Source organism: Parasteatoda tepidariorum, chromosome 2, assembly GCF_982258835.1.
Source record: "Parasteatoda tepidariorum strain Cologne lab strain chromosome 2, Ptep-v5.0, whole genome shotgun sequence".
NCBI classification, from domain to species: Eukaryota; Metazoa; Arthropoda; class Arachnida; order Araneae; family Theridiidae; genus Parasteatoda; species Parasteatoda tepidariorum.
In genome coordinates this window covers 9,362,989-9,487,301 of record NC_141756.1, presented here as the reverse complement: position 1 = coordinate 9,487,301, position 124,313 = coordinate 9,362,989, and the positions used below count along the sequence as shown (strand labels likewise).

Sequence of the window (124,313 nt, the reverse complement as noted above, 5' to 3'; positions counted from 1 at the left end):
TATGGCTCATCATATTGTATCATTCTGCAATTTCTGGGTAAAGAACTTCAGTTCTATTATGAATCACAAAATATATTGAAAATAAATAAAACATGTAATTAAAGAAATTACAAGCACTATGAAAAATGTGAAAATATGACAAGCATTAACAATTCCAGGAAATGTTATTGTGCGTACCATACACACATGGATATTATGTAACACTTCACAAACAAGATTTATAATGAGTAAGCATGTGCATTTTTAAGATACTTTTCCGATTAAAGCATTTCTTACAAATGGTACACTGATAAGGTTTTTCACCAGTGTGAGTTCTAATGTGCCTTGTCAGATCTGTCTTGAAAATTGTACAGTAAGAACAAAAATGACAATGATGTATGCCACTCTTCTTCAAAAGTACTGAAAAACCAAAAGAAAAGTTTGATAAAATGGACTTATTTTAAGTTTGCCACAAACAGTTACATAGTGTGTGCATGAAATTACATTACAATTAAAATTAAATTACATTTAAAATTATAAATACAAAAAAAAATTATAAACAACAAATGGACATTTTAGGCTACAGATACTTTAACAGAAAGATCACAAACTTAGAAGTGGGAATTTAACCGCGGCTGAGCGGTAGCACTTCGTGCTGTCGTGCCACAGGTCCCTGGTTCGATCCTGGGGCCGGGCAAGGTTTACTCAGCCTTTCATCCCTTCAGTGGTTCGATAAATGAGTACCAAGCATGCTTGGGAAAACACTGGGGGTTCCCCGTTCGGCTGACCACCTGACCGGAACATCTGCTCCTGCACACCAGAGTGCAAGGTCAAGAAAACTGAGATGGGCACATTAGGCCTTGGCCCTCTATGGGCTGTAGCGCCACTGAGTTTAGTTTTAGTAAACATAAAAAAGGGAATAGACATTTTATTTTATAGTTCAAAACGTTCATTTTTAACTCCAGAATTCCTGTGCATCTGTGACATTGAAGCATTTATTTCCATCATACAATTTCTTGGCCTATAATAAGTAAAATAAATTTAAAACTACCGATATGCGAGCATCCGTCTTCAGTTAATCAGTAAATAAGAATATTTAATAATTTTTTTTAAATAATTATTTTAATAAAAGGTATAATAATAAATAATTCCCTAATATTGTTTTAACTATTTTGTTGTGTGTATTTCAAGACAAAAATGTATTATTTACAAAGAAACAAACAATTATAAACGTCTACAAAAACTTAGCCTCACTGCTTTGCACTTCTAGTAAAAAATATGCAAAATTAAAATATAAGATCTTCTTTTAAACAAAAATAAGAAATAAAAACTTCAGTTCTATTATAAAAAATCATAAAATATATCTAAAAACAAAGAAATATGTAGCTAAAGAAATTACAAGCAGTATGAAAAATTTCCACATGACACAAGCATTAACATTTCCAGGAAATGTTATTACGAGTACAACACATACATGCATGTCATGTAACACTTCACATAGAAGACTTATAATGAATAAGCATGTGCATCTTTAAATTGCCCTTCCGATTAAAGTGTTTCTTACAAATGGTGCACTGATAAGGTTTTTCACCAGTGTGAGTTCTGATGTGTCTTGTTAGATCTGTCTTGAAAATGGTAGAATAAGAACAAAATTGACAATGATGTATGCCACTCTTCCTCAAAATGACTGAAAAACCAAAAGAAAAGTTTGATAAAATGGACTTTTGCCACAAACAGATACATAGTCTGTACATGAAATTTAAAGAAAAATCATTGTGATTTCACACATTGAAAATTGTCCAGTAAATTTTTAAAATTTATAAATACAATTTTTTTTTTCTCTAAGTTGTAAATGCACATTTTAAATTACCGATACCTAAACAGAATGTTCACAATCTTAGAGGTGAGAATTTAATAATCTAGTAAATAAAAAAAGGGAATAGATATTTTATTTTATAATTCAAAACATTTGTTTTTGCCCAAGTTTTTTACCGCAGAATTCATTTGCGTCTGTGATATTGAAGCATTTATTTCTATCAAACAACTACTTTCCCTTTAATATGTAGAATAAATCTACCTAAAACTATTGATATGCAAGCAGAGCAGTAAACCAGCAGTCTTCCAGCTAATCAGTAAATAAAAATCTTATGAATAATATAAAAAATATATATTAAATATTTTTTTAGAGTTTATTAAAAAAAATATTTAATATATTTTTTTATAATTATTTTAATAAAATATATAATAAAATGTATATATTCTCTAATATTATTTTAACTATTTCTTTGTGTGTATTTTAAGAGAAAAATGTATTATTTACAAAGAAAAAAAAACAAACAATTGCAAAAACTGAGCTTCACTGATTTTCACTTTTAGTAAAAAATATGCAAAATTAAATCTCCTTTTAAACAAAAATAAGAAAGGAAAACTTCAGTTCTATCATAACAAATTAGAAAATATATTGAAAATCAATAAAACATGTAATTAAAGAAATTACAAGGAATAGGAAAAATTTTCACATATGACACAAGCATTAACATTTATAGGAAATGTTATTGTGAGTACAATACACACATGCATTACATGTAATACTTCACATGGATCACTTATAATGAGTAAGCATGTGCATCTTTAAATTGCCCTTCTGATTAAAGCGTTTCTTACAAATGGCACACTGATAAGGTTTTTCACCAGTGTGAGTTCTGATGTGCCTTGTTAGATCTGTCTTGAAAATTGTAGAATAAGAACAAAAATGACAATGATGTATGCCACTCTTCCTCAAAATGACTGAAAAACCAAAAGAAAAGTTTGATAAAACAGACTTATATTATTCTTGTAACAAACAGATACACTAGAGGGTACATAATTTTTTTAAAAAAAAAAGAGAAAATCTTTGGGTTTTCAAACCTTAAAATTTTTACAGTCAATTTGTAAAAATTATAAGCACAAATAAATTTTTCTCTAAATTAAAAATTGACACTTTAAATTACAGATACCTTAACAGAATGCTCACAACCTTAGAGGTAGTAATTTAGCTGTCTAGTTAATAAAAACAGGGAATAGATTTTTTTTTCCAAAACATTTATTTTCACCCAATTTTTTTCTCCAAGCTTCGCTTGCATTTGTGACAGTTAAACATTTATTATCAACCCATTACTTTGCCTATAATAAGTAGAATAAATCGAAAACTATTGATATACAAGAAGAGCAATCTCATCATCAGTCTTCCAGCTAATAAGTAAATAAAAATCTACAATTAATTAATAAAAAATATTAAATCCTTTTTAGAATTTTTTCATAAAACGATTTCATATAAGTAAAACTGAATTCCATAAACTAGAAATTAAAATAATTGATTTTTTTGCAATACTTTATGATTTGATTAAAATGTACTATTATTAGGCATATTTTGCTGACTCAGTTCTTCAAATAACACAGAATTATATAAATTTCAGTTATCACTACAAATATTAAAAAAAAAAATTTTTTAATTTTTAATACTTTTTTCAAAAACTTATTATTAAAAGTGAGTGTAGTACAGAAAATTAAAAGCACATTGTATTTTTCATGCTAAAAATAGTGAGAAATCAATTTTAGATGAACAATATGAATAAACATGTTTTGAAAACTAATGTACACAAATGTTTGTTCGCTTTAAGCTTTATTTTTCTGTTTAACAATAAAATTTTATCAATAACAAATATAAAAACCAATTGTTAACTTTAATAAAAACTAAGCTTTGCATTTTTTTTTCAAAGATATACAAAAGTAAAACACAATTCTCATTTTAAGTTTCAAAATAAAAAGGTTGGACTTTCAAATAGCTAGAGTGGTTTTGAAATCGGATGGCAAAGAACTTTTATACCACTATAATAAATTACAAAACATATAAAAAAATAACAATGTACATAAATATAAATGAGATTATAAAAAGCATGAAAATTGTCTATGTCCACACATTATTTTCACATGGCTAACTTATAATGAGTATGTAAGTGCTTCTTTAAATTGCACTTCTGATTAAAACATTTTTTGCAAACGTTGCACTGATAGGGTTTTTCCCCAGTGTGAGTTCTGATATGCCTTGTTAGGTCTGCTTTGAAAACCGTTGAATAAGGACAAAAATTACAATGATGTATTCCACACTTCTTCCAAAATGCTGAAAAACCAAAAAGAAAAGTTTGAAAAAATGCACATATTTCATGCTTGTTATAGAAAGTAATGAGTACAGAGAGTCATAATAGGAAAATAAATTGTCCTCAATAACTTTTGTTCCAATGATTAGATTTACACAAACTAAGTGCCAATTTAAAGATTAATTTTTACCATGGGAATTAGTAATAGGTGCCAATAAGCTACGAAATCAAACATGCTTTCTCTAAAGTAACAGTCCCTTTTTTTGTGCACTGATTTGAAGTTGGGATAAGCAAAATATGGGCAATAGGGCTCAAAGGACAGCAATTGAAAATTGAAGCTATCTCATGCCAATTTCAATTTTTGCAAATCTCACTATATCTCAGGAATTTTTTTTATGAGATTAAAAACTTTTGCACATAATTGTAAATACATCCTATGTAATTTTAAGTAACCAAATAAAACATTTGAAAGAAATCAGTTGAATAGTCATTAAGAAATGAAATTTTAAAATACAACTTTATAAATTGTTTACATACATTGTTACTTTATAAATTGTTGTTATAAATAAAATTTATAGATTGTTCATGGCAGTGCAACCTGGGAAAAGGGATAAAACAAAGTAAAATTGAATAAACAAATGGTTAAATAGAATTATATAACAATAAGGATGATTGCAGCATTACAACACATCTGCTTCTCAATCATGACGAGTTCTAACGTGCTTAGTTACAAGATTGTACTTTAGCAAACGCTTGAAAAGTTAGAAAGAGTAAAATAATTTTTAATTTTTTAGATAAATTAAATAGTTTATCAAACTTTTCGGTGCTCAGAAATTAGATTAATTATTATCAATGCAAAAAAAAATTTTAAGTATAAATATATATGTATCATCTAACATACCACTAACTCTGGCAGATAAAGTAAAATGAAAACACCAAACTTTCAGCTCTATAAACCCTTCTTTATGTTTTATTTAAACAAGTTTTTATCAGAACTCAGTTTAAAAACAATGTTAATAAAAGTTAAACTGAATTTAATAACCATGCCACTAAGCTCATGCAAGCAAATTTAAAAAAAATAATAATGCCACAGCGTGGTAACACCAATGTTTCCAGATAACACAACACATATCTTAGACAAACTATACATACATATTTTTTTCAAGTATTATCAATTACATGAACAACTTGCATAGAAGTTTTTTTTTTAAATTTTAACAATTATTAAACATTAAAAATTCTTTTAAATGAGCTTCATAATTTAAAATTAAAGAGACTTTTAAGTAATTCTAAAAAAATAAAAGAAAGAAGGTTGACCAAATTTAACTTTGCTCATTTTAAAGCAGTATCGTAAACATGGGTTACTTTGATCCTTTTTTTTCTTCAAAGTTTGGAATGTAAGAAATTTAGGTCAGTAAAAAAAGGTGCATATTAGTTTTGGACATTTCAAATTATTATTTGTCATAAATATGTGTTTTTAGTAAGAGAATAATTCATTTATTAAAAGTTTCAAAGGCCATATTAAAAACAAGGATATAGAAAAAAGGACAAGGAGTATCCAGTGCTTGAGGTCACTTTGTACTTATTTTATTTATCTAAAATTACAATAACAAAATTACATCTGAATATACATTTCTCAGAAATAAAATTTTTTCTCAGAAAGTACATTATATAAACAGAATGCTTTTTCTCATATTATTTCATAAAATGATTTTTTTTAAAAAAAACTGAACTAATTAAAAAACTAGAGATAACTTGAAGATAAATGAAATAATTCCAAAAAACTTATTTTATCAAAAGATTTCATGTAACACAGGAGTTACATTTTAAATTAAATGTCAAAATAGAAATACAATTGCAGAAATCATATAAAGCTTTCTTGCTCCTTCATTGAGCAAGGATAAAGTTTTTAGTAATTTTGGGAGCTAAAATGTTACAATGTAGGCTTGGACCTAAGTTTCCTTTATCGACATTATGTTATGTTGTACAAAAATAAACAAAAGAACAACATATTGTAACATTTTATCATTCGTTACTTTTGAATTTCGTTTTTTAATTTTTACTTTCTATTACAAAAAAAATTCCAGAACTAAAAATATTGTAATGTTTTACAGAGTTTACAATATGTCACCTGAAGCTACTACAACATAAAAACTCCCAAAAGCTTAAAATATATTTTATTGATCTCATGACCGATAAATTCAATCATGATAAATTACAACTTTAAAATGGTAGATCTTCTTTTTTGTTGCAAAGATGGGGGGAAAATAATCCTAGTCTGATAGTCTGAACACGTATAACAATTATTTTTTTAGAAATATTTCAAGAAACACTTGCAATTAACACTCATTAAAAATGTTCTTTAGAATCATCATTTGTTTAGTCGATATTGGTTTCTGAAATAAGTCTTCCAGGTGTGTGGATTATGGTGTGCTTTCTAACATTGTTCTTCCAACTGCTTGAATAATTGCAGAAAGCACAGTGATATGGTTTAAGACCAGTGTGGATGCTTGTATGCCTGGTTAGATCATTTTTTCTAAAGCTTGAATAGTTGCAAAATTCACATTGATGTTTCTTATGAAGAGCTGGAAAATTTAAACAGATATTGTTACAGAATTAAATGAATGAAAGAAAAACGCTTCTGATTTACATATTTACACAAAAATGATTCTCAAATTTTCATGTGAGTAAACATATGACCTCTCAATACTGATTTCTGACTAAAACATTTCCCACAAGTTCCACATTGGAAAGGTTTCTCACCAGTGTGGGTCCTTATGTGTCTTGTTAAATCATTTTTCCAAATGCTTGAGTAATTGCAAAAAGTGCACTGATGTAGTTTACCCTTCCTGGAAAAAGCTGCAAAATTTAAACAGAAATCGTTAAAAGAAATTGTGATGCTTAAAATTTTGGGGGACTTTAAAAACTAGATAAACCATTTACAGAAACACTTTTTTTAGATTAACACATTTTTTCCAGTCATTATTTACACCCTTTTATACAAAAGAAGGAATAAAAGAAAATTCTCAAATTGTTTTAAAAAATTACATAAAATTTAATGTATTAATGCAAAAAGAATTAATCTTTAAAATGAGTTTTATAACCAAAATTAGGAAACAAACATTTTTAGATAAATAGCTAAAAGACAACAGTCACAATTCAAACCGTATCGTGTGCAGCTTTTGTACACTTGACGTCGGAGGATAATGTCTGTCGATTAGAATTATGTATCAGAATGCTGGAAGCATTACAAGATGACGATTTCTCCGACAAATTGACGTTTATAGCAGTTCTTTTAAGTTTTTATTTCAAAGAAAACTATAACTCAGCTTATTTCATTCATTTTCAGCTTATGCATATTCACCAGATTCATAACTAGATTAGACATAGAAGGACTGCAAATTTAACTGTCGGTTTTAAAACCTAATATAAAATTAATGAGTGTGGGTAGATGCACTACAATGACAAAACAATAAAAATAATCATTTCTCTAATTAAATATAGTCTTCTATAATTTATAAAGTTCACAGTTACCTAAATAAACCTTGGTTATAAGGTCAGGGTTCCGCCAAAACAAGGAGGATCACTTCGGTTTCTGTAGCCGAAGAAAATTGGGAATAGCTGATCTAAACTAAAAGGTGACACAACTTTCACTCAGTCACTAGAATTCAGAATCTCATTGTACTTAGATGGTTACATCTAAATTCATTAGATGGTAATAAACTTCCCTTTCCTACCATCTCGGAAGATTTACACTTTAGCTGAGAAAGATAAAACATAACCAACAAAAAAGTATCAGAAATTTTGTGCAATGAGATCTGTCTTGCTTAGTCTCTTTATTTACTGCATTTGATTCCATTCATTGCTTAAAAAAGCAACTTAATCTTTTTGAGGCTGAATAATCACTTTTTTGTGAAAGGTCGACACTTTTCGGTCGACCTCACATTGAACATTGTGATGAAATAAGAGATTGAATTTACAACAAAACTGTAAGTATAAGCATTAATAATGAAAATAGTTAACTGAGAGTGGTGACAATAAAGAATAGTGTAACATCAGCATTCAATAAAAACAGGCGATTAGCAAAATGAAGGAAATGGCACATAATAATTTACACAATATCGATACCATCAAAAACATTAATATACCCTGCAGACAATTTACTCATAACTTTAAAGAAATCAAAATAACTAAATATAAGAAAGCTTGACCCTACAGCCAATGATACTGCCATCTAGTGACAGGCCAAACTATTACTACAGGAACTAAACAGTTTTCTGGTGTAGCAAATATAATGTTGTTGATTGAGGAAAAGTTAAAAGAGACGTATCTAACTAATAACCGATAATTTTCAATTGTTTTTTTTTTAAAGAGTAGTTAGTGGATAAAATTTCTATTAAGGATAAATTCCTTTTGTCGATTATATGATGCTGAATTCTATGAGAAGCGGTCAAAAAATGACTGATACTTCCATTGCTCTTCCAGCACAGAACTACAGTTTAAACTTGATTACACAGCTAGGCAGATGGTGTAGTATTTTTTATTTAATAACAATTCTATTTGGTGTTTAATTACAATACATACTGCCAATAAACTGGACAGTATTAGTTTCAAATTTACATTGCCTTCAGACACAGATTTCCAGAGAGTTATTAAGTACTCCAGCTAGTCAGAAAGCGGTTGAAATTTTAAAAACAAAATTCCAACCACACAGGACAATTTAATCACAAAGACAAGTTAATAAAAACACAATCATAAAATAAATTAACAGAGTGAAAATGTATTTATTTTGTAAGATATTTGCAGAAAAATTAGTTAAAATTTGCACAATATGCATCACAAAAAATAAAAATTATGTTTTCGTGTGAGTAGCAATTATATGAGTTTTCAAACTAGAACTCTGAGTAAAACACTTTCCACAAGATCCACATTGAAAGGGTTTCTCGCCAGTATGGGTTCTCATATGTCTCTTTACATTTTTCCTCCAATCACTTGAATAGGTGCAAAGACTACAGCGAAATTTTTTCGAATCTTTGGTGGTTCTTTCGTGTCTTGCTATATCCCAATTCAAAATACTTGAATGGTTGTAAAAATTACTTTGATGTATTCCAACTTGCTTAGCAAAATCTAAAAATGTAAAATAGAAATTTTTAAAAAAATAGGGAAGTTTTATTATCATGGTGCTAAAAAAGTGAACAAAATCTTTATAAATAAATATTATAGCTTTAAATTTCTTTTTTATATTTTATTATATACTGCAAAACTAAGAGGGGTAATTTTAGTAATTTTTAAAGATAGTTAAAAATTTAGTTAATTATTATACATTTGAAATCTTACAATAATATATAAATCTTTATGATCCAGAAATAAAACACCTAACGAGACAAAATTACATCTAAGTGTAATTTTTTTTAACTTGAAATTACATAAATCTTTACTCTAATATTTAATGAGAGAATAATTGCAATAAAATTTTGTTTACTAATTACTCTCTTTCTTAAATTTATTTTTAGAAGAAATTAGAAGAATTAATGAAAAAAAATTGCACGGATCATTTTAAAATAGAACTTTCTATAATATGTTTTCGGACAATACATTTAAAAAGACTGGTGTTAGACAATTTTTGTAGCCAGATATTTATATAGTTTTATTGAGAAGAATTTATCTATACAACTAATTTATAATTATTTCATCATGTAATCATGTCTAAAAATTATTTTAGACATGATTACAAGATTAAAATAAAATAAAAACAAGTCAATTATATAAATATTTTGTATAAATTATGTGAAATAATTGGCTTTAGATGACACACTATAAAATAATATGAATGAGATGGCACTAAAATAAGTGCCATCCACGAGTAGATACAAGAAGAGAAGCAGGTACAGTTAACTCTTGTTAATTCAAACTCAAAGAGAGACATAAAAAACATGCTATAATAAACAGCTATAGAATTAAGAGTTTAATTAAGTTGAAAAGCATTAAGTTAAAATATATTTAAAGAATAAAATATACTTAATTTTAACGGTATGAGTGACGTCAGAACGTCATTGATCTAGCAGGAATTTCCCGTGTACCATAATTGGTAAAATTCCTGTTTTCTCCACTTTGAAGTTTCAAGTTCTTAATAAAGATGAAAATACGTTTTGCATTGTTCCATATTTTTTCTTGTACCACTTTTTTTTTACATTACAATTTATTTCCTTGAAAGTTTTCTTTTTTTTGTGTGTGTGTGTACTTACTCAGGCTTAAAGTTTTGAAATTGTAGTCTTGAAAGAATAAACAGTTGAACTTGAAGTGTTGTTATTTTCTTATAGCATGTTTTAAATATGTGGTTATGCAATGGTAAGATTACAAACTTATCTCACGACGATTAAGTTTACCAGACTGCTTCATTGACTTATAAAAACTTTGACCGCACATTGCCGCTATACATTTTTCAGAAAAAATTGTAACTGCACTAAAATGACTCATAAAGATTAAAAAATATACTCAGAGATAAACAAATAATAACAATGAATAACTCAAAACAAAAATATATATATATAATTTTTACTTTGTGCTCAACAAGAAATTTGAGAAGACTTATTATTTGTTCATATAACTTAATATATTGAATTAAAATGAGTTTCCTATATTTAAAAAAAAATTAAAACACATATTTATTTTGCAGAGTATATGGAGAAAAAAACACTATTATTTTACATTGATTACAAAAAAATACTATAAAAGTTTCATGTGAGTTAACATATGAGTTTTCAAACTAGATTTTTCAGAAAAACATCTTCCACATAGGCCACATGGAAAGGGTTTTTCTCCAGTGTGAACTTTCATGTGTCTGGTTATACCCCTTTTCCAAGTGCTTGAGTAGTCACAAAGATGGCAGTGAAAGGGTTTTTCACCTGTGTGAATTCTTATGTGTTTCGTAACGTCATTCTTATAAATGCTTGAATAGTTGCAAAACGTACACTGATGCAACTTTTTCACAAGAGCTGAAAAATTTAAAGAAAATATTTATATTTTTCTGGAGTTATTTAAAAATGCATTAAAAATTCACACCATAAATACTTTTAAGATTTCATATAAACTTTTCTTTCTTTCAAAAATATATATATCAGTGAGTAAACATTAAAAAAGCAAAGCATAATTCATAATATATTTTCATAGTTTTAATAATTTATTTAACATCAATTATGCCACCCTTTAAAAACCACAACATAAAATTGCAGCAGGTTGTTTAAATTTTTTAATGGAATTTAATAGAGACATCTTATAGGATAATCATAATGAATACTTGAAAAGATAAGATTTAAAAAATGGTTTAAAAAAAATTATAAATCAATCTGCAATTTATATCAATTACAAACAAATTAAAAGACACATTTATTTTGCAGAATAGGTAAGAAAACACTTTTATTTTGCATTAATTGCAAAAAAGTAGTATGAATGCTTCATGTGAGTTTTCAAACTAGATTATTGAGAGAAACATCTTCCGCAAAGGTCACATGGAAAGAGTTTTTCACCAGTGTGGACTGGTTATGCCTCTCTTAAAAGTGTTCGAGTAGTCACAAAGATCGCAACAAAAAGGTTTTTCACCTGTGTGAATTCTCATGTGATTCGTTACATCATTCATATGAACGCTTGAATAGTTACAAAATGTACACTGATGCACTTATTCGGTAAGAGCTGAAAAATTTAAAGATAATTTTTTTTTTTTTGAGTTACTTAAAAATTCATTAAAAACTCACACAAAACATTTTTAAGATTTTTTTAAAAATTTGATAATTGTAATAAGAAGCAAAGATGTAAATCATAAATAATTCCCCTCCCCCTTTTACACAGTTATTTATGATAAAGAATTCTTTTTAAATTACTATTGCACAAAATTGTAAGAGTTCTTTCAATTTTTTATTACTATTCCTTACTACAGAATGCAATAAATACATTTAATAGGACAAACGATTAAATAACTTAATCAAAAGAGACTATAAAAAAACTTAAAAGGAAAAAAAATCCCTGCAAATATGTGTATTTCATATGTGTTTAGTAACATAATTCTTATAAATGCTTGAATAGAAACAAAATGTACATTAACATACTTTTTTGGTACGAGCAATACAATTTAAAGAAAATATTTTACCAATTTATTTTATCAAATATTTTTTAAGTTACTGAAAGATTAAATAAAAATTCACCCAAATGGTATTATTCATGAATTTTCTTTTTTGATATGATTAAGTATTATAACTAGATAAAGGATATAATTAATAATTATCTTTGTGATAAACAGTTATTTAACTTTTACATTAAGAACATTTTTTTAAAAATTAGCACATAACCTTAATAGGTTTTTTTTTCCTCTTTTGCACTTCTATAGTTTTGCATTTCTGTAAGTATAAAAAGTATTATCTAAATAAAAACAAAATAGAAAAAAGAAAGGAAAGCAATTTATTTTTTAAAACATAAAAACACGCTTAAATTACATTGGTAACAAAAAGAATAGTTATTTCATTTTCATGTGAGATAACATAGATCCTTCAAGTTCATTTCAAAACATTTGCCACAGGTGCAATTTTCAATGGGTTTTTCACAAATATGTATTTTCATATACTTGTGCAGATCATTCTTCCAAAAGATCAAGTAGTTACAAAGATTGCATTGTAGGCCATTCGTTCTAAGCTATGGTCAAGCAATCACTTTGAAGACTGCACATATGAAGGGGAAGAAAAAACAAAGAATAACGGGTGATTATCATCCATGTCTGGATCAGAACTGGCTTTGAATCATTAAATATGATACAGAAACAAAGTCAATCATCATGTCCAGTCTTACACAAATCAAATAATATTCATTTTAAAATAAAATTAAAACTTTTTTAAAAAAAAAATTCAAATGCAAGTTTTAAAAAAGACACACATAAAAAAAAGAATCTACTTTCCATCGGGTTAACTGTGGGAGATTCTCAAAATTTTCCTCTCAATGTAAAGTAAATACGGGTTAGTTTCATCAAAAAGTCCTCTTTGATGAAACTAACCCGTTTGAAGGCAAATTTCTCTCAATACTTAATGCACGAGTTCTCTTGTCTTCTGTATTAGGTTCAAAAATAAAAGGCTACGGAGTTGAACATTGGTAGTCGTAAACCCAAAATTGGGCCGGCTATAAAATAAAAATAAAATATTCATATTGAGATTTTCTTTAAAAGGTAGAACATGTGATATCTTTGCCTAAAACATCTGCTACAGTTGAAAGTTTTTTATGTTGTGGTACTTGGTACAGACGTTCAAACTCAGAACTCTATCGGGCCTTTAGAGAGCCTGATGTTGTCAAGTATGTAAAAATCCAAAGAATTAAATGGGCTGGTCACATCATTCGAATGAACAGAGAGCGTTCGACAAACATAATCTTTTTGGCTCAGCCCATCGGATCAAGGCCCAGAGGTCGACCAAAGCTGAGATGGACCGACTGCGTGGAAAGAGACTTTTCAGTCTTAAAAGTCTCAAACTGGAAGATAACTGCCAGGCGGAGGCAGGCCTGGAGGAAGTTGATTGAGAAGGCCAGGGCCCACCCGGGGCTGTCGTGCCATTGAGGAAGGAAGGAAGGACAACATTTTCTCTGCTAAAATGAGTGGACTTTTAGTATCTAATGTTAAATATCTTTATATATGTGAATTTTATGATGCTATTCCTAAAAAGATTACGTCTTGCAAAAAATACATTTTGATAAATAAAGCTTAATCTTACTGATAACTAAAGACATTTAAGAAATATTAAAAATATCTATTGGGTTGGCACGGACAATGGTAATGATAATAATTTATTATGAAGTATAATCAGTAGAAATCATGAGATGAATCAAACAATAACATAAAACAAGTAATTATAACATAACAGTAATCAAACCATAAATAAGCAATCATGACATAACAATAATCATAACATAAATTAACAGCTTCTAAGAGAAGAAATGTGAATAGGTTAATTATCAATGTGTACAACCATTTCCATCATATCTGTCTAAGTTCCATTATCAGTAATTGTTAAACAATACAAAAATCAAACAAACATAATTTCAAAAATTTGTATTCATTACAAAATTTTAAATTACAGTGCTGCAAAAATCTATTGAAAAAAATTCAATATCACTAATAAAAACAATAGTTTTTAACTCCTTAGAAATTCATATTCCCACATATTTTAAATATGATATAATAAAAAATAATAATTTCCTTTAGCTAAATAGATGATAATTAATAGTCAGTGATAAAACTAACTAAATTACTTCATTAAAACATTTATACATTAACACTTCTGCATCTTCAAATGTCTCAGCATGTGGATTTTCAAGTTTGATGCCCTGCTAAACTGTTTGGAGCAAACGCTACACTGATGGGGTTTTTCACCTGTGTGAATTCTGAAGTGTCTGTTAAGACATGACTTCCAACTGCTTTTGAAATTGCAAAAAGGACACTGATGAAAAACACTTGTTCCAGAAAAAGCTGAAAAATTAAAACAGATTATTTATAATTGAAATAGTGGATTTATTCTATAAGGGAATAATTTATTTTGAAATAATGCGGCTACAGAACATCATTCCATTCTTTATTATTAATGCTAACTGCATGGAAAAAGTATACATTCTTCGAATAAATGCCTCAGAAAACTGAACTATTATTTTAGTTTATATGTATACACATATAATTTTATTATTTAATATAATAATTAGCAAAAATTGCATAATTTATGTTTTTTTTATTATAATTCTTTATTAGACATGACAATAAAGCACAGTTTTAAGATATGTTTAAGATATTTAAATTTTGCTAACATATAATTAATCCACACACAACAAGATTTTAATAAGCTTTATCAAAAAAACAAAAAATTCTCATAAAAATCGATTAGAAATTTTTTTAAATAATTGGGCCAGAAGAAAATTACTTTTCATTCCACAGAAATATTAGTTACGAAGAAATATAGGTTATAAGACATTATAAATCAATAGTTTTTTGTAATAATACAATTAGGTACAATATTAAAACACTTCATACAGAAATTTTGAAAAAAAAAATTTAAGTTCTACTTATAGTAATTGTTAAGAAATCATAACAAAATTTTTAATGACAGAGCAATATACTTAATGTCTTTAGAAATTTAACTCCTACATATTTCACATAAATACGATGGTTGATTCTTAAGTAAGGGTCATTTGAAAATAAAAACCAAACAAAAGAAAATTTCAAGAAGCAAATTTATTTTCAGATTCCACATGTGTTTATCTTTTTCTCAGCATAGTTACAAAGTTTGTTTAAACACTTATCATACCTTACAACTAGATTCTAGGCCCTTTTCATACAAATTTGTCGCATGCTCCGTTAAACAAGAGGTCGCAGCCGGTTTCACATATTCGTCTTTGATATAGAGATTGCTGCCAAAATGATGCTTGAAGTATTGAAAAAGACGGAAATCACTCAGACCAAAGTCTGGGATTTAGGGAGGGGTGGTCAAACACTTTCCAACCAACAGAGTCCAATATAGCTGAGACCTGGGCTGTGGAGAGAGTCGCTGTCATAGAGTAGCAAAATTTCCTGTCAGCATGGAAGGGAATTTTGCTAATTCACAAATCTGCCAGCGAATCTATGTAGTAGACAGATTTTTTGCCAACTAAAAACGCATCACTGACCATGTCTCATGCATGATTCGACGAGTGATTTTAAATTTTATATCCGTCGTTGAACAGCCGACCCAATTTTTAGGTTTAGACTACTAATGGTTCAACTCTGTAGCCTTGTAATTTTAAATCAATCTAGAAGACAAGGAAACTCGTGGATCAGTACTCCTAGAGGTATTGATTTGTTATGGGAACATGGAGGACTTTGAGACTCAACAGATTTAACATGCACCAGTAACCATTTACTAAATGGGGAGTCTTCGGCAGGTGAGGATCGAACTCACGACCTCTTGGACAAAGACCCATTGTCCTACCAACCAGACTATCCCGGCCCTATGACAAGCAATTTGTTAAATTTGAACATTTTAAAGACACAGAGCTGATCTGACAGTTTTATTACACAGCTGCAACTGAGGACAGTTGTTCCCAAGGAATGCCGAGACACGACACAAGCATGTGTCACCTATTAGTGTACACCACAAAACGAACTTACTTAAAAAACAACTAAAACTAATAAATTACAGTGGCTGAAACAAAGTCAATGTCTTTAAGTTCAAGTTCTAGACAGTCTATCATAAGACTATCTGATATAAACATCTATTCACATGAGCTGCGGCCTTGAATGTGTAAACATGTGGCTCTTCAATGTTGAATTTCTATTAAAACGCTTGTAGCAAATGTTGCATTGAAAAGGTTTTTCACCAGTGTGAATTCTAATGTGCCTTGTTAGAACAGACTTCCAAACGCTTTCATAATTGCAAAAAGGGCATCGATGAATTACACTTGTTCCAGGAAAAGCTGAAAAATTACAATATATTCATAATTTTTTCAATAACAGATTTATTCACAAGATGATTCATTTGCTTTATGGAAGTAAAGGGATTGCATACCATTATTTAGTTTTTCACTGCTAGCTGTCAATAAAAAATATATATTGCTGGCATAAATATCTAAGTAAAATGTGAATTGTTTTTGGAGCGATTTTTTTTCGTATTATTGTTCAGATTAGAGTGAAATAAAAGAATTAAAAATTAAGATTTTTATATATTCGACATAGATTTGTATAAAACAAGCTACACATATTGCAAAAATGTTTTTTTTTTTTTAAAAAATAAAAAAAAATAAAAAACTGTTATATCAGTTTTCTGAAATTTCATTGTAGCGTTTATAGTATTAGTATGGTTGAATTTAGAATCCCATATAAACTAGTTAACCTTGTAAAAATGTCCCTTAAAGATGTCAAAAACAGAATAAAATGTATGACCATTTTTACATGCAAAGAGGTTTAAGAAAAGGAGACACCCTCCTTGCAGGCTATTTAACATTGCATTGGAAAAAGCAATTAGAGATGTCAATATAAATACACTGGGTACAATTATTCAAAAGTCTGTTCAAATATTGGCTTATGATATTGATTCAATAGGACGTACCAAACAGGCTGTCTTCAAGGCTTTTACCAGGCTAAACTTTCCATGAAGTGTGGTTTTATTCGAATTTATCTTTCTATGTTTTTCTTTGATTTAATTATGAAACCAACCACATGGTTTAGTAAAAATGTTTCAAAAAGTCCTCAAATAATTAAACTGCACACTATGTGATCTTAGACATTCACATTCAATAAAAATATTTACACCAATTGCACCACTTTCTGAAATATTTTTGCAGGAAATTCACATTTCCCTCCACAGAGTTAGCATTTATAAAGATGATGTTTGGGATATACGTAATTTTACCTTTCATGCGTAGAAATATAATTTATCTCTGAAACATGAATCTGTAAAAATAAATCAATTGCTCTTAAATAAAACAATTCAGAACCCATTTTGCAACAGGTATAACATTTACAGGCATTTCTTTTCTAAATTTTATCTAAATTTACAGCAAATACAAATAATATGTTTTAAATCAAATTTGTTAAATAACAATATTAAATTAATATGATCAATGCAAACAACATAAAAGAGACATTTAATGTAGTTAATCATAAGACAGTCCAAAACATTATTTAAAAACTTAAAATTTATGAGAGCAGTGTGGAACTAAAAATTTGATTTCCTTTTGAAACATTGGAAAACTACAGTGAAAAAATTCCATATTAGCCTTAATGTGTGACTGATTAGCTGTGATTTTCTACGATTAATATAACACTAAATTATATATACATACCAGAAAAAGCTGAAATTTTTTTAAAAAAAATGTTAAATCAAACTATTTAATGCTTTTATAATTGTATTTAAGCAAACTAATTCATTAATCACAAATTTAACATTTGAATAGCAGATTTATTTATTACTCAGAATTGTACACAACAAAATAAAATAAAAAGAAGACTTTAGGCAACACAACAGTTATTTCCGCTAAAATGTAAAAGAATGCTACAAATAAATTTTAAAATCTTTATGTGAGATTACTTACTTGAAAACAGGTGATACACACTACACACAAAAAAGTTTTTGGAATAAGTAACATGTTAATTACAGTGTAATATTTCTCCCCGCATTTTGTCAGGATGAAGTTTAAATAAACTGCGAATGAACAATTATTTTAACTAAGAAAATGCTATTTGACAAAATTAAATTAATAATTACGAAAAAGGTTTAAAAAAACAAACAGAAAGAGCAACATGTCTTTAAAAAAGTAGATACCATGAGCAGTGGTACTACTTTAACTAGAAGAATACATAATGTGAATATTAAATTGGTAAAAACAAGAAGAAAAAAACTAGGTTAAAAAAACATGCATCTAACTATGTTTTTAAAAAATGCACAAAATAAGTCACAAAAATGTCTGAAATAATTAAAATAAATTATGAGTACTAATAATTATTTCAACTAGAAAAAGATATTAGGCAATATAAACTTTAAAATTGCAAAGACACAATGTAAAAACAAAAGAAATGTAAAACATTTTATTTTAAAAAACAACATACAAAACTTTTTATTGAAGGTTCCGTAGATTATTAAGGTCTCCTATTTTTAAGGTTAAGTAGATTATCACAAAAATAACAAAACGATTGAATGAAATTATGTTGAAATGTATAATTTGAATGAGAAACAATATGTCGCTGCAAATTCGACTGTCTTTTAAAACATTTCTTGCAAATGACACACTGATCGGGTTTTTCCCCCAGAGTGAATTCTAAGGTGTCTCTTTAAGAGGGTTGTCCAATAGCTGGAATAGCTGCAGTAAGGACACTGATGATGAGTTTCTTTTTTTTCTGTTGATAGCTGAAAATTTAAAAGAAATTATCACATTCTGATATTGAATGGCCTATTATTGCGGAAAGTAAATAAAATATGAAGATTTCATAGATATTAACAAATTGTTTTTAATAAAATATAAATAGAACAAGTAATAAACAAACTTTGAGAATTACTAGTGATGGCTGAAAATTCAAAGGCAAAATTATTACAAAATTCTCAGGCTAAAATGGTACTTGACCGACCATCATGGAGTCGGAAATAAATTTGTCATCTGAGTTGGTTGAATTTGTCATTTAAAATGCTCAGTTTTGATATCTGCACATTTTCAATGTGCTCCTGCTAAACTTGCAGTTGATAAAAATCAAATACAGTTGCAATATATTTAAATAAATAAAAAAAAGTATGAAGTGTTCGTAATTATTGATAAAATTGTATTAAATTTAATTGTAGTACAAATTGTCAGTAAAAGTATATTTTGCAAAAGCACTAAATAGATAATAAGTGGCCAGTAAAAAAAATTAAAACTTTTCTATAATCTTCAAAAGGTTTTTTAATTTTATATTTATATTTATATTATAGCTAAATTAACATGCATAACTAAAGTATAAGGAAAATTTGTTGTATATGGTATCTATTTAATTGTAAAGTATTTAATTTTCAAACAATAAACACCAATTAAATATGTAAAACAAAGCAGAATTTTTAACTTCCATTTATTTTGTTTAATAAATCATCTTTAGTCAAACTCAAGAAAACTATTTCAGAATGAAATATTTAACTGGCAAACATTAGGCATAGTTTAAGATATCAGACTGGTGCAAAAACATGATTTTTGACAAAATTTTTGAAATTGAGCTTACTAAAAATTTAAAATCCCTGTACTCTAAGCTTTCTAAAAATACTGTTAATGATCCAATTATTTACAATGTTAAAGCAGCTTTTGTGCAAGGTGATAATATTGGATAGACTAATGATCTTAATTATTTAAATGCTTTGATATCAAAATCAGATTTTTGACATTTTACACGATATCTCACATTGTTTTAAAAATAATTGTCCTTAATATTTCACACTCACGAGAGTTGACGATTTTAGCACATATGTTTTGAACTACAGACTAAGAGAAAAATGTACTATTTAATTTTTTATGCATGTTTTTTCACAAAGACAAGTGCAGAAATGTTTAAAAATTTGCTTTTTAACTACATTGGTCGCTAACTCAGTAGTATATACACTTGCTTTTAGGATAATAGTTCAAAACCTAGTTGATAGCCTTCTAAATAAAATCCTCAAAGGATTTTTTGTTTTGGGCATTTCTTTTTACACATGTACACGTTCTTTTTAGAAGTATATGCAAAAAAATGCCTTATTTTCAGCAACACAAAAAATGGCAAATTAAAAAAAATTATTATTTATTTCCCTAGTTTTATAACTTTTTGCATATAATAAAACACACTAGTTTATTAAAATTTTATATTAAGCTAAATTTAAGCTACAAGTATGCAAAAAGCTGGATGCCCAAATTTAAGATGCATTTAAGTATTTAAAAATGCCATACATTTCAACTGTTTCTTAAGATGAGAACATGTCATATGCTCTTTCAAACGATCTTTCCTACTAAAATGTTTACCGCAAATATCACATGGAAATGGTTTTCCCCCATTCTGATGTGTCTACTTAAAGCTGATTTCCAAGCACCACAGTAACTGCAAAATGGACATTGATACTTGCGTTTCCTAGCAGAAGCTGAAAAATGAAAGAAATTAAATTTACAAAATAGATTTGTTTAAATTGAGGACCTATATAGCTACACAATATATAGCTACACATATTTATTTATTTTTACATACACCGACATATGGGCAGTTGAAACAGCAAAATTTAATCAATGACTTAAATAGCAAAATCTTCTTTTAGTATAATTTTCAACAATTACTGCCATAGGTCCGTAATTTTACTTTTTTGTGTGATTCATGACAAGACATGTGAGAAACCTCACAATGTTTCTCTTTAGTACTTATTTACATATAATTTTTGAATAAATTAAATTAAAAGGATATTTTAAGATTGTTTTGAAAGGAAAGAAATTTTCAAGCTCAGTCGCATACAATCTTAACATTAAGAATTTCATGAAATCTTTTCATTAAATCATTTTTATGTTTTAACTGAATTTCATTTAAGTTTTCTAATATTAAATAAAATATTTATTAAATTATCTTTCATTAAAACTGAGGTCTTGCAGTAACTGAGTTTAAAACACTATTTTAAATTTCCAAAGGGAACATAGAGTATACTTTGGGCTATGTAGACTAAAGCTAATTGTTTTGACAATTGAATTGTTGTTTCATATTTGAAACAATTCAAGGCTTGAATTGTTTCAACTATTGTCCATAAACTGAAATTTTCCAAATGAACCTACTTTTAGATTTTTTAAAGTAAAGAGCAAGTCTCTAACACTTTTAAACACAGCAAATAATTTTTTTATTGTACTTTAGGTTACTGTCAGCTTCTTACACTAATAATAAACACAGTTCATTTCTCAATATTAATTTATATGGAATTTCCTTTGTAGTTATAAATTCGTAAATGACGATTAAACGATAGCCCTAATGTTGTCTATCACTTGCATGGGAAAAGTTGATTCATACGACATGCACCATGCTTAAATGGAATTCATATATATATCTATAGTCGACTTTCACCGATTTATTGTTGAAAATAGGAAAATAATTCGAAGTGTTATTTGAGGATTTTTGTGCGACATTTAAAAGCTAACTTTACTCCACAAAACTTTTTGAAAATTTTACTACCTAAAAGGTTTTTTTTTTACCTAAGTGAGACTCATATTTTTTAAAATTCATAATTACTATTCTTCCCTTGTAAAATTCGGACAACTTGAAATAATAACTGTTACAAAATTATGAGATTCAATATTCTTAGAAACTAACTACAAAAACAAATATATATATATATATATATATATATATATATATATATATATTATATATTTATATATATATACAGTACAGAACCCGTTATCCGGAAATCAGAAAACCGGAAAACCAAAAAACCGGAACGAAATTCGATAAATTTTCCCGCTATTTAAAAAAAAAAAAATTTTTTTTCCTCATAAGATTTTAGGATTTTTCTTTCTTTTTTGAAAGATGTTTACCCTAGCATCATTTTGGAAATAATCATTAGTGTATTACTTCGTTTTTTCAAGATTATTTCCAAATATTTATTTTTTTTAGTTGGGTTTAACAATAAAAAAAACGACTTTTTGTAGCGATTCAGAAAACCGGAAAAATCAGTTATCCGGAATAGCGATGGTCCCGATCGTTCCGGATAATCGGTTCCCTACTGTATATCTATAATCTCTTCATCAGCTCACATGATTATATCCACAAAAAGGAGTAATTTCTAATATTGTATCAATATAGTCAAAGCAAAATATATCAATACAATAATGGGAGAAACACTCAAAAAATTGAAACAATATAGAACACATTAAGTAAAAAATATATCAAGCAAAAAACAGAAAATAAAATGTAAAGAAAAAACAGAACAAAACACAAAGTCAAATTTATAACATGTGTGGCAAATTCAAATGAACTTACATGTACTGGAATCTTTCAAGAATGATTTAAAATATTTACATAAGATTGCCATATAAATAGACATACAGAAAGACGAAAAAATATTTTTAAAATATTTTCCTATTGTGTAATAGGATACACAGAAACAAAAAAGATCCCTTAAAGAACAACTTTCAAACATCAAAAGTAAAATATTATTAAGTTAATAAATGAAACAAATTTCATGGAAATTATTATAGTTTTCATTTATTATAAAAAAATGTAATACATCAACAATGCATAAAAATAAAATTTAGTAACATAGTAGGCTCATCATAATATTTTTGTAGAGTTCAAACAATTTATAATATTAATAAAATGACAAAGTTATTTTAGTTATTTAAATATTGTTTTGTTTTTTCCATTTTTGACATGAACATCAAGTAGTTAGAGAATAATTGTATCTTTAATTTCTTATTGAAACTGTAATAAAAAATGTAACCTTCTAATTTTCAAATTGTAGAAAATATTCATTTCATAGTGATGTTTTTCATGAAAAACAAATTTGTTAGAACCAGTAACCCCAAGTATACTTAAAAAAATAATAAGTACTCTTGCAATTTAGTTTATTGTCCAGACATAGCCATGATAACACACTGGTTAAGCTGACATTAAGAACAACTAGGGTTCAACCAAGCTTCAAATCAGTGAATACAAACTTATCTAGAATATTAAGATAACATGAACATTGCTACCTATATTGTAGTCATCATTCCATTTAAAATTTAAAAAAAGGAGGAGTTTTAACCTTTACGACCCCCCTGTAGCCAACAACTAGTAGCTTTATTATTTATGACAGATAGCTGAACAACCAATGTGCAAAAAGTATAAAAAAATAAATTAGTAATCAATAAATTGGTATTGATCCCAACCATGCACAAAATTGAAAGGCATATGCTTAAACAATTAAAAATTTTAGATTATTATCATTATTTGCGGTCTTTCCAAGTGAGATTACGTTATTAAATTAAGCAACAGTCTTACTGAAATTGGAGAGTTCTGTTTTTACTGAAATGAGTTATTTTTGGATTATAATCATAAAGGATAAATATCCCTAATAACTCCGATAATTAAAAAATATTGAAATAAAATGTATTTTAACTTTTCCCTTTATCTGATAAAAAACACATGGTCAAAATTTGAGACTTATAACTTTGTGGCACACTTTAATTTAGCAAAACTTTAATTTACCTCCTAATTACTTTATTAATTACGAAATATTGAAATGAAACTTTGTCTGTTCCATAAAGAGCATATATTCCAAATTTTATTCTTCTAACTTCATAGGAAATGGGAGAATTAGTGCTGAGTCAGAGTTTTACCTTATATTATATTTAAGTGTGGTACAAATTATTTATATAAACAATAAAAAGTAATTTTTGGTATTTTCAATACAACTAAGTAAATGTACTGTATCAATTTCTATAGCGTAGGAAAAAATATTCTCATTAGATTAAAAATATTTAAAGTTATATAAAAAACAATAATGGGAAATAAGAATAAACTTATCAAATTGAATGAAATCTGTCATACAATTACAATACAACATAAACAAACCTATTAGTTTAAAGGTTATGTATCAGATAAACTTTGTCTTCAGCAACTGAAAAAAAGTTTTATTCATCATCAATTATATTTCACACATTTGCGATAAAAAGAATCATAATTCAAAAAAATTTTATCATTTGAAAGTTTTTATTTTGGGAAAAAATTGGCTCAAAGCAAAAAAATTAAAAGTAATATATTTTTTTTAAAGAAAAAGTGGCAATGAATTTTTCATCACATTTTTGGGAAAAGTAAGAATTCAAGTATAGATAAGAAATTTTGTAGCATTATCAATTGTCATCATGATTAGCTTTGTGTGAAAATATTAAATAATTTTACAACAATAGTGTTACTTTTACAGACTATTGTTTTCATTAGTTTTTCTAAACAAAAATTAATGAATATATAAAGCTATTAATTGCCATTGTATGAGAAAAAGTACACACAAAAATTAAAGACACATATCCGGAAACATAACCAAAGCTTAATTGATGATTTCAAGAAATTCAAAGAATATTAATTTTAAATTTAATATAATTAAATAAATATTTAATAAATCCAAAGAACTATTCGTTATATTGAGTACTTATTTATTTTGATAATGAGGTCAGATGTTGAGGGAAAAATATAACTTTTAGGATAAGCAACAAGCAAAGCTCTAGCTTGTTTTCTTAGAATAAGCATTCAAGTACAAAAGACATATAAATAACATAAAAAACCAAGTAAACACAACAATAACAAGAAAAGTGAAGTGAATGACAATAAAAACCACTTCACAATAAATACCTTATAATTCAATTTCATTAAAATTAACAATTCATCATCTAAACAATATAAGGTGTGTTTTATTTTAAAATGGTAACATTTTTTGATAATAATTAAGTTTTTAATTAAATATAAATTACATTTCGCAGTATTCTTTATTTAGTTTATTTTCTATTGCGAAGAAACATTTTTACCAACCTAATACACGCTTTAAAAAATTATCACAAATCATCATAATAATGGAATAAGAATCAAAATTCTATAACAAAAGCTGTCAACATAACCAGCTTTGCATTTATTAGAATTCATTTTTCATAATTAAGAGTATACCACTTTCTTTATTAAAAAAAATTCAAATAATTTAATAAAAAATTTGTTTGAGAAATTGAAAAGGATGCAATGAAAACACATTACATTTTGGTAGCAATAAATTTATAATAATAAATTTATAATAATGAATTTATAAATAATAATTACTAATAATAATAAATTTATTGTATACAGATCACATTAAGTGCTTGTAATGAAGAATGGTATGACTTTTCAATGATGCTTTTGTAGCAAAAAATTTGTTGCAAGTGCTGCATTGAAAGTTTTTTTCACCAGTATGAGTTTTCATGTGCCTGTTGAAATTTTGCTTCCAACTACATGAATAGTTACAAAATTTACACTGATATGGTTTATCCCCAGTATGGATTCTCACATGTCTTTTAATGTCATACTTAAGAATGCTTGAATAGTTGCAATAAGGACACTGATGAATTACAACTTTCTTGGAGAGAGCTGAAAAATGTAAACATACATTATAGTTATGGTTACATAACTTATAGTTTTGTAATATATAATAACCAAACCCGTTAACTACTACAAAATTTCTGTAGTTTCACAAAATAGTTTTCCCAGGCGCAAATAGTTTAATAAAACAATTTTGTCCACCACTACTGATAAATAATTTTAAAAGATATATAAGAGTATTGGAATCAGAGTGATAAATAGTCACGGCATTAAATCAATAGCAGTTTCATAAAAATTTCAGCGTTAGGTCACTCCTAATGGAGAGAAATACTTAGCGTAAATCTTAAATGTTGGAGAGTATAAAAAACTGAATTAATATTCACATTAATGCTTTTTTCTACACATATTTAAAATAAGTTGCAATACAAAACCAGATATTTTTTTGTATATTTCAAAACAAAATTTAGGTAATTAACGTGGCGTAATAAAGAATGTATCCAACTTGTACAAATTACTTGCCGATTACCTAATGATGCTTGCTAAAGTGATCACTTCCATTCTTCTTGTTTCCAAAATTATCCCATCTCCCATTTTTCTTTCGAAATTGCCTTAAATAGTGTCTTGTCTGAGCTCTCGAAAGATATAAACTTTCCTTCTTTTTCAACTTTCAACTTCAAAGCTAAAGCAGTTTTTTTTTGTTAAGTTTATCTGCAACTTCAATTTTCTTGGGATTTATTTCAACTAGTAGAATACTTGAAAGCTTTGATCTCTTATTTATCCGTTTTAAGAAAATATGTAAAATTGCTCTGCGACTTTTCAGGTATGAATATTTTTCTTATTAATTTTATTACAATATTCACCTTCGTTCATCATAAATTACGTAAATGCCAACACAATCAACGAAAGGCTGGACAGAATTCAGACATGTGATTGTTAGAAGAGATCATCCGAAATTTTTTAGAACTTTATGGTCAGATACACCTAAGCAAACCAGAAAACAAATTAAAACAAAAAAAATTTTCTCATTAGCACATAAAAGAAGATATATTTTACTATTATAGTCAATACTTCCGCATTTGGAAAAAAATTATTTTTCTTCTATTTTTTTCATTTGACAAGTAATTACATTAAAAAACAAAAAAACATGGGTAGGACAAAAAAAACTGACAAAAATCTAAATTTTATTTAAAAACACTGTTTAAAGCATTAACAACATCTAAAGATGTCTTTTGCCTTTTGATTTTCCTCACACAATGTTATGCATTGAAGAGAAATTTTTTAAATAACTAGCTTGCCTGCAAGACCTTTACTCAGTTAATAAATCTTTCAAATTTCCACATTAAAATACACTTTTAAATACTATGTCAAATATTAAGTTAAACCAGTTGGATTATCAGATCAAGCTAAATAGCAATTATGAGAAACACCTTACAATTTTATCTGACAAAACTGGTTTTGATGTTTTAAATCCATTTTTCCATACTCGATCGTGATAATGATTCAATGGTATTTGATAATGAGTTTCAATTTTTTCTTACAGGAATATGACTGTGGTGACCCTTAAATTGGTTTTTAATTTTATTAAAAGTTTAAGAATAAATATAAGTTCGTGAAGCAAGAATAGAACCTGAACTTGTTTTACAACTAAAATTTCCATATAAAAGAACACATAATACAATAACAAAATTTTCATACAATGAAAAAAAAAAACTTTATTTTCCATCACATGAGCGTGAGTTTTACAATGTCAGTGAAAAGTGTGTAACCAGTTGTTTTAATATTGTTTATTCAAAACTTAAAAAACAAATAAATAAATGAAGTTTGTAGTAGAAGAAAAATAAGCACATGACTATTTTCCTTGATCCCAGCACAAAAATATAATAGGGGCTTCCTTAATTACAGAACATTTGGACTTCTTTATATAACATTAGAACTCCTTCAATGGACATCAGGACTTCCCTTAAATAACATGGAGATACAATAACATTTATGTAACAAGGCTCTTTTACATAAAAGTCTCTTTTGCATAACTTAATAGTATTTAACATGTAAAATAAATATAAGCACCAAAAATTTTAAAAAACATAACACTATCCAAATATCAGGGTTCCCACTCAATTTCCAGAAAAATATATTCCCTGACTTTTCCAGGTATATCAGGTAAATTTTAATGAAAATCTATTACATATTTTATCTATACCATGCTACTTTTCATCAGAAAACTTTGATTTTTTTTAAAATTTGTCATATCAAATATTAAATTTTGTGAGCAAAAATATAAAATAGAATGAGAATGAAAACATGGAAAACTTTCACTAAAAGATGGAATTTTATTATAAAATTGTAATAGATGCTAGAATTATTTAAATCGAATTACAATAACTGATTACTGTTATTGACAAGTCAAAGACTGGCCATTTTTTATATATAATATAGGAATTTTCCAGTGTTTCTGCAAAAAATTGCTACTTTTCCTGACTATTCCCTGCTTTTTCCAGTTAAAATAAAATTCTCTGACGATTTGAGGTGTTCCCCTTTCTCCATGACCTGTGGAATCCCTGTAATATATTTTCCAGGTGGTGAGATATACATATATACCTGTATGAATTTATTTAAATCTACAAGACCCAAAATGGACTTAACTTAAAATATACAAACGATAAAACTCATTTGAAGAAATAAATGATTACCAAAACTTTAATAAAAACCTCTCATTTTATAGCTTAAACAAAGCATTTTGGCATTTTTAAATGAGTAAGCATGTGACTCTGTACATGATGCTTTCTAGAAAATCGCTTATTGCAAATACTACACTGAAAAGGTTTTTCTCCTGTATGAATTCTGACATGACGAGTTACATCGATCTTCATCAAGCTTTTGAAACGGCAAAAATGGCAATAATATATTCCATCCTTTCTGGAAAATGCTGCAATATTAAAACAAGTTTTTAATTAATACTCCATTTTCTGCATTTCACTTCAGATGATTTTTATAATATTAAAATCAATTTTTCATCACCTATCCTCATAATTGGAACACTTATTAATGTACATTAACTTTTAAATACCTTAAAATTTAAATAATTCACAAGGTTATTTATGTCCTCAAATTATTTTATTAAAACAAAATGAAATATATCACGAATACAAACAGTTTTAATATAATTCTTAATATACAGAAAACAAGCAATTTTTTAGCACAAATGCAATACGCAGTTATAGATGCCTTAAATAGTGTCTTGTTTGAGCTCTCGAAAGATAGCAACCTTTCTAATTTTCAGTTTCAAAGCTAAAGAAGTTTTTTTTCTTTTTTTTCGTTAAGTACATCTGTTGCTGCAACTTTCTTAGGATTATTGAGTTCATCCAGTAGAAAGCTTGAAAACTTTGATCTTTCATTTATTCATTTTAAGAAAATATATAAAATTGCTCTGTGACTTTTCAGGTATGAATATTTTTATTATTTATTTTATTACAATATTCACCTTGGTTCATCATAAATTACGTAAATGCCAACGCAATCAACGAAAGACTTGACAGAATTTAGACATGTAACTGCTAGAAGAGATTATTTCAAATTTTTTAGAACTTTATGGTCAGATAGTTTAACACCTAAGCGAACCAGAAAACAAATTATTTTTCCCCATTAGCACATAAAAGAATATATATTTTACTATAGTCAATATTTCCACATATAGAAAAAAAGTATGTTTTTTTTTTGTATTTAACAAGTTATAACATTTAAAAAAAAAACATGTTATAACTTGTTAAAACATGTTATAACTTGTTAAAAAACTGACAAAAATCTTAATTTTATTTAAAAGCACTGTTTAAAGCATCACCAAAACCTAAAAATGTCTTTTTGCCTGTTGATTTTCTTCACACAATGTTATGCATTGAAGAGAAAATTTTTAAATAACTTGCTTGCATGCAAGACCTTTACTCAGTTAATAAATCTTTCAAATTTCCACACTAAAATACACTTTTAAATACTATGTCAAATATTAAGTTAAACTAGTTGGATTATCAGATCAAGCTAAATAGCAATTATGAGAAACACCCTAGAATTTTATCTGACAAAACTAGTTTTGATGTTTTAAATCCCATTTTCCATACTCGATCATGATAATGCTTCATTGGTATTTGATAATGAGTTTAAATTTTTTCTTACTGGAATATGACTGTAGTGACCCTTAAATTGATTTTTAATTTTTTTAAAAGAAGTTTAAGAATAAATATGATCGAAGTTAGTGAAGCAAGAATAGAACTGATCTTGTTTTACAACTAAAATTTCCATATAAAAAACACATTATACAATAAATTTTTTTTTATACAACATAAAAAAAAACTTTCTTTTCCATTGTGAGTTTTACAATGTCAGCGAAAAGTGTGTAACTAGATGTTTTAATATTGTTTATTCAAAACTTAAAAACTTCTTTATATAATATTAGAACTCCTTCAATGAACATCAGGACTTCCCTTAAAGAACATGGAGATACAATAACATTTATGTAACAAGGCTCTTTTACATAAAAGTCTCTTTTGCATAACTTAATAGTATTTAACATGTTAATTAAATATAAGCACCAAAAATTTTAAAAAACATAACATAATCCTAATATCAGGGTTCCCACTCAATTTCCAGAAAAAAAATACTCCCTGACTTTTCCAGGTATATCAGGTAAATTTTAATGAAAATCTATTACATATTTTATCTATACCATGCTATTTTTCATCAGAAAACTTTGATTTTTTTTAAAATTTGTCATATCAAATATTAGATTTTGTGAGCAAAAATATATAATAAAATGAGAATGAAAACATGGAAAACTTTCACTAAAAGATGGAATTTTATTATAAAATTGTAATAGATGTTAGAATTATTTAAATCGAATCTCAATAACTGATTACGGTTATTGACAAGTCCATGACTGGTTATTTTTCATGTATAATATAGGAAGTTTCCAGGTTTTTTGTAAGAAATTGCACCTTTTCCTGACCATTTCCTACTTTTTAGAATAACAATAAAACTCTCTGACCATTTTAGGTGTTTTTAGTTGTCCATGACTCGTGGGAGACCTGTTATATATTTTTCAAGCGGTGGGAGCAATGGTTAACAATCATATAATAAATTGGGTACCTAAGTTTAAAATTAAGATTGGTGACTTACAATGTCTTCTGAAGAGACACATCCAAGTACAAAAGGTAAATAAATAATACAACAACCAAGAATTTTATATTTGAACAAGCAAAATAAATGACCGATATACCTGTATGAATTTATTTAAATCTACAAGACCCAAAATGGACTAAAACTCAAAATATACAAACAATAAAACTCATTTGCAGAAATAAATGATTACCAAAACTTTAATAGAAACCTCACATTTTATAGCTTAAACAAAGCGTTTTGGCTTTTTTAAATGAGTTCGCATGTGACTCTGTGCATGATGCTTTAGTTTAAACCGTTTGTCACAAACATCACACTTAAATGGTTTTTCTCCTGTATGAATTCTGACATGACGGGTTACATTGATCTTCATCAAGCTCTTGTAACGGCAAAAATGACAATAATATAATCCATCCTTTCTGGAAAATGCTGCAATATTAAAACAAGTTTTTAATTAATACTGCATTTTCTGTATTTCACTTCATATGGTTTTTATAACATTAAAATCAGTTTTTTATAACCTATCCTCATAATTGGAACACTTATTAATGCTTATTAACTTTCAAATACCTTAAAATTGAAATAATTCACAAGGTTATTTATTTCCTAAAATTATTTTATTAAAACAAAATGCAATGCCATATATATCACGAATACAAACAGTTTTAATAAAATTCTTAATATACAGAAAACAGGCAATTTTTTAGCACATATGCAACATGCTGAGCACAAAATAAAAAATTGACCATTCTGAATAACTTTTGATTGGATCTTCACATTCTAGGACTCAGTCCTGGAGGTTCAAAGGGGTAGCAAATTACAAAATTTGAGCAAAATCAATGGAATAGTTCCAGAGAAATCAAATTTTAAAAATGCAACTTTTTCAAAATTCAATTTCCGAGGAACTATTTGGCCAATCTTACACGAACTTAGTATTGTACGATTTAAAATTGAATTCTTTGAAATGAGTTAAGCATTTGCATAACACACAATTTAAAATTTTTTCACGTATATTTAAATAAAAAATTATAAAGATTTACCCAAAATCATATTTTGCATGAAATCATCTTTGGAGAAAATTTTTTTATAATTGTGTGAAAATTTTTTATAGTTCTTTTAAGTTTTTGAGAAATGATGAAATACTCAAAAGTAAAATTAATATTAAAGGGATCAAACACTGGACCGCTCCGCTGACCAAACTTTTGGGAGCATATTTCCCAGAGTGTGGCTACCCCTTATATTTAGAAAAGTTTTTTTATTCAGTGAAAGTATATTTTTGTGTCTGATTTTGTAACCTAAAATATCGTCTGCACTAACTAATTATCATATTTGAGATCACCTCTCTCGAACCTTTAAAGGTGAGGCAGAACGAGAAGATATAATGATTAGATCTAAAGTTATACAGGGTGGTCCAATTAAGAATGCATGACCAAAGAATTTTTCCTAAAGTGTAAAAGTGTATGTCTTTGCACATGATGTTTTTGGGTAAACCGTCTGTCACACACATAACACTTATACGGTTTTTCTCTTGTATGAATTCTGACATGGCGAATAACATCAATCCTCTTAACACTTGAGTAATGGCAAAAATGACAGTAATATATTCCTTCCTTCTTTGAAAACGCTGTAATGTCAATAAAAGTTTGCAATTAATACTTTTTCATTTCACATTTTACAAGTTTTTAAAATTTATATTTATTACTTTTTTAATACATTCTCGCAAGTGATATATTTTTAAAACATAAATTTTTGCAGAAGCTAACTTCTGGAATCTACAAAAAGTTAGCAATCTTGAAACATGGTAACTATTTTCCAAATACTTTTACCAGGAGTATGCAAATTACAAAAATTAAAAAGCATGTTATAAAATAAATGGAAAATAACGTAACAGTTCTTACAAAATTACAGAAAAAAAATTTATATTATTTAAAAATAAATTAAGTGGTCATACATAGGATAAAATTTTATTACGCAGACAATTATACAAGCTACAATCACATTACATGCCAGCAATAACCTGTATATATATATATAAATCCATAGCATAATCTTGAATAAAGGGCTGAACTTATGGCTTTGTTGTTGGCAAATTTCTGTGTTAGTTGTAAATTGGAAATATCGCTTGTCATTATTTGTAACTGAGAAAAGCTTTCTGGATCAAACTTCAATCTTTAAAAAAATATGCCTATACTTAATTAGTTCTGTAAATTTTAAATATATATATATATATATGAAAAAAAAGAGATAAACAATACAAGAATTACAGAAGTTGTTCTGTGGTAGCAGATTGACTTATATATTATATAAAACACTAATATGTATGTATCAATAAAACCGATGATATTTCTTTTCTTGCATTGGCAACAGTTTTCATTTTTAATTGATTGGATTCGGCGCGCAAGAGCACGTAGTGAGCATCATATGGCTAATCTATATTACATAAAATGCTAATACGTTTTAATTGATAGGCTTCGGCGCGCAAGAGCACATAGTGAGCATCATATGTCTATTCGGGTGAATTCTCACCGAATTATCAAAAAAATTCTCACAAAATTATCTTTATTGAAGCCGATGCTTTACATCCGGCGTTCAGTACTATTTCATATTGCTTTACAACACATGGTTTTAGCCCTCTGGTGGGAAAGACTTTAAAACAAAACTTACAACAGTTACTTTTCTCAACAACTGAAATTTAGAATAGCGTGATTAAGAAAAATACGCGAACTTTTTGCAATTTCAAATTAATATTGAAATGCACAGGTTTAGAATTTTCTACAGTGAAAAGTTTTCGGAACTTCAGTGTTCAAAAAAGTATACAAAAGCTAGACGTTAAGAACGTATCCAATGAGCGAGCAAAGGGAGCATCGGATTGCGAAGCAATCCGAAATTAACTGCGAAAGCAGTTTCGGGGGTTGGCGAGCGCCAGCGAGCAGGGGGCGAAGCCTCCTAGTATTAAACTAAAACTGAATATCAGTACTGCAGCTCAATACATACAAATTAATCAGAGGAAGATTGAATGTAGCCTAAAAACAGTTATTGAATACAGAGAACATGCAATCATCACCGGGTTAAATATATAAGTAATTTAGATAATATGGATAGTTTTTTTTTAATGGTGGGCACTTTTGTCTATTTCCCATTGGGCCTAGAAATGCCAGAATTGTTACGCTCTTTATCATTGCCCAGTGGGCTCCTGTGGCTAAGCCCACTGCATGTGTGAGCCGGCTGTGGTGTGAAATGAATATTATCAAGAGACTGTGTACATAAATTTTAAATACTCCTGCATATTTATGAATTTTTTTATTCAATCATCGAATATAGAGCATAATGGTACAAAGTCCAAAAAAGTGCAAGCTGTGGCAAACAATCAAAATTTGAAACACTATAAATTTGTATCCTTAAATACATAAAGTAGATAAATAAAAAATATAAAATAGATTAAAAAAATAGATACGATACACAGGTAAATACATATACATACAAGAGAATAAAATCAGATAAAATTGTAAATAGAATAAAACAGTTACATACAGTTTGAAATACCAATAGTGCATAAACATGCAAAAATGTTAGGATGATAGGTTTTACTTGATTCTTTTAGAGAAAAAATTTAACTACCAAAAATTGAGAGACAATGTCGGTTAAAACATGGGCAAATTATTAAAACGAGAGAAATAACTAGAAGAACATAGAGAAATCCCAAATATCAAAAAGTGTTTGAATCAGATCTGCAAAATATTTTGAGGAAGTCTGATGTTAGTTAGATAAACCAAGTACAGGGCAGTAGCTCCCTAGCCAAATATGCCTTTTAGTTCTTCAAAAATAAATACCATTATCATAATACAGATTTTTCTGGCCTAAAATCATTAACAGACGACCCATTTTAAGATTTCATCATGAGATTGGATGTTTTGCTAAAAAAAATCTTTTTTTCCCCAAAAGTATTTTAATTTTCAGATTTATAACCGTCATTGAACATCCAACCTAAAATTTGAGTTTACGACTACGAATGTCCGACTCCGTCGCCTTGTAATTCTGAAATAATCCTGATGACAAGGGAACTCCTGGATCAAGTATTTGGAGAAACGCCTAGGATCGCCTTTGTGGAAGACTTTAGATGGAACTAATAAGATTTGAGTTTATAGAGATGAAAACCACAAAAACCTCGCTTGGTTAGCCTGTTTCCAAGGGGACTCTACTCAATAATGCAAACATAACTGAGGATAAGTCAGCACCATGGTAGATGCGGGTCAGGTGCGGAAGTCAAACCGGGGTCACCTCATTAGGAGGCAAGCATTCTATCCCCTACGCCACCACGGAAATTTTTAGGTTAAAAAAAATAGGTTGAGTTTTAAAGAGCAAATGCACCTGATATTTGTAGATCTCTGCTATAAATAATAGAATTAAATATCATAACCTTACGGAGTGAAGATATTTTTACATATTCAATATAAAGAAAAAAAATTCAGTACTCATTGGTTTCAGGGATCCATAAAAAATCACCTCACTATTATTGACACTAGTAATGCTCAACTGATTATTATAATAGACAGTACTAGCTTTATCCTAAAAAGTGCTGTAGTATATCAGTACCTGATATACTAAAAATGGTATGATGATAATAGGTTTTTAGCAACCCCTGTTAGGGATAAGTATCAATATTTTTTAGAGTACATAGGATAAAATACTTTATTTCAAATCAACATAAATACGGAAATGATTCTGTTGATTTCAGCAAAAATACAGAAATACAATAATATTTATGTAAAAATTTAAGCATTTTTCTTAAAATGAGTACACATATGTCTCTGAACATGATGCTTTAGAGTAAACCGTTTGTCACAAACATCACACTTAAACGGTTTTTCTCCTGTATGAATTCTAACATGACGAGTTACACCAATCTTCATTAAGCTTGTGAAACGGCAAAAATGACAATAATATATTCCATCCACTTTGGAAAATGCTGCAATGTTAAAACAAATTTTTAATTAATATTCTACGTTTCATTTCACAACACAAGATTTTTAATAATATTTAAATCGGCGTATTATACAAATTAACTTTTAAATATCACAACAAACAAAAATTTAACAATATAATTCAGAATTTAAGGCCATAAATATCAATGGTACAAATAGTTTTGCACATTCTTAATATATAGGTAATAATTTTTTTGAGTTCTTAGGTAATATACTTTCTTTTAAGTCCAATAAAAATACGTAATTATGCTAAAGTGTTATAAATCATAATAATGGGTATTTTATGTAAATGTAGAGTGAAATTTAGATTGAACCAAAAATGCAATATTAACATTTCCATTTATTTATAAATTGTTGACAAAAAAACAATCCTCAGATAAGCATGGGACAAAAACACACAAAAGGATCAAATCCAGGTGATGTAATGTGATAACAGCTAAAAACTTGTAAAGCATCAAAATAAACAATTGGTCATAAATTAAACACAATTAACAAATAAAAGCTCATAATTAATGCTTCTTTCATTTGCAATTTTGCAGTTTTTAAAATTTTTATACATTTAACTAATTTTTGCAGGTGATAAATTTTTTCAGCATATTATTTTGCAACGAAAACTAACTTTAAAATGCAACAAAAATTTAAAAATTCCCAAACATGTTATCTTTTTCTAAAATCCTTAAACTATATTAAAATTTAACATAAAAAAATATAGGAGTACAGACATTTTTACATTTTCCAACATAAAAATTTCTTCAATACATAAAATATATACTTTGAGTTCGAGTGAAATACGAGCTTATCAAAACATTAATAGAGATGTAATTTTTATGAAACCATTTAAGTATTTTTCATAATATGTGACTGCATGTGTTTTTGAATATGATGCTTTAAGGTAAATCGCTTATCACACATATTACACTTATACGGCTTTTCTCCTGTATGAATTCTGGCATGGCGAATAAGATCAATCTTTCTAAAGCTTGAGTAACGGCAAAAATGACAATAAAATATCCCATCCTTTCTTGTATATGCTGCAATGTTAAGAGAAATTTTTAATAAAAAAAAATTAAGATTAAAAATTAAAGGATATTAATATAATTAAGGATAAAAAAAATATTAATTAAGGATGTGTTTCTATAAAATAGTTGAACCTCATTAACATGAACTCAAATAAGAGCTGAATATTTGCTTTAAGTTAAAACTAGTTCATGTTATCAGTTTATAAATTTTCTTATAAAAATTGTATAATGCATAGGAAGTTCGATTATTAGCTACACATAATATTTTATTTTACTGCTATAAAAATATTATTAATCTATTACTAAATCATTCATAATTATACTATACTTTCATAAAAATGCAATAAATTATTTTGAAAGTTATTAAACGTATAATTAAGAAACAAATGCAAGAGATTTTTGTAATTCCAGATAAAGCTCAAACAGTGCAATACTTTTTTTCCTCAGTTTTAAGTTAAAGAAGACAAAAAGGGTGACTGAAAAGATAATTAATTCAAATCAAAAGAAATGCTTTTATTTAAATAATTGGAGGCAACTACTCATAAAATAATCAGTAATATCTCTTTCCAGTTTTTTTCTTATTTAAAATTTTCAAAGATTAATGAAATTGTAATTCACATTAAAACATATTTCATGCTACGCTTCTTCACGTAATACTTAACATGCTTATAATCACATACAATGTGACAGAGAATAAAATAAAAAGTGCACATTTAAAGAAATTCACTTAAAACGCTTTTATGTTAATGAAGTTTAACTGCATTTAAATTGGTGTTTTGTACCCGCCCTTAAATACCAGACAATAACTGTATAATTTTTTTAAAAAATAATAATAATAACTATATTTTTAAAAGAACATACGATAAAATTAATGCAATTTTAAAAGCATAATTCTCATATATGGGTATTTTTCAAATTCCAATGTCATTCAGAAATTAAGAAAAGAAACAAAAAATATTTTTAAAAATATATTAACACATATACTTCTTATTATACTATTTAAATGCTTCTCATTTTATTTTTTATAATTTTCAATCAATATTTTTTGATTAGATAACATTAAAATTGTCATGTTTCTTAGGATAGGTAATCCTTAGTATTTATACATATTCAAGACAAACATAGTACTTTCTGAACAACTTTAAAATTATATATAGTATGTAAATTTAAACAACCAAACATAGAACATTCTAAATACGCTCATACGTTTCAACAGTTTTTACTGGTATACACATATTGCTGTACAAAATGGGATACCCACAAGTGACGTAGTGTGGGTTGTTGAAACATAGCATTTATTAACGTTAGCAACTGTTCTTTCCATTCTATTTTGAATAAGCAAGGCCCATCAAATATTAATTCTCTTAAGCGACACATTCTATATTCTTACTAATTTAGAGTATTTCTAATTTAGAGTATAACAGTTCAAAATGGTAATTCTAATAAAAATCTTTTAGATTCAATGCAGTAAATTTTCAGTTTCCTTTCAACTAATTCCTTTAAAATATTATTTTTTTATAATAATGTAATATAACTTATTACTTTTTGTACTCAAAAGTGTCTATTAATCTACTTGTTATAAAGAAAAAAAATTTCTGAAGGATATTAAATAGCACAGAATTATGAAAATGATACACATAATGCACAGAAAAAAAAATCATTCACATCAGTTTTTGAATGTATTATACCATAAATTATAAACATTTTATTTCTAATATTGCTGAAGAAACTTCATGTTCAAAGTTTTCTTAATAAATATATTTAAACTATCTTTCACATTTTATGTACTTTAAACTGTTGCAGTAGAGTTTTTTTTATTTCTCAAAAATATTAGACATAAAAAATAAGTCTTACTTCAATTTAATTATCCATTAAAATAATCATATTCAATACTATAGACACTCAAAATGTATCATTACCACAGTAAGGCATAGGCGTCAGATCATACAGGTAGAAATTTTGTCTTGTTTTTGACATATTAATTTAAGAAGGTGTTCCATAATTATCACCCTTAGTACACATTTTTAGAGCCATTTTAGTTTACAGAAGAAATCCTTAACACACATTAGAAATTGAAAATTATTATTTGAATGACAGAAAAAAATGCTTTATACTGTATTGTCATTCAAATAAATTTGACAAATCCTTATCAAGGTAAAAATGAAGACAGTAGTAAAAGCATTGAAATCAGTTTAATTTTAAGATTAAACTGAAAGGCAGTTCTAATAATTGCATTTTACAACCTTTCAATTTCACTTATCAAACTTGTTTTGATGATTTTAGCACTATAAACACTAAGTTAAAATTTAAAAAGAAAATGTTTGCTATTTCCTTATTTATTAAATGCATTTATTATGAATTTTATTTATTTATTATGGTTTAATTATTTAATTAATGTGCTTCTTTTTAGCAAGGATTCGAAACAAATATATTAAAAACAATGTTAGCAGATCATCTAGTATGTAGATCATTAAATATATCACAACAACCATGCTTATAATTTTTAAAAAAATTTTATTAATTTTAATAACTAGCCTAACTCATAATTAATCATAGACAAATATCAAATGTTGCAGGATTTATTAGAAAAAATGTTAAAAATACAAAAGGTATTTACTTTAAACTGTGTAACAATAAAATCAAGAAACAATTTCATTAAATGCAGGTTGCAGCAAATGCTTCTGAATGCTGTTATAAAGAAAACTTTAAAATATTTTGAAACAAATAAAATAAACATATTGCATGATAAACGTTTTTTACCAGGGTAAGTTAATTAAAAAAAGGAAAAGAAAAGAAAAACTACAAATACTTAAAACAGCATACTGAAAAACAATTTCAATACCAGGGGCTGTTAAAATAAATACTTCAAAAAATGCATGGAAAATAAAAATGCCCTTTACAAAGAAGCTTTTGTAACAAATTTTGTATTTTAGCAGACTGGAGGTTTTCGCCAGTCTGCGCATTCGTATAATTTATTTTGATATGTAAAAATACACAAAATAGCTTACTGAGAAACAATTTAAATTTATTTAGGTTGGTTGAAACAAACATTTTTGAAAATTAAAAATTGAATGACTTTTTGTTGACTGTACATAAACAGGATATGTGTAAATGTTGTACATATACATATATACTTGAAAAATGTTGCATATATACATGAATGATGTTTCATATATACTTGAAAAAAAAGAGTAAAACTAAAAGTAGAGAAGATAACATGCTGAGAAACAATTTCAATTTATACAGGTTGAAACTAACATTTTCAAATGTGAAAAATTTTATGATTTTTCAAAGTAGGCAATAGAATAAAAGTATTAGCTGCTGCATTGAAATGGATTTTCCAGTAAGAATTCTCATTTATTTTTTAATAAACGGAACTAAAGTAAAGATAGCATTATTCTGAGAAATAATTTCAATTTATGCTGGTTAAAATGAATGCTTCTGAAAATGTGTAATTGTATCACTTTTAAAAGATGGCTTTACATTAAAGCATTTACAACAAATTTCACATTCAAAAGGCTTTTTTCAGTAAGAGTTCTCATATAATTTACATTAAGAAAACTAAAAGTAGACAAGATGAAACAATTTCAATATATTTTGGTTACAACAAATTCTTTTGAAAATGAGTAATTGTATGACTTTTTAACGAAGACTTTACAGTAAAACGTTTGTAACAAACTTTGCATTGAAAAGGCTTTTCTCCAGTGTGAGTTCTCATATGCCTGGTTAAATCAGTCTTCATAATGGTCGAATAAGAACACCAAGTACACTGATGTCTCCTGTTTCCTTTGGAAAATACTGTAATGTTTAAAGAATGTTTCTTCAATATTTCAGATGATGACAACATTATAATTCAATATTTTACAATTTTTAATGTGTTTTTAAATCAAACAAGATAAACCGATATGACTGACAAAAAAAAAAACAAAAAAAAAAAAAAAAAAACATAAGACTTTTTTTCCTTCAAGAAAAACCAGATCATTACTTTGCTACTAGAAAAAAAAAAATTTGCAAGAAATAAAATGATAAATTACTGATTAAAAAAAAAATCATAAAATACATAGCAGAAAAGAACCACTCATACAATGCTACAATACCCCTTTGTTATAAAGCATATTACCTATTTCTTGATCAAAACTAGTAGTTAATGTAAAATACCAGTGCCGCAGTAGTTATGAATTTATAATACTTTTTTTCAAAATAACTTGATATCAAAACATGAAGAAAAAAATTTAAGTAATTATTTTAATATATTGTATTTCAAGCTAAATTGTTCAAACAGTTAAATAAATTAAAAATTGAAAATTGGAAACATTTTACTTAATACAGTTATATAATAAAAAAGCATTCCCATAATAGCAAGTTGTGTTCCAGGGAGCAAAACTTGTTGTTCACAGAAGTTATAGCTTCAAATTTTCATAACAAATAGCATGATTGTGGCAATGGAATCAGCACTGTGCATTGGCCACCTTTATTTCCCAGACAAGTCGCCACTGAAAACTGAACCCTTTTTTCCAATGACAGTTCAGTGCCTTAACCACTAATCAAGCTCTCTTTTAAAATAATTATAAAACAATTATATACTCTTATAATTAAAAAACAAAGATGTAATTTTGTCGATAAAATTTGCCTGGTAAGAATTTTTTTTTTTTACTGAATCTATAGGAAAAATATATATTCAGAAAAGATGTAGAAATCCTTTATTTAAAGAGAACTTACTAAACTAAATAAAACCTACACAGCTTAAATTAGCTCTAAATATATTAAATTTTTATCAAAAATTATAGAACATTAAAGAAATTTTTTTTACAAATATCTAAAGCTTATTTACTTTAATTAGAAACAAATTAGAAAAGAAAGAATTTGTTTTTTTTTTTTTTTTGGTTGCACAGTTTATTTATTTGAATATGAAAAAACTATGGGTATAAAATTTGCATTTCACCATCTAAATAAAATCAAGTGCGTTTTTCTAAGAGCGAGTAACATTTTAAGATATTAATTATGCTTCTAGTTAAGTAAGATGCATGTATAAGATGAATTTACACAAATACGATCTTTATTTAGTGTACTAACCCAGAAGAAACTTTTTCCAGCGACTTAAGAATGTATTTTGAAATAAAATTACAAACCATAACAGAATAACAAATAACTAAAGGACAGTCTATTTTAATAACATGTATAATTGACACAAGTTACAGTGCTTGCAATTAATAATGGTAAGATTTTTCACATTAAGTGCTTGAAATGAATAATGGTATGACTTTTCAATGCCGATTTTGTAGCAAAGCATTTGTTGCAAGTGTTGCATTCAAAGTTTTTTCTCTCGCCAGTATGAATTTTCATATGCCTGTTGAAATTATCCTTCCTATTACTTGAATAGCTGCAAAATTTACACTGAAATGATTTTTCCCCCGTGTGGATTCTCATATGTCTTTGTATATCATACATAAATAAACTTGAATAACTGCATAAAGGGCACTGATGAATTTCACCTTTCTTGGAGGAAGCTGAAAAATTTAAATAAGACTTATTTTATAACTTAAATAAAAAAAAATTAAGATAAGATTAGTTGGTTTTTAAAAAGTGTTAATTTATTAATGCGGAAATTTTAAAAAAAAATTCACTTTCATAAATTACTAGCTGATTATCAAAAGATATTTGTACGGGAAACCACCTCCATTATTCTTACCAATCACTTAAAATAAGAATCTTTTTTTTAAGAAGCTTATAAAAAAAATACGAGGATAATAAATCACACTAACAGAAAGAAGGGAAAAAAACATAGTGTTAGTGTTTAGATTAAGTGCTTTCATATATCTCAATGCCGTTTTCTTTGGAATTTTAAGCAAACGCTTTATCAAGAAAAAACAGCAAACAATAACAATAGTATAGTAGTAAAGTATAACACAATAAGTTATATATATCTACCAAGAAAAAATAATAATAAAAATTTATCTGCACGCACAGAATTGCAAATAAATGAATCAAAAATATGCATTTACACAAATATAACCTTTATTTAGCATACTAACCAAGAATAAATATTTTTTGTGACTCAAGAATGGCTTTTGAAATAAAATTACAAATCATAACAGAATAACAAGTAACTAAAGGACATTCGATTTTAATAAGATGTATAATTGACACAAGTTACAGTGCTTGCAATTAATAATGGTAAGACTTTTCACATTAAGTGCTTGAAATGAATAATGGTATGACTTTTCAATGCCGATTTTGTAGCAAAGCATTTGTTGCAAGTGTTGCATTCAAAGTTTTTTTCGCCAGTATGAGTTTTCATATGCCTGTTTAAATCATTCTTCCAACTACTTGAATAGCTGCAAAATTTACACTGAAATGGTTTTTCCCCCGTGTGGATTCTCATATGTCTTTTTATATCATACTTAAAAATACTTGAATAACTGCAATAAGGGCACTGATGAATTCCACCTTTCTTGGAGAAAGCTGAAAAATTTAAATAAAACTTATTTTATAACTTATATAAAGGTACTGAGCTGTTTAAAAAATGAATTAATTGTTCCTGCTAATAACTTTGTTTTTCTACAGTGAAACACATATTAATAAAGAAAAAAATTAAGATTGGTCGGTTTTATAAAATTGTTCATTTATTAATGTGGAAATTTAAAAAAAATTTCACTTTCATAAATTACTAGCTGATTATCAAAAGATATTTGTACAGGAGACCACCCCCATCATTCTTACCAATCACTTAAAATAAGAATCTTTTTTTAAGAAGCTTATAAAAAAAATTTGAAGTTAATAAATCACACTAAAAGAAAAAGACAGAGTGTTAAGTGTTTAGAGCAAGTGCTTTCACGTATCTCCACGCTGTTTTCTTTGGAATTATGAACAAAATTTATCAGGAAAAAGTAGCAAACAATAACAAATAGTACAGCACTAAAGTAAAACACAATAAGTTATAAATCAACTAAGAAAGAATAATAAAACAAATCTATCTGCATGCACAGATTTACAAATAAGCGAATCATAAATAAATTTTAAAATATTAATGATCGAAAAAAAAATCTGTAAATTTAAAATAAAAATCATAATAAATCAGGAAAAACATTTTAAATAATCAAATACAAAGGAATTAAAATCTAGACAAAATTTTTTAAAGAAATTTTTTAGAAAAATATGTTTGATGATTTTTTTCTCCACTCTCTCAAATCAACTTAATTCATGGGCTGAAGAAAAAGGTTGTTTTTTTACTATTTGCTAGTGAAAGTTAAGAACAAAAAATACTTTTCCAACTTCTTCTTTCTCTTCTAACTTTTTTCAAAATAATTCTTTTTTATTTTTTATGTTAAATAGCAACATACAACTGGGAGAGCTAGTCTTGCTAAAGTTTCAGCAATACATTACAAAAATACTTACATGAAACAAAATAATTTTGCGACAGGAAAAATGTAACTTATAATTTTTAAAATATAAAAATAACATTTTGAACTTTTCTAGATATTTTAGCCAAGTATAATTAGCATATTTTTATGAAGGAAATTCTAACAAACTATGTAAACTATGTGGAAACTTAGAAAACAAAACTTAGAACTTTTTAGATAAAACAATGTTTTGGCTTAAGTACATTTGCATAATAATTTAATTTCATAAAAATTCGATAAACATATAAGAGCAAAACTAACAGAACTGCAATAAAATAATCAATTATTATTCGAATTTGAAAAAAAATAAGTGTGAACATTACCTAAATGAATACAAATCATCAAATGCCAATTTTATTAGAATATTTGCGAATAAAAAACAAATTAATAAGCACAATTAATGCTTGTTGGAGTTTTTAAAAAAAAATCTAAATGCATGTAATGACTAAAATTATACAGATAAAGACAATTATTCATTGAGTGTAGAAGATGAGGTATCAGCCCCTTTGAATAAGCCAGTATAAAAAGCTACATAACGAAATTTGCCTAATAAATAATGGCACTATTTCATATAAACAAATAAGTGTAATTTGTTAAAAGCAAATGAGTTATATGTATAAACGCTTAAAAAAAAAAGATTCTATGATTTATCTCCCTCCCACCCTAAAAATGGAAGATTGCAAACTGAACATACATAAATTTAGCGTTTTGTATCAGAAAATCTATTTAAATAAAGGAGAGTATTTATATGTATATACTTTATGCTAATCTGAAATGGTGAACCAATCTGCACCAAATTTCAAATAAGCATGTTAAAAGACATGGTGGACCTAATTGTCTCAACTCCCTGTAATCACCGATCGGCAAGCTACATCCCTAAGAGAAATTTTTCTAAATGTATTAATAAAGGCCAGGGTAGCCTGGTTGGTAGGGCACTGGACCCATATCCAAGAGATCATGGGTTCGATCCCCGCCGACCAAAGACTCCCCGTGTAATAAATGGTGACTGATGCACGTTAAATCTGTCAAGTCACAAAGTCCACCATGTTCCCAAAACAAATCATACTTCTGGGGGAACTGATCCAGGAGTTTACTTTTCTTCTGGATAGGGTTCAAAATTACAAGGCAACGGAGTTCAACATTAGTAATCGTAAACCCAAAATTGGGTCAGCTGCTCCACAAAGGCTATTTAAAAAAAAGTATTGATAAGGGCCGTGGTAGCTGAGGGAATAGAGCGTTCGCCTTCAAATGAGGTGAACCAGGTTCAAATTCCAGCGATGGTTGATCGATTTGAATTCCAAACCTGGCTCAGACCAATCGTAAAATATCCTCAGTGGTAGACGGATAGTGGGTTACAGTCCCATTGCCGTCCGGCTAACTGTGGGAAATTTTTGTGGTTTTTCTCTCCACATAATGCAGGTTAGTTCCATCAAAAAAGTCCTCCATGAAGGCAAATTTTTCCTTATCCTTAACCCAGGAGTTCCCTTGTCTTTTGGATTAAGCTCAAAACTACAATGCCACAGAGTTGATTGGTAGCAGTAAACTCAAATTTGGGTCGGCTGTTCAACCACTGTTATATATATAAAAAAAGGTATTGATAAAGAATTTATAATATAAGTGAATTACTAGCTTGCAGCTCTAATCAATCAAAAATTTTTCCTATGGTATGGTATGTTAAGTTTACCATGTCAGGTTACCACAAGTAAAGTCAATGTTAATAATTTTGCCTATAATGAGCTTAGACCTAACAATTGGAAACTCAAAAGAATTAAGGAAATAAAATTTAAGTTATCTATTAATTGAAGGAAAATAATAGTAAATTCTGACTATCACATTTTAAATTATACTATTTGTTCAGATAATTTGTCTTTTAATGAGTTGAACTTCTAACTCAGATTATGGTAAACATAATGGTATGAAGCTGCACTGAAACATACAACAAATAATTTAAAAAACACAAAAATTTGTGTATTAGGTACCACGAATATGTAGTATCGTGATATTAGGGTACTTATCAATTTTGAAGGGCAGTAAAAAATCTATTACCACAATGCCTATGTTATGCACCCAACATCCAAAGTATTTAATACCACATTTAATTGAGCATAACTGGCATCAATAATAGTTTGGTGATTTTTACGGCCCTTGAAATAAATACCAAATTATAACCATTAAATACCATAAATTTTTTTTGCCGAAAGTGGTTATCAGAATAATAGTGTTGTTACTAATTATTTTCATGAATTACAATCAATAAATTTTAGTAATAGGTTGTCATTACCACAGTACTTAAAATAGCAATATCAAAAGCATTTAATTAAGCATTACTGGTGTCAATAATAGTTTGACGATTTTTTTTTGCGGCCTTGGAAATAAGTTCCCAGATTATTTTTTTTGCTAAAAATTATTACGAAAATATTAGCGTTGTTACTAATTTTTTTCGGAGAATATCAATTAACTAACTATGAAATAGGTACAAACTCAATTAATAAAAAGTTTTGCACTTAAATTAATAAAGAAAAGGTACTTCTTCATTGAGAAAAACCTTAAAAAATCACTTAAGTATTAATGCCAATGATGATTAGTAAATTTAAGTAATATGTACTTCTGCTATAATGATAATTGGAGATTTTTTTTATTAAATACTAATACTGATATCAAGATTTCTCTGTGGAAATATATTTTTATGGTCTCTCAAATATAATATGTACAGGAGAAAATTGATAATAGTAACTTTTGCCTTTTAGGAGTTAACATCAAGCAACAGTTAGTATTATATCAAATGATACTGAATGTAATGTATCCTTATTTTGAAGGGATGATCTTCGAAAAACATGTTTTGTTTAATCTGATAACATAAAGCCAACAGGACAGACAATAAATACTAAAAATAAAAATATTGGAATTGTTTTAGCTTAATTAATTGTGTTATTATATGTCTTTCAGTTTTGTGAACGATTTTGTAGTCTTCATTATAATACTGATTTATAGATCGTTTAATTTTTTTTTCAGTCTGCATGAAGAATAGGTATTTTGCTAGTACTAGAATAATAAGATGTTCTTACACAAATATCTTAAAAGATTTTTATTCAGGATTTCAGATGTGTTCACATTTTTAAAGAGATATTCAGATATTATGTAAGCATCTGACAGCAAGAAGCAAGTTGAAAATGTCCTTATTCTTAGGTATTTAAATTTAACATCTTAACAAGCAGGATTAAGAGCAATGTCATAATCTACTTAAATCATTCTCTTTATCTAAAAAGAATGCCACCTAAACTCCAAAAATAACTATAAATTTATTTGGAAAAAAAAATAATTTTTAAAAACAATGCTTACGAAAGTAAATGAGATGTAAGCTAGTAATTAGCAATTTGCTTATTATTTGCTGATTCTGAAATCACCAAAAATATGCTTAAGTAGTATTTGAATAGCCCTTAAAATGCCAGTTACAAATTATTAGAATCATTTAAAGTAACAAACATTGACATAAACTATAAATGATCATGTATGGTAATTTTTCAAATGAGTAAACATATGATTTTTTAAAGTAGACTTTCGGGGGAAACACTTTTTACACTCAGAACACTGAAAGGGTTTTTCCCCAGTGTGAGTTCTGACATGTCTGTAAATATCTGTAGTACGAAAAGATGAGTAGTTGCAATATGGACAATGATGAATTTTACGTTTCACAAATATTGCTGAAAAATTAAAATAAAAAAGTTCAACAAAAAGGATTAGTTAGAATTTTAATGCATATAAAAACTACATAAAATACTGATGTAATCAAAAAAATTCTATTATGTAAAATTGCTTAGAATAAATTTATTAACAGAATGCATCACTATAAACAGGAAACACTCTTCAATATTTTATAAGAATAATTAAATAAATTTTCAAACAAAGATAATAACATATTTGAAAAATTTTTAAAAATTATTTATGGCAAGTATTAAATTTATATTGAAATGCATATTTGGTTACAAATTAATGCTAGTAACTAAAGATGTAAATTTTAAAATATGATCACATTATAACTTAAATAGTAACTATTACAGAAAACTTGTAATAAATACAGAATAATTTCTTGACGCAAAAATTATACTAGATCAAGTTAAAGAAGTTAAGAAAAGAAGACTCTGATCTTATAAAAAATTTAAACAGAGATGTATAATCATGGGAACGATATACTAAAATATTTATAATTATAAAAAGTTGGTAAAGCTCAGGAGTCTGTGCATACAATAATAAATTTTTCAGTAGCAGTCAGGCTCTATGAAAAGTTGTACATTTCAACTACCAACTCCAAGGCTCTGTTATAAATTAAGTATAAACAAAAAAAAAAAAAAAAAAAAAAAAAAAAGAGAAGAAAGAGGGAAAAAATAAACTGGATTGAAAAAATGCCTTAGAAAAATGGAATACATAATTACCTAGAAAAATAGCAACCCCACTTAAGTGTTTTTCAATTAAAATAAAAGATTAAATAAGTAAAATATGAACCCTAACAGACATATCTCAGAAAAACAAAACAAAAAAATATATCACAATCAAGTACAAAATAATCTTGTAATAATCTACTCCTAAAATACATAACACAGAGAATTTTTAAAAAAAAGTATTTAATTATACCAATATGTTACAATTACTTTCAACTACGAACAAAAGATGCCATCCTTGAAATAATTAAAATTTGAATGGTTACACAACATGAGGTTTTGGTAAATGAGTAATTCTATGTTTTTTCAAAGAAGATTTTAGGGAAAAACACTTGCTACACATGGAACATTGAAAAGGTTTTTCCCCAGTATGAACTCTGACATGCCTGTATATATCTGTTGTTCGAATAGAAGAGTAGTTGCAATAAGGACAGTGATGAATTTTCCTTAAGACTGCAAAATTAAAATAAAAAATTTCAACAAACATGGTTACAGTATATTGTTTAAAATACTTACAAAAACATAAAACACAAAAAAAAAAACTGATGAAAAAAATAATTTTGATAAACGTAAGAGTATTTTGCACACAATAACTACAATCAAGAAAACACAATATGGTTAGTAGCATAGAAAGGTTGAAAAATGATTTTTTGTCACAAGAAATCAGAATTACAAATATTTTTACAAATCCAACAACATAGATAAGCAATTAATTATTTTTGAGATTCACAGAAAACATACAATATATTGCAAAACAAAAGTAATTAAAGTAAAAATATAAAAACATCTAGAATAAAACATTGATTTTAGGTGAAATTTTTAAGATTTAGAAGAAAACAATTTATCTTAAATATTCAACATAAGAAAACAATTCATCATTTTATTTCTGAAATAAAAAGAAGAAAAATTATCTGATTTTTAAAAACTGTAAAATAACTTTTATTGGCATTTATTATCTTCATATTACACCAGTGGTAATTACTGTCAGAGATAAATACAGATATTCTAACTACATTAATCCAATACCAAACACAAACTGGTTCTTTTCTTATCTGTGATCAATTTCTACCATAAATAATGATTTTTTCAGAGATGAAATATTCAGGCAACTAATTAATTGTTACAGAATACTTCATTTTAAAACGAGTTATGCTTCATATTAAAATACTAATGTCAAGATAGTTACATTAAAACAATAAAATTGTCCCCCCCCCCAATTTTATGGCTAAGGATAAACAACAAAAACTATTGTTAGGGTGTTCAAATTGCAAGGGATATTTTGGACATACAAGTAAAAAATAACTAGTATTATATCATTCCAATGTTCCAAAAACATAAAGATACGGCTTTAAAATAGTTATTACAAACAAAGATAAATAAAAAAGACTTAATTAAGAAGAGAAAATACCAATCAGATAAGGAAATCTTCAAGTCAAAAAACATGTTTATTACTAAATATGTGCAAAAAGATACATTTTAAACAAAATTATAATGTGGTAATAAATTTTTTTAGTATGACAATCATATGGTAAGCAATCGTTTAAAAACGTAGAATTAACCTAGCTTTTAAAGTAACTTAAACACTGAACTAATAAAAAAACAATTTCTGTCACTTTTTTTTTTAAAAAATTTTCAAGCATATTATAAAGTAAATTATTCGATGAATTAAATCTTTAATGATTTGTTGCCAAGTTTGTCACATTCCTCTTCTCAAACAAAGTTCATAGATATGAAAAAAATATTTTAAGATGAAATAAAATTAGTTATTACCTCATAAGAAAACTAAAAGTATCAGGGAAGCAGAAGATTTATTTTATAGCTAATACTTTTTCATCGGTTTTTATTGCATTTGTGTCTTAAATTGTATTATAGATAAATAAAAATAAAGAAATAAAATAAATTGTTTTTTTTTTTTTAAACAAGGCGTAACACGAATTAAAAATTATTTAAAACTTACAATCAATTGTATTCCTTAAAATAATCCTTTAACATAATTAGTTACCAAATAGAAATACAGTGTGTGCCATAATGACTGCCCTTAAAAAATATTTTTACAGCATTTGTCAAAAGCAAAGTAAAAAAATATACACACTACAGGTACCAAAATAATAATTGAATCAGAAAAAAAACTGTAATAAAAATCAGTAATAGAAAACTAGGATTAAAATACCAAGATCAGTTTAATTGCCTGATAACACTAGTGTTTCTAATTTTTGGCTTTAACCTTTCAGTTTTCTTTGGCAATGAAACGGGTTATAGTATTTTTAATTTTCCCCTTCAAAATTGGAATATTGCTAGCACAGCTATCCTGCCTAAGTCATAGAATTTTTCTTACTTCAATGAGGCTGACCTTCATGATTCAATTCATTGAGGTTCTTCAATTCAACGGTTCTCACAGGATGATTGAGGCGAATTTTCCTCAGGGCCGTAACAAGTGGAGGGTCAAACTTTCAGCACAAAAATTATGTTTTTATTCTAATATTTTGATTTAGCTTTAGTTTCTTCAAAAACGAACTAAGTCACAACTAATTCAATAACAAAAGCAATCACAAAAAGTGTTACAAATTTACAGTGTTCTTAAAATAAATGAAAAAAAAAAAAAACCAAGCATCTTACCTTAATAACTTAAAGTTTCAATGATAGGATTTTCATAAGCTAGGACTCAATCTTAACAGCATCATGGCCTAACCTTAAATATGCTAATTAAATTGGCATACAATTTTGAACTTACAAAGTCAAAACACTCTTTCTTAGAATAAATATACATCTCTTCAACAGATTCAGAATCTTGACAATCTGGAAATCTAGTTCAAATAGTTTGGTCAAGATTGAGATCAAATAGTTGGACCCTTTAATGATTATTTCTCTTTTTGCATTTTTCACCACCTCAAAGAAGACATATTTCTTATTTAAGGACTAATTGACAGAATTTCAACAAATTTAAAATTTTCTATTGAAAGCTGCAATAGTATGAAAATTTTTATACCTTAAAATTTAACATTATTTAGCTGATTATTAAAAGTAATTGGTAATATTATAAATAGTTGTTTTTTTTTCATTGAATTATCTTAAGGTAAGCAAGTTTAATAGTCATGCTCAACAATTTTTTGACTAAAAGACGAAAAATGAGAAAAAAGGAATTCACCACAGAAAATAAAAATTTCAACCCTTTTCTTTCTTGATCAAACCATAATTTCCAGATTATAGCTGTCCCTATATTTTGAGGGTTAAGAATTTGAATCTGTTGTAAAAATCCATGTTTCATTCAGTGAAAACATGTATTTGTGTCTGATTTCATTACTTAAAATATTGTCAGCTCAAATTAATTGGCATATTCAGGGTTAAGTCCTTGAACCATTACGATTGAGTATCAGTACATGAAAATTTGATCATTAGATGAAAAAGTTTACAAATTAAGGTACTCTTTTTTTTCTCTTCATTCTGTACATCTTGAAAATTCGAACAAAATTTCTTCAAGTATCCATAACAAGTAAAATGAGTTATTGAAACACATAATAAACATTTTAAAGGACAAAATTTAAAAGAGATGTTGCTTATAGTGAATAATCATATGAGATTTTAAGGAAGTCTTTCTACTGAAGCGTTTGTTACACTTGCCACATTGAAAAGGTTTTTCCCCAGTATGAATTCTGATGTGTCTTGTTAAGTCTGTCTTGTTCACAGTTGTGTAGCGGCAATAAATACACTGATGTACTTTATTTTTCCTAAAAAATTCTGAAAAAATTAAAAGAATTTTTAACTGCAACAATTTAAAACTAAAAACTTAATACATAGTGCCAACATAAAAGGGAAAAAGATCAAATAAATTTATGAAACAGAAAATTTAAGAAAAATATTGCAGAATATATAAATATTTTAGGGATTTAAATTTTATGAATTTTTTAAAATCCATTAAGGGAAAAAAAATGTAGAAAATCATAAACATATATCATAGTTGCTTATGCTCTTTTAAAGGTTATTTGTTTATTGCGAAAGTTTTTTTAAAAAAATAACAAAAAAATTAGAAAACAATATTACATAATATATAAATGTTCAACACTTAGGGAATTTTAGGGATTTACAATAACACATAATAGGAAATAATAAAAATAGTGTAAGCAGATTTCATTTCAATTTTTTTTTTTTAGTCCATTCAAAAAATAAGCAGATTCTAAATAGCCTAACAGCAACATAGTGCTGTTACAACATAATTAGCAGCTGAGCAAGAAATAATTTTATAAAGTGCAAAAAAAAAAAATAATAATAATTGCTAATACAATGAATAACTTTTGATCTAAAGATTAAATTCCCATAAACTAGAACTAAAATGTATCGATTTGAGAACCTAACCTTAAATATGCTCATCAATTTCAGGAGTCAATATTCCAATAAGCAACATCAGACAAAAATGAAATTAAAATGAAAATCAAAATACGAGGGGTAGTTTTAATCTGAAAAACATAAACCCAATAATTTAGACAGGAAAGTGGCTCTAAATGGTAATTTCATTTCTGATGTGTTTCGCCAAATCTCCAGAACTAACGATGCAAATTAAGGAAGGAAAAAAATTTAGACACAATTATAAAACCAAAAATAATTCCACATAAAAGATTATTTTTTAGAGTTATTTATTATTTCTTACAATTTTAATTTCAGGGATGAGAGTAGTCAGAAAGTAAAAAAGAGGAAATCAAAATAAAAATATATTATATATATATATATATATATATATATATATATATATATATATATATATATATATATATATATATATATATATATAAACAAAAATGTGACAAAAAAAAGTGTGATTTTTAAACTTGTAAACCATGTGAATATAAATCCCGATATGAGACTTAAATCACGTAAATATGAAACTCTACATCGAATTTAAAAAATTCGAAAATACAAATCATGATTTTTTAATTTTCTGATCACGATGCATAATTTTTAAATCGCGTGATATTACAACCACAAAAACGAATCACGATATTGGATTTTAAGCTCGCGTGAATACGAATTGCTACATAGGGCTTTAAAAGCTCGTAAATACAAATCGCGATATTGATTTTTTTAAATCTCGTAAGTAAGAATCGCAATGTACAATATTTAAATCGCCTGAATAAGAATAGCAACGTTCAACTTTTAAATCAGGTAAATACGAAAATCGAGATTTGATAATAAAATCGCGATTTTAAAAATGCATAAATACAAAACACGATATTGGATTTTTAAATGTCGTAAATAAGAATCATAATATACGATATTTAAATAGCGTAAATAAGAATCGCAATGTGCAACTTTTAAATCAGGCAAATACGAAAATCGATGATTGATATTAAAATCGCGTGAATAAAAATCGAGATATTTGCAGAATCTGGACTTGTGATTTCTAAAAGGCTTGTTTGTATTGTTTTTGTTTAGACATAATAAATAAAAATTTACAAGATTAATTGAATGAGCAAATAAATCTTTTTACCGCAAATCCACCTCTATTTTTGTTTGTTTTCACGCCAGAATACAAGAAGCAGCGATGTCTGAATTACGTAAATACGAGCTATCCAGCCGACGGATAAAAAATACGGAAAATCTTATTTTCTGTGCGTGAAATCGGAGAAAATAGCTAAAATAAGTAAAAATGCGGAAGGGTTAGCAGCTAGGGCGTAGATTGAATTTTCTGTTTATCTTTGAAAATCGTAAATAAGTATAATTATTTTACTTCTGAATGACTGAATTAAAAAAAAAATGAAAAAAAAAAACGGGATATTTATTAAAAAAAACAAAACTTTTAGAGAATCGGAGTTTTTGATAAAAAGGCTGAAATTCGAGAGACAAAAAAAATCTCATCCCTGTATAAAGGTCAGCCAGTTTTATCCCAAGGAAATGATTTTTAGAGAAACTTCAGAGGGAGGAAAATAATTTCCCTCCTAGAAAAAATTAAATTCCCCATAAAACATTTTAACTTGTGCAAAAAAAAAATTTCAGCGGAAATTAGCGGGAAAAATGGAAAAATCTGAAAAAAAGCGGAAATCCGCGAATCCGCAGAAGAATCTCATCCCTGTAATTTGTATGATACAAAAAAAAATTTGAACTGTGGTGTATATAAATATTTACACTACTCTAAGCCACATAATTTTAAGTTTTAAAATCGCAAATTTGAAGGGAATTGGTAAATTAGTCCTTCAGAAATAAAAATTTTAAAATACTATAATTTGAGATGGCAAAATATGCAAAAACTGAAGTTAATGTCATAAGGTTGAAGTATTTGACCATTGTCCTGGCAAAAATATTAGAACCATATTTCTCAGATTGTAGCCATTAAAGAAAAAGAATAAAAAACAGTAGGAAAAAAAAGACATAGAAAATACATTTTTGTGTCTGATTTCATAATTTAAAATACTGTTTGAAATATTTAATTAGTATACATTTAAGTTTGTTTACTTGAACCACAAAAATTGCATCGAAGTACCTGAAAATTCGATCGTCAGATCTCAAAGTTATTAGTGTGTTATTCATTTTGATCCATGGTTCAAAAAAATATTTTAGGAGTAGATCAATTAAAAATATACAGCAAATTTAAATTTCAAGCGAGACAACTATACGAATACCTGTATTGCAAAAAGAAAAATTATATTTAATGTCTTGTGGTTATTTACTAAAACTTAAAAAATTGAAGAAAAAAAGTTACCATTTTTTTAATGCAACAAAAAAATTTTTTAAACAAAAATTAAAAAAAAAAAATTTATCAGTAAAATATCAACATTTTTCATTATGCATAAACACCTTAAAAATGAAACAAAATATATCTATACTAATAAAAATATACATAGTAATGTGGACAATTATTGTTATAGCATTTACAAGCAAAAAAAAAATAATTAAAAAAAGTTATATGTAAAAATAGTTTTAAAAAAAATGAATTTTGGACTGAAAATTGAAGTACAGTACAGAACCCGTTATCCGGAAATCAGAAAACTGGAAAACCAAAAAACCGGAACGAAATTCGCTAAATTTTCTCGCCATTTAAAAAAATTTTTTTTTTCTTTCCTCATAAGATTTTGCGATTTTTCTTTCTTTTTTTAAAGATGTTTACCTTACCATCATTTTGGAAATAATCATTAGTGTATTACTTCATCGTTTTTTTTTATTTTTAAGATTATTTCCAAATAATATTTTTTTTTAGTTGGGTTTAACAATAAAAAAACGGCTTTTTGTAGCTATTCAGAAAACCGGAAAAACCAGTTATCTGGAATAGCGATGGTCCCGACCGTTCCGGATAATCGGTTCCCTACTGTATTTCTTTTTCTCTCTTTTTAACCTCTTTGGGACAGGCGAATAATATATGCATTTCGAAGTAACTTATCTCAGGGCCAGGTGGTTCACCTATGCATTGTTGGAGAACTAGCCTATTGAACAGGCAATGCGGATATGCATTTTCAGCTGGAACATTTTTAAATAACCTTTAGATATCCATTATATTTAAACTGAAAGTAGTTTCAGTATTTTGACCTTCGGCTTGATCATATTTTTCCTGTCTTCGGTCTACTGCACATTGGGTGTGGCTGGGGAGGGGAGAAATCGTAATGTAAACGAACAGAGCTTGGTTCTTTTACTTTCCACCTGATTTAAATATTCTCGCTTCTGACAGCTCTTCAAAACTTTTTTCGGAACTTCCGACAGCTTTTTATCTACATTCCATTTTTTTAAAAACAATTACATAACTTTAAATTTCTTACTCTTATTTATTATTTATTTAACGCTAAAAATTCATGACTTTTCATACTACCAAATTAAATGAAATTTAAAATTGAAACAGTAATAAAATTTTTTTATTTTTTATTTTCAGGCTTTTTAATCCCTCAAGTAAAAAAATTTTACGATTTAAAATCTCAATTAATTTTTATCTTTATTAAATTAACTTTGAGGAAATGCAGCTTGATGATTCTTTACTGCTCTAGGAACCCACATGAAAATACGTAAAATAAACCCAAAGTCTAGTTTAAGGACTAAGGTACTGATCTGTAAACAGAAAAGAGCGAGAAGACCATTAGCTTGCCAGTGGCACTTCACGAACGATGAAATTAACAAGAGAAATATTTGCTATTAAGGAAAATAAATTTCTGGCAATGTTTATTTAGTTGGTTATCAGCAAAAATTCCAGAAATTTTTCGGTTTGATTCCAGAGGGTGGAAAATGAGAATTTCTTGCAAAATGCAGCAGAGTTGCACATGAGAGTACAAGAGTCCTTCCCTTCCAGCCGAATCCATCTCAGTATACTCACATGCTAAACTGCAAGTATTTCATCAAACATGTAAAAGGACAGGCATTTTTGTACGCTGAGGACCAACAGTACACCGAAATAGATTGTGGTTGAATGCATTGTGAAAACACTGAATAGAAAAATGTAAAAAAAAAACACTTTTTTTTTCATGATTCATGGCAAAAATTGACATGCTAAAGAAAAAATATCTTGTTTTGGAAACGGGAAAATTAAGCACTTTTTAAAACACCCAATGAAAAAAGCACCCTTAAGGGCTTTTAAAAAACAAAAATCGAAAATTAGCACGTTTAAGCACTTTTTAAAAATGCTATGCACACTGATTTATATATATGGCAGCGTACTGTGATTTATCAGGACAGCAAGAATCTCATGAATGACTCTGTATTAAAAATTTATAAGTTTTTATTTTTTCCATTAAAGACATTCATTGTGTTTTCAAAATATGCCTTTCAAATTTAGACATTTCAAAATATGCCTTTCAAATTTAGACACTTTACACATTTAGATACGTAAGAAAAATAATAAATTTGCTTTACAAATTATTTTTTTAATCAACACATATCATATGGGATAATTTTTATAATGAACAATCAGATGAGTTTGCAATGTAGCCTTCCGGTTAAAACATTTATAACAAATAGCGCATTGAAATGGTGTTTCTCGATTGTGAGTCATCACATGCATGCTATGACATGTCTTCCAAACAGTTGAATAAGGACAATGAGGACATTGATACATTCTAGCTGCCTTTGTAAAAGCTGTAAAAGTAAAACAGAAATGTAGTAAAACTATTTTTAAAAAATTGCTTGTAGTAGTCATTTGATCACATCTGAGTAGTAAAATGAATGCATATAGCAAGTATAAAATAGGAAAAATATGTTATTACATTTGACATGTATACTCTTAGAATCTATAGATAAATAAATATAATAAACAAATTACAAAATTTTCTCTGAATTTAAATATTTAAATAGATAAGTTGCGTGCATAATAACTAGAAAACGATATAGGTATTGCTGAAATTTTAAGTTTATAAGCATGAAACGTTTGATAAAATTTTGAAAATTAAGTAGACATCAGTTAAAAAAAAATATATATTAACTACAACAAGCATAACTTAAAAATAAAATAAAAATACTTTTCTATAATATTGCTGAGCATTATTAAAGAAAATGATTTTAGCAGTTTCAATAGGTGGAGAAATCTATTAGCATTGTAATGTTGAATTACAGTTAAGCTTTTTATAGTATACAAAGATCAATTTTCAAAGTTTAAAAAATATATCTTTATTTTCATAACACTGCTAAAAATAAAGTAATCCAAAATAACTTAGAAAAAAAAAATCATTAAAAACTTAGTTTGAAAATTGCTTACTTACATTTTCTAAAAAAATAAAAATAAATAAAATATAAAAAAAATAGATTTTATTATTATACTGAAAAAATAAAGAAACAAAAACACATTTTACAATCATACCATAAAAAATATAGTAATAAATGTTGTAGATATTAATATTCTGTATAAAACTGAAAAAACGTGATTTTATTAGTTTTAAACAGAAAAAAATAAATAAAAGTGAAAAACTAAACATTCTTGCATGATATAAATTTTAATTTGTTTAAGCTATTCTTAAAATACTTATAGCTAAACAAATGTATGTCATTTTCAGTTTTTTCAATTTTGTTCAATTTCTTCCATTTTGATTAATTTCCTCTGGTATTTTCCATTTTTCCTCCGCTTCTTGGAATAAATTGGCTTCTGAAAAAAATACCAACCCTGGTTGAAATCAACAGTACTTTTCAAGTCCATTTGAAAAAAGCCTAGGCAGGGTGTTTGAGGTCGGCTCATCTTTTGCAGATAGTATTTGAAATAAATCCGCAGTGTCTTTTTTTGTTTCAAGAACTGAAACAATTTAATATCAAGACAGAAAATCAAAAGAAAATGAGAAAAATGTGCAAATGTAATAACAAGTGGCTAGATTTTCGTGGGAAATTTGTCATTTTTTTAAACAAATAGCAGAGCAAAACGCTTTTTCTTGAGTTCGTGTTAGAAAATGCCTCATTCAATCTCCTTTTCTGAAAGCACAATAGTCGCAATAGTAACACTGGCGAATTTTAAGAGGCTTTTCCGTATCTGAAATATCAAAACAAATAGATTATATAAAAAATTCAAACCGAAAATAATAACCACGGAAGTTTCAATGAAAGTAAACAAACACCCAACATTAAACCAAAACATTTTGAAAAACTTTTGTTTTATTTTAATCTTTTATACTTTTAGAATGTTTTAACACTGAGTTGTTTGCAGGGGTCTGTCCAGGGCAAACTTACTACCGTTTGGCAGTATCTTCACAAAGTCAACATAAGGAAAAATGGCAGTTTCACAAAATACTTTTAAAAAAGCAAGTTCTAAGATCTAACCCCCCCCCCCCCGTCGCTTCTCTTTTAAAATTTGTTGTTGTGTCCCCATAAAAACGATAAACTCCGGGTTAATTACGCATTTTAATTTGCAACGGAACTCTTCCTGTGGATTGCTATCATGGCGTAGAAGAATTTGCTTCCCACACAGTTTGTAAGAAAAGCACTTTTCATCCCCATGCTTTCAGCCATGGGAGAAAAGAAGCGTCAGCTACTCCGTTCCTTAATTGAAGTGGAAGGAAAAGCGCCAGAACCATGTAAACCCCGTTCTCGTAGCAATCTATGGAAAAAAGGAGCTATTCAGAGTAAAACGAGCTCTTCTACAAATAGGCAGTACGTGTTTGGTCCGTTAGTGCATTGTGGTAAGCCTAACCAGTCGCTTGCACCATATTAAAGCAAGCTTTTCTTTAAAAATGAAATGAAAAGGATGTCCATCTGTAAAGTTTATAGGAAGTAGAAATTCAAACTATTATTTTAAACATTATTCTAAGTTTTACAATAGCAAAATTGTTTTTGAACATATAGGAAAAACATATATAGAAATTTACCAGTCATAAATGATTTTTATTTGTAGTAAAAATTTTTATAATTTTTTCTTATTTTACCATATATATTAAATTCTCAAGTGGAACAAGGTAAAAAAAATTTCTTGCAAATCATGCAATTAGATCTTCGGAAAAGTTTAATTTTTCAAAAGTTTAAAAACAAGCAATTATTCTTAAATTGCCAAGATTGTAGCTGAGGAGCACACAAATCATCACTCTCAGTGAGATCGATTTATCAATAAATGTGAGTCTAGCAAAAGTGAAATTAACTGATCTCATAACACATGAAAGAGGTAAAGAAATTGTGATTTTAAAATTTACTATTTAAAATACACAATACAAATCAATAAAATAAACAACAAGAATTTATATGATGGTTTCAGCACTCCTAATCTATATAATCTATAAATTAATGTGAAGAAAAATTTTTTAAAAAATGCTGAGGTAAACTATAATCATTGAAAAGAATTTAAAAATAATTCCTAAATTGCTTGCATAACATCAGTTTTTTCTTCCTTCCTCTTATTCAGGGGTGATTGTGAGCCTAAGTCAAAATTCTGGAAAATTTCTTGAGTTAAAAAAAAATAAAAACAGTTTAAATTGAAAAATTAGAAAAAAATTTAAACAAGGTTTTTTTCCTTTTTCTCAATATTTCTTAGTTTAATTAAAATATATTTAAAATTTCACACATACCTATACCATTAACACATACCTATGATGACCTGGTGAAGTAATTAAAATTTACAAATATGTCTTTCATTCTTGAGTTTATGATTATAACAACTATTTACTGATAAAAAATGAATATTAATCATGAATATAAGCTTATAAAGTGTCTCTCTGGCTCTCCCTTACAAATGAATAAAATAAACTGTGTTTTTAAGTTCCACCTTTGAAAATTTGATTTCCAGAAACTTCTGTGATTAATGATTTTTTTAAACATCTGAATCTCCGGAAACTTCTGGATCACTGTTAGCGAAAACTCCGGAAATCCGGATTTTTTACGGAGCACAATCAGCCCTGCTTATTGGAATTTTTTTAAAACTTGAAATAAATATTTTAAGTAACTAATATTTATTTAAAGTAAAGCTACTAAATTTTTAATTTAGTAGAGCAGGAAATATTTTTTTAATAAAACAAAACGGCTAATATAATTATCAAATATATCGAACTTTTTTCAAATAGAACAGAAAAATACTTTCACAATATATAATATCATAAATTTTTATTTCTTTAAAAACAATTATACAATATCATAAACTTTTATCAAATAGACAGTCAAATCATCAAGAACAACATTCTCTAACATGCTTTCTTTAATATATTTTCTTTAATATACTTACTTTAATATACTTACTCTGATATATTTTCAATAAACACATTCAGTATAGTAGCAGGTAAATACTTATCTCCACTCACAATTTCAAAATTTTAGGGCAATCTAAAAATCTAGATTTAAATTCAGGCTGCAAACCACATGCATAAAATATTTTTAATTAATAAACCTTATTGAAAACTGCAATAAATAAAATTTATGCTTTTCAAAGCAGGATGCAAAATTTCAAAATTTTTCTTGACCTAGTTGGATCAAACATTCAACTAAATAATCACAAAACATTGGGAACAAAGTTTCAGATATTTATAAAAATTATAATACAAAAATACTGTACAACTATTTTATATTTTCTCTGCACAAATTAATACAAATTTATCGGTAATATTACTCTGAAAAAAAAAGAATTGAACTTTTTTTTGTCTTCAAAATTGTAACAAAGAAATCAACATGAGAAACTCTCTTTGAAAAAGACATTGGACACAGAAAAAAATTCAATATTTGAAATAGCATAAACATCCAACCAAACGATTACCAAACTCATTCCTGTGGTTTATAAATCAATATAGAGTTCGATAAAAATTAAATATTTTTAAAAAAAATCTGTAATTTTCAAACAAATTTTGCCAAAATGAGGTGGCAACAAAAGGGTTAAAACTAGTTATACGAGCTAATCAATGCATACAGAAAGTTTTTCATTCTATGTAAGTCTGGCATTATTTTTCAGCTGTTATTTATACTTCTTTCGGCTATTTTTACATGGCTTTTCAATTTTTTTCCTTATTGCACTATTGCGACGAGGAATTGAATTTGATTTATCCGTAAACCTACACAATTTCGCTATTGTTTTTTTTTTAACCATTTCCACTTGTTTTGTCCAAATCTGATATTCTTTACACAATATTATTATGACAAGCATGCATTTCGAACTTAAGGAGTCACATTTGTTTTGCACAGTTTGCAATGATTCAATCATAAATGTACATCAATTATGGGCTGCTATTTTGGCAGACATTTGGCAGTTATTACAGTTACTTATTGTTATTTCAGCTATTATACATAATAATTACAAGAAGCAACATTTTCAAAATATAAGAATTAAGCTCGTTTTAAAACCAGTTTATAGAAGGGAATTACTTTTAGTTTAACTATCTCTCTGAAAATAAGATTTTACCCTTTTTAAGGTCTAGAATAAACCCTGCCTTAATTTCAAATACACAGTGTTCATTTTATATTAATCTGTCCATTCATATTATTTTATTTTACTCTGATTCATTATTTGTTTTAAATTATGTATTTTTTTTTTATTTAAAACAGTTCAATATTAAAAGCCATCTGCACAATACAGGTAAAATCTTGAACTTACAGGGAAAAGTCAGGGAATTTTAAAATGTCTTTTCACTGGACACCCTGAGAAAAAATGACTTTACATCATTATGTTTCAATTAATCTTCAAGTAATGCTAGAGTTGTATACTGTCTTTAATTAGTCAAACAATATCCTAATTGTAAATAATTGATTAATGATATAAACCACTAATTGTTTAAAAGGGAAAAAGTAACAAAAATATTATTCATTTACTTACCCACGCAGACATTTCTTAATTTTTTAAAATATTAGTCAAACCCAATCAGTGCATCTACCAGCATCTACATTGGGCAACACATTGTCTTTGCAACTTAATAGATAAACAATATCCTAATTGTAATTGATTGATTAATATATTGTTCTTAGACTGCCACAGGTCTACATGATGATGATTGAAGTAATTTAAAAGTAAAGCAAGTGTGACACATTGTTTCTAGTAAGCAGTCAAACAATATCCTAATTGCTAACAATTAATTAATGATATAATCATTGTTTAGTTTTAAAAAATTTATTATTCATTGCTATTTAATTTTCAATCTGAATATAGTATTTTTATTCTTAATTGTAACTTTAAACGCTAGCAGCATCAATTCATCATATATCATTTTATTTTGTTTAATTCAAATTCAGAGATGTCAGCACAATTTTTGTTTGAGTCTGCGCAGTAGTAAGTTTCATTTTCGAACCTTTACTTTTACTTTGTTTTTCGTCACGGAGCAATATATATTACGAATTCGATGTGTTGTAGATGGTTATAATTTTCTTTTCGGGACCAGCTCCCAAAGATATTACGATGATACGTTCAAAATTGTTATTTATCGATAGCTATTAGCTATATTAATTTTCGAGGTGAGTCGTTTTTATGTTTTGTTGTCATTAGTTGTGCTGAACTGTCTGAAATCGTTTTCATGTTTAATTAACTAAATAATTTGCTGCTATCTTATTTTCAACTTGTTTACTGTTAAAAATTTCAATTCAAGTTTATATTTTGTGAAATCAATTAATATCCAGTATTGTTAATTGTTCAATATATTATTTGCAGAATAAATGTTCTTAAGATTCTTAATTTGTCAGGGTTTAAATTTTACAATATATATTTTTTTCTTTCTCTTTTTTTATTTTGGTAATTAATTTTACCTGGTCCGTCGTTTTACAATTTACAACTATACAATCATGATGCTTTTTGACATGAAGATTTGTGTAATCTTAAGATTACACAAATCAATGAATAAATCACAATAATGTACTAATTCATTCACTTACTCAAGCAAACAGTACTTTATTTTTTTAGTATTACCAAACAACCTTAAAGAAACCTTTGGAAAACCTCAAAAACCTCTTATGAATAACTGGCCAAAAAATCCTAAATTCTTGAAATTAGATAAAGCAAGAAAGGTTTCTTGCCATTGCACATTATTTACGAAAAAAAATTCATTTATTTAAAATTTTTCAACTTAATCATGTCATAATGTTTCCCTAATATTTATTATTATTTAAAATTCATAATGTAGCTAATATTTGTAAATAAAATGTTTAAAATTATTATTTTATTAATTACAAACTGTAGCTCGTTCACCAGGAGTTGGCACTTGGCACCGCCTTCATAACGTGGTATGCGACAATACTATTTTGCTATTTTTGGGAGAAGAATGTGAGCAATCCTGAACTAGGTTGCTATTTGGCGATAGTATGGCAAAAATATTTATTTCACAAACTTTATCCGCATTTTTTTTTCATAAATAACCTGCAATATTTTATAAATTTGACGATATTTCACGCCATTTTTTATAATACTTCTCTCTTTTGAGTGAATAGTTTGTCCTTTTTGAGACAATTTGCTGGAAAAAGCAAGCAGTTTTTAAATTTAAAATATATTTACTTAGCTAGAGTAGCGAAATGTATAATAGCAGATGATAAAGTGAAGTAAGTGACTGAAAAAGAATTCTCTGTGTTTGGCGTGCAAAGGGTTGTCTCAATTTCAAGGACGGAGATGTTTCTCTTCTTACTCTCAAGCTGAAATGAACTCTGCGACCGAGAAGGTGGAGCAAAGTGCTAACTCTCGGTGAACGAACTATAAATACTTAATAAAATTATTGTTTTTGTTAAGTTAAATGTCCTAAAATTTTAAAGAAAGAGCAATTTATCTGTTAAATATCCAATGAAAAGTAAATTTCTCTGGGCAAGACAAGTCTTCATTCATTATTGATACTACACTAATTACATATTAAATTCATTTTAAAAGCACTTGTATTAAAATAAACATAAAATTGAATGAGTGTAATTGAAATATGTTTATTACTAGTTAATTACTTTAAAAACAGCTTATAGAAAATTATAATTTGAAAGTTTAATGTCACTTAAAAGTATCTTTTTTATTTATTTCTCTTTGAAATATAATAATTTACATACATCCCCATCCATTATTTCTCTGGACAAAACCTTTATTCTTAATTAAATTTGACCTAAGAGTATATTTACAAACATTTACATATGCATTTTAAAATCACAACCCAACTATTATATTTATACATAAAATTGTATATAAATATTTCCCACTTAAGGATTTATTTTAAAAAACATAAAATAAATTTGGCTTAAATCAAAGATTTTTTTTTTTTAAAAAAAAGTAACATTTAATTTAAAATATGCCAATCCATTCATTGTGACACAAAGTTTTTTTAAGTAATATTAGAGTGGCACATTGTCTGTAATTGGTCAAACAATATCTTAGTTGCAATTGATTGAGTATTTTCTTCTTATGGGTTATGAGTGAAAGAAATGCTTCACTGTAATTCATCTACTTACTCAAACAAACAGCTCTTAATCTTTGAAATATTAGGAAAATTCCACAAAATCTCATAACCAGTGCTACTACCATACAAATTATGCACCTTGATATCCAGAATTCATGAGTTTAGATAAACAATGATGGCTTTTCATGGTCACGATTTGAATTATATTAGAGTAATACAAACATGGCAAATATTCTTTTGTTGGTCAAACAATATCCTAATTGACATTGATTAAATTAATGACATTATCTTCTTACGGTTTATTAATGAAAAAGTCAAAGAATAGTTATTAATTTACTTACCCAAGCAAACAGCTTTTTATGTTTGAAATATTAGGCAAACCTCATAAGTTCTCATAATCTGTCCTTCTGCCTTATGAATTAAGGAACTAAAGATCCAGTATTCATAAGACTAGATACGACATGAGTATCTTAATGTCACAGTGATTCAATACTAGCATATTTGCACATTATGACAGTCAAACATAATGACAGTCAAACAATAGACTAATTGTAAATGAATGAGTAATGATATTATTTTCAGATTACTCTTGGTTATGATGATTGAAAAGGATGCAAAGTATGATACATTGTCAATTGATGGTCAAAGCATATCCTAATTATACATGATTCCGGTAATCTGAAAGCGGTACTAGCCCCGAGACAAAGCCTTCAGTTGGTCAAACAAGATCTTAATTGCAAGAGATGAATCATTGACATTATCTTTTGAGCATTTATAAATTTAATTCATATACTTACACACAAAAATAGTTTCCTTTATCTTAGAAATATTAGGCAAGCCCTCATAATCGGTGCCATTGCTCTATGAATAGGGAAAATTCGAAATTCATGATTAAATACAGCTAAGAGAGCTTTTGGTCATGATATGTTACCTTTCCAAGTTGGTGAAAAAATATCCTAGTTGTAAATAATTAATTAATGATATCCTCAGACTGCTTTACTTCGTATAGATTTAAGTATCTTAAAATGCTATCAAGCATCACTCTACCCTAGTATCTCATAGTATAACAAGAACAAGGCATAGCATATTGTATTCATTAGTATAACAATATCCTAATTGCTAGCAGTTTAAAAAAATAGTATCCTCAGCTTGTTTATAAGTCAGGAGCAATACCAGAATATATTCACTCACAAATGCAAACGATTATTCATCTTTGAATTTTGCTTTCTTTTCTACGAGAGATAATTTAAAATAAATTTTCTTTTACTTAACTACTAAACTAAACTCAGTGGCGCGACAGCCCATAGAGGGCCAAGGCCTAGTGTGCCCATCTCAGTTTTCTTGACTTTGGACTCTGGGGTGCAGGAGCAGATGTTCTGGTTAGGTGGTCAGCTGAACGCGAACCTCCAGTGTTTAGTTTCCAAGCATGCTTGGTACTCATTTATTGACTCACTGAAGGGATGAAAGGCTGACTCAACCTTCCCCGGCCCGAGCAACGAACCCAGGACCTGTGGAACGGAAGCGCGAGGCACTACCACACAGCCACCGGGCTTTTTCTTTTAATAGGACTTCATTTAAATGGCCGTTTTGAATATTGTAATTAACTCCTCAGCAAGTTATGTAACTATTTTTTCAGCATTTTTATTTATCTTTGAAATCTTTAATTTAGTAAAAAACTACAAGTTTTAATACGCAGATTTGAAGTTTAATATTCTTATAAATTTCATTTTTTATAATATGATCACATTCTCTTCAATTTCAAATTAAATCTTTTGGTACTTTTATTAATTAACACAACATTTAAATAAAAAACTAAAAAATTGTTACCCATTGAGAAGCTAACAAATTTTCATATCCTTATTAAAAATCCGCGAACCTCCAGTGTTTAGTTTCCAAGCATGCTTGGCTGGCATTTATTGACTCACTGAAGGGATGAAAGGCTGACTCAACCTTCCCCGGCCCGAGCAACGAACCCAGGACCTGTGGAATGGAAGCGCGAGGCACTACCACACAGTCACCGGGCTTTTTCTTTTAATAGGACTTCATTTAAATGGCCGTTTTGAATATTGTAATTAACTCCTCAGTAAGTTATGTAACTATTTTTTCAGCATTTTTATTTATCTTTGAAATCTTTAATTTAGTAAAAAACTACAAGTTTTAATACGCAGATTTGAAGTTTAATATTCTTATAAATTTCATTTTTTATAATATGATCACATTCTCTTCAATTTCAAATTAAATCTTTTGCTACTTTTATTAATTAACACAACATTTAAATAAAAAACTAAAAAATTGTTATCCATTGAGAAGCTAACAAATTTTCATATCCTTATTAAAAATATCTCGAGTTATTTTGAGAGTATAACTTGACTCAATAAACACTTCAAACTGGCAAATGCTTACCTCAGCTTTGATAACACAACTCGCATAAGGTGACTGCTTAACTCCTTAAGCTTTCTGATCCGAAATAAATATTTTGACAAATTCAATACTTTTTTAGCAGAATGTCATGCAACTATGCTCTCAGGTTGTTGTTAAATGCAGGTCATCAAAAATGATGAAAAATGCCTTTGGAATACTAAAACATAACAAAATTAATGATTAAATTTCATTGATTCGTCAGAATCATCTATGAAATTGTAGTAAGGTCAAAGCTCAAGTAATTAAATCATTACTGAGGCAAATTGAAGCTTTTCAAACTCAACTAAAGATATGGAGAGAAAAAAAAATGATATCCACATATTAAATGGAAGCCTTACAGAATCATAACACCTGGGCATAACTAACAGTTTAAATTGGAAACTTCTCTATATAAGAATTTCTTAACAGATGCGTAACTCATGAACCAAAGTGGAATAACCGTTGAAATGAAACCAGAATCAGTTAAGCAAGCTTTGGGAAAATTCAATTTATCCATTAAAGTCTAAAAAAATTTGAAAAACAATATAATGCTTTTGAGCTATATTAAAATAACTGATTATGTTGAAATGGATCCAGAATTAGATAATCCAGCTATGGCTCAAATCTATTCTTCCATTCAACTTATTGCATCAGCAAACAATAAGAAATCCAGAAATGAAATCCAGAAATCCAGCATGAATTTTGTAACAGAAAACTTATAAAGATAATGGATGGATTCAAACAAAAAAATCTCTATTTCAAAGTCAGGACAGCTAAAAAGTAATGAAAAACCACAGAATAAGATTATGTATATTACCGTAAAATTTATACCATCAATTCTATCCATTTAGGATTTTTATCAACAAAACTTAGTTTTGAGAAAAAATTACTGTAACAGGTAATAACGACTTGTTTGCAATATCAAAAAAGCATCCTACAAAAATGCTTTTGATGCAAATAATAAATTTTCATATACATAATAAATTTTTAAAAAATCAGGAAGCCTTGAAACTACAATTATAGTGAATATGTGCATTTATGCACAAATTGCCTAAAACCATTGAAAAATAATCCAAATAAAAAAAATCAGAAGCAAGATAAAACACTTCTGGTTTCTTTGCAACTGTTGAAAATAAAGCGAGGCTGCCAAATAAATAATATTTAGAATCTAGTTGCAATACTCATATGACATTGAGAGAAACCTGGGTAAAAAAATTAAAGACCTGATTGTAGTACCAGCAGTTGGAATGGGAACAGTTAATATTCAACTGAAATATCATGTTACACCATTAGTTATGCATGTACCAGACCTAATGATCATTTTTGAACCTTAAAAAGTAAATGATTTTTTACTTTAATAGATGAAAGATAAACCAATGAAAGGTTAAAAAAAAATGAAACATCTACAATTGTAACGGCAATCAAAGAGAATAATCTAAATACATTAGATACCTTCAAAATCTCAAATTACCAAGAAAGGTAAGTCAATAAGATTTTTGCTCTGATTGATGTAAGACGTGCACTGTACATAAATAAGATGTAAAAAATTTAACCATTTTACTTTTTGACCTTTCACTTTACTTTTTCAAACAGAATTTTTTAATACAAGAGAGAAACATTTGGAAACTTTAAAGATTTAAAAATCAAGTCAACAAAATCTAATTTCTCGGAATACATAATGGAGGATCATATGTAAACAATACCCAAAAACTGCTATAAAGTTTAATTAGTTACGAGACAACAATACCCAAATTATCAAAATATAACAATATATGTGATTATTCAAAGAGAACTTTAGGGTTCAAGAGAATACCAGGATTTTCAACCTTATTACGAAATAAAAGAATCAATAAGTAACTAAAGCCGTAACAGATATGACTTCTGAAGAAATAAATAATTTCTTCATTACTAATTTTTTTATGAAAAGCAGTGGTTCAAATTCCAGATGTCAATAAACGACATTGCATTTTCAACATGTACCTAATGAATTTTCATTGCTACAGCAAAGAAACAAGAGGATGCCAAATTTATAGTTCCCCACACCCACATATGATGTCACCTTCATCAAAAATCAATTTGTTCATACTTCCCCTTAAGATGATTTCAGTGCAGCTGACTTATAAATGCTTAGGTATGGATGCAACCCAAATAAACATTTCAATTTCCCCCACAATACTAAAAATCAGACACTTCCAAAACAATCTCAAATGATGAAGATGAAAATTATTTTAAAGGTATAAATAGGTATGCCAGAAAGGTTACAGAACCTAATAGTAAATTTGTTTTAACAAAGACTCGTTTATGCATGAAGTAAAGTTTTGTCAAATGCAAGATCCAGAAGCTTATAAAGCAGCCACGCACTCTTACAGCTTAGAAATAGTAAGCTGCTACAGATGAATAAATTCAACCACATAGGAATTAAGTGGATATATTTTTTATAAGAAAACAATAAAAATAGATGGATGATGAAATGAAATAGTGAAATCGAAAGACATAAGGTGAAATTTAATTTGAAAATGATATTCTAAAAAGTATGGAACATCTATTGCAGAATGGTTCTGTGAGGAATGGTGTATTGAATAGAAAGGTCTTCTTTGATAATAATCAGATTTAATAAGTATAAATAATATAAATAAACAATAGTGGTGTGACATTTGTTTGGCTTCCTATAAGCCTTCCATTTCAATATGTTGCTTAACGCACAACTGGTATACAATCAGAATTATTGTAAAAAAATATAGTGCCATCTGTTGATCAGGTGGAAATTCGTAACATCTTCATCGACAGTCAGAAATCACCCCATCAGCTTTCTCATTGTTCAAGCAGTTAAATTAGATTTAGATCAATAGAATATTATAGTTGAATATTGATTTAAACAGAGCTTGATGAAAAATCAATATCGAATGTCTTAGAAACTTCTCATTTTTTATAAACTAATTAATCCATCTAAGGACTAAAACAGGTGAACCATAACTGTTATTACTGATACTTTGAATCAGCAGAAACATGAAATAAAAGTGATACCTAGATAATAAAACTTAATCACCAGGGCTGATACTTGCATTTTCTACACAAACCAAAATGGAAATTATGATTAGTAGCATTATAAGTAGATAATGCGTTAATCTTATTTAATAACAACAAGCAAAATAAATAAATAATCTCTTCAGGGTCTGAAATGATATTTTCCTGAATTAGAGAATTATATGGCGGCCATGAGATACTTGGATTGCTCATCGCAAGAAACTACAAGAAAGGTACAATTAGTTTAGACCAATCGAGAACATGATAACACAATTCGATCTGAAAGACTTAACGAAATAAAACTCCTTTTAAGACGACTATTCTAATTAATCATATGGGTGCAAAATGAAAAAGGAAAGTAAAAAATAAAAAAGAATTCCTTACAAAGATATGCTGATGGAAGTTCAAACTATGCAACAGTAGCAACACTAGGTAATATAATACATAGAATCAGAATAGTTTGTAATATGCAAACCTCAATGGAAGCCAATCAAAAGAATCCAAAAGGTTTACGATCTCAAAAACTAAATTTTACCAGAGAAGAAATTTCAAGACTTAATTACTGATGACCAAGACAATTGAAAATCATGAACTGAATAAAAAAAACTATTGCTAGCACCAAGAACTTTAAAAAATTATAGCCTTATAAACAGCCATAAGCAGATTACATGCTTAAAATTACTGCATCATTAAAATTGATATGGATACTACAACAAAACAAGAATTATTCGAGTTCATTTAACAGACTAGAACAATTGAATAGCTTAACAACAATATGAGTGCTAGCAAAATAAGTTCCAAGCATATGTTTTTCAACTTGCATGAAAAAATAAGAGAGATTCATCGCTACTTTATGACAGAAAAAAATGAATAAGGACAGATATAAATAATTTGAAAAGAAGAGTTGCAGTCATTTTGTTAAAACTTGTGATCAATAAACAGATTGATGTAATAGAATATTTCTAATATTAATATGAAAGGCTTTGAGAATATCGATCCTTCAAATACATTATCTAACCTTCTCAAAATTAAATTTAGGAATATCAGCATACTATCTGCTTTGTAAACATTTATTGCTTTAACAATGCTAAACTAACAGGTATTTACATTTAGAAGAAGTCTAAGACCTTGATATTTGAACACAATTAACACAGATAAAAAAAAAAAAAAAAATTGTGAAATTGACCTCTCAAGATCTAGTAACAAAGATAATTGTATAGAGAAATTTTCTAAAGAAGGGGAGAGCACATCCTGAGTTAGCATGCTAATGATAGTGAAAAATAGCATTTGTCATTCAGGCTTTCAGTGTTTTTCAAATTTTAAGAAAAAAAAAATCCATCAGACTAATTTAATGGCTCTTTCCCGGTATTTTATATTGCTTTGTTCTGTTAGTACTGCTCAATTTTAGCAACGTATAATTAATTGCGTGACAAATTAAAACCCTAATTCTACTAAATTTCAAACAAACATGTTCAACTTGAAATAGGTTTTCAGGTTCAAACACCAATTGTTTGATTATGTTATTTTGGTAAAACACAATTATTAACTCACTAAAAAAACTTATAATTAAACACTTAATTCATTCTTAAGGAAAACTACACTTAACTCATACTTAAGGGAAGCTTAAAATCAATATTATACAGAATTACTGCAAATTTCTTGAACTTGTACCGTTTATTTTGCTCACAATTCTCTTTTTACTCCAAAATTTAACTCAATATTTTCTCTGCTTTAAAAATAAAAACATAGAAACAATAGTTTCATAATATATTTCAATAATGAGAACATATAGAGAATAACATTAAATCTTATCTGTTTAGAATCCAAACTGGACATCAGAAAAGTCTGTTTTAGCACAAATCAAAATATTGTCCACTATCTCAGATAACAGTACAACACAGATAAACAAATACTAATTTTTCAACTCACAGTGTCACAATTTAGTTTAAAATTCGTTTTATCAGAAACATTTCTTTAAAATTCCGCCGGATTTTCAACAAAATAACAAACATTTCGTTAAATTTGAATGCGGCAAGTTTCAGAGCTTTATGCGGTGTTGCTTATAGCTTGTATAAAAGTAACCAATTATTTGAGTATGAAACTACAACGAGTTTAGTTGCAAAAATTGGTGAGCTAAGCATGGTTTGTTTGCTGCAACTCACTATTTCTGAACTTAGCAAAAATAAGCAGTGTTAGCTTTGTCATGGTAACAGTGAATAAGCAAACCAAACTGTGCCAAGCGAAAACCACATGATATTTTGCTCTCATTCTCATTCATTTTTTGGTAGTTGATGTCAGAAACAGCTGTGAAGGAAGATTTCTAGCATATTTATTTAGTTGTTATGCAACATGAGATGCTTATTCATTAGTAAATAGATAAAGAACACTTTCTCTATCCCCAAGACTATGTTGCTTCAAGAAAATATTAACCAAACAGATTTTTATTAACGTTTCAATTTCTTTCTAGATCGCTTATTTTTGTTTGCTTATTGTATAGTTTTTTTTTCTTAAAAAAATTAATAATTACAAAAGTTATTAGCATTACATTAATGCCATTTTATGATAATTCTTCCTGAATCACGTCGATATTAGAGAAAAAAATTTAAATTTGAGTTTTCAATTATTATTGGACACTGTTTCAGTTGAAAAACATTTAAAATATGCTGAAAACTTATGTTCAATAAAACAATTACTAATAACATAAATAAATAAAATTATTTACTCACTATCTTGTGAAAAAAAATCTTCTCACAGCGAATGTTGGAATGCTGAGAAATATTAATTTTTTGTTTTACATGAGTTGACTGCAAAATTGATTCGAATAAAAAAACAAAAGTTTTCACATAACACTTTTTTAAAGCAATCCTTTTAAAAAGTGTTAAATAATACTTTGTTCCGCGGGCCTTAAAAAACGTATTACCACAGCATTACAAGTACCGATAACCAAAATACATGCAGTACCTATTTCCACAATTAATTAAGCATCTCTGTAGTCAACAATATATTGATGATTATTTTACGACTGCAAAAAATTTATAAAATACATATTTCTATTATTATCACAGTTATTATTAATAAAAAATTATTGAGAAATATTTAGAACTTATCTTTGATAAAATTTTTGTCTTGTATTGTTTGAAATTGTCAATTCTTTTTTACCATTTTCTCTTGTATGATTAAGCAATATTTCTTTGGGAAAATGCTAAATTAGTTTATTCTCAATTTACAGCTTTTAATTACTGATTTTGTAATGATAAAACTAGCCGGAAAAGTATCTGCAATACCTGCTTTTTAAGTACCGTTAAGTACTTTGTGATTTTTAAGAAGAAATGAGCTGTCATTTCCTTCTAAAAAATTCAATCATAAGAGAAGAAGATGAAGTAGCTTCTTAAGTCTTCAAAAAGGCTTTTAAACTTTTTGAATTATGTTTAGATATTTCAGACTGTCTCTTGTACAATAAACTAAGCAATTTTAATGTTTATGCAAATTTGAAAGCAAGAAAAAAATTAATTTTATTTTACCTCTCTTCCACTTTTATCAAACTACTGTACGAAGACTTATTGTTGTACAAAATTGAATTTTACCAATGCTTCTATTAAATTTTACTATCTATAAATATATTTAGTTACATTCATGGCAAATTGGCACGCACTTTTAAGTATAAAACAAATTTAAAATTATTCATTTTTTTAAATGATTTAATTTCAAAAAATTATGAAGAATTCGCAAAATATCTTCTAAATTTGGAATGTATTAGACTAAAACTACTTGGTCAGAAAAAAAAATTTTCTATAAGTATTTCTGAATATATATATGTGCATTTTTTAACAAATGGACTAACATAATCCTCCTTTTTTTTTTAACTCTCTATAAAAACTGGCTTAGACTGAAAAAACTCGTTATTTCTATAAATATTTCGGTTGATATGTCTAAAAATTTTTTTTCCTTGCAAACCGAGCCTCAAATTTTACTATAAATTATCTATTGCAAAATTTGATTTAAAAAAATTCCATAGTGTTTTCTATTATACTAGCGCTCCTCTGAATGTTTTGCACGAAATAAACTCTCTTAAAATTTTCTTTAAACTATTCTAGACAAATTGACGCTCTTTTAGTATAAAATCAATTTTAAATAGCTAAAAATTAAAAAAAAAAAGAGCAAAAAGAGTCCTCTTTTATTTTAGCGATATATATATACATATACACAGGGCCTGATTTATTATAAGGACTGGGAGGCCCGGACTTAGGGTCCCCTCATGTCTGAGGAGTCCTTAAATGTTGCAAATATTTTTTGTCTGTGTTTTCCTTAAAAATTATGAGTTAGCAAAAATTGAAATAAATATAAGCTCCGATTTACAAATACATTATAATTTACTTGAGTAAATTATAATATGGTTTTGGTCAATGACATTTTTATGCAGTGATACTTCTCGATAAAACTTTTATAAAAATCATCTTTTTAAATATATTTTTAGGAAAAGCACTATTTATAAAAAAAAGAGTATCAACCTTTTTTTAAACTAATTCAATTCAATTTAAGTTTCATTATCACTTACTAATTTTCTTCATTTCCAAAAATTACAGTATGATCTTGTTAATTTAAAAAATAAAGAAAGAAAGAACTTTTTCACACAAGTTTGTTGAATGTTCATTTCATCAATTGTTCATTTTGTATTTTTAAAATAAAATAAAAACTTTTTTGCGTGCATTATGCTTTTGTGGCTTACAGAAGTTAAATAATATTTTATTATTTCTTATACTTTAAAAAGATACTCAATAATCTCGTGAAACCTAATTTTTATTCATAAATTCGTTCTGAATTATCTTTTGTTTCATGGGGTGATTTCATGAAATATTAAATAATTATAACCATATTTTTTATAAATTATGCTATTTTAAAGATTTATATATTTTTTTAGTTAGTTAAAGAAATTGGTGATTTTTAAAAAAAAAAATACCTAAGATTATTTTAAAATAAAATTTTGTGAGGAAAAATTCATTTTAATTGAAGATTCATTTCATGTAAAAATCTTTTTTAAAAAAATAAATAATGAAATTAACTTTAAAAAAATTCCAGAAATATTTCTTTACATAAATATGTATTTACTAACAGATGAACGCTCATTTTTAAATGTAAATTCTCATAATAATTTTTAATAACTAAATTCAAAAATAGTTTCTGTGAGGCTCAAATTTCAAAAAAAAATTCACAAACTGACCTAAATTTCCCTTATTTTAGCGATGCTCTAAACTTCGCATGTTTTAGACTAGATAAACTTGAAATTTTCTATAATTATATCTCCATATACATATAGGTACTTTCTAGCAAACTGGCTTACTCTTTAGCATTAAATATTTTTTAAATAATTAGTGCATGGCTAAAAAATTATAATAAAAAAATATGCAAAGCATTTTCCTTTGTGCTAGCTTTAAATATACTCTGAACTATTAGCATGTTTTGGACTAAGCAATTTTTCAATTTTTTTTAAATATTTATTCACTCATATGGATATTTATCTAGCAAATTAACACTCATTTGTTAATATATTTCTAGTTTCAAATGATTTCTGCAAAGTTAAAATTATGAAAATTTTTTTAAGTAAATCCTCCCTAAGGTAAGTTAATACTCTAATCTGGCAAATTTTGAATTAAACAAACATTCTTAAAAAATTTCCTTAATTATTAATGAACATATCTGAATATTTTCTAGCAAAATGGAGCTTGCTCTTTAGTTTAAAATAATTTTCAAGTGATTTCCATATAGCTAACAATTTAAAAACGTGCTAAGTGTCACTCTTTAGCGAGTATATACTCTGTAGTTAGCATATTCTGTACTAAACAAACTTTTTTAAATATTTCTTGCTTATAAAGAGGACTCACTTCTTATATATTCTGTTTCAAATGATTTCCCATTGTTAAAAGTTTGCTTGTTCTGGACAAAAAAAATTTTTTTTTAAAAAACTTTTCTGTAGAAGTTTTCTAACAAATTGGCAATCACCTTTTGGTATAAAATGATTGTCAAGTGATTTCCACAAGCCTAAAAAACTTAAAATAAATAATTTGCTAAGTATCCTCCTTTATGTAACCAATATATGTGTGTTTAGGACAAAACAATTTTTTAAAATTTTTTTCTAAAAACCTTAATTGCCATTTATACTTATTTTCTAACACTTTGAAAAATTCAGGTTTACTTTAATTAAAATAAATTGATTTACAAATGATTTCTGCTTTGCAAAATTTAATATCAAAAAACTCCTAAAGTGCTCTTTCTATGTTATCGATAATCAAAATGTAACATTTCTTGGATTTAACTTTGATAAATATTTTGAAATGTGTTTATTTTATCAACAAAATTGAATTAAGTGTATTAAGTCCTGGTAGTTTTAACAGTTACGGTCGATGAAAGTTAAGTAACTATTTCTTCTCTAGAGATTTAAGAAATGTTTTTTTTTTTTTTTTTTTTTTTTTTTTTTTTTGAAAAAAGATTTGAGGAACTATGCCTATCTTTAATATTAAGAAATAAACATGAAAACCAAAGGGCGTATGGAATAGAGTTGTGAAACAAGTCAGGGCCCACCAAGGGCTGTAGAGCTATAGAAAAAGAAGTCAACATTATAATCTTAAAATCTATACGCAACTTCAACTCTGCCAACATAATGCAAAACATTTTTAACAAAAAAAAGGAAGAAAAAACTTGACTATAAGAAGTTAACACTTAGTGAATCAGGGTTATCAAGAAGTTTTACTTTATTTATATCGATTTGATGTCATTACAATTTTAAAAAGAAAGAAAGAAAAAAAACTAAAGTTGTAAGCTTATAAATGAAAAATCATGTTCACATTAGCTCATAAAAGACATAGGTTTGTTTATGCTTAATGCTGTGGTATTGCTTTTATGATGTTTTGTTACTTTTATATATATGTGGTATTGCTTTTATGATGTTTTGTTACTTCTATCTTTGCTGCACTGCTATTATTACTTTAAAGTTTTAGTTTCTCTTTCATAAGTTGTCACCTGCCCTTAAATAATTTAGCCAAAAATAAAAATAAAAAAAGAAATAGCAAGTATAGCCCTACTTATTTTGTGATGGTGGTAACAGCCAATAAGAGTTGAGTATGCTTTGGGGGCTTGGTTAGAGGAGGTGAGAGAAAAGGGAGGACACACATGGTTTTTGGAGAGCTGAGGTTAAAAGACAAAAAATATGAGGATCCTCAACAGCTAAGTTATATTATAAAATTTTCTATCACCCCATAATTATTTTTTTTAATATTTATTAGCAGTGCAGCTTCATAATGTATAATTTAATGTTAAATTTTTTATGTACCTATTATTAATTGGAGTGAATGCCTTCCTGGAACAAAATTTGTAACTCTAAATATCTTAAATGATCTACTATATTAAATAAATAGTTTTAACACCTTGCAATTAGTGATCATTCTAATGATCTTGTTCTCTTACTTAAGAGTATATTATTTTTAATTGTTATTCATTTTTATTCTTATCTTAAAGTGTGTGGTGATGAACTGAACATCACCACAATGCTGATTAATTGAATAGAACATAAGTCAATATCAAAATCGGTAGAAAACAGTGTCATTTATAACACAATTATCATCTTCAGTTGAAATTCTGAAAATAAAATATGTTAATAAATGAGCAAAGAGAAAATTGGAAAATTATTTTTGCATCTTAAAAAACTTTTTTTTACAAATTTCTATTACAGTATTCACAGTGTTATTACGCAATATGCAACTGCACATGGAAGTTTACACCTATATTGCCAATTTATGTTGTTGTCTCACAGAGGAGATTTGATTAATAAATAAAAAAAATTACTCAAGATGTATACTTAAGCCCCATGTCCACACTAGCCTCCTCTATGTATATGCATAGTTTGTCATAAATAAAATGTATACACATAAAAAAAAACGACATTAATACAATAGTCTAATTTTTATTGGAACATACACTAATAAGCTATAAAATTAGGAAAACTTACATGAAAATATTTCAAAAATTTGATACTTTAAACAAAAATAAGTAACGTTTATTTAGTTCTTAAAACACATTCGAAATGGAACATACCAGGAATAGCGAAATTTTTAAATCCAACCTGTTCCTTAGTATTGTCTCCAGATAGATAGTTTACAAATTTTTTTAAAGATCTTCCACAAGATAACAAAATGCGTGTCACATCGGCATGGGAATCGTGATTCTCTTTACTAGAAACACTCTTCTGAACTATTAGAAAGTGAGACTTATTGTTATCTTTCTCTAAATACTTCAACTGTAACAAAATAATAACAAAAGTTTATAACAGCCAATAACAACGAGAGAGATTGATTTTTCAAGATGAGATTTCTCAATTCAGGGATGTCCCTTAGTGGACTGATCGTCAAGACACGGTTCCCAGCAGATCACCGAAGTCAAGCATCACTGGCTGCGGTCAGTAAGCGGGTGGGTGTCCACTTGGATCAGTCTGTGTAGGGACCGAGAGTGTGCGGTATTGGTCCTCGTTAAACTGTTCTACCGTAAAGTGCTAGTACTTAGTAAAGTGCTCGTTACTAAACTTCGCGTGCAGATCGTCGGGCTACCGAAGCGGGGGTGCCATCCTATCTGCAGAGGATCAAAATTGTGATGGCATCTCTTGGGATCATCCTCAGGGATGTTTCCCAGACCATCGCCAATAGTCCATTGTGCAGTTCTAGTGCAACGTAAATGAACTACAACAACAATTCGGTGATTCACAGATAATATTAATCCCAATTTTTCTTACTTTGAAAAAATAGCTTATCCTGACAAATATTTTAAAAATGCATTATTCCTCCACCTCAGTTGTCAGTTTGGTACATATCACAAAACAGTACACACACATAATAATGATTGACCTATCCTCAAATGCTTTAAAAGAAAAATCTAAACTGAGGGTATAGGTTCAATGTGTTCTGGAAGTCTTTTTACTTTCCTACCCGAATTTCATCTTTATCTTCCATTGTCTTGTAAGCAAGGCCAGGTTAAGAAGGAAGCTAGTGGGGATGTAACACCAGGCCCTCCAGTTTTTTAGGGCCCCACGAAAGATATCACGGTAGAATAGATTTTTGAAATTTTCTGAAAATTTATTCGATGTTTTCAAACGTACGTCTTACAAACTTTCTTTAGAATCATTAAAAATATATTGTGCATTTTAATTGTAAATTTTGGAAAATAGAAGAAATTTTTTTTTTTTCTTTTATACCCCTGAAGCCTTTTTTTTAAAAAAAAAATATATATATACTATATATAAATAAATAAAGGCTTCTAGCCAGTACCCAATTTTATCTGCTATCTTTCTGCCTCAAGACACAAGTGCTTGATATTTCTGAATAATTTTCTATATTCATCTACAAAACATGTAAAATCTAATGGTGTTTGGTTGGCAAAAATATACCATGTTCAGTAAAAACGGAAAACTCAGATTTGTTTCAATCAATTTTCAAAATTAGTATGTTTAATAGTTCTTATCACTACTTAACATTTATAATGATACATGATTATACGTAATGATTATACATGATATTTTTGCTGACATAAATACTTGATCATATTTCATATCTTAAATTTAATTATTTACAAAAAAAATTTAAAATTTGCTCTTTTTTGAATATTTGCAAAACGAATTTAACTAGATTTCAATTTCATGAAAAGTTTCAATACTTCTTAAAATAGGTAAAGTTTAGATAATTTGGTATAGGTAGGGCTCCAAGTTACACATCAGCCTTAAACCCCATAATGCCACAATCCAATGCTGCTTGTTAAGGAAAGAATGTTATATAGAACCACTCCCAAAATGATCAATTATTGGCCTGTTGTGGGAGTTATTGGTCTTGTTGGCCTTTCAGTTTAAATGCTCCAAAATATTAAGAGCAGGATGTGGTAAGCATTCTGCACCAGCCGCTTTTACTTCTCAGACATGCTGGTACCCATCGATCCGAAACTGGAAAGAGTCAAGTCACCACAAAGGATAAAAATCACAGAAAGAATATAATTTTTCCACAAGGGATAAAACTTGCAGAGAATTATCATCAATTCCTTACATTTGTTCGTCTTTCCGTAATAATGTGTTTATATAAAATGCCTTTTTACAGGCATTAAGAGAGGGAAAAGAACAAAAGTCTAATATTTATTAATTTAAATCATGAAAAATAAATAAGAAAAACATGTGATAATGTTTTGGAAAAAAAAAGAAAATCTTTAAATTATTTACAGATTTATTTAAATTTCCTCATAAATATGTGTGCATTGACAGCCCAACAAAATGTTAAGCTTTATATATAAATCATGATTAAAGAGAATAAAGTAATAATAAAGTTAAGCAACAAAATAATGTAATCTACCAATGCAGTAATGTAATCTTAGCCAATAAAATAATGTATAATATTAAAAATTTCATTACAATTTTTAATATTTGTATACAATTACACCAATCAACAAATTTTTATACAAATGCACTGATCAACAATTTAGCAACAACATGATGTGGTAAGGACAGTTCATGATGACATGATGTGAATGGTTCTCCCAAGAGTCACGGAATCTTTTGCCTATTTTTAGGAAACTTTTTAATTTTCTTTTTTTAACATTTCATTGAACGAATACTTATGTATTCATACTCACATATGTATAAATAAATACAAATTTCTCAACGTTAAAAAATACTGCATTTCATGCTTGCAATTTCAGTATTGTTTTAACATATGGGTAAGCATGTGGCGTTTCAAACTAAACTTCTTAGGAAAACTTTTGTTGCAGACATGACATACATAAGGTCTTTCATTCCTATGACTTCTAATGTGTCTGTTAAGATCACTTTCGATAAATGAAGTGTAAGTGCAGATGGTACACTTGTGCCATCTGTCTTCACTAAGATAACCTGAAATACAAAGATAGTAAATTGAAATGTGTTAAAAATCATAAATATTTGTCAGGCAAGTGGTACGAAATAAGCTAAAAGCCCTTTCATACATTCTAAAATACAGTTATTAACTTATATACAAAGGGATCTCAGTAATTTGAACTCAGAAGAGAAGGTTAGAAATGATTGAATAGTCCTAAATTAAAATATTCATTGATTAAAAATAAACAATATATACTATAACAATAGAGCCGTGGTGGCTCAGGGGGGGGGTCGCCTTCCAATGAGGTGAGCTAGTTTCAAATCACGGCGATGGCTGGTCGATACGAATTCAGTATCCGGCTCGCACCGACCACGGTGCTGACGTGAAATATCTTCAGTTGCAAACGGATCATGGGTTGGAGTCCCCTTGCTGTCAGGCTATCCGAGGGAAGTTTTAGTGTTTTTCCTCTTCATGTAAAGCAAATGCGGGTCAGTTACATCAAAAAGTCCTTTATGAAGGCAAATTTTTCTCAATACTTGATACAGGTCTTCAGGATTGGGTTCAAAATTACAAGACTGCGGAGTTGAACATTTGTAGTCGTAAACCCATAACTGGGTTGGCTTTTCAACTATACATTTATAACATATTATAATATACTATAAGAATGAATTGTTTACGTATTATATTTAGATCGAAATAAAATTATATATTACATTAAAATTAGTTAACTTTGATGCTTTGAAATTAGTTTAACATATGATTATAAATTAAAGTATATATGAAGAACTTCAGCAATATAATAATAAGCCACATTTTCAAATTTGTCTGAAGAAAATGTTTTATGAAAAACGCTACGACTTGTATTCAATTTTTTTGCCTATTGTGGCGTTAGTATTTCAAACCACTTAAAAAATTTTGTTACAACTAAGGTGCTTAAAATAGTTTAACTTTATATTATTCATAAAATGAATTAATGATGCGAAAATCCTTTAAATTATAATGAATTCACTGACGAGAATTTTTTTTTAATAAGTTTAAAAAGCAGTTTCCTCTAGATCAGACTTTGAATAAACTAGTATCATAAGGAAAATGTCAAAAAAACAATGCTGGTATGAATCGAGAAATTAATTTCCATATTTTGAATTATAGAGTCCCCTGTAATACATTTCATCTTTTCTTTACCTCTGTGGTGTTGATCTACATTATAAGTTCGCTACCAAGGATTCATTATTTCCTCGCCTAGTTCATAGTAATTTTTTGCAACAATTAAAAGAAATTATTACATGAATTGGGAAAAAATGGTAGACAATTTGTTATTAAAATGCGTAGAACAATCTATGCTCACATTAAAGAAAACTAATACGCTACTTATTATCTCAATGGCGTCTTTGATGGATAATAAATTAAATTAGCAACTATTCCAAAATCAAACAGTGCGCTCATTTGCTATTATTAACTATGCAAGCCAATGAATTTCGTTTGTAAGGGTTTTTTCACCAGAGCAAAGCAAATTTTAACTGTTGCAATTTTTTTAAGTTAAAAGAATACACAGATCTAAAACAGTAATTAGCTTTTTTTTAAAAAAAAAATTAGCTTAATGACGCTGCTCAAGAACTAAAAATAGCCTAATCAAGTAAATGAATATCTACGTTAAAATCAGTCGTTACATTTATATTTGATATGTTTAACTGGTAATTAAAATGGACCTGCGAACTCGTTTTATTTAACTTTTCAAAAATTAAACGAAAAATTTTGATACTTAAAAATTTTCTTTCTTAACAGACCCAAGAGTTGACTTCACTGATCTAAGACTTAAATGTGTGTTCTCAAATATATAATTTATGCAAATCAGTACTCCAACTCTCATGTTCTAGTTAAGAACCATGTGTCAGCCACCGCTTTTTCGAGTAGTTACATATACAATTACACACATATATGTATTATACATACATTGTACCTCAATTATATGCTTGTATGTATATACATTGGACATAGATATATTGTACAACCATACACAGAACATCTATTGTACATATGTACCAATGTATTTGCACTCAATATATGAATGGATATCATTATCATGCAATGTTATCTGTTTGGTATAATTATAAATTACAGGTTTATATTTATATATATTGTATGTATTTACATGCTTTCTTACATCCATAAAGTGTATGTACAAAAGTATATTGTTTATTTTATGAACATACTTTTATTTTATGCCCTATTAAACATAGATCTAATAATTGGAATACATACTGTAATTTCATTCTTTGTTATCACAATTACATGTAATCATAGATTTTGAGTTCTTGTAATCATATGTTTTGGTTACTTGTAATCACAATTTCCTATAATCATTTCTTGTTGTGATTAGAAGTAATCATGAATATATGTAATCAGAGATCATGATTACTTGTAATTGATTATACCGAAGTAATTATATGTAATCAAGTACAGTTGCAATTGATTACTGCAATCAATACTTAACGCTGGCTCTTTTCCGATTTGATATCGATTGGTTAGGTCTTGATAGCATTTTTGTTTACTTTCCACTTAAATATAACTTTGAGATAGCTTATTTGAATATTCTTTGACTCATTTTTTACTGTGATTCTGAATATGAAATAATATGTTATATAAATATAAGTCTATACTAAATAGTGCTATTTCTATGAAAAGTGTTTGGTTACTGGGACGAATCAATATTTTAAATATATTCAACTTTTTAAGAAATTCTGGATACCTATCTAAATAAAAAATATTAAAATCAATGAATAATTCTCTACTTTTTGAATATTTATGTATAAATCTAAACAATTCAGTGAGGGGTATTCAAGAACTGAAAAATTGAATCACAATTGTTTTTCCCTTTTTCATAAAATTGTAGCTTTACTTCATTTTGCATTTTCATAATTAAGATAGCATTGTATAAAGATGGACAAAACTTAATTTAACAGTCATAACCTAAACTCACTCGCAATAATTATAAAAATAGCATATTATTCATTAAAAAGCATTATTCCGTGTGATAGCAAAGCTTTCAACCATTAAAATATACAGGGTGGTCTTACAGAACATCTTGTATATTTTGATGGTTCAAGCTTAGAAAACTTCAAATTCTCTGGTTTTTAAGAGCTCCTACAACCGAAATTTTTTTTTGAACACAAATATCAAAACAAAGAAAAAAGAACCCACTGCATAAGTTTTATTAGAATTTTATTGCAACGGTAACAAAATATTTAACACATTCCTTTTTGGACATGCAAAATAACTTCATGCCGTTTTAGATCATCTTTGCGTTTAAAACCTTTACCACAAACTCTACAAGTAAAAGGCTTTTCATAAGTGTGCTTAGACCGAATATGTCTTGTGATATTATTTCTCTGATTGGAATTGTAGGAGCAAAGGGTACATTGATAGATCTTTGGCATGTTGACAAACGCTGAAATATTAAAATAAAATCTAATTATTAAAGATTTAAAAAAAAAGAGTATTTAAAAATTAGCTGCTTGTTAAAACAGATAATATTGATTGCTTTAAAGTGGGCAAAATAAGAAACAGATCATCCTACATATCTTTTTATCTAATGATCGGATCTTCACGTTTTAGGACTCAATCTTAATGGTTTAAGAGGAGAGTGACCTCAAATATGCTAACTAATTAGTGCAGACGATATTTTAATTAACAAAATCAGCTAGAAAAACATACTGTCTCTGATTAACATAGCTTCTTTTCAATGTTTCAGATTTCTGACTCCAAAAATATAGGAGGTAGGAGCAATCTGGGAAATAGGGTCTCAATAGTTTGGTCAGAAGAGCCGTCCAAGGCTTGGACTCCTCAATGTTAATTTTACTTATCGGGAGACTACTTCCTGAGAATTCAAATTTGAAAAAAGACATATTTTTATATTTCTCAGGAATCATTATTAAAATTTTGTATTTTGCCATGTAAAATTGCATTCTTTAAAATGATGTAAAAAAAATAATAAATACCTCACATTACAAAATTTTTAAAAAAATAAAAAAATTAAATAAAATAATAAATAAATAAAATAAGAAAGTTATCTTTGGATAAACAGACTTTATAAACGTGCGCCAGAACTTTTTAATTTGCTTAAAAAATTCTCAAGATATGTTGAAATGTGCAAAAAGTAAAATTAACGTTAAGGGGTACAACCTACCCCTTACCATATTCCCAAGATTGCGGTTACTCTCAATATCTTGGAAATTTCCAATCTGAATCTGTCCAAAAAAAGGTATGGTTATTCTGAGAAAGTATGGTTTTGCATTACATTTCGTAACTTAAAATAGCTGTCTTAGCATGTTAGAGGTTACTCCCTTGAACTATAAATATTGAGTCTAAAACGTGAAGATCCGATTATTACATCAAAAGTTATTTAGGGTGGTCCGTTTTTTAGTTTGCACACTCTATATCAAATTTGATAACTTAACTAGCAAATATATTGAAGTTAGTAAAATATTTTAAAGTACAGTAAAGCTCTCCTACAACAGCCCCTTGTGGTTCAAGGAGGTTAAGGCTTTACAATTTTATGACCAACGATATGATTGTGGCAATGTGATCATCATTGCGCACAAGCCGCTTTTATTTCCCAGCACCAGGCAGGCTAGTACCCATCGATCTGAAATTAGGTGGGTATAGGCAATCAAACCCCAATCTTTCACATTGACAGTTCAGTGCCTTACCCACTGAGTCATCGCAGGCCAGTGAAATGTTTTAAGATAATCTCTTTTAAAATTTGTAAAAGTGTGCTGAAAACACAGTAAATAACTTATTTGGGGTGGAAAAATACAGGAGAGCCGCATCCATTTAAAATCACTTGGCAAACGCAATCAAAAAATTTAAGCTATTATTTTTAAAATAAACAAAACTGCTGTATAATGTATAAGAAATAAACAATTATAAGAAAACACTTATTGGTGGTCATTGGTTTCATACTTCCTGTCTGTAAGATTAAATTGAATACAATAGGTATACTTTTAAAAATATATTAGATAAAGATCTTTATGGGCAAAATCAATATCTTAATCACATTTAATTTTCGGTAAGTCTTCTTATTAATCAAACAATTAATGAATGAGAATTATCAAACCAATTATATGCAATAGTACCACAATGAAATAAAATAGTCCAGTTACATTGCTTGCACAGGATGTTTAATTTAAAACAGGATGTTTAATTTGGATTCAGTATTTTCAGAAGTTACTTCAATTATTTCTATATTTTAGCTTCATCCGCTGCAACAAAATGTGTGCATAACACAGCCTACTACTTTTACTTTCCTTGAAAGTTATTAGCGAGCTAAGTTTTGCCAAATACTTTTTATTTACCCATATGTATCTTGTATACTTTTAAAAGTTATGAAGAAACACTTTTCGATTCATTAAATAAAAAATTCAAGAAACTTTTTTAATTTCCTGCCAGTCATTTAAAAAAATCTAATATAATCTTGTGAAATAACTTTACCCAAAAACACATTTATAAACCTTTCATCTAAGCATAAAATAAACAGTTGCTTTATGATTTATGGAATCATTTACAAAAATATTTAACAACAATTGCGAAAAATAATTTTTTAAAAACATTTTTTTACACAGATGTTCAATATAAGGAATAAAGAAGATTCAGCGTAGTGTGTGAAATAGATGTGTCATATTGTGACGTTTCAGGTCATTTCTTCGGGTAAAATTTTTTCCACAAGAGTCACACGCAAATGGTCGTTCGCGTGTGTGTTTATATTGAATGTGTCTGTTCAAGTTACTCTTCCATTCACTAACATAATCACACAAATGGCATCGATAGAGTTCCGGAACTCCAAAGAATTCTGAAATAAAGTAGATTTTAATAGCCATAAAAACAAATCGAATCAAGCAAGTAACACAATATAAAACAATAATAGGATAATAAAAAAAGCAGATAATGCAAATATTAGAACAATAAGGTACACTACGTATCGCTGTAAGTAGTGAAAATATTGTAGTTTCCTTTTTTGTAGTGTATTGTGCTACTTTTTAAGAAAAGTAGTGTAGTGAGTCGTATGTTACAAATACAAAACAAAAAAAGAAAAGAAAAAGACTGTAGTTTTTAGCGATTCCTCACAACTACTTTAATGTTTGTTTAGTAAACGGTCAAATGCAAATAATTTTTAAAATTGAATTGGTACTAATCTTTTCGGGTCTGTCAGTTGACGCAATGAGAACACTCTTATGGTTGAGTGTTAATGAGAATTATGTATGCAGAATTACTCATTACCAATATTTAAACTAGCCATTACGAATAATAGCTAATTCATCACTTTAGATGCACCTTTCAAGTGCGAATGTACACTCATGAAACACTGCTGTTATTTCATTGGAAAAGAACACATTTTCTTCGTACTTTATTTCTTAGAGGAAATAAAAGAACATTAAACGCTTAACGAATTTTAAAATATTTGATAATTTTGCAGCATTTCTTAAATTAAAATATTTGCTGTCAAGAAAGGCACAAAAAGCTGATGGTTAAGAGAATAAATTCATAAAAATGGTTTAACATGCTGGCTTATGTAAACATGAATAAACTTAACTTTATAATTGATCATATTTAAAATAAGTTAATTTTTTATTCAAAACCATTTTGAATATGAGTGTAAATTAAGTTCGCTAGCCAAATTTGGATTTTAAAAGTAGTGACTACAACTCCAAAGTAATTTGTAGTCACTACATTTAAAAAAAGTAAATGTAGTTCCAATTTATTTGTAATAAAGTAATTTCAGTTTATTACGAAAATAACGTAGTTTTTTCAACCACTGGAAAAACCAGTTACCACCCCCAGAAATGGGTTTTACTAGGATTAACTTCTTAGAAAAGTAAGGTTAAAAATAGGTCATTGTATTCACATTTAACGCAAGATATGTCACAGAAAGATACCATGGTCAACTACTATCAGAGGCGTAGTTTGTTTATATGATTGGAGGGGGTTTGAGTATCTAATATATATATATAAATACATTTACAGAAAGAGATTAAACCCCTCCAAGAAATCTAAACTAACAACTCCACTGATAGTAGTTGACAATGATATCTTCTTGTGACATATCTTGCGTTAAAAGGGAATACACTGACCTATTTCAAACCTCACTTCATATATATATATATATTCTCCAAATGCTTAAATTACAAAAAACCAGTAATGAAATTTTTTTTAAAAACTTTATCCTTATCCTACAGTAGTTCCATAACCAAGCAAATTTATAATTTCGGACAGGGCTTTGTCCCAAAAACTACACCCCTGACTACTATATCCAAAAGGTTCCATGACTATTTTCAGGAGATGTTGTACGGTGTATAGGTAGTTCTGAATATATCAAAACAATTGAAAGCAAATAGCATGCTTACATATTTTAAAGACTAGAATTTAAAAAAAGTATTTTTCCTTAGTAGATGATTTAAATATTGCAACTGAACAAAAACATACAGAAATAGCGTATCCGCAAGAAATGTACGGAAAAAGCACAGCCTTGCTTGTACTCAAAAAATCACCTTATAGGATATTTTCACTCAATCCACTATTTCTTTCAGACCTGAAGCTATCAGATTTCCAATTATTTCTTAATAGAGAAAACTACTATTTTTTGGTTGAGATAAAAACTCAAGCTGAAACGTCTGAGAGGCTTCAGATCGGCATTGTCTCCAAGCAATTATAATCAAAGTAAAAATTGGGTGCATTTCAATAACTCCTCCACCTAATCTTTAAAATTTTTTTTAAAGATTAGGTGGAGGAGACATAGTTTCACAAAACTTTTAAAGTAAGACACTTCTATAAACAAAACCAGGTTTATAACATCAAAGTATTTAATTTTTAATAAATCAAACAACATATAATTTATAAAATAAATAAATAACAAGAAATGTAACAACATATATATTTGAGTAAACAGATGTAGAAATCTGATGAAAGTGCTAAGAAAATATAATTGTACATTAATGAGAAAAAAAACATTTTTACAGACACTAAAAGAAATAATACAGCATGTTAAATTTTAAACATTTATAGAATTAAAAGAAATGTTTAAAAAGAAGTATGTTAAATGTCACAATCAAAAACATGTACACGCACACCTCATCTCTAGAAACTGTTGCAAAAAAATAAGAAAAATGCTGAGTATTTATTCTCGCACACATAAACGAGGAAAAAGAGGTACTTAAGACAATTTGAGGTGGGTCATAATGTGACATTTTAGGTCATATTTCTGTTTAAAGTTTTTTCCACATGTTTTACATGTAAATGGTTTGTCACTTAAATGTTTGTACTGAATGTGTTTGTCTAAATTACCCTTCCACTCACTAACATAGTCACATAAATTGCACTCATAGACCTTCGGGATTTTGACGAATTCTGAAATATAAAAGTAATATTTAATAGCAACAAATGGAGAAAGATAAGAAAGGAGTTTATCAACAAAAATTAAGAAAATTTCAATGTATTATTTGATTAACTGTTGTTAATTTGGAGATGGAATTAGAAGTATTGTGTGAGTGACACAAAAGCAAGATGTATAAGAAAATAAATGTTCTCATTTAAGTTACGGAAGCTGTAAACAAAGAAATAATAATAATATGAAAGAATAATTATGTATTTGAGCTGAAATAACAAAAAAAAGTTTACAAAACATAATTGTAATTATAGAAAAATAAGTTTCAAGTCATTAATTAGATAAAAATTTCATTGCTTTTGGATTGACAGAACTGTTTAATGCTACAACAACTGGTAGTGATTCTGCTATAATAACTGCAAGGTACAAAAGTTGCAATATAGTTTCAATGCAACATAATCAAAAAAGGACACTAACACTTAAAAAAGAGAAGAAAAAATTCCCAGACTTATCAAACTAATTTTATCAGATTTTCTATTTGTTTTGTAACCATCAATGGCATTATTTTTATTCAATCTTTTGTAATTATGCTTTAATAATAAACATAAAAAACACTTATACTTGCTATTTAAATTGCAAAAAAAATTTTTTATAAAATTTATTACAAGACTAATTATTTGAAAAAAATTATAGACTCTTAAAATATCACTTAAAATCCAAATGAATTCATTTTCTCTGACTTTATTGGTATTTTAATTAGCTTCACTTAATTTTTCAGAAAGATTAGATTTTTCAGAGAGATAAAATTATCTGACTACTCCTTGCTATATAATCTATGTGTTATAGCTACTCTGTTAATTAAATAGTACCAAAAACTAAGCGAAAAAAAAGGATAGGAAAAAAAATGGAAACACCACTAGGCAATTACATGTTTTTTGAACCAGTTATCATTAAAAAAAGTTGAAATATAATATAGTAAAAAAAATTCATATTAACTGTGTATGACTATACTTTCATTATTTCTAAAGGAAATTATTTTGTTTTACAAATATTAAAATTTGCCCATTGCATTGCACATATTAAAATTTGCATTAAATATTGTTTTATAATAGTTTAACACAGTTTATATAAAATGCCTTATAGTTGAACCTTTTTAACTACCACCTACTTCATTAAATATTATTTCCTTAAACAAATTCATTAAATATGTAACGAAGCTGCAGTTAGTAAAAAAGAGAATTTGTTATGACAACAATGACAATGTTCAAAAATTTAAATTTCATTTTTTTTCTCATATTTACTAAATAATTCTACTGATAAAATATTTTCACAGTAATGTTATAGTTTTTGAAAGACTACATGAACTATAATTAGATATTTGTTTACGCTTAAATCAGAAAGTAAATCTAAAAAGAGGCATGAAGTATTATTAAACGACATTAAATATGCATAAGCAAAATGAATAAACATCAAACATTCAACTCAGTATATGATTTAATAAACTAGTTCAATTTAGATACAAACAAATAGTATTCAACATTTTTGTATGAAAACACATACATTACAACAGAAAAACTTGGCAAAAAAACAAAACAAAAACAGATTGATTTATTAGAACGGTAGAAAAAATAATTAAAAAGCTTAAAACCATATGAATTTTTATATTGCTCATAGTGAATTTAAGGTAAAATTTGATTGATTAAATTGGTAAAATTGATTTTTTAATTTAAAAAAGCTTTTTCTAAAGAAAATTTCTGTTACAAATCTTGATGTATTATATTTAAAATAAATTTGAATGACACAAAAAGTAAATTTGCATGTTGTAAAAGAGATTATGCACAATATATATTCTATAAAAAGATAGAAAAAATGTATTCTCTTCCCATTTATCATAATACTTTGTCAAACTTATTAACTCCCCTCCAAACAGCAAATGACTGATTTCATAGTAAAAAATAATCATCAGTTTAAAAAAAAATGATATCAGCTTCAATTATTTTCATCTATGGAACCCTAACTTCATAAATAATAAAGTACATAAAAACAAGAAAATAAAGCATATAAAAATAATTGTGAGCATATTAATTAATAAAAGACTACTTTATTTTGAAAATATTTATAAGAGGAATAAAGTTTTATCACAGTTTTTCCTTAATGATATACACAATATTATAGGTATGCATTATATAAGTGAACATGCGAACTCTATTCACACAAAATTTATCACCATTGCAGAATTTTTTTAAAAATATGTCTTATTAAAAAAACGGTCAGAATTCACATATTACATGCTGTCAATTTTAGAAAACTGCCAAATTTAAAGAAATGTATGGTGGCATGTATCAATATAGAGTTTTATAAAAATTAAAGTTGTAGCAACACTACACTTTTTAAAAAAATTAGTAATTTTCAAACAAATTTGCAAAATAGTTGAAACCAGTAACAAGAGTAAATAAATTTTCAAACAAATTTGCAAAATAGTTGAAACCAGTAACAAGAGTAAATAAATTGCTCATAGAGAATTTTTCAGTTAAAATTTTGTGTTTACAGAAGGTTTTCATTTTATCTAAGTCTGGAGGGGAGGAGGTGTATTTTTCAGTTAATTACACATTAAGAGAGAGGAGTTGATATAACGTGAAAAAAGAGTAAAGGGGAGGCGATATAATGTCGAAAGTATGTTCTCCAAGATGTATGGCTTCAATTTTCAGTTGTTATACCTACTCCTCTCAACTCTATGATTATACTCGGTTGGTGTGATGCAGGAAAGCATAAATGTGGCTTCAGTCCCAGAAAAGTTAAATACATTCTTTTGAACAATCATGATTAACTATCCAATTTACTCTTTAATTTTATTAACAAGCATAGTTCATAAAAGTTTATCTTCAATTTAATAATAACACTTTTATACAATCTTATTAATTAACTTCTTAAACAGATAAAATAAAGCAGTAGTAATTGGCATCCATGAAACACAAAGATAAGTCAACGTAGGCCACCTTTTAACAAAAGTATTAAGTGATTTTGTATAAAAGTGTTTTTTATATCCACATTTTCCACACTAAATTACACAAGTAGAGATGTTTTTTTGATGCAGCTTCAGCATTTTAAGAATTGAGTGCAGTATGAACATTTTTGAAACAGTCCGTTGGCAAGTCCTTCAGCGATATGCTTTCAAGATGTGTGTCACATCATGACGTTTTAAATCGTCCTTTCGTGTAAAGCTTTTTCCACATTTCTCACAAGCGAATGGTTTTTCCCGAACATGTTTATACTGAATGTGCCTATCCAAATTACCTTTCCATTCACTCACATAATTACAAAAATTGCACTGGTGAATCTTTAGGATTCGGGCGAGTTCTGAAATATTAAAGCAACATTTAATAACCACAAATAAAATTGAGAAAGTTTTCAAAGAAACATTAAGATATCACGCAATGAATAATTTTTGTCACTAGCTTTCAAAAACTTTTAAAAGATTCAAATTTGAAAATGAAATTTAAGGGGATGTAATAAATTTCAAAAGATGTGTTCCAGAGATTGAAATGGAATTTATAGTTAAAAATATGTATGCTACTGTGAATGCCTGAAATTGGTAGTTGTTGACTTCCACCTGTAAATGTTGACAATCCAATCACAGTAACTTTGGTAAATGTTCGAAATAAATACTAGGTCTAGTTAAGTGCCACTGCCCGGTATGCCTAACATCAACGTTTTTTTAAGGTTCAGTGCAAATGTATACCACTTCCTGGTATACATTTGCCCGGCATGCCCTAAATAAATGTTTTTTTTAAAGGTCAAGTGCCACTGACCAGTATGCATTTAACCGTTACTCCGAACACTGACGTTCCTCCTAATCTATCCTCCGCAGATATTAAAATATCGAATAAATATAATGATACCAACGAATAAATTAATATCAAATAGGATATAACAAATATTTCGGATATTCACCAAAGCGACTATGTAATTGTTGACATTCAGCGGTGAAAGTCTACATTCTGTTGATTTCGGTCATTCACGGTAACATATATACTTATAATCACTTCTGTAGATAGTGCCAAAATTTTTCTAAAAAGGAAACAAGGCCTTTGTAGTCCTTGGCTAGAATTTTTTAAATAGCTAATATAGTGTTATAAGTTAATATAAGCAATTACTGAATTTTTTTTACAGTAAACAATAACAGTAGATCTTCAAAATGAAGAGTTTTTATGTTCTAAACTCCTGATTATCAAATGTAGATGTGATCTCAATTGATTCAGATATTTGAGATTCTACTTTCCCTTTAATCTACGGTTACCCCTTTTTCAATAAATTAGGTATTTAATTCACGGCTTTATGCGTAAATGAATATTTATAACATAAAAAATAAAATACTCAGAGAAATGTTTTAACATGCATTAACCCGTAGAGTTTCAGGTCATTCTTTCATGTATAACTTTTTAAACATGTTTAACATATAAAAAAATTTTCTCGATTATATTTACACTAAATTACCCATAAAAATAAAAAAACATTTCTTTCGTTCACTGCCATGATGACATTGAAATATAAATTTTAAAGTAAAATTTAATAACAGCAAACAAAATAAGAAAAGTAGGCGATTTGATGATTGTAGAGGAAAATGGTGATAGAGTTGTGAAATTTTTTTTTAATTTCAAATTTAAGAACATGAAATAATCTGCTGTAAGATAGAATTTGAATGGACTCTATCAATTTTAGTTTGTTTGAAAAAAAGTAATTTATTTAGTAAGGTATTTCATAAATTTGATTTTTTTTTCTAACCCAATTGTCAATTGTTAATGTATTCACAAGGAAAAAATATTTCATGTAATAGTGAAATTTCTTCTCAAACACATTTGTCTCTAAACAACTATCAAGGTGAAACCTGGTGTGAAAGTTAGTGGTGATGTAAAGAATTAAATGAAAATTTCCAATAAACCTAACAAAGTGTATAGTTTTAACAATGTAATATAATCCCAAAAAAATTTTACTACGCATAAATAATTTTTACCATGTATATAATCCCGATAAAATTTCAATATGCATAATTTTAGCAATGTATGTAATCCCGATAAAATTTTTGGATATCCTGGTTGGTAGGGCATTGGGCCCTATCCCCGTCAGTCAAAGACTTCCCGTGTAGTAAATGGTGACTGATGCAATTTAAATCTGCCGAATCACTAAGTCTTCCATGTTCCTATAACAAATCATACCTCTGCGAGTATTGATCCATGAGTTTCCATGTATTCTGGATTGGTTCAAATTTACAAGGCTATGGAGTTGAACATTAGTAGTGGTAAACTCAAAATTGGGTCGGTTGTTCAACGGCAGTTATAAAATATAAAAATAAAATATACATGCCTAATTTTAACAATGTATGTAATCTCGATAAAATTTCAATATACATGCATAATTTCAATAAGATGTACAATTAGAAAATGATTCCAAAAAGCATTTATCAAGAGGTGCTATTCAAGAAACAATTTAATATTTTGTGACACTTGTTGAAAAAATTAAAAACGTCAGCATTAAGTTATTACTTTAATATTTTAGAAAACTAATGTATGTGAAGTGATTAATTGCAGGGATATGTAAAATGGTTGAGTCTTAAAAAGAAAGATGAGTTAAAAGCATGTAAAGTCGCACTGAAATATTTAATTTCAGGACATAGTAAAAAGTCAATTATGATTAAAATATTTTTATTGCTTAAAGTAAAGGCAGTTTCCTTCAAATACTAAAATAAAATCTAATGGAAATGTCAGAACAAGTTTTAAGTTTTTGCAAACTTATACAGTAAATTTAATTGTCACACACAAAGAGAATTAATAAGTCTAAATTCCTCAGGACGGATACAAAACTAGAGGATGAGAGATGACAATACCCTCTACTGTATAAAAACACAATCCATGAAACAATAATTCACAAAACAAGTAATTTTCTCGTGTGAAGCAGTGCTTAGGGGAAATTCTTTGGCAGTAACTGGGATCCAACCAGGATCCATTAAGTCTGCAACTGAATTATTAGTAATGCTGAAAAAGGGTGTGAAATCCCAAACAGCATGTTTTAGGAAACTTTACATAGTTGTCATGGCACACTTCTCCCTGTAACAACTTATCAGTAGTTAGCTTTGTTAACAGTAGTGAGCTTTTCTATTGATTGAGATGCCACACGGTCGTGAGTGCAGTTGCTCTTCCAGTACAGTTCTGGCCTTGACTTTTATTGAGACTCCGTCGATTAGATTTGCATGTCAAAGCAAACTGCGTAGGGAGGCAAAAAATGTAGTGATGCCATCTATCAAAGAGTGACGGCGTTACATGTGTGGAGGAGTGCATAAGAGTTGAATTTTGATGGCGCCAAACTAGAATCAAACCAAGCACCTTCTATCACGGAAGTTCTAAGAATCATGGAAAAAGAGTAAATCTCCAACCAGGCATTATATAGGTGCTTATATATGAAGCCTCTAAGGAACTTTATATAATTGCTACCGCACTCAATTTTAATTATTATTCAAACAATGTTTACATTATAAAAAATATGTGATGAAAAATCAAATCCTATTTACATATTTCTCAATTTCAACTTAAGTAAGTTTTATACAGTTGCCACTGCACTCACACACTTTCAGTTATTTTAAAAATAATGTTCAATATTATTAAAAAAAAATACATGATGAATAATCAAGTCCTATTAAAAACTTCACCAATTTTTTTTCACGAATTAGGCAATGATTAAAATGGCAATTTAAAAATAAAAAGAGTTTATGAATACACAATGCTGATGTGTGTTATTTTATGTCGCAACATATTGGACTTTCTTGAGAAACACTTTCCGCAAGTCTCGCATATGAAAGGTTTTTCTCCAGAGTGAGTTCGAATGTGATCCATTAGGTGAGACTTTACTCTAGTGTTGTAATCACAATAGTAACACTGATGAATCTTGAAAAATTTTGTAAATTCTGAAATTGATAAAAAAAAAATTTATTTAATGTATATTATTCAATTTGTAAAGCATGCATTATTTAAACAATATAATGCCAATAAAATTTCAATATGCAAACATAATTTTTACAATGTATATAATCCCGATAAAATTTCAAAATGAATGCATGACTTTTACAATGTACATAATTCTGATAAAATTTCAATTTGCATACATAATTTTAGCAATGCATATAATCTTGATAAAACTTGAATATGCATGCATCATTTTTATAATGTATATTAGGGGTGCGCAACCTGCGGCCCGCGGGCCAAATGCGGCCCGCCAACCCTCGATGTGCGGCCCGCTGTAGCAATCTGAACAAAATTAAAAAAATAATTTTTTTTAAAAAAAATAATCATAAATTTGAAAATTTTCGCATTTCCGTTTTTGATGCACAAAACTTAATCAATGTAGTTTTTCGATCGCTTTTTTTTATGGTTAACACTATGGATTTACGCATAATTTTGAAAAGCCCAATATTTTTAATACGTCATTATTACGATACACGAGTTTCGAACTTTAGTTATAACTTTTAACGCTCTTCGTGTGTGGCGATTTCATCGTAAATCCAATGACTTTTCGGTGCTGTCTGAAATCACGATTTTTGAAAGTTATGAGATGCTTTATTTAGGCAAACTTCATAGAAAATCTAAATGACTTTTAATTCTTTTTTCCGCATTTATTTTTACTCATTCCCTTGCAGTTTTTCAAATTTCTATATTTTAGCAATATTTTACGAATCGAGAGTAAATAATCACTCATTTAACCCTTTTTAGACGTTGTTTATTTGTGCCGATTTTATCGCAAATCAAATTATTTTTCAATAGTTATTTTGGTAATTATTACTGCACATTTATACAAGGTTTTGAAAGTCCCGATTTTTTTATACGCTATTGCGACACTTTAATTTTGAATCCCGCTTTTACATACATCATTTTTTGACGCGCTTTATTTACACCAATTTTATCTTAAATATAAAGGGATTTTAATAGTTAGTACTGCGCTTTTCTCCGTGATTTAAAAAAATTCTCATATTTTAATACTACTGTAGTTCGACAGCATGCGAGTTTTGAATCGCGCATTAAAATAATTACTTTTAACGTGCTTTATTTGTGCCCATTTTAACATAAATATAAGGGGTTTTTCGAACATGTTTTTCCTTTTATTGCTCAATTTTTTCTTGTGATTTTGGATATCCTGATATTTTAACACAACATTACAACTCGTGAAATTCGATTTTGCTTAAAATATTTTTTTGTAACTTAAAAATAAATTACTTATCTTAGCAAAATCAACACCTTCTCGAAGAGAATAAAAAAAAAGAAGAAAAAAAAAAAAAACGAGATAAGTAAATTTATACTAAATGTGGTCCCTTTTGCAAAAAAATCATTCGAAACTCGTGCATATTACTTTAGTCCCATGAAAAAAAGCAAGGTTAGCTACCCACACCCAACCTAAGAATCAAATATCGCGATCCGTATTAACGCTTTTTAAAAATCATACGTTTTGATTCTTCTCGCAATTTAAAAGTCAGACATCGTAACTCGTATTTGCGCGATCTTGAAATTGCACATCTCATTTCGTATTAACATTAACGAGATTTAAAAATCATCGATCGCGATTCGAATTCATGAGATTTAAAATCACATATCGCGATTACTTTTTACGAGATTTAAATTCACACATCATGATTCTTGTTCTGGCGTTTAAAAAATCATACGTTTTTACTCATCTCACTATTCAAAAATCTAACACCTCGATTCATATTCTCGCGATTTAAGAAACCCACATCGCGATTCCTATTTACGCCTTTCAAAAATCATACGTTGTGAGTCTTCACGCAATTAAAAACCATACATCTCGATTCGTATTCACACGATTCAAAAACCGCTCAGAGCATTTTTTATTTACGCAATTAAAAAATCACACAGAGAAATTTGTATTCAAGCAATTAAAAAATAATGCATCGCTATTTGTATTCACGCGATTTAAATATCAGGAAAGGAAAACACCATCTGGGGCTGATTCAAGACAGATTAAGTTATTTGCCCTAAGTTTAATACTACCCACAACAACAGCTTCTGTCAAAAGACTGTTCTCTAGAATGAATTTGGCATGTTCAAAATGACAGAGCAGTCTTTAAGCAAAATCATTAAATTTTCATTTAATGGCTCGAAAAAGCTATTTCATGATCAATTATCACAATATTTAAAAATATTTCAAGTTGCAGGATAACCATTAAGAAATTTTTTAAACCATTTTCTACTGACTTGGACGATTTTATATCATTTCTAATAATTTGATGGGAAATGATTTGTATATCCTTAAATTTTAACTGCAAAAAATGTAATCAAGATAAGTTTCGTAATGTAATGTAAATTTTAATTAATTGTTAGTATATATATGTGTATTAATTGTAAATGGTAAGTGCCATGTTAAAAATGTATGGGTCATAACGAATTGTAAGCAAGTATCTTAATAGTTTTTTTTATTTTTTATTATTATTAATGCTTTCTTTCTTTCTTTGTCTTCCCTCTCTCTGCCAATGCCTCTTATAATTAAATTAAATTTAAAAAAATTTTTAAAGTTAGAGTACATTCCCTACTAAATATTGAATCTCATTTTCTGCTGAAAGGGTTTTGTTTTAGTTTTAATCATTTTTAACCCTATAAACTTTCTTTAAATCAAAGTATTTAAATTGCATTTTGTGCACATTTTATGGACTTTTGTGACATGTAATCACTTTTGTGTCTAAGTAATCAGTTTTACAGTTCCTAATTGCTAATTAAATACTTTTAAACATTTAAAAGTATTTAATTTTATGGAAACATATTACAAGGTTAACTGACAAAAAGAATTTAGTGCCTAGAACACCGATGTTTATATAACAATTACTACCAGAAATTGCTGCCAACATGTCTGTCTAAATACTTTAACATGCGGCCCTTCGTTGGTCAATCTGCTGTGCATGTGGCCCTTCACTCAAAAAGGTTGTGCACCCCTAATGTATATAATCCCAATATAATTTTATGTATAATTTTAATCAGACGTTCGATTCCAAAAGGAAACTAATAAGCATTTATATTCCAAAGAAATACAGTAAATGATGAGATGAATTTGTAAATGCTGATGATGGTTCATACAGCATTTATGTATTTATTATAAAGCATACTAATCAGTTACAATAAAAAAGTTAGATGCTTTAAATAATTAAAAATATTTTCGCATTAAACAAGTATGATCATTGCCAAAGTCAATGAAATATTAAATTTCTTAAATTTATTACAACTAATTAAACACTTAACTTTAAAAACTTAAAATTCAATGTTATTAAAGAGAATAATGACAGTTATTATTAAAAAAAAAGGCAACATTAAGCTATTTTCAAATTTGCTTAAAAAAACTATGACAAAGGAGTTGAATTCATAATAACAAGAGACACTTAACAGCAATTAAAATTAATACCAAATGAAAAACAAACAAACTTTTTATATTATTTTTTATTGATTTAAAAAAATTAAATGAAAAAAATTAGATAAAGTGATTTATTCATGAATTATAATTAAATTAAATAAATATAGGAATGAAAAAGTATCGCATTTGTATTAAAAATATCCTCCCCATCATGATTTTTACATTGCACAATGATATTGTGATAGACTTCATATTATAATTTTCATTCATTATAATTTAAATACTTTATAATGTTTATACTATTTAATTGCAGATAATTTTCATTACCAAATCAAAAAGAATTTAAAAGTTATAATTTAAAGAATTTATAATTAAATTAATAAAAAAATGAAGATATTGGTGTCTATATCTTAATAAGAAAAGTTAAAACCATAGCGTTAAAGCCACTAATTTTTATGGAACAAAATTCAGTTATCAAGTTACTTTTTTTGAGAGAATTAATTAAACCTTCAATAATTCAGTAACATTTTAATTAAAACAACACTAAATTAGAGGATCTGGAACAAAGATGGTAGTGTGTCCAGTTAAAAAATATAAATAAGTAAAATTCTTATTAGGGTCAGTGGAATTTATATTAATTGTAGAAGATAGCTAAGACTAACAATTGTAGCATTGAGTTAACATTTTGGAATTTAGAGTGTCTCACAGAGTAACTAACAAAAACAACATAATAAATAATGGAGAAAGTCCTTATTTATTACAATAATCAAAAATTCAATATTTCAGGAAATTTCGACAAATATATGCAGCAATATTCAAACAAACAAAGATAAGACTTTCAGTTAAAAAGTAATCACATTATTAATTCTAATTTTACTAAGTGAATTGTCATCTTTTTTGAATTTGTAAATTTTCGTTTTAATAAGCAAGTTTCACACTTAAGTTTCACATTTCATCTATTAGTTTTGATAAGTTGTTTTAAAAACATAATCAAATGAAAGATTAGTATATAAAATTTTGTCAAAGCAATAAATTTTCTTTTCAATACAATAAAAAAAAATTGGGAAGCATTTATACTTACTACATGCTAATTATTTGATTATGTAATAATTTGGGTATAGATTTCTTAGTCCTAGAAATTAAATAAGCTTTTAAAAAACAACTGACCTCTGTCAGTTTTCAGAAGATAAGATTTCACTTAACATGTTAATTTTTATAACTTTTGCATATTCAAATATATATATATATACACTACCAGTCAAAAGTTTAGACTCACTCTTGAATTTTTAAAAATAGACAAATAACAATTAAAAATGACTTTTTTTAAACTGAAAATTACATTAAATTAACCTTATTTTGAGAAATGTAGGTACGCTTATATGGTAAGAACTGTAATTTTATGCATAACTTGTGAATTTCGTCCAATCTTGCAATCTTCGAAATATCCTCCTTTAGCCTTCATCACAACAGCACATATTTTTTGCATTCTTTCTATTAGTTTTTGTAAGGTTCTAGCTGATATCTGGTTCCAGCGACTAAGTAAAGATTCTCTAAGTATGTTTTGATTGGTACATCTCATTTTTGTAACATTTCTATCGAGTTCATCCCACAATAGCTCAATAGGATTAATATCAGGGGATTGAGGGGGCCAATCCATGTATTCCAGTACTTTTTTCTTTTCTTTTGATGCAATGCAGTTTCTACACAATTTCGATTAATGTTTTGGATCGTTATCTTGCTGAAAAACAAATCCTTGACCAATGATTCTCTGTCCACATGGAAAAGCGTAACACTGCAATATTCTGTGATAATATTTTTTATCCATAATACCCTCTATTCTTATAAGATCTTCAACTTTATCACCGGCAAAACATCCCCAAATCATGACTGAACATCCACCATGCTTCACAGTTGGTAGTAAACATTGACTTGTCATACGTTCATCAAATAAACGACCAACATACTGCCTTCGTTTGCTTCCAAACAATTCAAATTTTGATTCGTTCGTAAACAAAACCTTTGACCACTGTTCTAAAGACCAGGTAACATGTTTTTTATCCTATTGCTGTCGTTTTACTTTATTTTGTTTTTTCAAAAGAGGTTTTCTAGCAACTACACAACCTTTTAAACCATAGTCACGAAGTCGACGTTGTACAGTAGATACTGACACAATTTTCTGCGACGTTGTACAGTAGATACTGACACAATTTTCTGCGACGTTGTACAGTAGATACTGACACAATTAAACAAAACCTTTGACCACTGTTCTAAAGACCAGGTAACATGTTTTTTAGCCTATTGCTGTCGTTTTACTTTATTTTGTTTTTTCAAAAGAGGTTTTCTAGCAGCTACACAACCTTTTAAACCATAGTCACGAAGTCGACGTTGTACAGTAGATACTGACACAATTTTCTGCCGAGTAGCATTCAATTCCTCACGCATTTCTGGTGCTGTTTGAGTTTGCTGCCGCTTACTTTGAATGCGGATAAACTTATCCTCACGTTTGGACGTTATTCTAGGTCTCGCTGATCGCTGGCGGCTCTTATTTTGGCCAGCTTCTTTCTCCCTTTGCAAAGTTCTGACAACAGTGGTCTGAGAAACATTAGTTTTAGAGGCAATTTGTCTACTTGAATAACCTTCTGCATGAAGTGCAATAATAACTGCACATGTTTCTACACTTATTTCTCGTTTTTGACCCATATTTCTGTAATAAATTGTATAAAAAAGAATTTATTTTTGTTTTTAATATATACCAGTTATTCTGGCTAATTAAGGCTATTATATCAATATTTAAAATTTATCATGTACATGAACATAACTTATAATTAACCCCATGAAAGAAGATGAAAAGTAAATTGTTTATAAACTAAGAATGCACTTTCGTTCATTTCGTTATCAACTACAGAATAGATACAAAATGAAAAAATAATGAGCAGTTTTAAAAGAAAACAGAGTTTTGAGATGTTTGTTTATGATTATGTTTGATAAATTATATGTTTAAGTCAGAAACATTTAACTATTTTTGAAAATTTTGAATTAAATACAAGTGAGTCTAAACTTTTGACCGGTAGTGTATATATATATATATATATATATATATATATATATACTAAGAGTAATCTGCAATCTGCTTAAAAAAGCGAATTAGACTGATATAAATAAAATAATGTTAAAAATATGAACATTTTTATATTTTTATTCATAGTCAAATGAATGGTTAAAGAGTAACATTGATTTACGTTTAGTTTTTGATGGTTAAACTAAAAACAGAATGCAAAAAAATAAACTTACTTCAAGTGACAAATAGTAAGTGTTTAGATACTTTACAAAAATAAAATATATTATGGTATTCAAAACTTATGAAATATATATGAAACAAAAATATTAATATATAATGGAGATTATGAAAATTTCTGCATTTCTAAAAATATTAAACAAATTAGATAAACAGAAATGCATGCAAATGAAATTGTGAAACACATAAAAATAATTTGTAAAGTAAGAATCAAGAAACAATTAATCACTTCTTAATCTATTTTTATTTTTTTCAAACTCTCTGCAAATTATCAATACATAAAAAGAGAAAGGAAACAAAATCAAACTACTTTTTCAAAAACGTTTTTGCTGATATCCATTAAAAAGTGTCCAAATAAACATTATAAACCTACCATGAACAGAATGTTAAAGAGCTGCACTTTTTCGAAAAATTAATCCACATTACTTAGACAAAAATGAAAGTCAGGTACATAAAATAAAATTTTTTGTCAAGTTTTATTAAAATATCTTTCATAAAAACTTGTAACTTTCAAATTTATTCAAAACATTCAAGTTAAAGTAATCAAAATTGATAAAAAAAAATCAAAATTACTTTACTTGAGCAGTTAATCCTAATAAAGTGTCACTAATAATGCGTTTAACACAGATTAACAGATTTAAAAAGTAACTACAGTTGAAGTCACTAGTAAAAAGCACAATCTTTGCTCCCGATAAACAGAGTGTTCATAAAAAATGCAAAAAATTTTCATACATACTTGTTAAATTATAAATAAAATACCAACTTTATTTTTTATTTCTGTACAGTATAAAAGAAGTTAATATTTTGGCTTTGAGCCGTCTGTCCTTGTTGTGCTATTACTCTTCGAAACAGAGTCATGGCCGTAAAAACATCATCATTTGCGTCTCTGCTTTTGAAAAAAGTTCACATGTTTGCTGAATTTATGACTCACACTAACTTGCAGTTGTTTTTGCAATGATGAATGTATTTCTCCAAGAAGGGATTAGCAAAGCTAGAGTGTTAGAAGTTTATGGAAATTTTTTAAATCACAAAAGTATTGCTCTTTAAAACTAAGGTTTGCCCGTTTAAAATAAATTATGCTTCAATAGACTTAACATTGTACCAACCAAGTATTTTTTTACACATTCGAAACTGCTGAATAATTATGGTTCAATTTCAATTTTAAAAACTTTTTGAAAACCATATTTCACAGAATTCTCTTTAAAAAATAAGAGATCTCTTAGTTTATGATACAAATCATAAGATTTCTCAATAATTATAATCTCAATTGTATTTAGAAGTTTAATCATTTATTTTTTAAAATTAATATATGCATAAAACATATTGAATAAAAGTAGTACATAGAAAAAGTGATCATGTTAATTAGATCATGAGGATTCATGATCCTATATTTTCATGATCATGATTTTTTAACTTTTTAAAGAGATAAAACAAATTTTTTTCCCATACAGACTTACAAATAGTATTTAATAACAGTGCAAAATTAAAAGAAATTATATTTAAGTTTTTTTTTGTCACAACAGAAAAATTTTCCCTCATGCCCTACATGGGAATGAGAGAGTTCTGTAACAGTCATCTTTGTTACAAATTGAATAAATAGGAATTAGAAGCAATCATAGCAAAATTTTTTATCATCCTAAAAAAAAGAAGAGAAAATTAAACGATTAACCTGGCTTAAATACAAATTACTTCTTTGGGCTATTATTATGACTTAATTTGTGTCGAGTTAAATTAGTTTTTTGTGCGAAACACTTTCCACAAGTTTCGCACAAAAAAGGCTTTTCTCCGGAGTGAGTTCTGAGGTGATAAACCAGATGAGATTTTATCGGTGTGATGTAGCTACAAAGAGGACAACGGTGAATCTTGCACCTTCTGATGAATCCTGCAACAAATTATAAGATTTTGATTAGAAAGATACAGAAATGTCTAACTAAAAATAACATATAACACACTTAAAGGAAAAATATTATACAGTAAACAGTTTTCTGCTCCTTATTTAAAAGAAATAAAAAAAAATTTTTTTCATGCCCAATATATGAATTACTACAATACTAATTTAGAATTGCAACATTGAAAATCAGATTCTGTTTAAATAAATCATATTACAGTAGGTATATCAGATCCATACAAAAGATCAGATTCTTCGACCTATTTATTTTATTTAACACATTCACTGCCAGCCGAGAACTGGTTGTTATGCTGATGCTGTATTTATCATTGAAAAGTGGTAGTGGATAAAAAAATAAAGCCTTTCGTTAACAACTATTTTAGTTTTTAAAATTCGCAGTAAGTTTATTTCAATGAACAATATGTTATTGTTAGGAGAAAATATATTTTCTGCAAAAACAGTTGGATGATAATATGCATCGTCCAATCACTTAACTGATATAACTACTAGGAAGAATTTCATCACCTGCTGGCGTGGGATCAGCAGAGAAACTTTTAAGTGAAGTTAATACAAAGAACAATCCCTTAGTATCATATAATAACCAACAATTTTTGAGTATCACACAGAATTAACATGGTATCAGGCAAAAAGGGAGAATTAGACACATAACTTGTCAAGGAATTAGAAAATTCTGTTCTAATATAAAAGTTTTGAGCAAACATGACTAATTCAAGAAATAAATATTGGCTTTCAGACAAATAAGTAATAACAAGATTTTTAGTCATCACAAGCCTTAAATGGAATTTGTTGAATAAACAGATTACTTTTTTAAACAATATACAAGGGCAGTTTCACTTTCTTCTATTACTATTGACAGCCTATTATTGAAAATAACTCAAAATCTTAGTAAGTTTTGCTGAAATAGAAGTTGCCTTATTGTTTTTAAATACATATATAAGTTTGAAGGGTTCAAAAAAATTGAATATGTGTTATCTCGTAGGTGAAAGTATGACAATGATATAATTTTACCTTTCAAAATACAAAATATTAATTTGTGTAAAACAAATTATTTTATGTTTTTAAATTAATGGTTCACATTTACAATTTCTAAAATGTAAAGAACAATAAAATGAGTTGATAAGAAAATGTGACATTTTTGGCAATGTTTTTATGGTTTGGTAATCACACCAATTATTTATTTAACAACTAAAAGCACAAAAAACTTTAAAAAAACCACCATTAACATTTAATCAACAAAAATTACAATTTTTTTGTTGCATCATGATAGTGTCACATGAGGAACATTGCAATTAAAAACCTATCAAAAATTAAGCATCTCACATTGTAACATTTTTAATAATAAATTTAATGCGAAATATATAATGTAATGCAAGATAATTATCATTGCTTCAATTCATATCATTTATTTGGGCCGGGCAGGGTAATCTCAGCCTTTCATCCCTTCAGTGGGTCGATAAATGAGTACCAAGCATGCTTGGGAACTAAACACTGGGGGTTCCGCGTTCGGCTGACCACCTGACCGGAACATCTGCTTCTGCACCCCAGAGCCCAAGGTGAGATGGGCACAGTAGGCCTGGCCCTCTAGAGCTGTCGTGCCGCTGAGTTTAGTTTTAGTTCAATTCATATTTGTTCTTATTTATAAAAAAAAAATTAACCACTAAATTAAAACACAAAACCCACATGACTTCCATAATCATAAATACAAAATCCTTTAGCTAAATATAAAAAGCATTAATTTGTAGATATATAATACACAAAGAGCATTTTTTTATAAAATCAAGAAAAATATTAGAGAAGCTATAAATTGTTATGATAGTGACCTTCGGGTCATTTTGTGAATAAAATTTTTTGAATTTATTTAAATTTTAAAAGAATGCTGCATAATTATGTAAAAAAAAGTATGAAAGTCATCAATTTATCCTTGTGATTATAATTTGACTACTCTATGACTACAGAAATCATGTATACGAGTTTTTGCATAATATAATCTTATAATATTGACAATTTAAAATTTATGAGTCAAAAAGTAATAAAAGTGAAGTAACACAACCAAGTTCATGAAGAGCTAGTTTAAAAATTTATTTTGAGAGACAATTTTTGAAATATTTGTTTACAAGGTCTATTACAGAATGGCAATAATAAAATTCAAACCTAAAAATAAGCTTAAAATATTTATAGCTAATACTGACACTCAGGTCATTTCACATTGATTTTTCACTGCAATAAATTTTTGGTACAAGGCAAAAAATTCTCAAGTCAACTCAAGAAAAAGCTTGTCAAAGAATATCAATTGGACAAAAGATAATGTACTGATCTGCAATATGTAATATTAACTAATTTAATTGAGGAGTCATTGAATAGACGAAGTGAAGTGAAGGGGTAAAAGAAACAGTTGATTAAAAATTTTCCTTTCTTAATGTTTTTTTGACAGGCTGAATTATATCTTTCTTTATTCAAACGCCAAATTCAGAGATGTGATGAAAACATAAAAGGGGTGAAAACATACTAAAGAACACAGTGACATAAACCACGTTGAAAGAACGGAAATCATGAAACCCCTGCAGGTTTCAAAGTCATGATGAAAAAAAAAGCTACAAAAGATAGTACCAGCTAGCTAACTATAAAATGATTTATTTCATTAATAAGTGTAAAAATTGTTGAGATGGCAGCAGCTGACATATGGAATTTCACAGTTTCAAGGTCATAAAAATGATACCCTGACAGGTTTGAAGTTTCCAAGTGTACTTGTGATGTTGATCGAAGCAACGACACTCCACACTATGATATCTTTCTATAGATTCAGAGACTGCGTTTCTAGCGATTTTCACACTTTTAATATGCTTTGCAAACCCATTGCTCAATGATAAATTTTTATCTTCCTAAGTTTTTTCATCACCCCTTTGAATTTGCCAGGCGAATTTTGACTTACCTTGCATAACGTCAGTCTCCACCTGTTTGTAAAATAGATCAATAAAACTAACTAAAAATATTATCTTTTATAGTTTTTTTTTCAATCTCATAAACAAATTGTTTTTGCATTTCACCTCTCAATTAGGTTTTAGGGCGATGCAACATATAAAACTTAATATAGATTCAATTAGGGGTGAAAGTTACAAATATTGTCAAGACAAATTTTCAAAGACACAAGACACAAGAGAGCATTCAAAGTTTTTAAAGTAAGTTAAATACAGGTCTTTATACTTTAAAAACAAATATTTAAAATAAGCTTGAAAAACAATCCCTGATTAAAAAAAAGAAATATAAATTTACGTGATGAAGATTTATAATGATTACCGAATATGTATTGTGACTTCATTTGGTCTAACTATTCATCATAAGATAATAAAGAGTAGTTTGCTTTTTAACATAAATTTATAATACAGATTAAATTAAAATTAACAGCACATCAAATAAAATGACTGTCATAATCCATGTTATTGACTTATTTTATTATTTTTTATAATTTTTTTAATTTCACCATGTTCCATCTCACATAAGCTTCAGTTTTTTAAAAACACAGAAATCCTACAAAAGGCTAAAAACTAGAATCTTTAGATTCAATAGTGCCTCATGAAGGCTGCCGTTAAAATTGTTTAAGGTTTCAACACTGATTGCCTTAACTGAAACAAATCTTAACATAGAGCACCTATATGTTAAAATGTTTGTATTTTTGTGTTAAAATAAATTATTAGTCACGACATTGATTCAATCTATATTAGTCTTGATTACTCTTTTGAAAATATGAATCATTGCATGAAATTTCATATTAACTTTTTGTGAGAGGTATTTTCTACAGAGGTAAAAAAGTTTCTAACAGTGAAAAATCCATAACCCTTTTAAAAAAGTCTAAAGTTGCAGTACTGATAGTAATTTTTAAAACAAATCTTACGTTAGAAGATCTATGAATCTAAATTCCTCCATCTTAACAGTTAAATTACAAAATTTATTTATGTTGGTCATGACATTGATACATTTGACTTAATGAATGCCAATCATTCTTATGAAAATATGAATCATTGCATGATGTTACATGTTAGCCTTTTGTGAGAAGCATTTTCTACGCATGCAAAAAAATTTCTAAGAGTGGAAAATTCATGATGCCCAGTGAAAGCTGCTTTTAAAATTGTCAAAATTTGCAATACTGACAGCAATTTTTAAAACAAATTTTACTTTAGAACAACTATGAATCTAAATTCCTCGATCTTTATATTTAAATTACGAAATTTATTTAAATTGGTCATGACATTGATACATTTGACTTAATGAGTCCTAATCATTCTTATGAAAAATGAATTATTGCATGGCGTTGCATGTTAGCCTTTTGTGAGAAGCATTTTCCACAGGTAAGACATTTGAATGGCTTTTCACCAGTGTGAGTTCGATTATGTCTCTTCATGGCTGCTGTTTTATGCGTTTTAAAGTTGCAATATTGGCAATGTTGAATTTTTATACTCTTCCAGAATCCTAAAATGAAAGAAAATTAACTGTAACACAAAATCTTAAGAGGCTTAAACTAAAACTTAATGATGAACAATTTCATTATAAAGATTTAAATGATTTTTTCCAAATAATTTTTTCTTATAATGCAATGTTTGCACAATGTAATTTGAGCATTTACCTTCATTATACAATTAAAACAAAAAATTTATATCTTAGATTGTTATTTAAATAGAACAAAAAAAAGAAATAAATAAAAAAAGTAAGCAATAAAATCTAATGTAATGGGATATAGTTATACATTTTACACATAGCACACTGCTCTCTCTCTGTGTTGAAGTCATCATAGTTTGAATAGCTCAATTCAAGAAGTTTTCAATTTAGTGACAATTTCATCATACTTTTTGAATCAAGATATTTAATAATTTTTACAACACATCAAATTCAATAATTTTTAAATATTAAATGTGTACTAAAATAGTTAAAGGGTTGCTGAGGAGAGGGATAAGAATTTAAAATGCCACTTTTGTTTAAATAGTAAGTTTTTTTAAAATGTCATTTGTCAGAAACTATACAACCTACATTAATTTAACACTTTTAATAAATTTTAAATTTGTAATAAAAACAAAAAGCAACAAACAGTAGAAAGGAGGCAATGATTTTTTTTTTTGCTCTTCTAAGTTAACTATTGTGACTAAATATTAAGTTTATTTCATTTTTATAAACTAAATCTTAAAAATTAAAGTAAAATTCTTTTTAGTTAATTAAAAAATATTTAATAGAACAAAATCAATCGAAAAATAAAATTGAATTGAAAATTTTATTTCAATATAAAAAAAAAGCTAAATACTTTATTTATTTTGTAATTTTTAAGCTGCACCTTAAAGTGTTATTGATTCTTATCAACTTTATAACATTCGTTTTAATTATATTTAATAAACAAATCGCAATTATTACACAAACAAATTAAGAGGGAGAATTATATGTATTGATGCAGAAATAGAATTAAGTGTTTGAGAATCTTAGGTTATGTGATGTCTTTAAAAGCTTTTCCAAATGATTACTCAAAACCGCACTCTAAACAAAAGCAGTTGATTGCATTATGAAGTAAAAAAAAATAAAAATAATGATAAGGTTATGTAAATTCGGAAAAATTAGAAAGTTAATGTATATTATTTATAGAAAATATACACTGTAGATATATACTGCCTAGAACAAGATAAACATAACAGATTTAAAACATAAATCTGTTATATTATTGATCACCTTACTTCTCATTTGATATTTTTTTGAATAAAATTCTAATATACAGAAATTTAAGATCTTATATTTGATATAATTATCTATTTTTTAAAAAGTTTTGATTTTATTTTTTCTTTAAAACATAAATCTGTTATATTATTGATCACCTTACTTCTCATTTGGTATTTTTTTGAATAAAATTCTAATATACAGAAATTTAAGATCTTATATTTGATATAATTATCTATTTTTTAAAAAGTTTTGATTTTATTTTTTATATCCAGGTATTAATTAGAAGTGTTGGTCATAACATTAAGTTTGTTTCAACAGACAATAAAGTATTATTTACTTTTTTAAATTCAAATGATCATAAAATTTAAAATTTTCTTAATAGCTAGTAAAATTAACTTTATTTTAATTTATAAACATGAAAGGCCATATCAACTCTTGGCTTTTATAGTCATTCATTGTATTGTTATCAGGAGAACTACATTCATTGTATTGTCTCCCCCTCTTAAACTTACTGCATTGATTATTGCCAAATTTATAACATTAGTTTTAATTTTATGTAATAAAAAATTGCAATTATTACACAAACATATTTACAGCGAGAATAATATGTATTGAAGCAGAAATAGAATAAGATACACACAAAAAGACACGTGTTAGACAATAAAACCTTATTGAGTATGCCAAAATGCCGAATTTTATCAAAATTAAGCTACTATATTTCATCCTTTTTATTAAAAAAATTAACGTACAGAGTGTTCCATAAGGCCTCAATAGATACATATTTAAGTCTAGAACATTTCTCAAAATGAAAGAAAAATAAACAGGCACAACAAATTAATATTTTGGCAAGAGAGAAATAAAAATTATATCTAAACCTGTCAAATCAAAAGTGAGCAGGTAGGAATGAAAAATATCAAAACCAGTTTGATTGCCTGATGAAGCTTGGATATGCTTTGATGATTTTCATCTCTTCTTTATCCTTTGCAAATAAAACAGATTTTGATGTTTCATTCTCATTTAATTTTCATTACTTTTTTGTTTCGTTCCAGCTTAAATATCAATTTGAAACCCTAACATGTATGTTTTTCACTTTATTTTTGACAAAGATTCTACAAATAAGAACAGTTATTACTAAAAAAATCCGGCAGATAATATATATGAAAGAATATTCACTTAAAAGTTATAGCAATGAAATACAGTAACTAAATATCTCATGAATGATTTGAATTTTTTTCCAAAAAACACACCAGATATTCAAAAACATCTTCGCTTATGATCAGCAACAAGTAGTCAATGGTTTTATAACCAAAATTAGACAGGTTTTGTCTTGTGCAGTTCGCTTATTCCTACATTTGCATTAAAATTAGCATCATATCAAATAAAAAATAATACAATAATATTTTATTAAAAAACAACATGGGTTTCAAAACACAAAATTTATCAATTTAAAAAAATAAAATAAAATGTAAGCAAAATTAATTTTGGAATTATTAATGAATATGAAAATTTTTTAATCCACAACCACAAGTGTTACTTTTGTTGATTTTTTATATCTCTCATCCAGTGTCTAGCTTCATGGCGACGCAAATTACACCGACTGGTGAGTTTTGCACCGCAGATTTTACACACAAAAAGGCTAAGCATAATTTTATGTGTTTTTAAATGCTTCAACATGTCAGCTTTGTTATGTGTAGCATGTTCGCACACATTGCACAGTTGGGTACTATAAGTTGAACTGCTACCAGGAATATTAACTTCCAATAATGTGTATAGGGAATTGATATCTAGAAAAAAAAATATAGCTTTAATTTTCAGTTAAATTCTTGAAAATTTTCAAGTGAAGCAGCATCTATATTTCATTCTTTTTATTTTTAAAATTGAGAACATATAAACATATGTAATAGGCAGCTGAAACAAACTATAGTTCAATTCTAGAGCATTTGCGTCAAAAGTTATTTAAATTTATTTGAGTCTAATCATGAGCATTTACTCATTATTAAACTCTAGAATCTAATGTTGAAAATCTTCAGAAATAATAGCTTATTTTTCTGTTATAATATAATTGAGACTTTAACCCACTGATGGTTCGGCACGTAAAAAGTCGCATTTTAACCTGCAGTCTTCTCTGCATAGCAAAACCGGTTTTCCCATGTTAACTGATAGGGGAACTGTGTGTAGGGGAGAAACATTCTCCCAATTTTGCCCATTTCCTTAACCGCCAATGGGTCAAAACAGATCGGAAGAAATACATTTTAATGAAAATTGAAAAATAGTGGATGGTAAAAACTTAAATTTATTTCCTCATTTTGAAAGTAGGTGATATTTAAAAGACTTTGAGATAGTCAGTTTTAGAATGTACAGGCATTTCAGGATCCTGTTTACAAAAACAATTTAACAATGAAAACTATTTTGCTTAAAAACTCTGTCGAAAAAATTAAGATATTTTATCAGCAAATTAAAATAACTTGTTATTAAATCTAAAAAATTTATTCTTCCACAAAGCATTGCATTTATCAAAACATTTACAGCATTATGAAAGAAAACTTATATTGGAATACAAAGCAAAATTTGAGGTTTTGCTCCAAGAATTAAAGATAAAAAAAGGTGTAATAAAAAGTTATAAAAATGTTGAAGTTTTTTAAAAAATCAATTCAAAAAATCATTAAGTCGATTGTTTTCAAGTTTAAATGTAAACATGGGATATTTAATAGTTGAACATTCTAAAGTTTACAAATAATATTAGACAGTTTTAAAAATGTGTAATAAAAAAATGTAAGGTTTTAAAATTCTAGGTAAATAACATAATTTTTTTGTTTTCAAATGTGCATGTTTTCACATAGCAGTGTTCAGCATTTAAAAAAAATATATATATATATATAAAAATATTTTAAAAATTTCAATACATAAGTAAATATCAGAGATAATAATAGGGCTTCATATCAGCTAGCTTTCAGACGAAACAGCTTTTTAATAACAGCTTTATAGTCATCATAAGCTTTAGAAAGGACAAGCTGAATAAATATTTAATACTTTTATCTTTATTTTTCACATAAAAAATATACAATTTCTACATTTCTTAGAAATAGAAATAAATTCTACTACTAAATTTTACAACTGCGCATTATTGAATAATCAGTATAGGATATAACAAAATTTTATGTATATATATATACATATATATAAGCCCTCATTTAATGATAACCTGGGTTAATAAATACTTCATTTAGTATTAAAAAGCCTATATATAACCTGTTATTGTAAGCATAACTCAAACTCCATGAAGAATTTTCCTGAACTTCTAGGAATCTAATTTCATTAAAGCTTTCATATAACGAGCATCTGACAGTTCATTGCATTTCAGTTTTCATTTAGTTTAAAACTTATAGATGAACAATGTTAAGTGTCTTATATATCATGCCATAAAACACATAAATGTGATGACTAACAGATGATGTTGCTATGCAAACAATTGAATAGACTGTATATTTACTGATGCTTTTGTGTCTGCATGCATGCTCCTGGAAAAATAATTGTGAAACACAAAATTTGACAATGAAGAAAAAACAATTAAACCAGCACCGTCCACATCGGAGGATGTGCAGTTTTCTGGGAAATCAAGTACATTTCTATCATAAAAAAATGTTCGTGACATGCACCTCAAGTTGTATGAATCTGACCAAGTTTTTAAACCAGTACAGCAATTTGACTATATATCTTGTGGGGAGAGTCTTATCGACAATGATAAGAGCTGTATTAAGTTCACTGGATTTTGAGCGCTTGTGGTGAGAGCTGTATTAAGTTCTCGGTTATGTGTATGGTCCCTTTTGTGTTGCTATTAGAAGTCGAGTGTGTGCAGGATCTTGTTGTGCCTAGATGAGATTGAGAAGCAACAGCGTAAGGAGGTCGATGACACAGTCACATATAGCAAGTTAACAGTTACTTCCGTTGTAGGTAAGTTCATATCACATCCATAGATCACCAACGTGGGGAGAGTGTCATCGACAATGTAAATCGTCATATATCAAAATGTACCCCAAGATGAAATCGAGCTAGCATGTCTTATATACTAGTGAATTGATGTTTAATAATCGTAGTGGTAGTTAACCAGTCTTAATATCTACAATCTTGTCACAAACGAGTTTGACTGTATATTTGCTGGGGTAACAATGCACATCTTTAGCAGAAGAACCCACATAGATGAAACATTACAATCATTGTAAAACTTTAACTTAAAGTATAGTTTGCAAAAACTTTTATTTTATTCATCGGCTTTAAGTGCTTTGTTTAAATAATATTTCAAACTTGAGTAAACAGAAATGATCTGAGAATGAGTAAACAGAAATGATTATCTAAACTTTATTTCATATGAGGTTTCAATGGTCTTTGATACTTTTCATATAATTTACACATTCTCAAGTTCTTGGCATATTCAGTTCTCCTAATTATCTGTCAATGAAGTGTAGAAGGTTTTTAATCTCATTTAGGTAAACCAAAGCATGTTATATACCATGTATATAACAGAGTAAAACTTTATGATGATTACTTGTAAAGATGAGTTATTGCATGGCGTTGCATATGAGACTTTTGTGCAAAACGTTTACCACAGGATGAGCAAAAAAATGGTTTTTCACCAGTATGTGTTCTATGGTGTCTGATTATGTCTGTCTTTATTAAGGATGAATAACTGCAAAACTGGCAATGATGTAACTTGACTTTTTTCGGGAATCCTAAAATGTAAAAAAAAAAGTTAGTAAAAGTTACATTTTGTAACATAGCCGTAATGTCAATGCCCTATTACCGAAAAAATCCTAAAGTTTAAAAAAACTGATATTATTCTTAGTAGTATAGTTTGAGTTAGAAGTAAAACCTTTCAAGGGAGTTCGATATAATTTAAAGCATTTATAAATGAAATTATGGTCTATCTTCAAATATAAGTTCATCATAAGCAGGGAGGTTTTTTCTTTGAAAATTGACCCAAAATTCAAATCCCATTTAAGCTGATAAAAAAAGAGCTAACTTTTAATGGTAAATTTCAACTTATAATGGTAATTTTCAACTTCCCCTTCAGACTATCTAACCATCTTAATTTATTTGTTTACATTTGGCCAGAAATAACAATCCATCGAAAGTTCCACAAATTATTTTCTTCCTACTTCAGTTTTCCCTTCTCTTCTTTTTAAGTCTTTTAACCTACTAGTCCTGATTGATGTGAACAGGAAATTGTTTGACAAAAAGTTCAAGTAAATCATAGAATAACAGAGAAAGAGCATCTAAACTCAGAAAGTATCATATTAAACTTGTGGCGCTCATTTGCGGTTTTATGACGAAAAAAGTGCGATAGAAGTCTTAATAAAATAATATTCTTTTGCTATTGACATTTCTATGCGTTTCTTTTTCGTCTTTTCTTTTCAAATGCGTTATTTTATAAATTTATATGTTTCATATGAGCCATTTCATGATATTCAGTGATTTAACTCTAATACTCGATCAATGAAAAAGAATTTTTATTGGCGTTGTGTGTGTGGAGTTTTTCAAAATTAGCAGATTAGATTATAAGCTGATCCACCCCAACTTAAGCTTTCCAAAACTTTTCGTCTTATGTTTGGAAATATATGGTAGTTTTATTTAACATCAAATCACATTTTCTTCATTATACAGACTAAAATGAAAGAAAATGTAATGTATTTCAAGTTTATATTCTAAAATTAATTTTGTATAGATTACAAGATATTATATTTTATATCTTTCAAAAAGAAATAAATTTTTTTTTAAAGATTTAATATCAGTTTAAGGGTTTCCTTCAGATAGAAAAGGTAGAATTTCCAAGTTAATAAAGGAAGAATTATGTGAACTCAATCTCTTTATTCCTTAAGTTACTAATTAATATTTTTGAATGATTTTGATTTATTTCATTCATTGTAATGTATTCAACTAAACCTAGTTGCAGCAATTTGTAACCAAATTTGAAAGTTCCTAAAATTTTAAAAATGGTAAATATAGGTTCAATAGAACACATTTTATTGATTAAAATGGAAAAAAGAGATTAATTTGGTACTTAATAAAAAATAAACTGAGTTCATGTAATTTTTGGTAGGTTAACATGAAGAAAGTAAAATGCTTTTTCTACCTTTTATGAACAATTTTAAAAACTTTTTAACTGAAATTTAATTTTTTTCAGCATTTAAAATGCACAATTACAGAAAAACGATTCTTTTGAAAGCAAACATTCAATCAATTAATGTGGAAAATGATATTAATGATATTTAAAATGCAAAATTTGAGCAAATCAAGATTTTAAAGATGTATAAATAATGTAAATTAATCAGTATGTATACATTTATATATAAACATTTATCAATCAAATAGCTAAATAAACTTTATAAAATACATAAATGAGAAACGTCAAATAATTATTTATTCCAATCATTAGACTTCATTTGGGAAGAAATTTTTTATGAGTATTCTTTGTGAATATTAAAATAAAATTGAACAACAAGGCACAACGCTTGAACAACACACAACTCTTTAACTGTTAGCAAAGAAAGCCAGTTTTCTCACATATTACTCAAGGAAGCAATGCTCAAATATGCACAAGTATAAAATCAGTTGTAGTGGTAATCACAATCATGAGATAACGGCCGGGATAGCCTGGTTGGTAGGGCACTGGACCCAAGTCCAAGAGTTCGTGGGTTCCATCCCAGGCCGGCCGAAGACTCCTCTTGTAGTAAATGGTGACGGATGCACATTAAATCTGTCGAGTCTTAAAGTCCTCCATGTTCCCATAGCAAATCAAACCTCTGGGGGTACTGATCCAGGAGATTCCTTGTCTTCTGGATTGGTTCAAAATTACAAGGCTACGTAGTTGAACATCAATAGTCGTAAACCCAAAATTGGGTCCGCTGTTCGATGATGGATATAAAATAAAAATCATGAGATAACATCACAAAACATGTCTTTTTGCATTTTTTTTTTAAATCTAAAAAATTACCATAAATAAAAATGAATTTGTAAAATTTTGAAAAATGAAACTGGAATCTATGAGAGTTTTTTCATTAAGAACACAAAAATTCTCTCAATGATTAATGTATGAATGGCGCATCAGTGAGGACTTTGCTGTAAAGTTTTTTCCACAAGTGTTACAAGAATAAGGTCTTTCACCAGTATGCGTACGGGCATGCCTGTTGACATCTCCTTTATAATGTGATGAATAATTGCATAATTGACAGTGATAAGGCTTTGGTTTCCGTAGAAATCCTAAAGAAATAAACACACAAAAGAAAATTCTATGATTAGAGGAGACAAGTCTATGGACTTCATAAAATTTAGAAAAATAAATAAATGCCATAGTATATTTAGGTATGAACATTGGTTAGTTAAACAACTCATGAAAAACTACAATAAAATAGCTTAATAATGAAAAAAGAGAAAGTGATATACATTCAGTAGTTTAAATTCTTATTGATTAAGCTAATAAACAGAATGATGAAAATATTTACATTGACACATACTGTTTGTCTAAGTTTGGTACTCTGACCGATACTAAGTCTGCGCAGTCTGATGCTATAGAAACAAGAAGAGAACATTTTAGGGAGGTTAGCTTCGATGAAGAGGTCTCCTTTTCTCTTCCGAAACCAGTCCTAGAGAGGGACCACGCACCCCTACTTAAAATAATCATACCTCGTTACCATAGTCACCGCCACAGCTCCAGACGAATGTCTGGCAGAGTATCTATCTTAGACAAACAGTACAAATGAAGAAACATCTATATATAGCAATAATTACAAAGTAATAGTGCAATGCGTAAAAGTGAAACCTTCAGGAGAGAATAGTAATTGCTCTCATACAATATATTAAAATATTATCACAACAATGTAAAAATTTAGAACAAAGAATTGAAACCTTTTATGCTTACATACTCTCGCCAACATTTACTGCAATCTTAATTAGTCCATATGTTTGGTAATTATTACAAACAGTATACTTTCCTTTTTTTAATATTTATCAATTTTTAATATTAAAAATAAAGTTGAGTTTTTAAACTCAATATTGTTATTGTTAAAATTTAATTTCATTTAAAGTCAATATAAAGAAATACTAATATTTTTCTCAAAAACTTTCATTAAAATTGATGCATTATTTTTGAATAAATTTTTAAGATGCAAAATGGGAGAGATAAAGCAATTTCAGTGATTAAAAAGGCAGACATAGGCTATTTTTTTAACAACTTTTATTTCCCAATTTTTTTAAATATTAGACAAAATCTGTTAAACATCACAAATGGTCTCTATTTTTTTAACAACTGGGGGAGGGGGTATCCATGTCACAAAAATATCATTGAACATGATTCTAAGCTAAACAATAAAGAAATTAACTGAAAAACAAACTATTTTAATTCATGTTTAATAAAAATTTAATATTAGTAGCTCATAAGAATAGTTAGTAGAAGTAGCTATATATTGAATTATGGAAACTAAATGAAATGGAACTTTAAATGAATATTTTGTTATAAGTATGAAAAAATAATAAATACTAGTGGCACAGCAAGAAAATTTTCTGGAAAAGGTTTTTAAACTTAAAAAATTTAATCTACCTTGCAATTTAAAAAAATTACTAGTAAAAATACCATTAATAAAATTATATTTAGGGTCACAATATAGGAAAACAGACAGCTTAGTTCAAGTGATGCCGTGACAATATGCCTACATTCCAGCAAGCTGTTTGTAGGATTATATCAGTGTATGACATCATATTGAACGATATATATTTAAATTATTTGAGGCCATAGGAAAAGTTTCGGGTTCTCCAGTGTATAAAAATAAAATGATGGTACATAAAACAACTTTTTTTTAACAAAAATGTGTGTGTGCATGTCGCAGCATTGAAGATTTTTGGGTGAATCGTTTTCCACAGATAGTACACGAAAAAGGTCTTTCACCGGTATGCGTACGAGCATGCCTTTTGACATCTCCTTTATAATGAGACGAATAATTGCAGAATTGACAGTGAAAAGGCTTTGGTTTATCCAGAAATTCTAAAAATAAGAAACACAAAAGAAAATTAATATAATTAGAATAGTTACAGTGCATGAACTGCATAAACTATATATCAACTACAAAATTAGCATGAGAGGCACAGTATATTTAGTCAATCTAGAATTATGAATATTAGTTCATTTGAAAACTTATAGATAGCTATAATGTAACAAAAAATAATGCAATAATTTGATAATTATTTAAAATTTTAATCTTATAACTAAGTCAATGAGCAGAACATTGAAGATTTTTTTTATTAATAGTAATAAAAAAGGATTAATTATATACAATTATGACATTGGCAAAGCACATAAAGTAGTAATAAAAAGAAAACTATTGCTGAGACAGAAACTGCATTTGTATGATAAATAAAGATAATGTCCCTTTAATGTAAAAATAACATATTAAATTTTTTTTTACGATCGCGTACTCTGACCAAGAATTACTACAAACTTAACTAACTCATTTATAAAATAACTATTACATTAAAAATTATTTTAAATCTTTGAGTGTAAATACAAATTTTTGAAAATTTTTCAAATGCAGGCCTTCAGGCATCAAAAAAGCAGTTTGTCATATTATTAAATACGAAAGTAATGCAAAAAAGGGAAATTCGGTAGAATTTAAACCAAGTGCTCAACACTTGAAGAGTTATTTTTTTTTACTTAATAATTCTGCAATTTTTATTAATTAAAATAAAATTGTGTTTCAAAGCAACATATTGGAATAATTTACTAGTTGGAGATAAATTTACTGATATATTAACAAATCTGTCTCTAAATCGTAATTCAAAAGGATTTTAAGTTTTTTTTCCGAAATCACAAGGAAAAGAAAGAATTTTTAAAGACTTTTTTCTAAAATAGTGCATTGGTTTTTAAAATAGTTTATTAAGAGACAAAACAAGAGTAGCATGAAAATTTCAATGACAGAAAAGAAGACAAACTAATTAAATTTTTTTTTTATTTCAATGATTTTATTTTTTGTTTTATCAGACAAAATCTGTTGAACATCAGTAATGGATGAATGCCCTATTTATTTAACCTATTAAAGGCCAAAATTAAAATCATGGATCACATCAGTAATGGATGATTACCCTATTTATTTAACATATTAAAGACCAAAATTAAAACGAAATTTGTTTAAGATATAACATTTCAACTTTATACACTTATATTTCATTATAAAAAGAACACAAAATTACTCTTTTAAACATAGTGCTGCATTTGCACAAACCCAGTAGAAAATGACAACATATTGTCGCAATTTCTCTTTGATTTATAACTACTATAAAAGCTTCAAAACTGCCCATAAGTTTATTAAATTTAAGCATACAAAAAAGATGAGATCATCAAACATGAAATTGATGACCTGAAGTAACACAATCCCATACATTTTATTAATAAAAAAATTTGCGATGAAGTCTAATGTCCTCTTTAAAAATTACACTAAAATGTGTGAATGTTCAAATCTACAAGTTCCATGAATAGATTTACTTGCCTTACTTGATTAAAAACTTCAGATCTTTATTGAATTTTTTATAATTGTTGGGGAATTTACCACATTCTTTGCCAATGCAGCCTTGGACAAATTATAAAGCAACTTAAAACTTAGGTTTAATCAATGTCCGCTATCCAGAATATGAGAAATTATCAATTGCTGAGTATTGTTGGATTCTTGGGCATGAATTCAATTTCAACAATGCCAAAATTATTTCCACCCTAGTTACACCAGCTAATCTTGATGCCCTGGAATCTTGTTTTATTCATATGGACGCTGATTCACTTGCTAACGACATTAGATCCGCCCTACTTCTCCATAATAGCACAGAAATTCATTTTACCCTAATAAGCCTATCTTGTCCTCTATGACTTCTTAGTTCTGCTTTTTTCTATCTCAGTTACTGAGGTTTTTTTAGTTTTGTTTCTCATCTTTATTTTTCGAAGGTAACATTATGTTTTATATTTCTAGTTACTTTTGTTTCTTCTCATACATGCACCTATTTTTGAGTAGTACCTGAAAATTTTTTTCCAATTTGTACATTTTAAAAGTGAATGAAGTTTTTAATCAAGAAATATCTTCCGTTTCCTGGGTTCATTTAACAGACTTACTTGTATTTTTAAGCTAACTAATTTCTCGTTATCAGTACGTTTAGAATAGGGTGTTTTCTCTGAAATCCACAACAAGCTTTTTATGGAAAATTTTTTAAAAATTTTCGAAAAATTCCAATAATTTTTCATAGCAAGTCCAATATAATTTATAAATATTGTTGGCAATCAATCTAGGTCTAAATTAACTCTATCCTTTTATTTTTAATCCCTCAAACACATCAGGTTTTGTTCTGAACGCCTCCTAATGTATGAATACTTCTTTACATGTATTTTCGTACTAGCAAAACAAGAAAAACTAGTACAGTCAATATGAAATTGATAACTCTGCCAGCATAGTATACTTGCAATATCATTTTTTGTATAAACTCTTACTAGTCTTAAAAAAAAGAAACAGCAGGTGGAAGGGAACTGAGATAAAAAGCAAACTTAGATAATAATTATTCTCCTTGTTGAACATAAAACAATATTACTTTAATTGTTACCATAAAAAACTACATTTTACAAATTTCGGTAAAAAATGCTGCACATTTAGCACATATTATAAGGAACAAAACAAAAGTTGTATGAATTTCCTTAACATTAATTTACTAACATTTCTATTTCAAAATAGATTTTTTGATGCATTTACATTGTGCAAACAAAAAAACAGTAATGGATAAATTAAGTGGGGTACAGAAGTATAATTGACAACAATAGTAGCAGTTATGAAAAAGCTGTTTTTTAAATAAAAAAAAAATTTAATTTGATGTTTAACAAACTTATTTCAATTCCATGTTTAACAAAATTATTTCAATTCAAGGCTTGATTAACATTTAAAGCTCATAGGCATGCTTTAAGAGTAGAACAAATTATATTTAAGAAATTATATGTAAAAATAAAATGAAATTTTTTAATAGATATTGGATTTATAGAAAAAACTATCATTAGTTTCCCAACAAGAAATGTTTACAGGAAGGGAATTTTAAAACTTAAAAAATTTATTCTCCCCTTCAATGATTTTTTCTTTTGAGTCAAAATTCGACTGTTATATTTCGCATCACAATATAGATAAACAAACAATTTGGTTCAAATGATACAAGTGACATGAGATGTAGCACCATGGTTGTTAGATTCAACTGGTATGCAGGGCCATATTTGTTTATAAAAATGGTGGCACAACAATGTAAAACAGCTAACTTAACTATAAGTGAAACAATTTGAGCCATTCAGTATCAAAAATAAAATGATGGCACACATGTAAAACATAAATATTTCAACAATGATGTGTGAGTGAATGTCGCAACATGGATGATTTTTGAGAGAAGCATTTCCCACAGGCATCGCATGAAAAAGGTTTTTCTCCAGTATGAACTCTACTGTGTCTAGTGACGTCTGTTTTTGAATAGGCTGAATAGCGGCAATAAAGGCAGTGATGATACTTCTTTTTATTTCTGATTCCTAAAAAATAGTATGCAGAACAAATTCAAGCATGATGAAATGATAGCAGTGCATATGACGGTAAAAAACAAAAGACATTTTAACACCAGACATTAATGTAAAATTTTACAACCAATAAAATAACGATTTAAAATATCATTTAAAAGAATTAGGAAAACATTAATTTTTACCCACAAACCATCTCCAAACTGAATTTTGGATTGGTTTTAAAAGGCATAATGCTAATTCGTTTTCTTTAAAAAAATAAATTTCGGTGCAAACTATGTTTGTGGTATCTGGCAACCTTACTGAATAACTAATCTATTTTATCACCATATTATTCAGTAGAAAAGTATTTACATGAAAATATTTTTAGCCCAAGCTGCTTGAATCTACGTGCTCATTTTTAAGAGATTATGCAACAAGA

The 124,313-nt window shown here is 27.6% G+C and overlaps 1 protein-coding gene and 5 long non-coding RNA genes across 12 annotated transcripts; all 6 read right to left on the bottom strand.

Moving 5' to 3' along the window:
• Positions 1-5,680: 5,680 nt before the first annotated feature.
• On the bottom strand, positions 5,681-20,733 carry LOC107456390 (uncharacterized). Of its 2 annotated transcripts, XR_015431263.1 has the most exons (3): positions 20,547-20,733; positions 10,134-19,012; positions 5,681-9,242 (listed from the first exon to the last, which is right to left on the bottom strand). It is a non-coding gene; the product is annotated as an uncharacterized LOC107456390 (long non-coding RNA). The 2 variants fall into 2 exon arrangements; XR_015431262.1 differs by lacking the exon at positions 20,547-20,733 and having other exon boundaries at positions 10,134-19,480.
• Positions 20,734-22,089: 1,356 nt separating this feature from the next.
• LOC147814422 (uncharacterized) lies at positions 22,090-72,883 on the bottom strand. The gene is made up of 2 exons (XR_015431261.1): positions 72,593-72,883; positions 22,090-52,406 (listed from the first exon to the last, which is right to left on the bottom strand). It is a non-coding gene; the product is annotated as an uncharacterized LOC147814422 (long non-coding RNA).
• Positions 65,222-72,586, bottom strand: LOC147814423 (uncharacterized). The gene is made up of 2 exons (XR_015431264.1): positions 67,654-72,586; positions 65,222-67,180 (listed from the first exon to the last, which is right to left on the bottom strand). It is a non-coding gene; the product is annotated as an uncharacterized LOC147814423 (long non-coding RNA).
• Positions 72,884-78,730: 5,847 nt separating the features above from the next.
• On the bottom strand, positions 78,731-83,318 carry LOC147814421 (uncharacterized). Of its 2 annotated transcripts, none has more exons than XR_015431258.1 (2): positions 81,922-83,309; positions 78,731-81,701 (listed from the first exon to the last, which is right to left on the bottom strand). It is a non-coding gene; the product is annotated as an uncharacterized LOC147814421 (long non-coding RNA). The 2 variants fall into 2 exon arrangements; XR_015431259.1 differs by having other exon boundaries at positions 81,022-81,701; positions 82,849-83,318.
• Positions 83,319-84,868: 1,550 nt separating this feature from the next.
• LOC147814420 (uncharacterized) lies at positions 84,869-88,476 on the bottom strand. Its single transcript, XR_015431260.1, has 2 exons — positions 87,281-88,476; positions 84,869-85,111 (listed from the first exon to the last, which is right to left on the bottom strand). It is a non-coding gene; the product is annotated as an uncharacterized LOC147814420 (long non-coding RNA).
• Positions 88,477-95,722: 7,246 nt separating this feature from the next.
• Positions 95,723-119,383, bottom strand: LOC139424937 (uncharacterized). Of its 5 annotated transcripts, none has more exons than XR_015431256.1 (3): positions 107,690-119,383; positions 105,400-105,612; positions 95,723-96,995 (listed from the first exon to the last, which is right to left on the bottom strand). XR_015431256.1 is itself a non-coding variant. In XM_087156851.1 (3 exons), the coding sequence occupies exon 3, from the start codon at positions 103,133-103,135 to the stop codon at positions 102,731-102,733; it is 405 nt and encodes a 134-aa protein (XP_087012977.1). In that variant the 5' UTR covers positions 103,136-105,612; positions 107,690-113,114; positions 114,580-119,383; the 3' UTR covers positions 102,513-102,730. The 5 variants fall into 5 exon arrangements, 3 of the variants coding, with proteins under 3 accessions (XP_087012977.1, XP_087012976.1, XP_087012978.1); XR_015431257.1 differs by having other exon boundaries at positions 105,420-105,612; XM_087156851.1 differs by lacking the exon at positions 95,723-96,995 and having other exon boundaries at positions 102,513-105,612; positions 107,690-113,114; positions 114,580-119,383.
• Positions 119,384-124,313: the final 4,930 nt, after the last annotated feature.

Excerpts from the sequence above, each read along its gene's own strand:
- LOC139424937 (XM_087156850.1), bottom strand. The coding sequence starts at position 103,135 with ATGGGTCAAAAACGAGAAATAAGTGTAGAAACATGTGCAGTTATTATT.